The sequence below is a fragment of the Pomacea canaliculata genome, linkage group LG14, assembly GCF_003073045.1.
Source record: "Pomacea canaliculata isolate SZHN2017 linkage group LG14, ASM307304v1, whole genome shotgun sequence".
NCBI lineage: Eukaryota > Metazoa > Mollusca > Gastropoda > Architaenioglossa > Ampullariidae > Pomacea > Pomacea canaliculata.
In genome coordinates this window covers 15,723,177-15,837,922 of record NC_037603.1, presented here as the reverse complement: position 1 = coordinate 15,837,922, position 114,746 = coordinate 15,723,177, and the positions used below count along the sequence as shown (strand labels likewise).

At 41.4% G+C, this 114,746-nt stretch overlaps 8 protein-coding genes and 1 long non-coding RNA gene across 18 annotated transcripts; 3 read left to right on the top strand and 6 right to left on the bottom strand.

Moving 5' to 3' along the window:
- Positions 1-1,888: 1,888 nt before the first annotated feature.
- Positions 1,889-12,204, bottom strand: LOC112555771 (zinc finger protein 2-like). 2 transcript variants are annotated; one of them, XM_025224276.1, is made up of 8 exons: positions 12,067-12,204; positions 10,822-11,022; positions 9,476-9,669; positions 8,618-9,038; positions 8,021-8,294; positions 7,401-7,576; positions 6,546-6,661; positions 3,809-6,163 (listed from the first exon to the last, which is right to left on the bottom strand). In XM_025224276.1, exons 2-8 carry the CDS (start codon positions 11,020-11,022, stop codon positions 6,025-6,027), a joined length of 1,521 nt encoding a protein of 506 aa, XP_025080061.1. In that variant the 5' UTR covers positions 12,067-12,204; the 3' UTR covers positions 3,809-6,024. The 2 variants fall into 2 exon arrangements, with proteins under 2 accessions (XP_025080060.1, XP_025080061.1); XM_025224275.1 differs by lacking the exons at positions 3,809-6,163; positions 6,546-6,661; positions 7,401-7,576; positions 8,021-8,294 and adding an exon at positions 1,889-3,379.
- Positions 12,205-12,452: 248 nt separating this feature from the next.
- LOC112555773 (zinc finger protein 2-like) lies at positions 12,453-18,011 on the top strand. 4 transcript variants are annotated; one of them, XM_025224278.1, is made up of 5 exons: positions 12,453-12,583; positions 12,895-13,118; positions 13,923-14,116; positions 15,875-16,223; positions 16,418-18,011. In XM_025224278.1, the coding sequence occupies exons 1-5, from the start codon at positions 12,553-12,555 to the stop codon at positions 17,507-17,509; spliced, it is 1,890 nt and encodes a 629-aa protein (XP_025080063.1). In that variant the 5' UTR covers positions 12,453-12,552; the 3' UTR covers positions 17,510-18,011. The 4 variants fall into 4 exon arrangements, with proteins under 4 accessions (XP_025080063.1, XP_025080064.1, XP_025080065.1 ...); XM_025224279.1 differs by having other exon boundaries at positions 12,550-12,626; XM_025224280.1 differs by lacking the exon at positions 12,453-12,583 and having other exon boundaries at positions 12,947-13,118; positions 13,904-14,116.
- A 1,848-nt stretch (positions 18,012-19,859) lies between these two features.
- LOC112555775 (zinc finger protein 260-like) lies at positions 19,860-26,284 on the bottom strand. Its single transcript, XM_025224282.1, has 3 exons — positions 26,260-26,284; positions 24,366-24,714; positions 19,860-23,188 (listed from the first exon to the last, which is right to left on the bottom strand). The coding sequence occupies exons 2-3, from the start codon at positions 24,704-24,706 to the stop codon at positions 21,667-21,669; spliced, it is 1,863 nt and encodes a 620-aa protein (XP_025080067.1). The 5' UTR covers positions 24,707-24,714; positions 26,260-26,284; the 3' UTR covers positions 19,860-21,666.
- Positions 26,285-27,227: 943 nt separating this feature from the next.
- Positions 27,228-31,216, bottom strand: LOC112555794. Its single transcript, XM_025224311.1, has 2 exons — positions 30,971-31,216; positions 27,228-28,824 (listed from the first exon to the last, which is right to left on the bottom strand). The coding sequence occupies exon 2, from the start codon at positions 28,806-28,808 to the stop codon at positions 27,969-27,971; it is 840 nt and encodes a 279-aa protein (XP_025080096.1). The 5' UTR covers positions 28,809-28,824; positions 30,971-31,216; the 3' UTR covers positions 27,228-27,968.
- A 578-nt stretch (positions 31,217-31,794) lies between these two features.
- Positions 31,795-38,049, top strand: LOC112555815. The gene is made up of 3 exons (XR_003097537.1): positions 31,795-32,646; positions 33,239-33,531; positions 37,501-38,049. It is a non-coding gene; the product is annotated as an uncharacterized LOC112555815 (long non-coding RNA).
- Positions 38,050-61,503: 23,454 nt separating this feature from the next.
- Positions 61,504-67,064, bottom strand: LOC112555786 (nuclear receptor subfamily 2 group E member 1-like). The gene is made up of 7 exons (XM_025224302.1): positions 66,348-67,064; positions 65,721-65,861; positions 65,103-65,195; positions 64,569-64,910; positions 63,956-64,185; positions 63,686-63,809; positions 61,504-62,296 (listed from the first exon to the last, which is right to left on the bottom strand). Exons 1-7 carry the CDS (start codon positions 66,349-66,351, stop codon positions 61,938-61,940), a joined length of 1,293 nt encoding a protein of 430 aa, XP_025080087.1. The 5' UTR covers positions 66,352-67,064; the 3' UTR covers positions 61,504-61,937.
- A 2,889-nt stretch (positions 67,065-69,953) lies between these two features.
- LOC112555776 lies at positions 69,954-83,271 on the bottom strand. Its single transcript, XM_025224283.1, has 9 exons — positions 82,746-83,271; positions 74,677-75,332; positions 73,555-74,338; positions 73,136-73,395; positions 71,927-72,765; positions 71,436-71,707; positions 71,047-71,227; positions 70,578-70,746; positions 69,954-70,350 (listed from the first exon to the last, which is right to left on the bottom strand). The coding sequence occupies exons 4-9, from the start codon at positions 73,288-73,290 to the stop codon at positions 70,134-70,136; spliced, it is 1,833 nt and encodes a 610-aa protein (XP_025080068.1). The 5' UTR covers positions 73,291-73,395; positions 73,555-74,338; positions 74,677-75,332; positions 82,746-83,271; the 3' UTR covers positions 69,954-70,133.
- A 610-nt stretch (positions 83,272-83,881) lies between these two features.
- LOC112555777 lies at positions 83,882-97,368 on the bottom strand. 3 transcript variants are annotated; one of them, XM_025224285.1, is made up of 7 exons: positions 89,197-89,418; positions 88,812-89,080; positions 87,605-88,670; positions 86,941-87,218; positions 86,437-86,620; positions 86,049-86,219; positions 83,882-85,770 (listed from the first exon to the last, which is right to left on the bottom strand). In XM_025224285.1, the coding sequence occupies exons 3-7, from the start codon at positions 88,506-88,508 to the stop codon at positions 85,553-85,555; spliced, it is 1,755 nt and encodes a 584-aa protein (XP_025080070.1). In that variant the 5' UTR covers positions 88,509-88,670; positions 88,812-89,080; positions 89,197-89,418; the 3' UTR covers positions 83,882-85,552. The 3 variants fall into 3 exon arrangements, 1 of the variants encoding a protein (XP_025080070.1); XR_003097531.1 differs by lacking the exons at positions 83,882-85,770; positions 86,049-86,219; positions 86,437-86,620; positions 86,941-87,218 and adding exons at positions 92,161-93,078; positions 94,479-94,798; positions 96,648-97,368 and having other exon boundaries at positions 88,505-88,670; positions 89,197-90,230; XR_003097530.1 differs by lacking the exons at positions 83,882-85,770; positions 86,049-86,219; positions 86,437-86,620; positions 86,941-87,218 and adding exons at positions 92,161-93,078; positions 96,648-97,367 and having other exon boundaries at positions 88,505-88,670; positions 89,197-90,230.
- A 2,153-nt stretch (positions 97,369-99,521) lies between these two features.
- On the top strand, positions 99,522-111,079 carry LOC112555764. 4 transcript variants are annotated; one of them, XM_025224262.1, is made up of 11 exons: positions 99,522-99,929; positions 101,502-101,624; positions 102,857-103,209; positions 103,510-104,298; positions 104,583-104,860; positions 105,164-106,070; positions 106,251-106,712; positions 106,930-107,116; positions 107,371-107,544; positions 107,709-109,135; positions 109,619-111,079. In XM_025224262.1, the coding sequence occupies exons 3-10, from the start codon at positions 103,027-103,029 to the stop codon at positions 107,921-107,923; spliced, it is 3,195 nt and encodes a 1,064-aa protein (XP_025080047.1). In that variant the 5' UTR covers positions 99,522-99,929; positions 101,502-101,624; positions 102,857-103,026; the 3' UTR covers positions 107,924-109,135; positions 109,619-111,079. The 4 variants fall into 4 exon arrangements, with proteins under 4 accessions (XP_025080047.1, XP_025080048.1, XP_025080050.1 ...); XM_025224263.1 differs by lacking the exon at positions 99,522-99,929 and adding an exon at positions 100,059-100,251; XM_025224265.1 differs by lacking the exon at positions 99,522-99,929 and adding an exon at positions 100,491-100,509.
- Positions 111,080-114,746: the final 3,667 nt, after the last annotated feature.

Sequence of the window (114,746 nt, the reverse complement as noted above, 5' to 3'; positions counted from 1 at the left end):
TTACTGTTTCCAGTATTTATGCGTGTTGGAAAAAGATTTTGCTTGATGGCTTTATGAGGGAGCTTTTATTTATAACATTTATTTAAACCATAAATCAGTTTTGACATGTAACCCCCTTTTTTGTTGACCTTCCTATGTGGTCATTGTTGAGAAGTTTTTGATGGATTTTCATCCCTAAGCCAGAACAAATCACAGTTCCTGTTAAGACTTGTATAGTGTGGTATGCTTAGGGAGAGACCTACTTTCTTACCATCTATTCTGATGCTTTCGGAAAAAAGAGCAAGTGCAACAAATATTCTCTTCTTTAATTGTGCCAAGCATTTTTTTTTAGCTGCCTTCTTTCCCTCCATAGTGGCTATGGTTAGCGCCTGTCACCAAAACAGTGAGGGTTGGCTGTCGTGGGTTCAGCTCTTGTGTCAGGCTTTTTTCTCTGCATGTTTACAGGGCTGGTTGCCTTGCCATGATATAGCCTTAGTTGCTGGCTGGGTGTAAAACATCAATCCCCCAACCCCTTTCAAACATTTTATCAGTAAATGTGGGTATTTATGTGGGTAAATGTCATTTTTTGTGGCAATATATAAGGTAACTGCCAGGTAAATTAAACCATGTCCTACCTCTTTGGCTGAAAAGAAATTTTTAATATTTAAATGTGCCCTTTGCAACCTGTATTCTAGAAGATACCTGAAGTGTTTTGTTATAAAAGTTATATGAGGTTACACAGAATGTGAAAGCCCATCTCCCCCAGAAATTCTCTTGCCCTTGTCCACAGAATCTAACATGTTCATCCCTGAAGCTTACTAGCCCAAACCTACAGAAGTGTTTTCTGAGTGGTTCTGTTATGATGACTTGCTTTGGTACAAGAATATTTACAAGAGTGGTGGGGTGTGTATGTTCACAACTATTTTTAGAAATAAATTTAGAGATTATACAGACAGGAGGAAAAATGTTACTTGCTTTGTCTTAGGACATGTTTGTCTGCGAAGATGATGAATTTAAAACATTCTTGATGGCTACAAAGCTACACAATTCTGTACTTTGATGTTTTATTAAATTCAGTATACCTAAAGCATGTTTTTGTTGGTCTGTAATGAAAGCCCTACAATCAATCTTTGTAATGTGTATAGTCTCCACAAGCAACATGGATAATCTCAGTCCTGATTACAGAGGAAACAGGTCTCAAAAGCGCGGTGCATGGAATGCATTACTTGACAACCATTTCATGGGCCTCCAAAAAAGAAATGTTTGATATTTTAGTTCGAAATTTCTGCTATGCAGTCAAGCTGAATACAAATCATAATTGTTAGTGCCATTTCAGGCTGTAATCTTTGGCAGCCAAGTGCAAAAGACATAAAAGATGTTTTACAAACTGTTAATCCAGTTTTGTGCAGTGCTTCTCACATCATTGAACCTGTTCAACGGCAACGACTGCCCTTCCTGCTTCCATGCCAACAGACAGTTGTAAAGATGTACAATGCTGACCTGTTGACTTCTATACCTCCCATGAACTCCTGAACACAACCATTATCATTCCCCTGTTATTTATATTCTTCAATCATCCTTTCAGCTATTACATTCAAAACTTTAAAGACCATGATCATTTTAAGTATTCAGCAAAAACCACTTTCAAAACAAAAATTGGTAGATGAGAGAATAAGTTTGACAACTGCCCCGAACATCTGCCTCATCTACCAATTTTGGTTTTGAAAGTGATTTCCAGTCAACAAGTACAGTACTTCAAACGACTTTGACAATTTCAGCAGGCATCCAGTTCTGCAGCTTCTGGCAATGAGTGCTAGTGAAAGTACAGCCAAACTTCCCATAAACTGAAGAACAGTCTTGTACTAATAGTCTCCCCTTCATGTTCTTCAATAAAACGAACTCAAAGATTATATTTTAAGGAATATTGTTTATTGCTTTATGACAGTCCATCCTACTGGCTACTCTTTAGTTCTGCCATATCTTGTCTAAACCAATAATTTCTTTACAGAAGCACTAGCAAATCTTTCATTCTTTCTGCTATTGTAAGAATTCTTTTTTGCTCCTGCTCTTATTTTTCACCATGATATGCTTATCTATACTATGCTCTTAAAGCAACATTTTTCATTTTTGCAGCAGCAAGTAAGAGCGTGCACTGTTTTGTAGTGAAAATCTTCAATGCTCAATGTACAGCAAAAGTCCAGTGTGTTTCATCTTACTGTTTAGAGCATTTGACATTTTTCTTATGTCGCCGTAAATGAGTAGATGAAGAAAACCCTGTCCCACAAACATTGCATTTAAAAGGCTTGATTCCTGTGTGCTTATGTAAATGATTCTTCAGATTGCTGGGTTGATGAAACCCATATCCACACACAGAACATTTATACGGCTTTTCACCTGTGTGTGTTCTAACATGTCTGTTAAGTGAAAAAGAGGTAGAGAAGCAAGCATCGCACTGACTACACCTGTGTGGTTTTTCACCTGTATGTGTTCTCATATGCACAGTCAAATCACTGGCTTGGGCATATGCTGATCCACATTCTTGGCAAAGGTAGGGTTTCTCCCCAGTATGTCTTCGTTTATGAACAATAAGAACATTTTTGTACGAGAAGGCTGCTTCACATTGGTCACACTTGAAAGGTTTGTCACCAGTGTGGGCACGCATATGAACTTTGAGATAATAAGCTCTGGCAAAAGAGGCACCACACTCGCTGCAGAGGAAAGGCTTCTCACCTAGGTTTGCAGTCACCGTGGGGTTGTCATGCTTCACCATATGGCGACGCAGATCACCGGATGTTGCAAAAGTCTGACTGCACTGATCACAGATGAAGGGTCTCACTCTGGGATGTGAACGCATATGATGGGTAAGGTTTCCTGACCAGCGGAAAGCTTTGTCACACTCTTTACATTTATACGGCTTTTCTCCTGTGTGGCGGAAGGAGTGCTGTTTTAGCATGGCATTAGACGAAAATGTAGCACCACATTCCTCACAACTGTATGGCCGCTCAGTACCATGTCGCCTCATATGGGTCTTCAAATTGGATTTTTGTGCAAATTCCTTATTACAGTGTGAGCACACATATGGTTTTTGCCCAGTGTGGGTCAGTATATGATGCTTCAGTGAACTGGACGAGCTGAATGTTGTATTGCACTGTTTGCATGCAAATGGACGAACACCTTCATGTCTTCCCATGTGAACTTTCAAGTTTGACTTTTGGGTAAAAGCTTTGCCACACTCTGAGCAGACAAAGGGTTTTTCACCTGTGTGTGTCCTGATGTGGGCTTTCAAATGGCATGACATGATGAAAGCAGCACTACATTCACTCCAGTTGCACCTATATTTCCTTTCCTTCACTGCTTTTTCATCTGCTTCAGGCTCCTGCATGTCTTCAGTTTCTTCATTCTGTACAGAAAGATGCAGTTAAACTTGGAATATTATTCCGAGTGTAGGATAATAGAAAAACATTTCATCTTAACTAACAGTCTTTTAAATGCTTTTTGAAGGCAGCTTTTACAGATACATGTTACTAAAGTGTTTAGGAGCATTTCTGTAACCATTTATCACATATTGATCTTAAAATTCTGCTACCAGTGCAAATATATACCAAAATTGGTTTACAAATCTTGGTGAACTATAGAGAAAGCAGGAGTAAACTTTATCATTTTCATATCAATTAGTGAAATGTTTTTAAACTTTGCTCTGTCTTTCATGTGGATGCATGCATATGCATATACACACGGGCAAGTATATATCAATATGTGCACATTGACACACAACCACACATACTGGCATTCATGTGCTTCTTATCACAATTAAAAAAGAAAAAAGTGGTTTTAGATGAAGTGCCAGTTTATTTGTGTAAATCAAAGATAAAAATCAGCTAAAACAGATTCTGAGTAAATTAACTACTTTCTAATAAAGGGTTGATGCTTTTAACATCTGAGTGCTCAAGGGTTTTGTACATGCATCCAGCACTTTAATGCATCTGCAAACATAACGAACACACCCACTCACACATAGAAAGACACAAGGACTGAAAAGTAGCATTGATTATGAAAATATATGTGAACCTTGCCATCCGAATGTGTCTTGCTCTGGAAAATTGTTAAATAATAAATAGCTGGATGATGGGAACTCTTTATCCTGTATTCTTCTCAGAATAATTTTTGCTTCATTCTGGTATATTTTAATCCCCATACCTGTTCTCTTATTACACTTACACATTTCATGACAAATGCATCAATAAAAGCATGTCTTAAGCCAAAAAATCAATTTTCCAGCATTGCTAATCCATTTGTATTCTGTTTAGATTGGCGCATGCATCTTGTATATTGTGCAGGCCGTAGGCAGAGAAGGGTGCTTGGCAAGATTTATATCTAGGGTTTTCTCCCTTATACATCCTCTTATCTCAATTATCCTCTTTTAATAAATGAATTTGAGCTTTCTTAGTTTACTGACTACCGATGCAGGCTTCTCAGCCATTTCAACTGTTCTAAGGGTTGTGATGATCATGATTAAAATCAGTGAATAACATAATGGACTATAGGTTCAGAATCAACTCATGAAAATATTGTGGATGCTGTTCAGCAACATCTTCTACATGTACAGTAGCTACCCAGATCTCCACAGCCTAAATCCACTCTATAAAAAATTCAAGCCACATTTCAGGCAGAGCAAGATAGTGACAAAAGGACTTATTTGGTTACGGTGGATATTTGAAAGAAAGGCATCTAAGTCAAGAATAAAAACCAATCATATCAATTTTTTTTAATTTAAATGTCCTGGTGGTCTTAACTGCCTTGAAAAAACATGACCAAAAAGTAAAATTTAGGCCAACAGAAAAAGCATGCTTTTACTTTCCGTATCTTTTATGACATTAATTCCTTTTAAAAAGTTCAGCTCAGTAAAATATTTTAATAACTATTTCTTTACTTTTATATTTTATAATACATTTACAATTTTTGCAGTTTCACTAGCTTGCATAAATTAGATCAAATCAATGATTCATCATCACAATGTAAAAGATACAATGTAGAGTGTGAAGGGTACACCATGTTATTAATATTGATGAGGCAGTATCACAAAAAACTTAAGGAACATCTAAACACATAAAATAACTTGTACAATCCATGAGTCCACATGGTTGTTACTTGCAACTGGCAGTGTAAAAGAAAACACTAGGGATTAAAATTAAGTACAAAATCAGCAACAAAGGTGCAAACTTATGTGATTAGTTGAAAGCCACCATACTCTTGATGTTTAAGACAAATGTGATATAAATCTAATCACTGACATGCCCAACTTGCTTGATCCCATCCACATTTCCCAGTATTTTTTGTTCACATTTCACAATTATGGGATATATTTTTTTCGAGATTTTTTAAAAATAACCTAAATGATTTTAAAGAAAGCAGATATATGATCATACTGAAGTAAAATGAAACACGGCCCAAGACCTGATGAAAGGTTTGCTATGGATACAGGCCTGCTCATATATATATCTTCCAGCTACCAGTCCTCTGTTGGTTCTTACTATGATCACCTCAATTGTAACATTATCTGAGAAGACAATAGATTTTTTTTTAGAAATAACTAGTTATTTTCCCTTTAATATTATGTGCTCATATTCTGAGAATAAGAGATCTTCATGCTCTAAACACTATTCTGTGTTGTTACAGAAAGAGGAACGTTACATTTTGTCCAGCAAAATAATCTTGTGCTTAACATTTTTATAAAAAATTCAAGATACTTCATGTCTCAGAAGCTAACAAGAATGCTCATTCAATGTTATTAAAAATATTTATATAATATTTCAAATGTTCAGTGGGTAATAAAAAAGGTCAGCTAATTCATGTAAGATATCTCAGTTTTGTGTAAAATCAATCCTACTTGGAATACATTTTTGAAAACCCCACAAGCAATTTCAAAACATGGCATTTAAATTTTTTTGACAGTTTAGCACAAAGCAATATTTGCTTTCATACCTTTGTAATCATAATCATATATCACCTGCTTTTGAAACAGGTAAATGCAATTCTTGTCCTTGACTAAAAGTCATCAATGTCATCTTTTAAACTACCATCTGAACAGTCCTGTACTCCCATGGGAAGTGTCTGATAAGCTAAATGATCTGTCACTGAATCTGAGGAAAAGCCATTGTTCCGTTGTCGTCTCCTCTTCATAGTCCTTAAAAAAAAAATCAAAATAACTGCATGTTATTTTCTTAGTTCTTCAATGATAAATACAAAAAAAAACCCAAAAACAAAACAAAACAAAACAAAAAAACCCCCCAAACAATGTAAACCCTTTGTTATTAGTGATGAAAAATGATATTCTAGTACGCAAACTACACACAATAACTGTCTTTAGTCATGCATAATTATTTTTCTGAGAAATGTTGCATAATAACATTTTGTTCTTTTGGGTAAAACTAACCCTACCCCTGCATCTGTGCTAAGACTCCAAAGATGAGTACATAAAAGTCTAACGGTTAGAAAGAAACCTCACATTTTCTATTATGCAGAAAGAAGGGCACCAAAACATATTCAAATAATATATCTCTGCATACCGCATGAAGGAATAGTACTGCTTTTTAGAAGCTCTTGCCTCTGTGCACATGATGGACAACATGTCCTCTGCAGAAGTCACTCCTCCTTTATAGGCTTCCTCATACTGAGCTCTGATCTACAAATAATAGTAATAATGATGAACATTTATATAGCACTTATCCAATGATTTGCTCAAAGAGCTTTACAAAAATGATATACAGAGACATAATAGGCTACACTTTTCCATCTTAGAGTTTCTGAACAGTTTCAATGAATTTATTTTGGCTGAAACAGAAGGTGGTGGTTGTGGTAATGATGATTATGATGATAAAAATTTAAGTAGGAACAGGTACACAAGCATAAAGTTTCTGACAGCAGCATGAAACAAAGCAAGACACAGAAAAATAAAAAGTATAGAAAATTTGAATTAAGTAATGAAATCACCATCCCAATGATTCTATCAGATAACATGTTCTGTACACACACACTTTTCACTGCAGCCTCTCCAATGTGTATGGTTTTCCAAGAGACATAACAATTGATACTAAACCAGATTTATAAAGAAGAATCAGCTAAAGCAAATAGGTTTGCTTTTGCTACTTAAACAAACGCACCCTGAAGCTTAATTCAAATCCACTTGTCTTTTCAAGAACATAAAAGAGTACATGATGCTACCACCAATTTACTGTATGCCTGATTTGTTACCTACCTGGTATGAGTCATTCCTAAAATGCCACTGAAGCTGAACACTTAATGATGTTTGATATGTTGTACTACATATACACAAATCAAGACTTAAGAACACTCTGTTCAGACAGCGAGCTGTCAAAAAGTACACTGTTACTTAAGATGTTTTTATTGTTGTACCAACTCACCCTTGGATCCCGCAGAACACTCTTGTTTTGAGGTGGCTCCCATGTTTCATGAGGAGGCACATGATGACCTTGGGTACTCACTTCCCACTTCCCAATGTCATTGGAATACATTTTAAGGTGGACACGAAATGAGCAATGGTGACCTACTGATCGTCTAATACCATCCTTATCACAATCTATAGCAAGAGGGAAAAAAAATCCATGTATTATCATTTTTCTGGTGGTACAAGAGCAGAAAACTGAAAAAAACAAAAAACGTTGACAAAAACCTGCCTGACATGCAAACTTTATGTATTCTTGACAGCTAACGCTTAGATTTCAACAACCAGCCCTACAGGATATCAAATTCTTTTGTGCTTCCTATAAAAGATGCAAAATATGCAAATAAATAAAATGATAACTTTAGAAAAATTTCTAAAACACAACATGCTTCTTTAAATGTCTTGTCCTGAGCGAGAATTCTCTAACAACTTGTCAAAAGCAGTGTAACTTGAGTATCTAATTTGTGTTCCCTTTGAATTATAAAACAGACATGCATACTCATGCAGGTAAACAGAAGGCATATAGCAATGAGATTGTGTAATGTTAAACATGTCACTATTCACTGTGCCTCTCCTTACCTGAAACGCACTTTCCTAGACCACCACAGGCACGTTGACATCGTCCTCTCCCATCACACTGAAGAATCTCTCGACACACTACTTTCCTTCTTCTGAAGTCCACCCCATCACGCTTCTTGAAAATGTCTGACAGGAATCCATTCCTTCCTTTTACAATTGTCACAAGGTCAGGAGTAGTTAAAAATCTCCCTTTCCGCAAGATGTTGGCTTTACTGATTTCTGGGACGGAGTCGAAGAAGTCAAGCAGCTCCTCTTGTTTCACCACTCTCAAAATCTTGAAAGGAATGTAAACACCAACCGGAAAATACCGGTACCGAAAGCTTGCGGATGAATTTTTCCAAAAAAATGTGCATTGTGACTTCTCTATCACTAATGTAGAAGAGTGAAAAAAAAATGTGAAGAGGCAGAAGTTAAGAAAGTAAATACTGTGTATACTGAGCAGTTTGACTCTTCCTGCTTGTAAGTTACATTTTACTACAAAAAAAGTACTTTTGATGGCAGGAACAAAATAAACACACAATGCATGCATGTGCACAAGCAGATGCAGAACCCCTCTCCCTCCTCCTGCCACTTCCATAACAACATGTAAATAAATACCTGAAGTTTTGGTTCTTCTTTGGCATTTGAATGATTCTCTGTTCCATCCAGGTCAGAACTGTGTCCAGCAAAATCATCACTGATGACACCATCATCATCAAAAGTATCACCACCACCTTCACTGTTACCCGAGTCTGAAAAGCGCCGTCTTCTGCCATTTGTTTGCTTCGCATGCTTTTTAGTGTTGCTGCCAAGTTTATTTGAATCAGTCTTTGCAAGGATGCAGCCCCTAGGGGCTTGGCCACTGCCTTTTAGTCTTGTGTTTTTGGCCTCACTAGCACTTTTCCTCTTGACACCAGATGGCTTTGTGCTTTGCGATGGTATGTGGCACTTGGAGCAGGTAAGAGTCAATGCCTTGTAGCACCCGACACATGTAGCCCCAGTGGGAATGCCTGCCAAAGCCTTCTCATAACTTTCACACCTGTAGGCAACATTTACAGAATTGCTGTTTCACAAGGTAAATCTTATTAAAAACTGGATACTTATTTCATGTCTTCCTATTCTGTGGGAATACACAGTTTTTATGTTGTTTGTCTTCCTACAAAACAAGCATATGTGGAGATATTATATTTCGTAAAATAGGTCACATTAATTTTCATGTTTGGGTTAAGAAGTTTACCAAATGATTTTGTAGATCAATTCAAAACATTGTGAAAGAACAAAGTGGTTAACAACAAGACAAATATAAGGATAAGCACATAGAAGCAGCAGCATTGTTTCTCACATTACATATCGCACATAGCAGTTTATCTTTATGTTGGCAATGAAAACCAGAGCTTTATTTCATTAACTGAAGAACAATTGATACAATATCTGAAAATCAATATATTAACAATAAAATATCCAAACTCCACTCACTGCTGGATAAGAAATAAAGCAATTTCGGTGTCATTCTTTAATCCATTTGTTGATCCAATTAGAAGCCATTTGTCATAAGCGCTCTCTGTCAAATCTAAAGAGAAGGTCACTCTTGAACAATTTTGCCTACGAGAACTGCGACGTAGTTGGGTTCTCTCTGCTGTTCCAGGTTTCGGTGTATCCCTTCTGTCTTCCTGAAAAAAGTTTAAATTATTTATAAAAAATAATGAACTTTTTAAATTAATTTTTTTATTTATGACAACATTGATTAATGGCAATGGACCACATGAGACTGCTAGTAAACATGTAAAATGGGTGTAAACACAGATAATGACCACACAGACCAAAACATATCACCAAAAAAACTAGCTAGAGACACAACAGCCATAAAAGACAGAAGAATCTCCACATAAAGCATGCCAGGAGTTCAGCATAGGAAAGGACTGGTATGGGGTACCCTGCGAACAGGAAAAGATGAATTCAAGAAGAGATCTGTTCAGATATCTGACTTGAACTAGTGCAGGAAACCTGGCAGAAAATACGGAGTAGTCATAGTACACACTATCTTTACACTAGAGATCTGTACATCTCCAAGAATCTGAGTGGTAACACATTTTCCAACGGTGACAGAGATGCGAGACTGCAGAGAACCTAGCTGTCGATTCCAACTTTCACAAGGATGAGTGGCATAACAGTTGAATCAAGAGTTGTAAAAATTCATGGTGTAATAGCAGAAAAGTTATCAAAGAGTTAACTCTGTGCTGCTAACACATAGTTCCAAAAGTGGCAAGATGCCGCAGATGTGGCAGTTGAGACCGCTAGTCAATCATTTGAAGTGGCTGATAAAAAAAAAGTTACATGGCACAGGCATAGAAGAATAATCTAGAAGATTGCAAGTGGTGTAGCGGAAGCATGGATCAAACAGTAGACACAAAGGGAAATGCAGATCTACAAAAAAGATGAAGCAAACTGAGATCTGTCATCTTCTAGCCAATTAGGCAAAGGGACATCATTCCAAACGAAAAAAAAATGTATTCCTAAGTTCCATAAATGTTCTCTGGTTAAAAGTTAAAACTGAAGGTGGTGAAAGAGATGATGAAAATTTAAATTAAAAGATATCTATCAGCTGATTGATAATTACATAACAGACTTTATTTGCTTAAGGCATTAAATACTCTATCTCAAGGTTATGAGAAATTAAGTTGTGTTAATGTTGACATTTTCTTCTATTTAAAAAAAAAATCAATCACCCATTCTAAGATTCTTAGCAACTCAAGGTCTGAAAATGAATGAAATTATTATTATTTTTTTTAAATCCATCAAACCTGACAAAGCCACTTGAATACCTTAATAAACGGCTGCTCAAGTTCTTTTGAACAGCTTTCAATTTCATCCCTCATACAAATAATGTCCCCATCAGATGCATCTGGTTCATTAATGTTTTTCTTGAGTCTCACAAATGTTGATTCTGTTCTCTCAGTCTTGGTGTATGCTGCCATTGCAGTTTCTTCAGCCTCCAGAATATTTGAAGAATCCATGGTCTCCATCTAGATCAAAATATTTTAAAGTCAGAATATCTTCTAACACTACGAGAGCTAGATTACTTAGCAATAAACCTTTAGTATTTTAATACCCACAAATATACTAAAATTGACAAAGTAGTATTCCTTTACATGATTAACATAATACTTTGTAACATTTATAATGGTAACAAGTAGGAATGTGAATAATTTAATTAGTAGTTCTGGGGTTTAACTTTTGCTGCTATGCCAAAGGATTGAAAGTTTTGTTTTTAATGACATTAAATAGATGTCACAAACGGACACGAAAATTTTTAACAACTGTTTGAAAAATATAGTGTCTTAAAGATAGATTTTTTTCACGGCTTGAGTGGTACTAAATCAAGCAAAATTATGAGATTTTTTGAAAACGAACTTTAAGTGCAATGTTAAAAACCATTTGAAATTTGATGTTTGGCAAAGTTTTAACGCTAGCCAGCTTGAGAACTTGTTTAGCAAAACATTTAACATAAAATATCTCTGTGTACAAAGATTTAACCAACTATAAGATTTAAACTGCCCACATATATGTAAAAATAATAAAGAATACAATCCACTGACTTCAAACACAATGTATCTTCAATATAGTTCATGGGAAATAAAATAATATGCCCTTAATTTTAAAAAAGTATATAAATACTCTCCAACAACTCTTGCTAGCAACTGTCGAAATGTTTGTAGGAGATAGAGCAATATTTTGTAAGTTTTTATTTCAAGTGCGACCTCATAAAATCAAAAGTTACCCTACTCTACATTGTGTCGAGGTTCTCTGCAACTAATCTCGTGGCTGAGGATCAAAAGCTTCAGTGAAGCACCATATTCAATAATAACAAAAAGCATCATAACACATCAGTATTTAATAAAATCATTGACAATCCTAAAACGCGGAACGCATTCGATATGTTACATTAATAACGCACTTTAAAAAAAAAAAAAAGGCGAACAGACTAATTTATGAGTAAGTTCTGTACTGTATACTTACAACTGATGTAAAAATGAAAACCAAAAAATAGCAAGGAAAATTCAACAAACCTTGAGGCGTCTAAATGCAACCGGAAATAGAAGTCTGTCGATGATTTATCGTTCTTCCCTTCTTGGCGCAGTTAACTTTTTGTTTTTATCAAAGAAGTGATAATAAATCTAGGAAACTTAACAGATCGTGTAATTTCCATTTTAACATGTCTCCCGAAACCTCCTCGCTAAAACCTTTTTGTAAATACTTGATGAGTATCAGTATGTCCAAAAGAAAAAAAAAACCTTCAAATTTTCTTTGCCGTCTGAGGGATCTGCCGAGGATTTATCGTTCTTTCTTTCTTGTTAGAAAGCCAATTTCCAAAATTATTTTATTTCAGTCTCAGCGTAAAGAAAATATCATTAGCCCTTATAATTCATATGTTGCTATGTTCTGTTTCCATGCCGCGCTCCAAAACGGAAGCGGGATGCAATAACAGAATGTTGCGATGTAGAATGTAGATCCTTAAGAACTAGCCACAATACGAAACTACTCACAAACTAGAAATGGCGTCTGCTAGCCTCAACGTCACTTCCGGTAATTTTGCTTGCATTCTGTGCTCCTGTTTCCAACCTGTTGGGTATGAAATCTTTTTAGTATTATCTTTGCTGTCTTTGCATAGGTGCTCTTATAGTCCTCTAGTAAATATTTTATTCTCTGTAATATGAAACTGTTTTATGTTAAATTAGCTGTATTTTTATGCGTTTTCATAAAACCTTGGAACAAGTTGCCGCTGTTTTCAGATTTTTGTGTATTTTTCTATGTTAAAATCACTGAGCAATTTTATTAGAGCTGTTGATAGTAGCGTTAAGATACCGTCAGAAAGATGTTTTTATTCGCTATTCCAGAGACAATGGAAACTTCCGCAGACGTGGAACAATATGTGCTTGACGCCGTGGAAGCTGCAAAAGCAGCTGTAGAAGCCCAAATAAAAACAGAGCAAGTACGCGATGTGTTAGAAGTCACAAAATTTGGCAATGCCGATTCTAGTAAGGAGATACCAAACAAGGATGGTGATGATGGACTAGGTGATCTGCATGTCCAGTTCGAACGGATACCAAGAGGAAAGGGGGCAAGTTTGAACATTAACCTATTGTGTTAAACTAGAATAATTTTGGAGGGTTTTTTTTTACAAAAATTCTGAGAATGTACTGAGCGTCTTTTTGTTTTTAAATATTACACAGTCTCTCACTCTCTTTCGATCTTTCTTTCTCTCTCTCACACACACAAGCATGTTAGCAATGATTTATAACTTTTACCATGCCATCTGATGAGATATAAACTAAATATCCTTTTTCATGAATTACATGAACACCACCAGGCAATTTATTTAATCTCTTTATAGCCATTCAGAGATGGTTAGCTAATTTTCTGAACATGTTTAGTTTCAGGGAAAAACAGAAGTTGTAAATTTATGCACTGTCCTACTGTGATATAATTAAAATAGATGGTCCAAATAACTGACTACAACATATATATATATACTCTTGTTTCACATCATAAAAAAAAATGTATAATTCAACTGGCGCAACATTTATTTAAAACATATAAATATTATGTTCAAGTCCAGAAAAATTAAATTGGATAATGACTTTATTTATCATAACCATCACATTTCAAACATAAAGGTCTCATGCTCACATCTTTTTTTTTTTTCTTTCACTCTACACTTCTTTTAGTCAGTCTGTTGCTTTTGTCTGTAAGTGCAAACAAGATATAAGTTTATCCAAAATGTATAAATTTTCTTGCTTCTGCTAGGAAAGTGGAAATATTAATGCATAATTATGAACCATGTTGTCTGTTTAGTGAATAACACATATTGGCTGGAAATGAAACTTGAATGTTTGTATGATCCAGAAAACTTCATTTTTCTCAGGAAGATGAAGAATTAGTACGCCAGATGTTACCAGTTAGAGAGTCACGTCCACGTCGAGCAACAAGAAAACCACGGTACACTCAAAGAGTCTGGAGGCTGGACATCATTGGCGATGCTTTTGACAGATGGAAGAACATAGGAACTTCACAGGGAATGAACAATGATACAGATATTGCATTGTTTTTAATGCAGCAGTAAGTGTCACATTACATAAGAACATTTAGCTAGGACTAGACTGGTACACCTGAAAACACTTTTCCAGTTAAAAAGAAGCTGAACAAAGGTTGTGTTTATCATTTTGAGAACCATGCTATATTGATATGAAATGCAGTGGTTCATTTTGATTTTAAAACATATATATATAAAGAATGTCTTGTCCAGGTCTTGTTGCATTTGGTATACAAAGCTTTTGTGGCTAATCAAACTTTTTTGACCAACCTTCATGTATAGTATACCATAAATAATATATCTATATTAAATGAAAGAAATCATGCATACAAGTGGATCTCAGTGTAAGGAATGTGTTTAGTTTCATTCTATGTACCGTCTATTTTTGTTGACATTAATATGACAGAAAATCTAAGAGTATTTGGGTGTTTCTGATTAAGGCATTGCTTTTAACATTTGCAGTTTCATGCTAGAAAAAGGTGAGTACTAGGTAGGTGAAGTTTTGTTTAAATACTGCTTTAATAATAAAATGCATTAGCATTAGGCATGCAAATAAAAAGACCATTTGGGTTATGTTCTTCACACAATCAATCTTGCATGTTACCTTTCTCATTCTGCTGCTTGTTTTAACTATGAAGGTATCTACACATATTTCAGGTTCAGTGGGTATATCAAAAACTGGGCACAGTTGGCTCATTGCTTGATTGATAGTATACAGTGATAGACAACATATTTGATAACTTTTAATAGTCTTTGCTTCATATAATTAAAAGTTTTTCAGATTATACATGGAAGGGTATTTAAAAATTTCATGAGGAATCAACATTTCAAGAAGGCGAAAAATGTGAGAAAAAGTGATTGGTTTAGAACATGCCTTTTTTTCAATTCATGATAGGAAGAAAATCAGCATATGGTTAATATCTTCTATTTCGATAATATTTCTTTAAACTTTTCGCTAAATTTGTAGAGAAAGGAGTTTAAGAGCACCCTAATTATCATCTTTACTGACATGGTGAAAGTCACTGGCACTAGATTTGCTTTGCAGAAAATGCAATAAATCAGGAAGGTTAAGATGTTTTTGAGAGATATGGCAAGTTAAGAACATTTTTTTGGAAATGATCTCTATCATTTGCAGTAAAATATGCTTTAAGATGCAGTGTAACAAGGTTCATTGTCCTTTATATCTTTTCCAGCATTTGTCTGGCTTAAAAAAGTTTCATTGCAAGAAAATTCTGAGGGAAGTTTTGATTCCTGAGTAGTGGTGATAGTAATGATATTTTCAACTGTTGACAAAGGGGACTTGCACAGGCTGTCATATTCACTGACTGGTCTTAGGCATTGAAACAGCCGATTATTTATGCTTTGGCCATAGAGGATGACATCTGAGTCATTAGAAGTATTTTTCAGGTTATATTCAAAGATAATTGCCATAAAGTTGAACTTCAAGAATCAACAAAAAAAAAAAGAAAAGATTCAGTCAAATATAAAGTAGTGACCTAACCCCTTCTCTGTAGTCTTTTGGGGACAAGTGGAGGAGCATTCATTTGCTTCATCTGTTATGCCCAGTTTAATTGTTAGGTTGCTCAGTGAAGGTACTATAATGCTTTACTTTTCTAACCAAGCTTTTTCTGGTGTTCATCATATAAACTATACAATTTTATTGACATGATTGTACTGAATACAAACTGATGTTATATGGCATCATTTGGGTGTGTAAGGTATGCTCAAGTCTTTCTTTTCTGTATTGCAGTCTTTGAAATTTTTCTGTTTTGTTCATGTTTCAGCTATGAAAATGCACGAGCAGGCCTTCCAACTGGCGCCACCTGTGTAGGATGCCATGCGGCACTAATACTCACTTGTGCTGTGTGCAACATCCCATCCCAGCATATAGAGTTAGCAACAGTTAGTAACAATGTAAGAATCAGTAACATCACTGGCAACAGTAACAGCATCAGTAACAGTTCTGGCAACAGTGCAGGTAGCCGCAGCAACACCAGCACCATTATCAGTAGCACCAAAGTTCAGCAGGAAGCTGCTATCCATGAGAAAGTTGCCACAGAAGACGAGAAATCTTCTGAAGAAAGACCGGTAATTAAGAAGAGGAGAAGGAAACCAGATCTTAAAAAAATAAAGGTATTTGTCACATTTTCAGTTTAGTTAAAATCATACAGGGATTTATTTTTACTTCATGCAAGAATGATTTTTGCTTGAACGATTTGCTTTGTTACTGGTATTTTTCTTAATGATTTGTGGTGTGTGAACCATTTTAGTGAAACATATTGATAAAAGAAATGGTCTGACTGATCTTTGCTTTTTCATATTGGCAGGCAGCAAAAGTTGGGCAACCAGGAAGAAAGCAAATGATAATAGGAAAGAACAAAGCGAAGATAAAAATGTTTGTATGTGAATACAATGACTGCAAAGCAGCATTCACAAAGTACAGTCGGCTTAAAACCCACACAAGAATTCACACTGGAGAAAAACCTTTTGCATGCAAAGACTGTGGAAAAGCATTTACTCAGGCCTCTGGCCTAAAGGTACACATGCAAAAGCATACTGGACTCCGTCCGTTTTCTTGTGAAGTATGTGGTGCCACCTTTCCTTCCTCAAGTACTCTTAAACAGCATATGCGTCGACATACTGGGGAAAAGCCATTTAAGTGCAAGGAATGTGACAAAACATTTCGATGGTCAGGCCATCTGACGCAGCATATGCGCATGCACTCAGGGATTAAACCATTTTTGTGCCCAGACTGTGGCAAAGCTTTTGCTGCATCTAGTGACCTGGTAAAACACAAGGTAACCCACACTGGAGACAGACCTTACGCATGCACACAGTGCGGAAAAGCATATTCTTTCTTGCACCGATTGACTGCCCACATGCGATCTCACACAGGTGATCGACCATTTTTGTGTAGTGAATGTGGAGCTGCCTTTGCAAGGGCACACAACCTTACTGTGCACATGCGTACGCACACTGGTGTTAAGCCTTACAAATGTGAGGAGTGTGGAACAATGTTTTCAGACTCGGGCAACTTCTCAAAACACAAGAAGACAAAACATGGAGATACTGCCAAGACATTTCCATCTAAAACTGCAGCATCTAAAGACTTTGTAACAAATGTTGAACAGCAGCTTGGCATTGTCTCACATTATTTAGCACCACCAATGCAATGCACGACTCCATCGATGCCCTTGCAGCACCACATGGTGTCTCAGTCCATGGTCCTACCCCAGCATCCCCTCTCACCTGCACTTCTGGCTCAGAATCAGTCTTGTGTGTCCCCCAGCTCCAATGCCAGCAATGGCAGCATGCACTGTACATCTCCTATGCCAGCTCCAGCACACCAAGTACAGGAGTATCGAAGTACTCCTATAGATGGAGTATCTTATTCCTCTTACTACAACTATAGTTTTTAAATTTTAGGTGCAGAAGAAAGAAATATATCTGTGTGCTGTGGGGATTGTTTACTTAAACTGTTAGGTATGCGGGACCAAAATGTGTTTTGTTGGTATACAAAGCTTGTTTTCCTTAGATTTTGCCAGACGATTGTCTATCATTGAAGAGTCCAATATAGAGGCTAATGAATCAGTTGTATAAAGATCTGAGAATTATTTTCAAACTAGAGTCATGAGTACATATTTGAATATCTCATCACCTACTTGGTATTGTAATTTAGTCAATCCTCAGAGCTCCCATTTCAAATTATAACTGAATTGTGCATAGGATAAAACACTTTCAAAGTATTTAAAAGTAACAAAATCATATTGTTTTGTTGTTTGATTTTTTTTGTTGGTATATTTCGCCATCAGTTTTATCATGTTAAAGAATTACAGTTTTTGAAACATCTCAAGAAAATGTAATCAACCTTGACCAGCCTATTATTTTTTTAAAAAGTGAAAGAAAAGGTTTAAAAAAAAAGGAAAAACACCCTTCTGTAAAAAAAGAAAATTAATGACGAATCTAGGATTTTAAAAAATATCCTTTCCCATACATTTTAGGGTGGTCCGGTGGCACAACGGTTTGCGCCTGTCACCAATACAGTGAGGGGTTGACTGTCCTGGCTTCAGCTCTCGTCTTGGGCACGATGTTCTTTCTCTGCATGTGGCATCTGTTTACAGGGCTGGTTGCCTTGCAGTGATATCCCTCCCCCACATACATTTATACATTTCTTGTCACAACTAGCTTAAATCTGGGTCCAGTGAATAAATGGCTCGCAATACAGGTGTGAAAATGCTTCCAGGTATTTAAGGAGTAATATTTTATTGTGGAATTCTTAGAGATGATTGAGACATTGGACAGACCAATTTAAATAGTATACCTGCCTTTATTTGATACTGTTACTATGTGCAGATATTGAACTTTTTACTAAGGAACTGCCTTACCTAAAAGCCACGTGGCTTCCATCACTTATGAGGGCAGACATCAAACTTAAGCTATATGCTTGATCTGCAGCAAAGCAGGAGCACCTTGTGCAGACTTTGATGTTTGTTAAATAACTCATATGTTCCCATTTGCATCTAGTCCATAGTCCCCAGGAGTCTGTAATCATGAACTAAAAGTCTAGATGCTTTTTAAGAATATACATACCTCCAATCCATTATATAGTCCCTGAAGAGGATTTTAATGACTGTCATCACCAGATTATCTGTGTTGGTCTCATGGGGATTCTTCGTCACATACCACTGAGCTTGTGGAGGATCTCAGTGGTCAAGTCTGGTTGTTTCTTCACAACAGTTAAGCTTTGCAAATATGCAAAAACTTTGATTCAGTGTGTTGATACTCATTGTAGTGCACAAATTTGCAGAAAATCATACCATGTGTGGTATTTATGACAGGCAGCGCTGCTGAAAATGGTGTTTAAGACCATTCATATTGTGTTAATGGTCATTTACATATGGTGCTTACCACATGAAAGCCAAAAATCTGCAGATTTTCAAAGAACTTGTATGGGAACAACTTTCAAAACTTATGCTCAGATTCAAAAGGGAGCCATCATTCGCATAATTCATGCCTAAATCAGCAAACTATATTTATTAAGCATTACAGTATTGTTTTATATTTTGTGTGTGTGGAAGTTTGAATAGTAAAAGTGGTTTGAAGTAACTGATTTTTGATGAACCGTGCACAAAACTGACTTTTGTTTTAAAGAAGTGTAATTTGATTTAAATCACAAGTGGTATCAGTAATCACAATAATGAAAATGCATTGAATTTTAGAGGGGATGTACATGTATGGACCTTTGTTGTTATTGTCTTCTTGCAGAGGAAAAAAGCAAGTAGCCCTCTATGAACATAAAGGCACTGATCAATACTGAGTTTATAAGTTCATACATTGTTGAACTTTTCTCAATTAGCTAACTTGAAATAATAAAAAATTCCAAACATAATGGTGGCATTCTGTTCCACAAGGGATTAATTTAACAATCTGATGGTCCCACTGAATGCTTTTTTCCTTAAACATGTGGTCTGGGTATTTGTGGATGTATGGGGTTTCACATCCATCCTTCCATGAAATCCTGAGCTGAAGGCAAACTCTTTGATCACATAATCATAAAAATTTCAGACAGAAGTAAAAATTCCTATGATTAAAATTTAAACTTTTTTCTGGTTTTAGCATGAATGCCTGGTATATGCTCCATTTTACTATGAGCACTGTTCTTGGTGCACAAAGTGTGTACACCATTGTACAATATATTTTATGGCAATGATAAAATTTATATATTGTACAAGCTTTACTTTCAGAAAATGACTATGGATATAAAGATGATAAACAGATTGATGAGTTTAATGTATGAGTGCAACAGAAACTGTTCAGTACATAGTAATCAAACAGTGTTCAACAGAAGACCATCACAGCAAAAACTTGCACGTTTATTATAAAATGTATATCATAGTTTTCCTCTTTGAGCTTGAATATAATCCATTATTCTATAGAAACCATGCTGAAAACAATGTCAGACTATATAATAATCACAACCCAACAGTAACAAACTGGCCGCCAAATGGCATTCATAAAACAAAAGTATGGAAATCACTTTTTAGTACAAACATATAGGAATGTATGCATACACACCACCTACAAACACCCCCATGATCATATCACTTAGAAGTCAAAATCATAACGTCATGTTTGTACACAGATGCTCCTCATTAACAAATGATCCCAGATGAGGCCTTCCAAACAAACATATACATGAACAATCCTGTATTGTTAACCTCATTCTGCATATGGTGATGTTTATTGGAATGTATCTAGAAGGGGGTGGGGGATATTGGGGAAACAGTATCCTGAGCTTTACCCAAAATTTAAAAAAAAATCCAAACATTTTGTACTTTACGGTCCCTTAAAGCACAAAATAAAAGTCCGGTCAGATCAGCTAATATGGAAGTGGTGATGCTTAAATCTTATGTAGTCTGTATACACAGAAGTACATACCCACACGTAAACACATGCATGTATATTCACGAGTATGCTTTGTAAATCATCAACATACCACTGCACATGTATACCATGTACCAGCTTGCTGAGCGTTATACATCTCATGCTGTACTAGAGTATTATGTTTTGCCTTAATTAAAGCTATATATTATTCAGTTTCTTGAATATTACGGTTTAAAAAAAAGTCAAATTTATTTAACTTAAAAAACACAACCCTCAATAAAATGGACACAACTGGAGCAATTCTAACATTGCTGTCTATGCAAATGATAAAACAATCATGATCTTAACTGTCCACATCATGCTGTTTTGCTGTGAAAACCAATTGCAAACATGCCCTTAAATGCATTCTTCATTAATGTTACTCATGCATAATTGTTTCTTCAGTCTGCCATAAACTAGAACTGAAAATGTTTAGACTAATTCAACAAGTAATTTCAGTGGATATTAGCTGGGTTATATTAGCAACTGATCAACTGACTTGAAAAATTTGCACAGTAGTGCAAAAAGCAGTGATATTAATCAATCAACAGGACTGAAAAAACTGGCAGTGCTGTTAGAGAATTAGAAGGACACTGTCAATAAATTAGCATTTACTGATGTTAGTACCACTATATATGTAGGTAATAGTCAATAAAAGGACAGTGCTGCAGCACAGCCTCAACACTTTTAGAAAAACTCATCACTACACTATTACAGGTAAGGAGTGGAAAGGAAGTAGCCCCTGATTAAATATTACTCCAAGAAAAATTGCAGTTAATGATACTTCAGTTATTCACATAAAAATCTGAATAGATCCGTGTGCTTAAGGTATGTAATTTTCCTCTCTAACGAAGATAAGAAAGTTTCTTCAAACATTCACTCTTCATATTTTTAGTTGAACACATACTCGAAAATGTCTGCTCTGTGGCTGAGTAAAGAGTCCTGGTTATTCTTCATCAACTTAAAATGTGAAACATCTCCTCACCACTTTAGGAATAAGAAACACTAGGAGGTGGAGAGAGGAGTAAAAAATGAAAACAAACCCGTAATAAGAGAGCAAGTTCTGATGTCCCTGCCCATCTGTGAGAAACTGGATAAATTAGACCAGACAGCACACTATAAACAAGATATCACTGTTCACTCTTCTGCTAGATCAGGATTCCTGTGCCTGACAAAAGGCGAATGGATGAGGTGGTTTGGGTTTGTGCCTGTTGTTCCAGTGCTTATTCATGTTGCCAGCAGTGATGAAGCCCTTACCACAGTCCCTGCAAACATATGGCTTATCACCTGTGTGAATCCTAGTGTGAACTTTCAATTCTGATGTGGAGGCAAAATGTTTACCACACTTGGTACACTTGTGAGGTTTGTATCCAGAGTGCTTTCTCATATGCCGCCTGAAATTTGAGGGACTGTGAAAGGCTGCTCCACAGACTGCACACCTTAAGTTTTTGATGCCAGAGTGAATTCTCTGATGAGCCTGCAGACCATTCTTACGGTGAAATGCTTTGCCACACTGTTCACACGAAAAGGATCTTTCGCCTGTGTGGGTTAGCATGTGTGCCTTCAAGATTCCTTTCTGTGTGAAAGCTGACCCACATTCATCACAAAGAAAAGGCTTGAATCCTGTATGTGAAGTCATGTGGGCCGAGAGGGAACCACTGGAGAAGAAGGCTGCGGCACACAGTTTACACCTAAATGGTTTGTCACCAGAGTGTTTTCGTTTATGAATGACAAGCAAACCCTGCTGCCTAAATGCTGCATCACAAACATCACACTTATATGGGCGGTCATTAGTGTGAATGCGCATATGAGTTGTCAGTGTTGTGTTGCGTGCAAAGGCCTTTCCACAGATTTCACATTTGAAGGGTCGTTCTCCAGTGTGTTTACGAATGTGTGATTTCAGGTTACCAGCGCATCTGAATGTTGCTGAGCAGTGTTCGCACTTGAATGGTTTTTCTCCAGTATGTGTTCTTGTATGGTCCTTTAAATTTGTAGAGTTAGAGAAGGCTGTGTTGCATTCTTTGCAAATCCAAGTTTTCCTTTGTCTCTCTTTGATGACACCTGACACCATAGATTTCTTTCTTGAACAATTATCACTCAGGTCTTTGTTAAAAGTTTTTTCATCTGCAGTCACAAGCAGTCTCTTCTCACGCACAGGTCCTTCTTTCTTTCTTGTGAATTTCCTTTTCTTACTTCGGTTTGGATTTTTCTTTACAGTTTGATTGGGACTGCATTCCTGAATTCTTTCTGATTTGTCTTTAAGACTATTTTTGATTTGCTGATAATCAAATACCTCAAATCTATCTGCATCTTTCACATTTTTTGATCTAGTCTGATCAGGGTATATCAAGACTGTTTGTGGCTTGGTCTTTGCTGACAAGTTTTTAGAAGAGCTTGATAGACGTGCCTTGTCTATCCTACTGACTTTTCTGTAACCATTTAGAGAACCAGCAGATAAATGCTCTTTGCTATATATTATGCTGTTCACTTCTACAGCAAGTTCTTTATGTACAGAATTGGTATTTACCTTTGTTAAGAACTGTCCTGAATGAAGCAATGAGGTAGTGTTAATGGTGTCCAGCAAACGACTGCATTTGAAGCAGTGTTGCGGCAAAACTCCTTTGCACCCGAGACAGCAACCACGGGCTTGCAGAGCAGACTTGTATTCCTCAACTCTGGACAGCATATAACAAAATCATATTAAGTATCCAGACTTGACAGCATGACAATTTCAAACTGATCATCCGTTGATGGGCTGCAAAAAAAAAAACTGAAGAAAATTCTTCAGACTTCTGGGAAAAATTATGGAAGTGTTTGTCCTGCCATTTTGGACAGCTGAATGGCATAATAGATGACACACCATAAAATAAATTTAGACTTACCATTAGTTACTTTAAATGTGCCAAACAAGGCAAATTGTTCTGCAAGTGGAAAGTTCAGAAAATTTCAGACATAAACCCAGCCACAATGCTCTCTCACTCACACACATACACTAACACTCCTACCTCTTACATCTATACACCAATACCTTCATTTAATAAATTGACCTGATCCTAAAAGTTGTCTGGAATACAGAGACCATTTAAGACACTTAATTTATTTCAGAACCAGCCTAAAATTACCAGATAACCTCTTTAAAACACAGAACTCCCCCCACCCAAACTACCCATTTCAAGCAACCAGCTCAACTATGTTTAAAAAACATTAAAAAGGCCCATAATTCATCATTAATAAATACAGAACTTAAAAGAAAATAGCTCATTGCTATTATGTCCTTGGTCAGTTCCAATTTTGCAGATTTGCACCATTTGTTCTTTTATACTAAAAACTGTACAGCTGTCTGATATGAGAATCAACATCTGCTGTTCACTTACCTTTTTCTAAGTTCCTTATCACCCTCATCTTTTAGCATAAATGTTTTAGTCTTTTCCTACACAACCCCCTTTTTAGGCTCCATAATAATGGGCTTCACCAACGACACCCCTTAATACAACATGGATGCCCAATGCTGGACAAAAAGAAAGGCAACCACATGACTTTTCATTCCAGCATAAGATAAAAACAGATCCCTAATACTCTGAAGTTTCTGACACTCAATTTTTGACTGGCAGTTCAGAATGCAGTTTAGTTCAAAAGTCAGGTTTGGGAATAAATAATATAAATCTTTTAATATTATACTGAAAGTCATGCACAGGCGATAAGTTTTGGCACAGGCGATAAGTGGGAGTTTGTAAAGGAGGGGATGGGTGAATTATAAGCTGCATACTGCTATGGTTGCATCATGAACTCAAATAGAAAATTATAGACTAAGCATGCAGAATCAATATCCCTAGTCAGAAGCACACAACTCACTGGTTTATCAAGTACGTAGCTACTGAAGTATCAGAGGTCAACCCTTCGGTTGCACCTATACAACGCCAGCGAATAAAAACATCCCAATCAAGTGCGATAAGCTGCATTTTATTGTGCAGCTGCTGCTGTGCAGAGAAAACATGCTTTTGAACTTGTGCCTGGGAGACCAAACCTGGCCTTAGAGAGGTTGCTTCATGCTGACAGCCTTCAAACAAGCCATTAACCATGTTCTTTTGTTCATCAGCATCTGAAACCATGCTTCCTGAAACTGGTTCTGTTCTTGTACCCAGAGTTTTGGATTGGCAGAGTGCACTATTACAGATGTGCCCTTCCTCATCCATAAGAACACCTTAAGGAAATAAGAAAAACATGAATTACTATCAGTCATATACTTCAATATAAGTAGATGAAGACTGAATATGGGAATAGCATAAAGGATTCCATTATTTAAGTGACCAGATCAGAATAAGTTCAGCTCAAAGCTTCATAATTTGAAAAAACAAGAACACTTAATTAAAACTGTATAGATGAATTGAAAATGCTGTCATTTCATGTTTTTACTGTTGTCTCTCATCATAAAAGCTAAGTAAGAAACAATGTCAATTTTACCAAATATTTAAGTGTTCTTCCATATCTACCTTTTAACATTACAAAGGGTATATGCTTTTTCACAGGATTTTATTAAAAATATATGGTGAATATGTCAAAGATTTGTTCTTACAGTTGCCTAATAAAGAATTGTCATTGTCAATCCTTTCCTTTGACATTAAGCTAAACGTTTTGATTAATAGACTATTTTTGTCTACATCAAAGCAGCGATCAAAGCAACTTTCCGACAAATCTAGTATAAGGAGATTACACAATGACAATGATGCTTTAGGTGATAATGTTGGAGCATGCCTTTGGCACACTCTTTTGTTCACCCTTGCACCCAGGAGGACATATTAAAAAAAAAAACAAGTTGTACGTTGGTTAATAAAAGTCACAGTCGGAAACATTACTGACTTTCACAGCAAGGTCACACTTAGCGATATGATGCCATCATTTTCGCTACAAATTCCCTGATAGAGCTTTAGTTAAAACAACAACCACCACACATCACAGACAAGACTAGTCGCCAGTCTCCCAAAGGATGGTCAGTGACCTCCCTTTTCTCATCGCCTTTGTCAAATAATTACTGAAACCATGCCACCAGCAGAAACAAATACACACAGCTATATGACAAGTTTGATTACACTAAGCATGAAAGTCTGGGATGATGAGAAGGCTGGTGATTGTTCAGATACTGTCATACCTTGATTCACACTCACATCAGACGCAGACGACCCAGCGACTTCCGCTTTAAAAAATAATGTTCTCTACCTTCACACTGGAGTCGATTGTTTACTGTTGGTTTCGCATCTTATTAAATATCATTATATAATATCAATGCATCCATATTTTAAATTTGAATAATGCTAACATTTACTTTCGCAAATTAGATTTTCTTGAAGGGGTTGTGGTGACGGTCTGTGGCTCTGTACAGTGATGATGATGGTTCTAAGGGGGAAGCGGATAGCCGAGTGGTTACGACGCTGGCCTCCGAGCTGAGAGCGCGTGGTTCAATACCCGATTATATCAGCCAACTTCTCCGCCCTAGTCGACCCATCTGGCTCTCCAACCACCGAACTCTTGAAGTGTATGAAGGAACTAAAATTAAAAATATTTAAATTTTTTTTTCTCTTTTCGATCAAACCAGGAATCGAGGATGGATGTGTCAGCACTTGACATCAGTGGTCGATGGTCTGCCCCAGAAACTCTACTGCCGGGGTGCTCCAAATAAAGTAGTTATACTAATTAAAAGCTCAATTTCTTATTATACAGGAAAATATCAGTAAAGGTCGAATACCTTAACTTCCAAAGAAGTATCGTTTGACAATGGAGCTTCACAGGGTCAAGTTGGTCTCAGTTCTTTGGTGTTTAAAATAATTACTGGGCTTTGTGTATTATGATGTAGACATCTTTGCTGCAAACATTAAAAAAGTGTTACTGTTAACAACCCAGGAAATACTAGGGGGTCAAAGGAAGAAAAAGTAAACAGGGTCAGAAACGACATCCGAGATATCTGCGATTCAAGAAAGGCATTGAAGAGAGAATTTAAACAGCAAACCCGAGCAAATCTTCAATAGTAGGACCTTGATAAAGAAGCATCTTCAGCGTTTGTAGAACCTCTAACTCAACTTCGTATACTAAAAAGGCCTGTGGCATATATGTTGCAGTTGTATTCCTCCCTTATCGGTATTTGGAAGTTAAAGGCTACGAGCACGTGATGCCAAATCTGACAAAAATTAGAAAATGAAAACGAGGGTTTAAAGACATCTTGCTTCAATTACCCACTCTATTCTAGATAATCCACTTGACAGTTAATTTTGAATTAGTGTCACATTTTGATAGTTCTTGATTTTTAAAATGATTATATTCACTTCATCTTTTATTAATTTAGCGATATTGATATTCCAGCAAAACTTAGAGCAAGCAGGCACACCTAGGAAGGATAGCTCTTGTACATTTGCTGCACCTGTATATGCACACATTTATACGGTCATGCACATTGTCTGTCTCACTGATAAAATGAAAAAAGAATAACTCTTATCATAGTCCACGACGATCTGTCTCTTGTATTTCAAACCATGTCAACCGTTTCTCACAAACCTGAAGACGAAATCAAGCAGCCACCAGAACAGGAACTATACCTTTAAAAATGTAGCTAGTAATGGTGGGATCCCGGTCTCACAGTTACAATTTATAATTCTCTTCTGTCTGTCGATCTGTCATCTTGTGTAAACACGCACATACACATCGAGTCAGAACAAACACACACAATGCACGATGACAAAGCCTATCTTTATTGACAGGAACAAGTGTAAAACACTTAAAAGTCGATAATCTTTGAATAAATACATTCATTTACATCACACACACACACACACACGAGCGCGCACGCAGACTAGTCAGCATGCATGTGGTGTGCATCTGCGCCCGAGCAGCTCTCTCGAGGTGGGGCGCAGACAACCCTGCATCTCTGCTCTCTCTCTCACACACACACAAACACGTGCATCTTGCAGTCACTTCTCTTGAGAGTAATTGCTGGAGTGAATGCGTGCATACATTTCAATTTGGACGGAGTAAGAATATAAAACCAAGTTACCGAGATAGGAATGGTGAGGGCATGGGATCGAGAGATCGAGAGAAGAAAAGAGAAAGATGCTAGAACAGACAAAATAGACCGAGAAAAATAAAGCAAAAATCACAAAGTAAATTTTTTTTGAACACGGACAAACACAGCAAGTGACTGCCTCGAGTCTTACCATGAGTATTTTTTTTTGGTCCTCTGAAAAAATGTTACATCGTTCACGATTTTACACAGGTGTCAGCAAAGGTTGCCCTCTCGCACACCATCTTGAAAGTAATCTCATGAAGTAACAAAAATATTCCTTCCAGAAAGCCACCAAACTTCTTTTTCCAGGCGGAGCAAGTTTAAAGCTGGTGACGTCAAGAGAGTATTGTTTTCCGGAACGAGGCTAGAGACCCTGAAGTGAGGGAAGACGGAACACTGGGAAGATGTTAGGAGACGATCGTCCTGACATCAGCGAGAATAGTCCGTTTGCACACCGGGCACACTTCAAACGAAGACCCGCACTTCTCGCAGTAGCAGAAGTGACCGCAAGGAAGAAAGGTCAAGGCCACGGGACGCTGATGACACTGGCGACACACCTGCCTCGCTTTCAACTTGCGGTTCTCGGCTCGCAGGGCAACCAGTTTTTCTTTCAGAAACCTTTTTCTTTGAGACCGCTCCTCCGTGCTGTCTTCGACCGCCATTTTGCTTTCATCGTGCGCTGTCGCCGTTGCTGTTCCTGACGATGCTGATGCTGATGGTAATACTTGTATCTGATCATCTCCCTTGCTGATACTTTGTTGTGTAGGTTCGTGGTGGGGGCAGTCGCCAGGTGTGGTTGAAGTTGTTGCTGTAGATACCACTGGGGTCTGGACAGGTTGCGGTGTGGCAGTTTCTTGACTGTCTCTGAAGGCACCGTCGTCGGTTCCATGCTGGACGTGGCCACTTTCTCCCTCAGCAGATGATGGGTCTTTATTGTCAGCGTCGTGACAGTGGCTGACACCGTCAACGAAAATGCCACTGTCAACTGGCGCCATCCCTTCAACTTCCTGCAGCAACATCTGCGCGCTTATGGCACAGTGTTCGTCAGTCATCTGACGTCTGCTGGCGCCTTCTTCCACTGTCAGTGGCCTGCCATGGTCGGTGTCTGCATCTCTGACAGAATTCATCTTCAATGCCAACTGTTTGTACACGCTGTAAATGTCAGTGATTGACATAGGTGCCATCTCAGAGACAGCCTCTACACATGCAGGGTAGGACTGCACTGGGCTCCCTTTTTGGGTGCACATGATTTACTTGTCCTCTCTAGAAATATACACACAGGTAAATGACTGTTAAGTATGACAGGATAAAAGGGACACGTGACACTGGTTACTTGACCTGCGCACTTTTGATGCTCTGATTAGAGAAAGACAGGAGGAGAAAGAGTAACAGGATGAGAGAGAAAAAAAACGTCAGATGCACACAGCTCCAAAGCTTCAGCAGTCATTTGCGCCTCAGCGGGACATCAAACTATTTTCCCTCGTCAACACGATAGCCCACATGTTCAGGTAGCCGGACATTTGCCATTAGCTAGAATTATTTCTCAGGCAGGCTCCCTCCGTCTGCATTTTGCAGTCAATGCAGAAGCAGAGGGTGGAAAGGTCGAGGTTTGTTTGTTCCAGAACCCCACGGGTACACAATTTTTCAGGGATTAGTAGAGCCAGTGGACAGAGAGTCGAGTTTAGTCTTCTATATTATGATTATGCCCTAGGTACGGTAACCCACTTACATATCACAGCCCCTGTAGGCATTAGGCTATATTAGTTTATTATTTAAAATTGCTAAGTTTTCTCTTACAGATAAATTTTGCTGAGGGAACTTTCACTAACAAACCTCTTTTGTATGTCATGAAGATTATGCTTTTTTTTTTTTTAACAGGGTTAACTGGCCTAAACTGAAACCCCCAGAAACACAACGGTATATGCCCTCTATCAGTATTTTTAATTACGGACATGAAATGCATCCTGCCTCAGAGGCTGCTGTACTTCCGGTTCATAGTTACGGACCTAGGGTCAGCCGAACGTACGAAGCTATTGGGTGATAATTTGTATAGCTGCCTGCTTGCATAAATAACTAGTCGGAAAGAGTTAGTGGGTGAGCGCGAACTTGTGTTACTGGACTGCTGGCAAACGATTTTTTTCCCCCAGTTAACTGCTAAAACGAGGCAGGAGACTACAAAGCTTCCGGTTTAGTCACATTCTTTATTTAGGTTCGCCGAGACTAACAGCAGAGAACTTCGCAAGAGGCTAAGCGTTGGTCTTGGCAGACAGCCAGCAATCCACCTCTACACGTCCATGGGGTGAGTGAGTGATGGCTGTAGCTCCGAGATCACCGGTCACGTGTGCTTGTACTACAAAACATAGTTGTCATAGTCGCATCGACTAGGGGTCTATGAGGCATGTAACGTCTAAAATTGTACGCCTATTGATACACAGGGCAAAGGTTAGTGGCCTCTAAGTGGATTATGACTTCGACGTGAATTACTTCCTTGAATGAATCATTGAAAATGGGTTTTTACAAACCTCAATACATAGGCGTATTGAACATGTGTAAACGCATGAACATGAAACTGGTTAAACATGATAAACGGGTTTAACACTACTTGAGATGTGATGCTATTCGGTGAATATTCAGTGAAATTATGTTTACGTACGAAAAACACGATAAATGTATACTTTTGTAGGACGAAGGCGTATTTGATGGACGTTTACATTAAAATAAACAAGATAAATGAGCGCATCACATTTGTGCTTATGAACGCACCCTTTCGGGTATAGTTCCTCTTTCATTGTTGCAAGAAACGCTGTGGGTTCAATACCCGGACAAATACAAACTCAAAGGCTATTGAATGACTATTTTTTTTTTATTATTCAGAAATCACCACAGCGTCTATAAGCTGCCTATTGTTCTTTGTACACGAGTTGTAGAGTATAAATATATGCATACACAAATGCTTCGCAAAGGAGTAATGGTTTCTAATCGTAAAATGTTTTTACTTTCACTAGAAAACTTTGACAATAGTAGCATGGACTAGGTACATTACTTCAGATTCCACTTTCTATTTGTAATGATAGATCGGCATAGGTAGTGATACATTATATACACAGCTGATACACATATAGTCTCTCTGTCTCTCTTCAATTATCTTCTTGATATCAATGACATTGTTTCCTAGCTAATACTTTTAAATGTCCGTGCTATCTGAACATCTTATTAAAAAAAAAACCAAACAGTGAAAAACATATAAAAATACGAACAAAAGGCTAAGCCCTGACAGCGTATTATTAATTAACAAAAATAATAATTTAAACACCTTGAAGCTAAATGCAAAACAAGAGAAAGGGAGGTATGCACCACATCGTGCATATAGTAACACACTTTGTACAGTGCACACCTGTAATGTGCTTACAGTTTCAAGTTAAGTCTTTAATTCCAAGTCCAACTTTCAGGTAGCAGCAGAAGATTTCAAATCGTCGGTTGAAGTGAGCAAGCTCAATGACACAGATCCTCTGAGCAGTAGTACTCGACTCCGAGTAGATGTGGCTGCTGTTGTAGTAGTTGTAGTAGTCGTCGTAGCAGGAAGGTCTTTGTACGATGTGGCTACGTAGATGTCGACTGTTAGAGGTTTGTTGTCAACTGAGCGATGTGTGCGCGAAGTCGGTGTCTTTATATATACATTGGCCCTGCTACGGCCAGAGACCTCGAGAAAGGCCAGAGGTCATGATGTAATATCGGGAAAACCAGTTGCTATTTTTAGGTCTGACGCACAAAGAATGCGCGAGAACAGCGCATGCAGAGAGCGCGTTCAGGACAGAGTGTGCACGAGAAAGTAACAATACTTTTACATATATCGGCATTGCACGCGTGATGTGTGCAGTGGGTTTCTGAACGCGCTACTCAGTGTGCCTCGACAACAACAAGCTGTGTACATAGAAGTGACTAGAACCTAAGTTCAACGGACGGTATATCGGTCAGGTTCACTTGTTGAACCAGAGAGGAGACAGTCGGGGTCGCTGTTGATTGACACGTGTATCGTTAGGAAACAGCTCATTCAGCGTCAGGGAAATTTTGAGATGGACGAATCGTGAAACAGAAATTTGGAGTAAGCACGTGAGATGTATATTATGTATGCACGCAAGCACGAACCTATATACGTCTGTGGTGTAAGGGGATGTTCACTGAGTTTTCTCGTGCGTCATTATTACAGAAAAATATATCATACATGTATTCTTTCATATGCTAACAAACAAACCTTCCCCTTACATATATGACATTTGTGGATCATTAAATAAGGATCTATATCCACTTTCATACATGTGGATTCATACATAAATAATAGGACTATACACACAAATACGACTTGTATACATCTAGCTCTTACACGTGACTTGTCACACCACGGTGTACAAACTCACGCACACAATGCTGCGGAGGCGGTGTCACGTGCTGGATAGACTTGTGTGTTTGTGTGTGTGTGTGCATGCGAGCACGTACTGTCCTCAGCGGAAAAGTAAGAATTATTCACGATCGACAGAATTTTGCGACAATCCTGATCGCTCCCAAGCCGCACACCTCGCCCATGAGTAGACAGCAAAAAAAAAAAAAAAGTTCTCAAAACAATAATAACAATAACAACAACAACAAAGAGAGCATATAACAGCAAATATAGAGACAGCAAGCATCTGACAATAAATAATTGACAGCAAATACCTGACAAAAAAAAACAAAAAAAAACAGCAGAAAACAATTAAACCGTTGGAGCAAACAACATACAAGATCCTGAGACCAACCAGAAAACACTAAACAACCGAGAGGAAATAGCAGACACTAATTAAACAACAGTCAGAAAATAGCTGACAACAAACGCCTGAGACAACCAGCAGACACCAAACACGCAGGTAGGAAATAGCAGACACTAAACAACAGCAAACAGCTGACAAAGCAGCATCCTCTGAAGGTCGTTAGGTGGGTGTGGTGAAGACTTCGTTCCCGTGTTTACAGGACCAAACAGGACCAGCCAGAAGGTACCGGAGGCGGCTCCAGGAGTTGCAGGATGCGTCATCTTGTGTTTCTGCTTTCTGCCCGGTGAGAAACATTGCTTTTCTTCTTCTTTTTTATTATTTTTTTTTTTTACATTTTTTTTTTCTATTGGTGTTCGTTATCAGAGAGCCCTGCAATACATATATTTACTGTCTACTTATATCGTTGCATGCGTAGCTATATATATATAGCGGGCTTGTCCTTACCCCCTCGTCCCTTCTCTCAGATCCCCATCGCATCACATTTCGATGAAAATACTTTTGTCTTTCAAACACAACAACATGTATGCGTAATGTTATATGCGTGTATATAATTGTCTTTGCGCGTGTACGTGAAATATGTTTGTGCTTGTGTGTGCGTGCGCACGCTAGTATTATATGTATGTATGTGCCTGTGATGTATGTATCCAGGCACGTTCGTGAGTGTATGTGCGTTAATGTAAGTGTATGCGTATGAGTGTATACAGACGTAGGTGCTTAAGTGTATTTGATCGCGTTTGTGAGTTTGCACTTGTGTATGAGTGTGAGTGTATAATGTATATAATGTGTGTATATGTGTGCGTGTGTAGGGGTATTTAAAGTTAGTACTGTCTTTTTTTGTTTTTGCCTTTGATATTATTTATTGTCATTGGTACAAGTGAGTGCGAGCCGAACATCCGCAGCGGCAGCTGTGAACTGTAAGTGGTTCATCGCGTCAAAAACGTGGGATGTGGAAACCCAAGCATAGCTACACAGCCATTGAGCCCCTGTTGGAGTTATCACGCCCATTGTCTTCGGGAAATAGTTCTGAACACCGCCATGATGTGCAGGGACCCTTACAAGTCGTTTGATACATTCCCTGCCGGTGTCATTTTTAAACATGTCGAGGAAGGAGACCCGTCTGACATTTTACAAGAACGCGGCGGATCTCCTCATATCACGTGATACACAGGTAGGAAAACACATCAAAACCTGCCTCTTGGGCCTGTCTAAAATCAAAGCAGATGAAATCTCTAGCCAAGAATGCCTGGCATCCATCTTTGTTTTCGTAAGAAAAGATAACATTCATTGTGCTCTTGTTAAGGTTAAAGTACCGCTTGACAGGTGTTCAAGGGACGATGGTTCGAAACCCAGGAAGAGATCAAACGATAACATTATTCTACATTTATATCATCAATGATTCTATTTTGGGTTTTACAAATTTTCTTTTTATTATTTTACTCCGAAAGAACACTGGAAAAAGTGTTTTTCTATCTATAGAAATAAATGATATTACGATATATACAGATGATGATGATGATGATGATGATGATGATGATGATGATGAGGAGGAGGAGGAGGAGGAGGAGGAGGAGGAGGAGGAGGATCGATAACTCTTGTTCACGGACCACTGCAGTCTTTTACTTTATCTGCTTTGAAGTCAGCTCACGGAACAGCAGCTCCATTTTTCCGCAGCTGGCGAAGATGTTTTTGATAGCAGCCAATGTTGTGATTCTGGTTTTTCCAGACCAAAGCGAGTTTTTACCCTTTTCGTAGAGTAAGAAGGGGACTTCGTGGGTAGAAGGGACCTCAGAAGTCTCTCAAATCCCCCTCGAACCTTAAGTAGGGGGGCTAGCATGTAGCCTCCCTTTGTTTAGATATCTGTCTTGTGTCAAGAATGTCTCGGCAGCTGTCTGGTGGTCGTTGTTTGTTGAAAAAATGGAGCCTGGAAAAATAAAATAGACCGGGTGCGGGATGTCAACAAGGAATAACAGGCGAGCTCTCGGCTCGACAAGCCACGGTGTTAATGTTACGGGGTTTGCTGGCCTTACCTCGGGTGGCAGCCCTCTCGTCATGGCTTAGAATTCTTTCCCGCTGAACCAGCCATAAAGAGAAAGCCTTAATGTTCCATCAAAAAAAGCAAATTATACCTAGCCACTTGCAGCTGCACTGTTGGTGGTGTAAGATCGCTTCTGTTCGCAGACGCGAAAAAGAAACAGCGTGTGGTCGTATTTGAACCCATCTGGTCGGCTTTGTTGATTAAACTCCAGCAATAAATGTCAATGGAGATCTCATCGACCTGCTGACTGGGATCACGTGACAAGGGTGTCTGACCCCGCTGCTGGGAAAGGTTATCCTTCGCTTAAAAATGAAATAAAAAGCTAGAGATAAGTATAGTGGAGTAAAACTGCCAATAGCGCTGATGGCTGATGATAATATTTTCAAAGATTTGTTTATGATAGAAAAAACATTAAAAGAGTTTGGAAACGTGTGTAGTGAGGTGGTAGCCTCTTAGAAGATGGCTTTCTGATTTCTGAAATGATTATCAGAAAGAATGTATTCAACAAAAGAGAGAACAGACGATAAATCTGACGGCTTAACAAGACAGGTTGGCTTTTCTTGCTCCCTCATCTCCATGCGGAAGTAGTAATAAACTATCATCTGCACTATAATTAGTTCTCTTCATACATACACTACATGTGCACAGTAGCATATGAATTTTCATGTAGCTTAACATGGTATGTTTTCATACAGTTGGTGTCACTCACGAGACTGATTATGAATCTCATATTGATGACAGGAGATGGATATTGGAAGAAGAAATTCTAAAGGTGCGCGATCCAAGAGGTATATTCTGAATTCAGACTAAATGAAATAAAACGAAGACACATTGTGTCGCGTGTCATGATTTCGTCTAGGTCTGCATGTCTCAGCGCGCGGGGACGCTCCTGTATTGGAGAGGTAGCTGACAGCAGACGACAGTTAACGTGTGTTTTCAGGCTATTTTTGTCCGGTTCGCGGGAAAAGGTCAAGGCCTTCGCCCGTTGTCTGTAGCAGCACCTGACGTCAGGGTCTTGCTACGTCACGTGAGGTCTGCTGGAGGGCTGGTCGCTGCTGGGGAGAGATTTGTTACCAAGGCGCTGAGTAGAGCGGAGAGTTTTTTTTTTTTTAAAAGACGGCTGGAGTCTGAGCTGTGACATCTAGTGTCTACGGGAGTGTGCTTCCGTTTCTTCTCGGGTTGACCGTCGGTCATTAGCATAAGCCGGGTGGGTGGGTGCATATTTTCCCCATTGTTATGTTTGTTTTTAGATGAGAGGCTGCACACGCCTGAGCATTAGGATACGCGAGTATGTGTTTACTCCTTATGACTGTATTTTTGTACGTGTGTAATTTAGGACTATTTCATGTCTTGGTTTAAGGGGGTCTTGGAGGGGGATGTTTTGTTATTTTTTCCTGTAGCTTTTTAGTGACCGTTGTTCTTTTATTTATTTCAGGCTTTTTGTGTATGTCCGGGGTGCACGCCCTTGGTGTGTATGTACTGTGTACTTCCTGTGTATACGTGCTATGCGTGTGTGCCTTATGTCCTGGCTCCACGCACTTTTGTTCGACGAGCATTCATCTGAGATATAATCAGCCATTCTGCACTTCTTCATTTGTGCCGTCTACGTCTACGTCTACGGGTTCTACACCTGCATTCAGAAAGGGAACTGTACTGTGAACAGCTCCTGAGACTGTGTACTAAGCGCCTCAAGCCCCTGTTCTGTGTTAAGAATTAAAGACTGAGGGGAAACTACGTTTAACTGACTGTACTGGGCCGCGGTGCGCGGTGGTTTTTTTTTTGTTTTTTTTTTAAACTTCCGCGTTATAATTTGTGCGCGTTTGCGCTTTGTTTTTATTTTCTTTGCGGGGGTGCAGTACTTGGTTGTTGTTGTTTTTTTTTTTTTTGTTTTTTTTTTGTGTGAGTACTCGCATCGGTATTTTCTTTTTCTTGGTTTTATTAGGTATTTGGGTGTTTGGGTATATATTTTTTTTATTAAACTTCGTATTTGTGTCGTTCTTTTCGTCTTTGTCATGGTCTTCGCTTGGGCACGGGTTCGAGAAGTAAGTCGCATCCTGCCTCTGGCTGAGTGACTGAGCGTGTGTGGCCTGCTGTGTGAGTGGCCTTGAGTGTGCTCCGTGGACGCTGGGGGGTGGTACGCGACACATTACATAATGAAAAGAATTTAGACTTAAATGAAGCAAGGAGACATTAGTTTATGAAAGGAAAACAAAAAAAGTAAGCTTTTTGGGATCGGTATTGGACAGATCGATATTCCTTAGAGAATGAAACGCGGCTAAAGTGCCAGCTAATTGATTTCTCTAAATTTTGTTCTAGTTTTAAATTGTTTGGACTAAATTATTTCTTGGACAAACTTTCATAAATTTAGCATACGACACTGGTTATTGCTGCTCGTGAGAGAAAACTAGGTTTCTGCAATATTTCGATTAAATAAAACGTGAAACGTTTATTTATTCTGTAAAACCTTCGTAATATCAAGAAATGGCTTTTACATAGTTCAGCTAATGAATTAATTAGTTACCAGCTCAACTAAAAGTAACCATAATTATTACAAACTACCACATTGTAAGGGCAACTTTTCAAGCAGAGTGTGAACATATGTGCAGGATATTCTTTCGAATACGTGAACATTTATGGAGAGGGGTAAGAATCAACATAGAACAAAACATTGAGAATGTACAATGACAAGAAAATGTTGCTACAAAGACCCTGTGAACACGAATGGTGCTAAGATGGCTGCACGTGCGTACAGCTGCCACTTCTCAACACAGTTCTCTTCCACTGCGGGTGTTGGGCAACTTTGTTTTCCCCAGGCGAGAGTTGTGTTTTCACGGCAGGCTCCTGTGTTAGCGTTTGGTTCTGTGAACCCACGTGTTCACTTTACTCCCATAAATGTTGTTTGCGCCCAAACCGTCGCATCCATCGAGCATTAACGTCGAGTTTTGCGCGTGCATCGTGTCAGTGTCATATCGTTGAGTATACCATGAAAATCCCATCTTTCTCATTCGCGAAAGAAGACTTTTAGTGACAGGGTCTACAGTGGCTTACGTGACATGTCGTACTGTGTGATGTGTGCTGAAGTTCACTGTATGTTTGTTGCAGCGTGTCTCTGCGCCATGTCTCTGTGGGCCTCGATGGCGGTGACGTGTGTTTGGTGAGTGGGCTGTGTGGGCCATCAAGCCACTCGTGCACACATCATCTTACATTTATCGAAGAAGAATTCATATCTGGGAAGGTACTAGAACTGTTAAGAAGTTGGAGGAACTGTAAACAAACAAAAAAATTTGTAAAAAAAAAAATCTTAACTTCCTTGACTCTTCATGGTGTAATTTTCCAGAATAAAGCATTGTTACTGTCCCTGACTGAGACATATGAGAGCGTGTACGTGTGGGATGTGTTCGGGTAAAGCTGTGTTCTCCTACCCGTTGTTGGTCGTGCGTGCTCAAGTGTGATGGTGACGGCACGTGACGTTTTGCTTGGCGGTGGTCGACGATAAGGTCTGGACACGCTTCAGTAGTTTTCGATGAAGACTTTCAGCCAAGATCAGCACGGTAGTCCCATATAATTCTCACACCTCAGCGATGGGAAGCTTTCACTAACCGACAAAGCCAGCCCAGCGGAACATCACCTTTTCCACTTTACGAGTTGCTTTTTTTTCTAATTTCTGTCTTCCTCAACCTACAAGCATTTTGGTGAAAAGGAATTTCGGGGGAAGAGAGTTGCGATGGGAGGAGATCCCCAGTTTTCATAGCAAAAGAAGCGTGCAGTTGTTAGCACAGAAGGCAGACAAAACATTGAATTGTACCCGGACTTGAAAGCCATTAAAATCTTGGGTGGAAAGGTGAAGAGTGTATCGTGACCATGCACAAGTCAGGGAGGCAGTCGTGATGCACGGTTTATTCATATTTTGTTGGGGTTCAAATTGTAAAGGGTGGATTCCTTTGCCTAACCGGTTTGGTGGTCTTGTTCTTGTTGGTGTCTGTGGACTTCCCTCGTGTTTGGTGTCTACTGAGTGACTGGTGATCTGTGCTCTTTGTCGAGTTCTCTATTTTTCTGTGTCTGCACTTTATAGTTTCCTTCTTCATCGTTATCATCTGGTGATTTTGTTTCTTTTTATTATCTGGGTTATTACTTCCCTGCAGTTGTTCCGGGACATTTTACTTGCTACACTTTCCCGCTTCCTTCAGTTTGTGGCTGTGCGTGAGTCAGCAAGCATAAACTGAATCTCTCATCTCTCTACCTACACTCCCGCCTCCTTCTTCATCCTTTTTCTTCACTGTCGTTGTGGTGCTGCGGTTTCCGTGATGTGCCGAAAAATGGACAAATGTTTGGGGTTTTCATCATCAATCATTGTCAATCATCATCAATCATCAATCATCATCATCATGACCATCATCCGGTCAACATGGTAGCTGCACACTCGCTCCCGTGTGGTGCCCCGTCTTTTGGCAGGCTGTCAGCGCATAGTCCATTCGCGCGGAACAGATCAAAGGAGGGGAAGTCGAAATCCGTTTGTGGTGAACAGGTAAAAATAAAAACTGTAGTAGTGCCAGCCAGCACGCGATTTGCTTACTCGTTTGCTTTCCCTTCTTATCTTCCCCTTCCTCTCTTCCGGTTTCTCTCAAAGGAGACCTCTCGAGTCCGTTTACTCTTCGGAGTAGACAATTTGCCGTAATTCTGTTCACTTGGAGCCACCAGCAAGGTCTTATAATCCTAAAAAACTATTAAAAGTAAACATACATACAAATAAACATGCTTCAACCAAATATAAGTTACAACTTTCTCATGGTCGAAAACGAATGCTCATGCTAAATTTAGTGAAGCTCACAGAAATAGTCGGGATTACCATGGATATCAACCAAACCACAAACACACAGACATCACCCCATTCTGTTCATAAGAAGATATCTGGGTGGATGAAAACAACTAAAATGTGATTAGATAACGAGTAAAAATGTAACAATGATGGACGAATCTCAACGAATGTTTTTAAAATGAAAGACAGTGGAGGAAATAGGTAGTAAAATTAATTAGTAACATTTAATAATAGACACAAATTTCTCTGATCTTCTCTAAGCCGCTTTGAAGGTGGAGGTAAAGGTCCTTTAATCGCATAATACCTCCAAAGCAATGCAAACGTTTGGATGAAGAAATGTCGGACTTTTGAACAGTTGCGTTAAAGGGCAGACAACCGACATTACGTCATAACGAGACACGGTGACAGGGTGCAGCTTATCTCCCTTCTCTCCCATGAGCACCATCAAGCACATGAGATGCTTGAGTACAACCACCTTGGAGAGAAACGCAGGATGTCTGCAATCGCCGTGTCGATTGTTTCCGTATGCAGGAGATGACTGCCACGTGCACATGATGAACTTCCTGGGATGTTTTTGTTTTGTTTTTTTGTGTGTTTATGTGTTTTTCCTGCGTTGTTGCTGCTTAGAATATTGAAAATCCATGGCCCTTTGGGCTACATAAAAGTCGCTGTCTGCAGGGAACTTCAAAAGCTTGAAGCACGTATTTAAAAACCTCTCACTGTTAATAGAACTGGTCTCTTCTCCGGGTTATAAAAACAGTCAGCCCTAGGTGTGGTTCAAATAACCAATTACAGTTATTTGGTTTCTTTTAGCGTTTTGCCCCATCATCCAAGCGACTTACAAAGAAAAAAGAACAACAACAACAACAACAACAACAACAACAACAACAAGAGTTTACTGTGTTCTCATGTTGAAGATAAATACCATCAGCATATACTCAGTCACTACAGCTCAAGTTTACTACCAAAATATCCATTTGTAGCCTTCTCCGTCTTTGTCTTTTGACTTGCAGCTGTGGTTTGTACTTGTAGTAGTATAAATGGTAATACTAGTAGTGATATTATAAGGTGTGAAATAGGGTTGAGTTGGAGGACCTCGGGAGGTCTTTTTTCACAACTTTCTCTAAATTTCTTTGTATTGTTTCATATTTCATTTGACTCTGTTTATATATTTGTGACTTTTAGTGTTTTTGTAATTGGATATAAAAGAAAATAACACCTTAACAATTATTTTTTTAATTAATTTAAGATTTAAGTAGCTCAAACAATCGCGCATATGCGATACTTTCACGAGAATATTCACGAAAAAATGAAATCAGAGCTCATTGTGGTAACTGTATTTTTTTTTTTTTTTTTTTTTTGGGGGGGGGGGGTTAGGTTGGGGAAGCTGAGCAAGCGGTTCCTCTAAAGAGAATCGGACAGATATCGTCGTAATAAGACGTGGACATTGTCTTAACATTTCACAGCGAGGTAAGCAAATAAACAAGAAGTATGCGTGTTTGTGTGTGTGGTTTATGTGAGTAAATTGGTGCAGGAAAGGAGAGAAATAAGGGAAGAACAAGTAAATGATAGGTTGTCTGCTGCCTACAGACATGACGTCATTCTCTGCTGCTCACAAACATGACGTCATTATCTACTGTCCACAAACATGACGTCATTCTCTGCTTCCATCAACATGACGACATTATCTGCTGTCCACAAATATGACGTCATTCTCTGCTTCCATAAGTATGACGACATTCTCTGTTCTCATAAACATAAACATATAGAATGCTACCCTCGCAGCGCAAACATAGAGTTGTCATTCAGAATGTCTGACTCTGTCATATAAACAAACAAACAAACAAACAAACAAACAAGCAAACAAACAAATAAATAAACAAACTGAAAGACTGAAAAAACCTAGGTGTGTTCCCTTGTTCTTAGTGATTGCGAAATTCTTTTTTTAAAAGAACCTTTTATGTGTGGGGCGGGTGGATTTCACGGGGTGTGCATGTCTTCTACTTGCCTACAGGTAGCAGTTGGTGCTCACATCCTGGCAAGTGTTCAGCGGCGCAGTTTGGCCAATGGTGTCTCATACTAAGCTAGAAGCATCGGTGCGACGGTTTTTCTCGTGTGTTTTTTTTTTATAACAACTGAGTTTTTTTATTACGGGCCACCACGAAGTGCGAAGCCTGCTAGCATATCATTTGTGACATTTGCTAACATGTTCAGACTCTGGTTCACACAGAGTTCACCTTCAGCAACTTGCCAGCTATGCATTAAACCCCAAATGCGTGAGTTGTCATCATTTGAATACGACACCGTTGTTTCAACTAGTAAGAGTATTTTTTTTTTTAATCCAATAAAAAGTTTTTCCGCCGCAAAACACTTTTCTCCACAGTTTATTCAGCATAGATTGTGGGATTACGAGCAATCCGTTGCTCTGTGTATGGCTGCTGGCAGTACCACCTTACGGGCCATCAGAAGAGCATTTTCTAGCCTCCTAGGTTCTCAAAATGACGAGCTGCATGACGAATGAGAGAGCAAGGACACCGACTGGACCTGCCGAAGGATTCCGGTACCGCCTCCCCCTCCTCTCCCTCCGGTCTCTTGCCCAACTAAACTGATGACCTGCCTGAAAGTAAATACCTGGGAACTTTAAAATCACATAAACTGTAGTATTTGAGGCGTGACGTTTCAGTTAAGAGGCTTTAGTCATAGAACTCGAACACATTGAAGTCAAAAGTTCATACATCTTCAGAAAGTGTAAACAGGAAGTCCTTACTGGGGACTACCGCCACTCTTGTGTTTCTCACAGAAAACCGAGTCTTCTATTTTCTCGTGAAAAACTGAAGTTTTCACGATAACTAGTTGCCAAACGCAAGTGCCCGTCATGGAGACATAGAACACCTGGTCCATCCAACCTACCGCGTCTTTTGTTGAATAAAAGACAGAATTTGTCGGTTGGACCTTCGGCGGCCTCGACAGGAATTCCTGATCAGTGTTTTGGCTGGTCATAGAATTTCAGAGTTTTCTGTGTGTATAACTGCTGTTTTGAGATTTTCTGGAATTATCTTGTCTTCCGCATGTGCCGCTTACATCATAACACGTGTACAACTGTTTTACCTCGGATCGTCATCAATATCTGATGAATGTCGTACTACAGTTGTATGTGTGCCACCTTCACCGGATGAGTTTCCAAGAGAGATGTCTGAAGAAAATTTTCAAGATATTCTGGCCAAACATAATGGAGATATCATTGCAAGAAACAGCTGCACAAATATGACAAACATAAACAAAAAAAGAGAGATGGAAATGATCAGAGCATGTTTGTCTCACTCGGTCCTCATTAATGTCTCATTATCGCACCAGACCCTCAACAGACCATAGTAGTGGTAATGACTTCACCGAATTATCACCAATGCCTTCTCATTAAGCACCAGACTTGCATCACCCTCGCCGTATCCTCACCAACTAGTGGCTAGTGACCTCAGAACTTTCGCCGCAACATTTTAGGCTTAGCTAGCTTACCTGACAATAGTAATTGAGTGTAGCTGGCTGCTCTAAACCTCGACATGACATGACTTCTCTCTCTGTGCTCTCTCTTTCACACACACACACACAGATTACGACACACCCACCCATACTTTGTACATACCCCATCTCTCTCCCCCTTCTCTCTCTCTCTCACACACACACACAGAGTACGACACACCCACCCATACTTTGTACATACCCTATCTCTCTCCCCCTTCTCTCTCTCTCACACACACATACACACAGAGTACGACACACCCACCCATACTTTGTACATACCCCATCTCTCTCCCCCTTCTCTCTCTCTCACACACACACAGAGTACGACACCCACCCATACTTTGTACATGCCCTATCTCTCTCCCCCTTCTCTCTCTCTCTCACACACACACATACACACAGAGTACGACACACCCACTCATACTTTCTATATACCCCCTCTCTCTCACATACATACTCACGTGCGCGCGCGTTTCCAGCCTGCCCACCCTGTCCGGAAGCAGGGTGTACGTCACTGGCGCGGTCCCAGTGCGGGTGTGTGTGTGTTTGAGGAGCAGTTGACTGCGAGGAGTAAAGAGAACCTGACGAGCAGTCGACAGGCCACGCGCTGCAATCAAAGTCAAGCCAGGCTCCTTCAGCACCCGCGCTCAGGTAAGTCGCCTCCGCCTCCACCTGCATGCCTTGCTTCCAGTCTTCCTCACACCTTGCACCTCACTGTTCCTGCAATCCTCCTCCTTATAATCCTCCTCCTCCTCCTCATCGTCATCATCATCACATCACAAATAATAACTTACATCAAATATATTGCAATTTTATGTTTAGTATCTGTCACTGAGAATGAAAATCCATTACCTTGCAATTGTTTCTTTTAAATCCAAAAGAAAGGCAAGAAATTTAAAAAAAAGAAAACTTTAAGCCAACCCACTTGGAAGTGATCTACATGACCAGCACAGTCCATCAACTTCTTTTTCGCCGTCACCTTTGACCCAATGACCTTTATGTCGGTGACTTCTGCTTTAGTATGTCTTCAAGTTCCGAAAGATACAAGTTGACCGAAGCACCATTTTTTCTACCCAGTTTAAGATGGACTGTTTCGTGGACGAGTGTTCACTGTCCTGTGCGCTTGTGTTGCGGAGGTACAAGGGAGATGACACTGCAGACATTTCTGCCGAGTTGTGTTTTCACCTCATTTACACCTGTTTTCTAAAATATTTTTGCTGTGTAGCGGTATATTTTCTTTTCTTTCTTGCCTTTATTTTCACTCCTCTTCCATTTCATGTGTCTTGTCGAATTAGAATTTCACATTTTGCTTTTGAAAGCAGGGAAACCCAGACGCTAGACGCCATCGAGTAAACACTAAGCGGACAATATATTAAGTTGCCTGTTTTTATTTTCTCCTGTCGCATTTATCCACACGTACGATCATGATATTCGATTCAATTATCTCTTAGTATTTTTATTATATACTTTATGTGGTCATCCCACGTGCTGCTCGTACATCAGTATGTCTCCACACATCTTCCTGACACTCTCCTCCACTCCAACGCTTGGCTGGTCAACTCGCCCAGCTCTGGTTTTACGCTCAGAGCAGCTTCTTTGACTAAAGATGTAGGATGCCATCTTCTCTAAATTTATCTCTCTTGCCTTTTGGTCACATTTGGAATATTATCCAGATTGAACATCGAAGAGATTAAATACAATAAATAAATAAATATAGAGTTTGGTAATATGTGCGTGCGAGAGCGTGCTTGTGTGGCGGGTGGGTGGGCGAGCAGGAGAAGGATTCTAGAAACCTACTGAAATCCACGGTTTGTCCCATCCTTATCCGAGTTGTCAGGAATACTCATACCGATTATGATTCTGTCATCGAGTATGTTAGGCTGGTTTACATCACTCCGGAGAAGGTTTATTTTGATGTTTATGTTCTCCGTTTTAAGAAGGTACCGGTGTGGAAAACACTACGCAGAGGAAATTGCGACTTATGTCTACCACGTAGTAGGAACGAGCAACGTAGTTCATAACAAGGACAGACAGACAGACAGACAGATCGAGAAAAGGGAAAAAGGTGAGCTAATGGCGGTTTCATTCAAAAATAGTTCCCTCATTGCAAAACATTAACGGTTAAGTTTAATAAAGTGTTTAGAGAACAAGTGCCTCACTGACATCCACACATAAGTAAACAAACAAATAGATCAATCACCATCTTAAAAATTCCGTTGAAAATGTTTGCAAAGAATGACACTAGCACAATTGTAAACTACTGTCAGGGTAAACCGACCGAAAAGATAGAAATATGACCTAAGTATGACCTAAGTATGACCTAAATAATGATCGCATAACATGAAAGCTTGGATCGACGATGCTAGGGGCGGTATTTTTTCTGGAGGGAGCAGGGGGTAACTACGACTGGAAGAACGGTCTTTGAGACATTCTCAGCGAGTGTGCCTCCGACTACAACGTGGCCCGGACGTACTAGTGGGGGGTCCTCTCCTCCCCCGCTGAAACCCAAGACCTACAGTCAAACGCGGTAACTGCTTACTACTGAAACTAGCAGACAAGAGAGAAACACAGCATCAGCATCTTACTTCTACACATGCAGCTTCCTTCATCTCTCTACATCTCTCTGTCTTCCTTTATAAGTGTTTCTGAACGTGGTTTTGTGCTTGCTTCTGTGTGTGCGCACGTTTGTCCATCAGTTCGTCGGTATGACAAGCATTACTGTGTTGCTAGTACTGACATATAAATATATTTCACTTTTTTCCCTGAAGCATCGATTCTCAGGATCGTGAAAAAAAATATATATATATACCGCGAGGAGACTGTTAGTTCTCACCACCATGACAACACCACATATAGAATCCCTATAAATAGAAATATGTATAGCATTTAATATCTAGCAGATTATACGAGTCTGATAGAAGTTTGGTGTATATATATATTATAACACATTGTGTGCTAGTTTGTGTATGTGTGTGGGAGAGAGATAGAGAGAAAGAGCAAGAAAGTGGAAGCGTGAGAGAGACAATGAGGACGACAGAGAAAGACGAGTGAAATAAAGACAAAGACAGAGAAGAAGGACAGAGAGAGGAGAGTTGGCATCTTTATTATTTTAAGCCACCGAAGGTTATCTCGCTCTTGGCAAACGTGTCTTGACCAGACAAAGACACCCGTGTACCCACCCAATCGCGCACCGCCATCGCTGCAGTCGCCGCGATACCCGCTCGCCCCGAGGAGCATGGAGCGAACTCTTTGTCTCTGCAACTGCGAGCTCACACAATGTGGGCAAACTTGCTCTCACAACCGCTTGAGATACTGGTTTATAAACAACCTCGATTCACATTTTGTCATGTTGGAATTTCCTATCAGCTTTTCTGCTTCCCCGGAAAAAATACCTCCAGGGTATCAGTGCATGCCCTCGGGTGGGAATTCTCAGGCCTTCCCAATGTCTTCGTGCATTCGCCAAGTTTATCTCGTCGGAACTTTAAAGAGTTAGCCGTGAAACAATAATGAATGTGATAAAACTAACTGCCTAACACACCTGCTGTAAAATTTGGTAACTTACAGAGGCACCTTTATGTAAGCTCAAACATAAGTACAGATATATATATATTTTTTACTTTCAATTGTTCTCTCTCTCTGTATGTGGGTGGTGGGAGTGACGGTATGTGTGGGAGAAAGGAAGATAGAACTTCTGTTTGAGGGTGGGGGAGAGACTGGGGTAAGGAGAGTAAGTGAGCGAGAGAGAGAGAAAGAAGAGTTCATCTTCACTACATTTTTCCAGACGGTGCCCCTTACACTACAACTTCCAACCGTTCCTTTACAAGTGGGAAAGCAGAAATGTCAGGGTATCGGGTATTCACGCACTCAGACATGTACAGCATTCTACGCCTTCGCTTTAAACCCCCATTTCCGGTGAGGGCACCACCAGTCGTGCATGTCTCGTGCTTCTAAAGTGATGCTTTCTCTCTCTCCCTCGTTATTTTTTTGCTCAGAGTTTCGGCAGGTGACTCAAGGTAAGTTAGAAATGTCAGGTCAGAGAGTAAGTGCAAACCTTTCCACTTTGGGTCAGAACCAAGAATCGCAAGAAGACTTCTACTAGACGGGTACAGTGCCTCGGGGAGAGGTGAGCAATTGTTATTTGTTCATCGTCGAATAGTTTTGCTTAGTTACATTCCTTCTGGTTGTTAATGCCAGACATTCTTTTGGAAAGCCTTGTTTCTTTTTTGGAATATTTTGGGTTTTTGAAATTTGAAGTATAGAGAGGGAAGAGGAACATACATATATATAGTAACAAGATAGTGATATAAAAGTGTTGGACTGGACTTACCCAAGGTGCGAGAGGATGCTGACAAGATGGTTCTGGGGCTGCGAGGCATCCTGAAGGAAGGCAACATAGGGTCGACATGAGGGGCATCACTGACATCAGCACATACCCGTCAGGGTGATACTGGCAGGTCGAAACTGAAGAACAAAAAGCAAGACAAGAGGTTTATGGGTAGATAATGGGGTAGCTCGCTCCCCTGGCGACTGCTCGACAAGCTGTTAGTAGCGGGTGTCGATGCTACACTGCCCTCCAGCAGTCGCTGTAGCTGTCCCTGTGATCAGGGGTATAAGCGAACAGGTGTTTCTGTATATCAGGTATATAACCAAACCTGCTAACGAGCAAATCTTTCAAAAAATAAAAATAAGGAAAAAAAGCTTGACTCCTATTTCTTGAGACCAAGTCAAGTACGGATGCAAAGTTCATCATGAACTTGATCACTAAGAAACTCTTTGGCATCAGCAGTTAGTTGCCACTTTTTGTCTGGCATCGCTTTCACCAGAGGGCGCCAACACAGATGACGAGAATCGCGGACATGACGAGAAATGCAATAAGCAGCCATTGATTCGTCGTTTTTCGGGGATGGCAACAGGAAAACTACTGCAAGCCATGTTTATGAGACTATGTACGTCAGCAGGTGCCAAGTGCTGGGTTTTCACTCAGTGGGTTCAGTCTCAGTCCTGTCACGTGACCTCCAGCCCTTGGACCGCTGTGCAGGAAGTTCGCCTACAGTTCAGATTCCCAACACTGATAGTCTTGTTTTTTGTTTTTTATTGTTTGTTTGTTGGGGTTTTGTTTTTTTTGTTTTATTGTTTTTGTTGTTTCTTTTTTTCGTTTTTTTCTTTTGCTGTTATTTCTCCTTCTAAGCTTCCTAAATACAAAACTGTTGGATAAGCAAGTAAAGTTAAAATAATAAAAAAAGATTTTTGATTCATTTACAATTTCTTGTGAATGCAATACAAATTTTCCGATGACCGGATGTTCATTGAGTAAGGCACTGGGCATGCGCGCTATACGGATGATAATGATCTGGGAGTCTAATCTTTTTAAAGACTTCTGAGCAATGAGAGGCAGTAAACATGGTCCAAGACAGTGTTAAGGGAGAGGAAAGCAAAAGTTTTTCAAAGCATTTCCGAATATCACATGGAGGGATGCCATAAGCCTTGGCACGGAACTCCTTTCAACGACTTTTTACCCCAGTCTCCGACTTCTCTTAAAAATGCAGTTCGCTAACCATTTCCCTCGACAAAAACACTTCTCACATTTTGTGAAAGATGAATGAGTAGAAGAAAACTTCTTCTGTTGTGACATGGATCTTCAATTCATAGCCAGTGAAATACGCTTCCCGGCGGTGCTGCAGCACTCGTGGTAGTGTCGATAATTCATCTCCATCCTCCACCCCCACAGGTCTCCTCCCAGGATGGAGAGTAAAAGTATCTAACTCGGGCAATGGGTGTTCTTTGAGAAAGTGAGCAGTTGATTGCGTGAGAGATACATGCAAGCTGCGGGTTTGTTTGTTGATATGTCGGATTTTGTTCAAACCCCACAGCTGCGCAACACGAGAATCGAACAGACCCACCTCTCATTTTGGGTGCAAGTGATCTAACCACTCGGCTATCCGCTCCCCTTACCTCAAATTTTTCCTCCAAAGTTTAGCATAATGACTGACTGCAATGTGATCACGTGACTTAGAAGCCTAGCATGATGCAGAGTAAAGTAATGATCGCAAAAACTTAGCTTAATCTCTTAGGGTGACCCCGTGACCCCTGAAGAGCATGACGTAGCGCGGGCGTTAATATTTAGCGGAAAACATGTCGGAGGACTACACCGATGACTACACCAATAAATACGAAAAGAAATCTGTTGTTAAAGAAGCGACGGGTCGACTGCCTCTTGTTTTCACAATCTTGTGGGCGTGGTTTGCCAGCTCCTTGATTAGGTCATTAGCGGACCTCGGGAGCAGCCGGGTGGCTGGAAACCATTCCCATCCTGTGTGTTCATGCTGAAGACGGATCGCTAAAAGCTCGTGTTCTTCTGTTGCTGTATTATACGAAGGAGGGGGAGAGGAGGAAGAGACCTGTGAAGCAACCTACCGGGGACAAAGCGTTTTGCCATCAACTTGAAACATCGCGAGTCATACCTGTTCATTCACTCTTCCGGTCAGTATTTCTGTTCTTTCTTTTTTTTTTTCTTTAAAATTCTCAAATGCACATACATATAGATATATGCACGTGTACTTGAATGTATGAGAGATAGAAAGTGAGATAGAGAGGGAGAAAGATAAAGAGAGAGTGGGTGAGATAAAACAAATTTGTAAATAAAAACAAAATGAGATAAACGTGCATATACCTTTAACTTAACGGTTATTTTAGTATATTTTTAAAACTCTAAACCTAGACATAAATTTTATGAGCCAAGCAGGTGTTGAGTGATACACCAGAATATGTTTTGCAGGTAGAATTGAAAGTAGATTTGTTGAACTATGCATGTTTGTTCATAACTCACGGTGCCCCATGTAGAGACAAAGACCGTGCAAGTGAACACGCCTATTCACACACAAACACGAGCAGGCATACATGCACACACGTGACCACACGCACGCGCACGGAGGGTGCAGGACGAGGGCGCATGACCGGACCGCGCTGACGTGGCGCCGCGGCTCTGTTTTACTTCAAGCAGCGCTGCGCCTCTCTGTCTGCATCCTTGCTTACATTCTTCCTCTTTTTGTCATCGCACGAGCGTCATGATAAATGCCAGACCTATATGCACCACCAGATGGACCCTAAGGGCCCTGACTCACTCCGCTTGAAGGACAAAGCTAAGGGAGACAATCGTTATTTTTTTTTTATAATTTCGCAACCGATTTTCATAGCAAACTTTTTGCAACGGGCGTTGTAGCCAAAAGCAACATTATCGTTTATACTGCTTGCTATAGACAAGAGTGAATGGTAGAGAGGTAATGTTACAAACAAATAAGTGTCATCACAGCGCAGACCTCAGCAAACGCAGCAGTTAGAAAAAAGAACAAAGATTGTAAACAAGCAAAATAAAAATAGAAAGAGGATTGTGTGTACATATTCCGAATTCTCACAGTATACTTACTATCTACAGCGAGGATTATGTCAACGTGTTACGAGGATTCAGGGTACATGAACTAGGTGCGCAAAAAGATATGCGCAGAAAATTGTCGTGTCAGGCTCTTCCGGTTTGTGGACGGTCCTTGTGGTCAGCTTGGCTGAAGAACAACCATCTCCACCTCCTCTGTAAGTTGGTGAAGTGTACATTCCACCCTTAACATCTCATTCCGAGAGGAAGAGCAGTCTATTGCCAAATTAAGACAAGCACGGAACCGGTGTTACAAGTATTTAGTAATAGAAATGAAAGCTTCACAGCATCACAGACGAGTGTCGGCCCTCCGGAAGTTATTGTAAAAAGACAGAAAAATCTAGAACATAAAACAGATTTCAACAGTGCAATAAAATAATTTTGTACGATTCGTACTTCGCACAAAAATGATTCAAAATTATTTGTAAAAAGTTACAACTTCAGTTGCTGGTCCACGCGCCAGTGGGCACCAAGCGAGCATTTGTCCAACTGTTGTGAAAACAGAGACACAACTGTAAGAATGAGAGACAACGTGTAAAGTGTGTGTTCATGTGTGTTCATGTGTGTTCATGTGCACGGTGCATGCTGTGTTGTAAGAACTGAGCTGTTTTCATCCTTTATCAACTGAGGCCTGTCGCATTCACTTCTTATCTCCGCCTTTCTGCCAGAGTTAAGGACGTGCAAAGCTCTTCTTACCTCTTCTTCCTTCACCCTCCTTCCTTCACTGCCTTCACGAACCTGCTATCCCCCTCCACTTGCATTCCATTCGTTGTTTTCCTTGCTTCGTCCATCTTTTCCTCTTGCATCTCTTCATCTCTTCATCTCCTCTCTGTCATGGTGCCTTTTGGTGGGAACCTGGTTCCTTTATCCTTTTGCTTGGCGATTCCAGTACTATTGTGCCATCACCTGGTCAACTCGAGAATCGGGTATCTATCTACAATATATTTATTAAATGCCACCTGATTTCTTAGTTAATTTGTGTCAAGTTATCCCCATTTCTTGCTTTAAGTAAAAACCGTGAAGACCTCAGAGCTTAGGCCCCGTGTTGTATGAATGATCTCCTCTTTCCACCACAAGGACTAGTTAGTCATCAGATACATTAACAACTAGATTGCTGTCACAATTTTCATCCAGTGATGTTAACTCTTGTATAACTAGTCATTCATTGTATACTGCCTACAAATCTGATAGCCGGCGAACACTTACTGACCGCTTCTATCAAAGTATAATAATATTTAAACACTCACCATCACGAATATCATTTTACATCGCTGGCGCCATGTTTTGTTTGACTACATCTTTATCAACACTTTCACGATAAGTGTATGTCTTTGTACCTGCTTGGTCTGATCGACATCTGTACCCTGTGTCTGATGTTTGTTGTCCTGTGTCCCTTGTACCTGTCTGACCAGATCGTCATCTCCACTACTCATGTTTGTTGTCCCGATTGCTGGTGATTCGCAACACCTCACCCTCCGCCTTGTCACTCGTTGTTTGTTTACCTGCACCTAAGTATCATGATAGCCTTTTCTCCAGAACAGAAAAGCGTTGAAAAATGGAACATTTTCTGACTCCGCAGTGGGAGATACGCTTCGTTCGTGAGACAATAAACAGATAAAAAAAAAAAAATGGAAGGAGAAAGGAAGAGCAAAGGTCAGCAAAAAGCTCTTGCTTCTTCGAAACGCACCAGCAGTTTCCGGGATTTTCTCAACTGACTCACCCCTATTCCTCCCTCACCCCCACCCACCCTCACTGTGAGTTCACAGTTATCTCCCCTTCCCCACCACTGCCCCCTACCGAGTCTCCCACTTCCCCCTCATGACACATTTTGCAGAAGCGATCTTTTCTTCATAACAAGAGTCATCTGAGGACAGAGGGCGTTTATTTAAACTCAGGATCAGGCGAGAGGAGGGAACGCTGTAACCTTTTGCAACAAAGGGAGATAAGCACCGATGCTTTGTCTTTTTGTTACTTGTGTTCTGGAAAAAATGTGTAATACTTGTGGAGTCTGGGTGTGAGTGTTTACTGAAGGTAGTGTTGTAAACAGACTTTTGAAGAAAAAAAGAGAAAAAGACTACAATAAATCAATAAATAAATAAATAAAATCAATATATTCCACTAATGACAAACTTTATTATCCTCGGAATTGTCTTTTTATATTTAATTTATATAAAACTAAGTCTAATCATAGGCTGTCTGTGCATGTGGGAGGGTATCTCGAGAACAGAAGGGAGGTAATCGGAAAATAATTTTTCGGAAAATAATTATTTTGTAATGAGCTTTACCCAGTCATTAGACAGAAGTTCCCACTATGCAAAACTTTTAAATGGACGAGGGTTTTTAAATGACGAACTTAAGTCTGTCCCTTCACCTTACTTGACCGCCCACCCACTGGGTTGTCTTTCCCTTTCATTCTTCTGCTTGCGTGCACGTGAGGACCGGCACGAGAGTTCTGGGATGCTCAGATCTGGATCTGGCAAAGGGCGGCGGCTGACGCGTCCGTTACAGCTTGAAAAAACTCAGTCACCTGCCAGCTCTCGTCTGCTTGCCAGCATGCAGTTTCTTTTGGCGCGGCACGCCCTCTGTCGGGCTGCCTGCCTCTTGTTTGTCTGTGTGTCAGCTTGACTGTTTGTCGAACTGTGTGTCAGCTTGACTGTTTGTCAAACTGTCTGTGTGTCCGTCCTTGGTTTATCGAGTGTTTGTCCTCATCTTGTTTACATTCAAAGTAAACTAAAATAAACGGGTACCTGCACTGGCAGCAGCTCCTGACTACTCGGGATGGATAGAAACTTGCGTGGATTTTTTTTTCTCCCCAAGGTATGAATCCGAAAAACATTCTGAATAAGCTGTTACTGCACTTACTGGAAAAAAGTTATGCAAAAAATGTATCTCTGTCAAACACTTCTATTTCTGAATGAAATTTTTCTTGGCCTGTTCCATAGTAAGGTGTTGATATAGCTAATCAGATGTTAGAGCTTTTTGTGATAATATACGATATCTACATCAGTGGCAAGACTAAAAAATCTCTGTTTCTGTAAAGTACATTTCCACTCGTATTATTAGCATTGCTTGTTGCTTGTTGCCGATACGTTCAGGGTATAACGAGACAGCGCGATGAGGTGTAATGATACATCTAACAGTTTTAGAATTTTCTGCACTTGACATTTCTTTTTGGCCCGAAAAAGTAGATTGAGCTGGGTATCTGGGTAGAGTTTGTGATGGTGTACAGACTGTGGTAGTAAGGCAGCAACTTACATTTCTGCCTGTGTACGTCCGATTTTTTCAAGTGTTGTCTGTTCTGAGGATCTGAAAGTGCAGTCTGTCAAAGCAGATATTTTTGTTAGCTGATGTAATAAATTTGAAAAATTAAAATTTCTTATCTGAGTTTCCCTTAAAGCTAGATAAGCTGCATCCTTGCCCTCCTTGCATGTAGTTTTCAAATCCATGTGATTAATACATAATTACGAATGAGATAAATATCATTTACACGAGTCTAGAAAGTTTATTTTGTGTCTATATATCATTTTAAAGCAAAAAACAAACAAACACATAAACAAACAAACAAACAAACAAACAAACAAACAAACAAACAAACAAACAAACAAACTCGTTAATGCTGTTAGTTGGTTCGTAGCATCAGCAGCAAAGTTTTTCTGCTCCCGTCGTTACTAGATTGTTGAGAATGGTCTCCCCTGCAGAGACATGTGACGTGTGCATGCACGTGTTCCTCACGTGTCCGTGACGTACTGCTGTCACGGATGAGGTGAACACGCAGCCAACAAATCCTGAGTAAATCCACAAGTACCTTCGTCCCTCGTCTGATGCAGCAGGTCCTCGCTGATGTTCTTTGTCGCGCCAACCACACGTGACGAGGCGGGTGGAAATGAGAAGCTTGTGGTGGAGCCAGTCACGTGACTATAGTCAGTCAAAAATGTGCTGACTAGTCACTCTGAGAGGCCCTCACAACCTTCTTCATTACATTACCTCTTTATCCTTCTCTTGTCTTCTTTTCTTTTCATTTTTGCAAACTGATCAACGAAGCCTGAGTGCCGCTCACCACCACGGTGACGGTTCAAGCATTGTGTACTGACTGGCAAACAACTCACATCTGTAAACTATATAACATACTTTTTTCCTAGTATCATTCAAAAATTAGAATTCTAGGACTGTTTAAGAGTAAAGCTGTTGCGTTTCAGTACACAAAGTTCGGCGAGGGTTTTGTCTGAACCTGCCATGTGTTACATACATTAAGATACAGTCTGCACAGGGGTAAATAAGTGATTTCACAAACACTATGATGCATCTGAAAAATTACTGCAAATGATGCACATCATTAAAAAGTTATAAAACTGCTCGGCACGCGGGGTTACGGGGTCACACTTCATACAAAAAGTCTGAAGATGATGGACTTGTTTGCACTAAGCAGACGTGAGCGGGTGGCTCACAGAAATTTTGCTGAGTGAGCGTGGGTGTAGGGTGGGTGGGTATGGGGGCAGGCTAAAAACACTTATAACACGATGAATGATGTATAATCTCATACTTATTTCTTTGCAAAGACCTATCTCCGTCTTAGTACAGCCAGGTCTTTTCCATCCGCCATTCTAAGACCTTCCTGTCTCTGTCCACCATTCATAGAACAGTCCTTCATGTCCCTGTCCACCATTCTTGGAACAATCCTTCATCTCATTGTCCAGCATTCTTAGCACAATCCTTCATGTCCCTGTCCAGCATTCTTACTCAACACAAGCTGCTATACTTAGTACAACCCTTGATATCTCTCCGACATTTGCGGATCCATATTTGTAAATTCGCAATGAATCTTTGTGTTGATTTCAAGAAATTTACCTTTAGTAATTTATTTTTCGGGGTGAGAGGGGTGGTGAGAATGGTGTCCATCAATGTCGTCTTTCTGTCCGTGTAGCAAGTTTGTGGGTTGCAAAGAAGCCAAGACTACAGTACCCCAAGAGGAAGGCAATCATAATTTTTTTATTGCCTGCAGGCGCGTGCGTTCCTTCTCTGGGTGCTGTCAGACAAATGTGATTACTCAGGGAAGTAACACCTCATTTACTGTCAGGACCTGCTCCACAGCTTCCGCTCCCTGTCTGTCGTTAATGGATTTAGCCATGCGTGACGTTAACGGCGAAACAAAATACATCTCTCAGGGTGAGAACTGTCATCACACAGCTTCCCCCGCCCTTACATCCATCCTCCCACCACCACGAGCAAGCCAGTCCTGCTTCATCATTACAAGAGAACAGGGTCTACACTGGTGGGCTTTTGAAAGTAAGGGGGGCAGCAGAGTGTTGAAGTTTGTGAGGAGGGTTGGGGTGGAAGTGGTCTCATCGTTGCAGACTACATGGGATGAGAGTTTTACTGACTTCAGTGACAAATTGTCTGATGTAACCAACTCTCCGAAAATAATCTCTTGGCAAAAACCGAGAGTACATTTGATATTCAATCAACCTGCAGCAGATCAGCTACAGCACCTGCCGTAAATGGAAATGGATGGGAAGGAGTAGATAGATCACGTGACCCATGTCAGCAATCCGTTAAAAATGGAAGATGGAGGTGAGATTTTATAGGCAGTGGAAGAAAACTGCTTATTTACCTTGCATGAAACGCCAGCAAGCAGGTACAGTAACAGTAAGCTCGGGATTAGCAAGATGGAGAAATTGAGTTCAAATGTTGCTTGCGTCACTACAGACTTCCCATGATGCCCGAGACCGGGTACTGACGAAAGGGGGCGTAACTGGCTGACATAAAGGGGTGTGTAACTGTGGGTGTTTCTACACAGGGTTAACAGCTACAGTGTGTTAGATTGAAGTGAGAAACCAGCCACACCTGGCAACCAGAGATGAACTGATCTGTGAAAGCACGATATGTATTTTATTTTTGGTCACGTGTAAACACTCCATGACATGAAGATGTATTACCTGTGGGCAGGTATTTGAAGACTTTTAAAGAAGTTTGGATTCAGATTCTAGAGAGTGTCAAATATTTATCCTTAAAATTAAGAAACCGAACTCAATACATTACTGAAAAATACTTACATAGTGTGTGTTTGTGCTTGAATGCAGGAGAAAATTCAGTCTTCCATTCCATATTTCTTTTCTGTTTTATTTTTGGAAAGACCAAGAAGCTTGCATATTCTGTTTCACAACACATCGGCGTTGCTTCAGTCTGTCTTCCCCTCAGACACTACATCGAACATAAATAATGTTTTGCACATTCCTGTCTTCCCTCGCAGGACGGCACTCGTCCCAGGAAATGACAGCTCACAGGAAATGGCTTTTCAGTAAATGATGATGATGCACAAAACTTAAGCATTCTGGGAAAAGTTGGACTTGTGTCTTATTGTGGTTGTAGTTTGTTACTCGTATAACGGGCTATTTAATTAATTAGTGTTAGACATACACACAGAGTAGAGGAACATGTTAGCAGTCGAACAGGTGCAAGAGATGAGGATGGGATTCACATGCAAAACCATTTTCAATATTTAGTGAACAAAGGACATATTAGTCAAGAATAACCTGTATAAAGAAGGTTCAATGTGTAGAAAGGAATCATTGACGGTTGGATGAACACACACAGTCACATGACTGATTTTCCGCCGCATAGTCCCTTAGTAGTTAATTTAAATAAATCAAATATTGTTGCATTTAAAAATTGTGGTTTTATTTTTTACCATTAAATATACTCAGTGAAGACAGTCCCGTCCAGATGATCACTTTAAATGTTACTGTTTAACGGGAAAGTATTTTCTATAATTGAGTTGAAATCTCCGATGTTCGAACGATTTTCCATCTTTTTGTCGGCAGGATCACACTGCCAGGGGGTGCAAGTAAGAATTCCCATTTACTCCGCCATTAAAAGGATGTTTAATAATCTGAAAATGTCCTAAACAGATGTACCCACCCAGTTCTCTCGTGTTTTCTTGTCCTGACATCGAGTTTTCGCACTAATTCTCAGCATTTGCACCACTGCTTCACGGGCTGAACATCAGAGCGAAGGGAGATCATTTATAGCTTGGTGTGGATGCTCGCCAGGTGGCAGACTGATCTGTTTCGTAATCTTCAGCATCATACCCTGCTTACCACATACCTGCAGTCTTCAGAACCAGGGTGGTGACACCAGCGAGCTGACTTTGCAGGTGTTCAGTCTAGTTTTCAGGAGTTACACTTTCACTTTCTTGTTGCAATGTTTCTACATCTCGGGTTAACAAAGGTCACGAATTATTCACTAAATGTTAGCAGTGAGATGAACATGGCATTTAGTGTTAGCTAAAGGTAGAGACTAAGACACAAAGTGTCACTACTTACTCCTTTTTGTGTACTCTTGAGGGAGATGAGAACGGAAGGAAAGAAGCAGAGAGAGAGAGAGCGCAGTAGTGATGTGCTGTATCAAGTCCATAAAAGCCACAACATCTTGTGTTTTGATTGAACTGACGTTTAACGACTTTCAGTTTATACAGTTGTATCAGACGATCTGACTGTCGGTGTTTTTGTAGCACTCATACCTGGCAGTATGTTTACACCAACAACAGGTTCATTTAGAGTTGGAGACTGAGGGCGTTGACCTCACCTTGCATCATGTTTAGCTTTAGTGTTAGTGTTAGTCCACTGTGGTATGACACTTTGTATCATGTTTAGCTTTAGTGCTACTGTTAGTCCACTGTAGTATGACACTTTGTATCATGTTTAGCTTTAGTGTTAGCGCATGACGGCAGGACACTGACCTCCGTGGTATACACCAAGGGATGCTCATACCTCAACAGACGCATGCGCAGAAAGGCGGGCAGTCAAGGCCTCACATGTTCACCAGATGGAGATCTTCGGCTTGTTCGTGTTATGAAATGTCAGGAGCTGACATTCCTGCAGACTCCACCCCAGTCTCTCTTCCCCCACCCCGCTAACATCCCCATCCTCACCCCACCACCATCCTTCCCCACGCAGACTTATCTCCTCCTGCGGGTGATCTAACCGGGTAGTGACTGTTTGTTGGCAGGACGGAAAGGTAGACACTACAGGTAGATACCCCGGCAGGTGAGGGGAGGTAGAGACTGAAACAATGGACCGGAGACATGACAGCAAAACACCTGTCCACCCGGCAGGTCGACCTGCACAAGGTGTAGACGGTGTCTTTGGGAGAACAACTCACCTTGGCTGGCTGTGGCTGGCTGGGTGGCTGGCTGGGTGGCTTAGTTTTGTACAGGCGCCACATTCCTTTCACCAGGCAGCCGCTACTTGTCATCCATAATAAGCAGCTTCACTCTCTACGGGAGGGGAGTTGGGGGAAAACATTCATGCAAGAAATTGCTATTTTATAAAAATATCACACTGATGCATTTCCAGTCACTTTTTTTTAATAGAAGATGATAAAAATGCTGTGACCTTTCCGACTATGCCAGGTTAAACTTCAGACAACTCGAGGTCTGGGGTGGGTGACCTGTCTGTAACCTGTTTACCTGTTTTGTTTATGTAACCTGCATACTTGTTGTTTTTGTGGGCAGACAATACATCACACTCATCACGATGGACCTCTTGGAGACTCTGGACCCAGCAAAATGGCGCAAAGCTGACTCCAGCCAGAAGAAAGGTACAGAAATTTGTTCACCTAGGTATAAGTTGACATTCTACCTCTGTTACAGTGAGGTGGGGTTAGTCTCGTTACTGATTTACACGGTTCCTCCACACAGAAATTCTACCAGCAAAATTGTTTCAATTGTTAGTCTTCTTCATTTTCCACTTGTGCATAGTTTGTACATAATATGTACAGTTTATACACTACTTATACAGCTTCTAACGCTCAACCCTGCCGACCGGTGTCACATATAAAATGTGTCCCGAGACGAGATCCGAACCCCGAGCCTCTCACTGCAGGGACAAGCGAGTGTTTTATCCACTACACTACCGGGCTCCCCATATATTTCTTTCTGGAACAATTTCTCTTTTCAACAAGAAGTGAAAGATAAATGCCAAACGGTTGAGAAGTTTGGAAAAATAGGTTTTCAGAATTTCATCCAACTTGATGGTTTTACCTACTGACCGTTCAGGATCATTTATGGAAGAAGAGAATCCTTCAGAGAGGAGAGAGAGAGAGATGGGCGTATTGAAGCGGCTCCGATTAAAGCAGCTGTTTATTGAACTTGATTACCTCCCTTATTAAAGAGCGAGGGAGCGCGAGAGGGGTTTGGATGTTTGTTTATTGTCTTGTGAACTGTCTGTAGTTGTGTTTACTCTCGACCAGAGCCTCTTGAACTCTTGCAAGAGAAACCTCGGGTATCTTTACCCTGGAAAATACGCACGGGTAGGCCTGGTCTACGTCTGACGTCAAGAAATGAGTTTTCTCTGTTCAGGTGAGAAACAACACTAACAGCAACACACGAGACTCACCTGCTTTGATGTCACGCGCGGCACTGGGGGAGCCAAGCGCGAGACTGTGTGTCGGTTTTTGACATGGTTGGTGTGCCGACATGGTTTAGTTGCCAGGAGATGGAAGTACGATTCCCAACAGTCAGCTAAATTTTTACAACATGAGCATTGTAAATGATTATTAGGTGAGAGAGGAGAGAAAGAGAAGACAGAGCGGAGAAAAGAGAAAAGAAAAGAAAAAGGGAAGAAATAAGAGAGATGGTAAGAGAGAGAAAAAAGAAGAGAAACGAAGAAAAGGAGGCAAGAGAGAATAAGATAGAAAGAGAGCAGAGAGATACGGAAAGAGAGAAGAAGAGAAAGAAAAAAGCGACAAAGCAGGAATGCACAGACACACATTGCAGTCATCATTTGCAGACGACACTTTCACGAGGAGTTGCTCGTGGTTGCACGTTCCTCCTCGTCTTCACGCATTATCGAGTGCTGAGACGACCCAGCCCTCCTCCCTGCCTGCCTTGTCTTCTTGTTTCTTTTTCGTTGCTTGATTTATCTGTTCTTACATTTCTTCTCGTTACTGCACTACTCAGTGAACTTGAGGGACTAGCTATTATTATTACTTTATTATTATTATTTTTATTATTACTTTTACTTTATTTTTATTATTACTTTTTTATTATTACTTTTTTATTATTACTTTTTATTATTATTATTATTATTATTATTATTATTATTATTATTCCAGACTACCACGAGTATCAGGTGATGAGACAGCACAAGCAGCTGAGTCCCACAAGCTACCGTTACCTTATCCAGCCCGACATGGATTCCGAACCGAAGGGCGTGGTGGTGGAGTTCACCCTGAAAGACAAGGACCCGCTCAAGGATATAGGCACGGCTGAACTGCGGATAAACGATGATAAGGTCACTGGAATCGACCTGGACGGCGACTGTATGGAGTTGATCTGAAGCCACACCTGTCCTCCCCCTTCTCTCACCTTTATTTTGAATCGGGTGGTTTAGTTAATTCAACGGTCGTTTGTCGGTCCTGGCTACCCTGATTTGTGTCTGTTCCTGCTTTGATACCACTTGATATTACAGATGACAACAGAGGGAATACTGAGCGCCATCTTTTGCTTCTCAACCTGAATTTAGTGACAAGAATATTTGTAAACATGTTATTTACCGGCATTCCCTCCTCTGCTTCCATTCTTTGAGTGCTGGACCCGAACCCAAGTCAATGCCGACACCAGACATCTTCATCGAAAACCTGCCTGACCCTTGCCCTTGGCTTCTTTGCATTTCTTTGTAGTATAGTCTCATTTCCCTATCTGTACAGTCTTCGAAGAAAACTTATTTAAACCAGCCTCCCCCTGACCAAAGATATTTCATGAAGAATATTTTTAATACTGCGTTTTTATTCGTAGTATCCGGATTATGAATCTGGTTCGAAAATAAATAAATAAATAAATAAATAAATAAATAAGGAAATGAGAAAGAAATGTGGTAAAGTTCACATATTGCTCGGAAAACAACACCCAGAAAGCTTTTTCTAATTTTCTATAAAGTAGAGAATGCTTTTACCAAAAATATTTTCCTCTCTCGGTGGTTTATCTAATAAACTCCAACTGACAGAAAAAACGAAGAATTGTTTAGAACGCGTGTTTGTCCTTGTCGTACATTGCTTCTTTGTCATTCTTATATTTTGCAAATTCAAGCTATGATTTGTCAGATTTTTAAAAGTGTAAACAACCGTTTCATTATCACTTGATGTATCCATTGTGTATCCACGCCTGACATCCACGCGGCAAATGTCCGTTGTGTATCCATGGCAAAATTTCCCCGAGTGCAGTACAAAATGTTTGGGATATTAAATATAAATTATTAAATTATTTGTCTGAAAATATTTATCATCTGTGCGTAATCCCTTAAATCTTTGTATATATTTACAGATTGTGTGTATGTGTATGTGTGTGTGCTCGCATGTTATTAATAGGTAAGAGTGCGTGTGTACGCAAGATGGACTGAGAGTGAGAGATAAATACTGACGAAAGCAAAGCCAAATACTGAATTTCATAACATAAAAACATTTTTATTCATACAGTAACACACACACATCTGTCACTAGTTGTCACACAAATGGCGATGCCTTCCTATGAAAATGCTGCTTCGAATTTCCCGAACAAGAAAAATGTTTCTACACAAAAATAGAAATAATATCTTTTGGATAAGAAACTCGATTTTCTTCTTTAAATATTGCTTTAAACAGTGAGCAACAGCCTGGCCAAGATGACATCTTGATGAAAGCCTATTCTTTATAACCAAACTTTTCCATCAAAAACATATCAGGGTACGAACAGACAAACCCGTAACCCCACGCACACATTCTGTAACGGTTGCCATAGAGACAGTTTCAGGAGAAGAAAGCGCGGATGAGATGACTGACACAAACATCCGGGAACAGAAGCTTCTCGAGCATCTCTCCGCTGACTGTGGACAGGGCGGGTAACACCAGCAGCAGACGACCAAACCGGGCTGTCGTCGCCACCACGCTGGCCACCGCGCCTGGCGGTGGAGAAGGGACGATGACAGTCGTCGATGACGACGATGATGATGAGGAGGATGACGGCAGGGTGAGCGAGGAAGGCGAGGAAGGCTGCGTGTTGACGTGCGCGTGGACAAAGGCGTGCTGCGTGTAGTGCGCAAGCGCGAGCTGCACCTGCTCCTGGAGGGCGTCCAGACGACCGGACTCCACCTCCGCCTCGCGCTGACCTGAAGGATGAAAGTCATTAGTGACTCACTGCACGTGAGGTCAATCTAAGTCGACAAATTACTCTAAATGTTTGCTATAAAAAAGGGGAAATTTTGGTTTATGGCATGATTTTACTAAAATAGCTTTAATACGAAAGGGAGACAATTTTCAAGGGAAACAAATCGTCGAAATTACAAGCCCGTGGTTCCAGACCCTGCATGTCAAGGTTGCTCTGAGTGCGAGATGCAGACAACTGCACACCCGCAGAGCGGTGCCACACCCGACAAGCAAAGGGCGTGCACTCAGCGTCAGGTTATCGCCACCTGGGCAAATGGAGGCGCGGGGATCGGCTTTCTAGTGCACCAGGAGTTGATGCCCACAGAGGCTTACTATCAGTTCGGGCCCAGTATCGGTTCCAGACGGCAGAAAGGTTAATTCAGGTGAGGATCGTTTGTGGCCTCAGTGCCAGGTGACATGACAGGTGCATCAGTCTCACATGAACGAGGTTACTTAGTGTCACCTGGATGATGTTAGTGTCACCTGGACGAGGTTACTTAGTGTCACCTGGATGAGGTTACTTAGTGTCACCTGGATGATGTTAGTGTCACCTGGATGAGGTTACTTAGTGTCACCTGGATGATGTTAGTGTCACCTGGATGAGGTTACTTAGTATAACCTGGATGATGTTAGTGTCACCTGGATGAGGTTACTTAGTATCACCTGGATGATGTTAGTGTCACCTGGACGAGGTTACTTAGTGTCACCTGGATGAGGTTACTTAGTGTCACCTGGATGATGTTAGTGTCACCTGGATGAGGTTATTTAGTATCACCTGGATGATGTTAGTGTCACCTGGATGAGGTTACTTAGTGTCACCTGGATGATGATGAGGTCATTAAATAAGCGTAATTCAGTCTCAAAATTAATGCGCTTAGAATGATGTCAGGAATTTAGTGTCATCAGGTGGATTTGACGAAACTATTGCCACTATCAACAAAAAATAAAAATAAACTTATATTTAATAAAATATATAATTAAGTAAAAGCAAAATGTAAAAACAATTAAGATTATCAGCGAATTCAAAATGAAAAATATGTAAAATTTTTGTGAAGGAAATTTGAAGGATTAAAAAATGATTTTAAAAAAAGTAATTAAAATACTACAACTAATAATAATTCTAATAATAAATAAAAAATTTAATGAGAAGCAACACTCATTGTCCTTAAAATAAAATATTAAATTTCTTTTTTTTTTAAAGTAACCCAGGGTGAAGCAAATGAAGGAGAGAAAAGATTATTTTGTAGGTATTTGAGTTCATACGTCACTGCTATACCAGATGAATTATTTTCAACAAGTTTATGTATGGACAGTCTCATGATCTTTTAACTGCCGTAGCATCACTTACTAACCTTGTCGAAGCAAAATCAAAGTCTCCAAGAAAGGAAGTTCTGTGACGTCAGCATTGAGAGCTTGGCACGTGCTGATGACCTTTTGAACTCCACACAAAACGTGATCCTCGTCTGCGTCATGGACCTGCAAAGGACAGTCATGCCGGCCATATTGTGTCACACACTTGCCCTTACAGTACTTACTGTCAGTATCACAGTACTTCCTGTCAATATCACTTACAGTACTTCATGTCAATATCACTCACAGTTCTTCATGTCAGTATCACTTACCGAGCCGCTCACGCGCAGCAGTTTCGAGATTATGCATGAAATGTCCACTGGCCAATAGGAGGCCGCCAAGAGAAACACTTCTGACCAATGGGATTCCAGCTGCGCCTCCTGTTCTCGCGGATGGAGGGCTTTGAAAAAATAATTGTGCTGAGTCCTTCTGAGGCACGACAGGAGGATCTGATGCGCAGTGTGGCGAAGAAATCTCTGGACATCACGTGGTTCTTGAGCCCCTACATAAATAGTAAAAATAAAAAGGCACTAATTAAGAAAGGAATTTTTCATTAATTATGAGCACTCACCGTTAAAGCTACGACAACATTTATCATTAGCGGTGATGACTACGAGTGGAAATGAATTTTCAGACAGTAAGTCTAGTTCTGTGTTGTGTGATTTTATTGTGTATGAGAATGCAAAACATGCATTGTGTACCTGCGCGGGGTATGAAATATGTACACTAGGTAAAATTATTTCTATACGACAAATGACTCACAAACAAGGAATCGTCTCTGGCAGTTTGTAAATTTAAGAACAGTCTTTTTGATTTTGTTAACCAGTGCTGTGGATAAATGGAAGTACACTAGAAGCCGATGGAGGCGAGACACTAGTGTCGTACCCGCACTGAGACAGTCCGCCGCGCCCGTGACGCTCCCAAACAGGATGGCCGGAAGTGACGCAGGCAGCGGCCAGGCCAGCAGCGGGTGGATCGGGTGGTACGGGTGCAGAGTCGGTCCTCGGGGAGTCACCCGCCGGAAAGCGCTGAAGACCGGGCTCCACGCCAGACCTGGCTCCAGTGACGTCACGCTGGACTCGTATGGGGTCACGCGGGTCGCCATGGAGACAGGGGGCGCTGTGCCGAACGGAGGTGCGGGGAGTGCGTGCTGCGCTGACCTGCGGGCCAAGATGGACGCTCGCTTTGTGCCTTTGTTTTTGCGCGGACCCCGTTCTTCTTGGACAGCTGAGAGAGAAAAAAAAAATCCCCAGCATGCTCTCAACTTGCTCGACATTTACATACAAAAACATATTTCTTCTGTGGACAATCATGTCTGATAACATAAAATCTTTTTGCACGATTGAAGGGGCACAGTTACGAGAGAGGCAGTAAGTCCACGCGCATGCTCCGACATTGTCAACGTTTTATTAGACTTACCGTTTCTGTTCATATTAACGGCGAAACATTTTTGCAGACGACAGTATGGACACCAGTTTCTCCGGGCCTTGTCGATGACACAGTTCCCTTTTCCTTTGAAAAGACAATGAAAATGACATTATTAATGACAGTGACGATATAAGTCATGGATATACTTGCATTGGTAAAAGATTAATACACAAGTAGAGACAACTTGAGTATATCAACGAAACCCGGGGTAGGTGATATGTACCTCTGAAAAAAGCTGCTGGACCGATGATTTACCTAGCAGGTTTAAAGAAAATACATTTCGAAAGATGTTTAGAAATTTGATACGATGTTCTTAAACACACAAAACATTAACTTTTAAAATGGTTTAATTACCATTTGAACACTTGAGAACAGAAAGGGTTGGAATGTACTTTTTAACCCCCTTACGAAGTATGGACAAAGCATTGAATAACGGAAAAAACACGTGATATAAATGTATTTACCACATGCTTTTAGAATATTTGAGTATACATCCAACTTTGCAAGAAAAAAGTTCAAGTGCGTATCAAGGATGAAGAATAAGGAAGAACAAGAAGATGGGGAAATCAGAGAAGAACAAAACGGAGAAGTGAGTCCAAAGGTTCGCACCTATGCAGGTGTAGGCAATATTTTTCCTGATGCTGCGTTTAAAGAAACAACTGCATCCATCACAACAGTAGACACCATAGTGCTTCCCGTAACTCTTGTCACCACAGACTTCACACGCAACCGGAACAGGCAGAGTTCTTCCTGAACACAGCACAGAATGAACTAGTAGATATGTAAAAACAATAAAAAAAAAAAAAATAAGTGAGTATAAACATTGTTTTTATGTGTCAATCAAAAATATTTCCCACCTTTTCTTGCTTAGCCTATCTACCAGATGTAACAAAGTAAACATCGATGAAACTGAAATACAAATAATCATTAAAATAATAATACAAAAATGTAAGCAAATGTAGTAAAGTCGGTATGAAATAAACAGAAATGAATAATAGGAGTGTGAGTGTGAACATTTTTGAAATAATGACACACTGAAAATAAACAAAAATTATCTTACAAAACTGGACATTGTCATCCACTAACATTAAAGTTAATAAATGTTTTGGTCCTGACAATTAGTATGATAGTGAAAAATATACGTAAATCACTTAAATGAAAATTTGAAGTTTTGTGAGATGTGAAATATTGACTGTGAAAGATTGTGTAATAGTTCAAGTCAGGTCTTATACTAACCCATTGTTTGTCGGAGCCAAGGTGTGACAAGGACTCGACCCACGCGCACCTGGACCAGCGACGGCGATGGTGAAAACCTTTTGCCTTCCGCGCCTCGACCGCCATGGTTTTAAATGGGCTGTTTGTGTGGCCAGCCCCGTCTTAAAACTTCTTTAAAACAGGTGTTTCAATAGTCGGCCGCTTAGACCGCCATTAGCGCGCGCAGGCGCTCTTCACCAGCCGTGACGTCATCTGTCAGAGAGCGTGCTCATCCGGGATCTTCGACCCGCTGCGCACTCTTCAACTCTGGGAGTCAATAAAAGACGGCGCGCGCGCCTCTCCTGGCAATTGATTGGTCGCCACAATCAATCCCCGGGGTGAGGCTTTGTCTTGTGGGACTGGAAGTTGATAAATGTCGCGGTATGTCTCGCCAGTACTGCCCTCGCATGCAGTCGATAGTTCAAATGCGGCTTATACGGGACGAGACGGATTTGTAGGCAAAGGTGTCGACTTAATACATCGATTAGTGGACGTTTTAGTTTTTAATCCAGATAAAAAGTTCCAAACTTTCCTAAAAACTTTTTTGGATGGGCTTTAAATACTAAGTAGATAGGGATCGTCGGCAATAGCGGTTAAATTCCTTTCCTTTAGTTCGCCCTGGCAGGTGTTGGTAGCACGTTCTCTCTCTCTCTATCACACACAGCCAGCCAGCCAGCCAGCCAACCAACCAGCCAGCCAGCCAACCAACCAACCAACCAACCAACCAACCAACCAACCAACCAACCAAATAAACAAATAAACGAACGACAACCAACCAACCAACCAACCAACCAACCAACCAACCAACCAACCAACCAAACGAACGAACGAAGAAACAACAACCAACCAAATAAACAAATAAACGAATGACCGACCAACCAACCAACCAACCAACCAACCAACCAACCAGCCAACCAACCAACCAACCAACCAACCAACCAACCAACCAACCAACCAACCAACCAACCAACCAACCAACCAACCAACCAAACAAACAAACAAACAAACAAACAAACACACAATTTCACCACTCACACTCATACTCTATTACTCATTACGAACAAACTCATTTCACGTTCTCTCGCTGTCCTCTTACACATAATCCCACATAGTACAAAATATTCAAATCTTAAAGTGGGTTTGTGAGTCAGTCAGGCAGTTTATCCATCTGTCAGTAAGCGAGAAGTCGGTCAATGTTTTAATTAACAGTTATAAGCAATAAAGATGACTAAGTAATTATGTCTTAAGCCCTCATTTAATATAGAAAGCATTCCCTTCAAGTGCAGTAGCCCGCAAATATGTTGATAAAGACAAAAAAATATAAAAAATTTTAATACGTTTCTAAAATAGAAAAAAAATTTATAGATGAAAGAAAATAAAATTCTTTGTATGAAATAAAGAGATGTGGTAAACATAAGCTGGGAAAGTGTGAGCCTTACTATTCACCCTCCTCCATCAACATTTTTGTACATTTTCTTCTCCCACCTGCTCCCGTCGTTGTTATGGAAACTTCCACTGCCGTCATCACTGTCAGCATTACAATTCAGCTAATTCTCTCACAATTGCAATAAGTCCTCGCTTTCAGGGCGAAGAGTCTCACTCTCTCTGATTTCTCGACGCCTGGTATCGACGCAATGTCGTCGTTGTTGTCGCGGCCTCCTGTTGACCCTGCTGGCTGTCTTCCTTTTTTCGCCTCAAAAACTGTTTACAAATCTTTTTGTTTCTATCAGCATCCTCCTTTCAGGGGCAGGTAAGCCGCGCTCTCGAGGAGCTGGCTGATAACATTTCACATCCGCAAGCCGGTTCCTGCCAGCAAAGGGCAAAACATCGATGGATGTCCACCGAGCAGTTAGAGTGGTGGACGTTCTGCTTCCACTGTTTACAACTTTCTCGCCATTCTTTTTATTTAGCTGGCCAACGATTCTGGACATCCGTTACAATTTAACAAGTTTTTCTTTAAACCTTAAGAGTCTCCTCCTGCAACTCAGTCGAAACCTGATTTAAACAGGTTCAGGAATTTTATTTTTGGGGGCGGAGCTACATGGCAATGGTCAAGCGCTTGTAACCAAGTCAGGAAGGACTGGAAGGTCTTATATTTTAGTCCACACATTTTCTTTCTGTTGTGTACTCCTTGTCCGCACAAATTCTTCTTCTTGGTTGTGTCCCTTTGTCCGCAATGAATTATTGGTTGAAATTTTCTCCAAGTGTCGCGATTGTCTTTTTATTGTTTTTCCCCTTCAAATCAACCTTCCAGCCAAACATATTGAATGTATTTCGTTGTGAAAAAATAAACAAAACAAAGTTTGAGTGTAGAAGATAGAAAATGCTGGATGAAGACGTAGCCCATACCTGGGCGCATGTCAGGTCAACCCGGAAGTGAGGCTGAAGGCCGCTTAGCACATCTGATCTCGGCACGCTGACGCTCGACTCTTGAGAGTATTAAGGGAGGCAATTAAGCCCGATTGTCTCTCTTACTTTCCAGCAGCTGGAACAGGTGCTGTCCCCTTTTTGTCTTTAGAGAGATTATCAGGGCACGACTTGAGTGCTGGATCGAAATCACGCCAACTTCCATCGGGTGTCATTTTTCATGTCTGTCAATCGACCTGTCGCACACTTTGGTTGCCTGCATTTGATTGGCTCGGCTTTTGGATGCTTTCTTGATGATGATGATGATGATGATGATGATGATGATGATGATGATGATTATGATGATGTCGATATGTAATTCTTAACATGAAGATCATGAATCTTTGCAATTTACTAGACCATCGCAGGAATAGAATATAAGACCCACATAATATTAAAAACATCTCGTTTATTATCGTTATCATTTTCTTTTATCAATGTACATGGATCATGAATAGCTTTTTTACCTTTCATGTCAGATCTACATATATGAAAACGATATAATCCAAATACACAGGATTATGGAAAAAAAAAAACAATTGGCAGTAAAAAGGAGAGTGCAATGAGGTCGCACACACACACATATATATATTTTTAGTTTTTTAATTAAAGGGATACTCAAGGCTTGTGATAAGGCTCTAGTGACGGTCAAACGTTTCAAAACTATATTTAGTTACAATTACAGAGCACGAGAGCGATACAGGAGAAATAAAGGATTCGTTTCTCACTTAATTACCACTAATTAGCTCTATTTCCGTTGCCAATGTTTATAAAAATTGAAAAAATCCAGTGAACTCGACCCTTGTGTCCTCCCGCCGAGTAACCACGATAGCTTCCAGAGATGGTCAAGCAGAGGAGTCTTGTTGTGATGTCAGAGTCTTGTTGTGACGTCAGTCTCTGACATGAGGTCATTGCGAAGATTTGACGTCATTTTATTCGTATGACGCACTCTGTGTGTCAGGCTTGTAAGGCTCTGTCTATCGGAAACTGATGTAAAGACAATTTTGAATCTTTTTCCATCTTTTCGTGGCAGTCGGGTGCAGCACATTCTCGAGGCATGGTTCTCACTATGGAAACCACACGTCATAGGGTCACGTGATGGAGAAAGAGACTTCGTGGAAGCAAAAAAAGAGTCCCGTGTAATTTCTGTTATTAAACACAACATTCTACTAAAAACCTTCAACGTTTTCCACATGAACACACATATAAATAGACGAGATTCTAATTTATCCTACTCTGTACGCGATTCTAAGCAGTTTTATTTTGCCTTTAGCATCCCTTTAAAGATTGTTCTGTCTCTCTCTTGTACATAGTTGTCCATATCAGTCCATTCTCTCTCATCACAAACTGGAAGACTTTGTTTTACTGTCGCAGACAAACACAATCAAGTGAGAGAGAGTGCGCGAGGCGACGAACCACAGCTGTCTCCTGTTCCACGTGCCCAGGTGTTGCAGCCAGTCCGGAAGATCGGCCCTGGGCTCGCTGTCCTTCAGCCCCTCCCCTCGTCCTGCAAGAACATATTTGATGTCTGGAACATACACCACCACCTTGCACTCCAGACCTTGCAGAATGCTTCCACCTGCCAAGACAGGACATAACAGTGAGTCAGACACTAGATGATACATCACATCCACAATCTTTGTTATTTCGGTTGTCAGATGGACACATCAGCAACCTTTCACACTCCAAAGACCTGACCGTCTAGAAATGGCAATAATGTGATGGAGTAAAGCTTCGTGTCCCTCCTGGCTCAGTCAAAGCCGCTTGTAAAACAAATTTTAAAAAACATCTTACAAATATACTAACCTGTGAGAAACTATACTCCCGTCATAGGGAGGAGGGGAGTCAAGCTCTTGGCACTCCTGTTTGATGCTGAATGTCTGCTTCAATGATTTGAGAAAAGCACAGTCATCATCTGCAACCACCTGACTTCCACAGATGAAGACATCATGGGGTTGCAGAGGTCCACTGCCGCCTTTGTCATCGCCACAAAGGGAAATAATCTTTGAAGGTTTATGTCAATGATAAGTTAACTATAAACTTATTAGATACACTTTCTTGACTACTCTACTTTCCTAAAAAGTTGAACTGATTAATGAAAATGATTTTTTGGGGAAAAAGAATAATTAAAAGTCATTTACAATATTTTGTGAGCTACATGAGCAGCAAATGAGTAAGAGTCCCACAGTTCCAATGTTAAAATTTGTCGATCAGGATTAAAATAAGATATTCTTGCACTAATTTGGGATAGTAAATATTATATCTCGATACCAACCAACATGTAGTGTTTCTGTCAAGTAGGTCAACAGTGCCTGACCACACTCGGCGCAGTCGCTGACCTCTGTGAACCGCGCCACGTGATCAGTGTGATCAAACAGCTTAATTTGCTGTCCCGTGGAGGGCAGAGGTGGGTTGTGAAAAGCCAGGAGGTTATGGTACATGAATGTCAACTTTGCCTGTTGAAATGACAAACAACAATCAAGTTTTATTTCTTGTTGTGTTGCTTTGTCGTTTAATACTGAAAGTAGTAAATGTTGTGATGGCTACACTCACTCACCCTCCTTTTTGCATGGAGTTTGCCTCTTCCTCCCCCGAAAAAAAAAAATCCCGAGCATTTTATACACCACTGATATGTGATTAGCTGTTGAAGCTTTCGTACCATACCTGAGAATGGGCTTCCTTATCCAGTAATTCCAGAAGAGTCTGGACTGTAGGAGGACATCTTACACACAGCTCGAGCTTTGCCACATTGAAATCTTGGGTTTGAAAGGGAAACAATCCAGACGTCCAGACAGAGACATCAACCTTCTTTTCTCTTCCTTCTCTCACGAGAACCTCGATGAGTTTGGGAAAGATCAGCCAGTAGCAAGAGGCATAAAGGTTGTACAAGGACCCAAGCACGGAGTACAGCTGAGTGAATATTTCTTGTAGACTGCCTGAAGACACAAAATATTTTAGGTAAGAATGAGAAGGGCAGAAACATCACATGACAATGTTTATCTAGTGTTTACAGGTGTTTATATGCTTTGAATTATTTGATTACATACGCAGATACACATTGAAGGGTAGATAATAGATAACGAAAATTAAAATCTTTTTTGAAATACTTCCGCTTATTAACATTAAGTTTATAATTTATTTTCCAAATATCTTACCTGGTCTAGTCATTGTTGCCGTGACAACACTCTTTTGATCCACTATTTGTGCCCAAAGTATCTCAATCTCCTGAAGGCGAGATTTCCATTCATCATCTAAGATGGGTAAGAACTTTTCAGTCTCTTTTACCTTCAAACAGTTCATTCGTCTTCCTAATAAATCCAGTGCTTTCTCGATTTTCTTTAGTACATCATCAGGCGTCTCCTTTGGGGAGGAACTATGAGTCGTATTCATGTCCAGTGGTGTCTTTGCTGATTGGTTCGGTAATAAAGATAGAGCCTTCATTTTAAGTAAAACCTCATTCAGAGTGTCAACACAGAAACTGAGTTTTTTACTATAAGTGTCTTTTGTCACTTCCTTTGGTATTTCGTCGATAACAAACTTCAGAGCTTGTCCTTTGTGTTTATGCAACAAATTTTGAACAAAATCTTCCACATCCGTCTCCAGAGAAAGCCTCTCGATGTGTACGAGTCCAGACAGGTCCTGAGCTTGGTGTTGAGCCCAGTGTCTCACCTGTCTGTGAAGGGTCAAAGACACTAGGGTACCGTAGTGGACACCTTGAATGCAGACGATGATGACATGGTGTCCATCTCTTGCCCACTTCAAAGCCTTTACTCCGAGTACCAATGTCTTTCCAGATCCTGGAGGTCCGGTCAGACAAAGGAACTGGTCATCGCGGTCCAGGATGGTCTTCTGAGCTGGAAAGAGGATGCTGCTCCCAAACTGGACTCCTGTCAGGTTGATACATTCCCCGAGGGTTCGAGCCTCGTCCCTTTGAAAATCGCGCTGTTTGTCTATTTGAACATCAGCTTCTACTGTTGAGTACATCCCGATAAATCTGAATAAATAAATCAAACTTGTACATGAGAAATTATTCCACAGTCACCAAAACAATCAATTTTTTTAACTACTTGACTCACAATGTAGCCATTAACTTGCTCATTCACTCTCATTCTTTTTTATCCTTCGTGATAAAATATTTCAAATGTATCTTTACGACTGTTGTTGTCTGCTTCTCTTCCTATTTGACAAATTCAAAGAAATTATGTTCGTTTGTAAAAGTAAACTAGTATAGAGTGAATTCACTCTAGAAACTGTCAAGAGTCGATGAACTTTAGTATTGTAAACATTTCACTTTTCTTCCACTGCAGGAAAACCACAAACACAACACAAATGTTCTTATCTCTAATCAATCACTCAAGCCTTACCTTGATATGATCTGTTGGTAGGAATCTTCTGATATCAACAAATCTGAGTTGTTTTGAAGTTCGTCTTCATTTAAGGTTTCTCTCCTCGTAACATTTTCCCACCAAGAGACCAGAGGATCTTGAGTAGACGACTTTGTTGACCAGACAGTACCCATCTTGCAGACACCTTGAAGAAACCCGATGTCTTCCTCACTGAGACAGTGATCCAGGGCTGCTTCCAGGCTGTCTGATGGACTATCGTGGACACGTGGACATAAGAGCTAAACAGAAATAATTAGAAATGTATTAGAAATTAGGGTATGTTATCAGTACCACAAAGCATCCTTGAGATAGAATATAAATTTTAAAATGCTATCGAGCTTTATTAATTGGAAAATTGTACAAACAGAGGTCTTCGTAACTCGAAATAACGGTCTTACCTTCAGCAGGTCAGGGTTGTCTTCTGCAACAGATCTCAGACGACTTCTCTTCAGACATGGCACAGCCAAGACCTTAATGACCCGGACCTTTTCGGGAGGTCAGAAAACAAATGGCGAAGAAGATTCTCTGATTTTGGCAACTGTTCCTGGACTGCTTTTTCGATCCTTTCCTTGATCTTACTGTCGGGTACGCCTGTCACCTGCGCCGCCTTCTCCGGAATGACACCCTGGTCGCCGATACTTTTTATCTCCATGATGACAAACCCGTGTCTCCTGCTGACCACCAGCACATCAAAGTCTCCTTGGGTCCCCCTTTACCCTGTTTAGCCTCTTCAGACAGGTTCCCCTTGCTTGGGGCCCCATAATTGTCATTTGTAGAAGGGAAAAGCTGTCTCAGTGTGAAGGGACACTGGGTTTTATCTGGACCTTCCAAAGGACACTGGGGAGATTGCTTGTCAGAAGTGTTTTCATTACTGTCCTGGTGAGTACCACTGACTTTGTTGAGGTAATTATCATAGGAATAGTTAAAGAGGACAACCATGGGATCCTGAACACATTCCCCAATGTGCATCAAGCAGAGTCTGACGAGGAGTTCTGCACGACTGCAGCTGAGATCGGAAGTGAGGCTCTTATCAAGCACGTGCACATCGCTTGGAAGGTTTTCATTTTCATCAATCTTTCTGTACTTCAGTCTGTAGAAGTGGTCGTTGGGAATGAAGTATGTCCCGCTGAGAAGATTCGGGAATCTCTCAGTAGTATCTTGTCTCATCTGTTCCGCGAAGAACTGAAACAAGAGGAAGAGATGCTTCAGTGCTTTGCTGGAATCCCTCAGGAATGTCAACATGTCCGTGTTCATGGAAGTTAATCACATGTTTATTCACGTGATCAGCGTGTACTCACTCATGATAAATGTGATTTCTTCGTTCAATTCACCAATAAAAAAAAACATTAACCAATTAGAGTAAGTCAGACGAGAAAGACTAGCAAAGATCGACAGATGCTAGGCAGACAAAAATCAAAGAAATTGGAGACAAATTCTTGTCGAAAAATTCAGTGATTCCAATGTCAAATACAGAAAAAAATGACGAGGAATATACAAGATGGTTTCCTGTACACACTCACCTTTTTCCAGTAAATTTTTTTTTGAGATGACTCCTCTCCCTCCGTGGACTCGATCCGAGTTCCCTGTCTGTGCTTCTTCCTTTTGTTATCAGGAGTAGGGTTGCTAAGACCAGAAACTTCTGAAGTTGTCAACTGTGTGTTTGGAACACTGGAACTTTTCAACTCTGGGGTTTTGACAGTGGAGCTTGTCAATTGGGAATCTCTAGCACTGGAACTTTTCAACTCTGGGGTTTTGACAGTGGAGCTTGTCAACTGTGAGGGTCTGACAGTGGAGTTTGTCAACTGTGAGGATCTGACAGTGAAGCCTGTCAACTGTGAGGGTCTAACAGTGGAGCCTGTCAACTGTGGGGGTCTAACAACCTGTCTTATCCCGGTTTGTTGATGCCACAGACTAGGAGCTGAGGTGTTGTGTTGATTGTACTCCGGTCTCCATGCACTACCCCACTCCCAGAAAGTCTGACCATGAGATGATGTGGTGACTGGAGGGTAAAAGCGTGGGTGGCGTTGATTATAAGAGGAGGAACACCAAGGAACGGGAGGAGGAACACAGTCAAAGCGCTGGGAACCAGTGTGGTGTGAGTAACTTCCTCTTTCGTTCCTTCGGTAGAGGCGGAGATAAGGACTGCTCCCCCTATGACCTCTCGCAGACATGTTTTCTGAAATATTACACAGATGTTTCGCTGTTATCATTTCTGACAGTTTGCTCCTACCTGGAACTTCGCAAACTTTAAAAGACAAGCGGCAGGAAATGCAATCTCTCCTGCCCTCTCTCTCTCTATATATAATGAATAATACATACATATTTATTATATATAATTATTAATTATACATATCATTTATCTTAATAAACTATATGTAATATACATTTCTAAACATCTTCAAAAAAGAAACACCATACAACAATCTCTCTCTCTCTCACACACACACACACGGTGAGCACGTATTCATTGTCCCCGGGTGAATTGTGAATGAAAATTGTGTCGACTTAGGTATATAGCTGTAGTTGAGTAGGTTCTCACACCCTTGGTGTAGCCAATGTGATTAATGCAATAAAAGATATGTCTATTGTCGCGTGTCATGATTTCGTCTAGGTCTGCATGTCTCTCAGCGCGCGGGGACGCTCCTGTATTGGAGAGGTAGCTGACAGCAGACGACAGTTAACGTGTGTTTTCAGGCTATTTTTGTCCGGTTCGCGGGAAGAGGTCAAGGCCTTCGCCCGTTGTCTGTAGCAGCACCTGACGTCACAGTCTTGCTAGGTCTTGAGAGAGCTGCTCGAGGGCGGGTCGCTGCTGGGGAGAGATTTTCTTACCAAGGCGCTGAGTAGAGCGGAGAGTTTTTTTTTTAAAAGACGGCTGGAGTCTGAGCTGTGACATCCAGTGTCTACGGGAGTGTGCTTCCGTTTCTTCTCGGGGTGACCGTCGGTCATTAACATAAGCCGTGTGGGTGGGTGCATATTTTCCCCATTGTTATGTTTATTTTTAGATGAGAGGCTGCACACGCCTGAGCATTAGGATACGCGAGTATGTGTTTACTCCTTACGAGTTTATTTTTGTATGTGTGTAATTTAGGACTATTTCATGTCTTGGTTTAAGGGGGGCATGGAGGGGGATGTTTTGTTATTTTCTCCTGTAGCCTTTTAGTGACCGTTGTTCTTTTATTTATTTCAGGCTTTTTGTGTATGTCCGGGGTGCACGCCCTTGGTGTGTATGTACTGTGTACTTCCTGTGTATACGTGCTATGCGTGCGTGCCTTGTGTCCTGGCTCCACGCCCTGTTGTTCGACGAGCATTCGTCTGAGATATAATCAACCATTCTGCACTTCTTCATTTGTGACGTCTACGTCTACGTCTACGTCTACGTCTACGGGTTCTACGCCTGCATTCAGAAAGGGAACTGTACTGTGAACAGCTCCTGAGACTGTGTACTAAGCGCCTCAAGCCCCTGTTCTGTGTTAAGAATTAAAGACTCAGGGGAAACTACGTTTAACTGACTGTACTGGGCCGCGGTGCGCGGTGTTTTTTTCTTCTTTCTGCTGTGTTATAATTTGTGCGCGTTTGCGCTTTGTTTTTATTTCCTTTGTGGGGGCGCAGTACCTGGTTGTTGGTTTGTTTTGTTTATTGTTGTTTTTTTTGTGAGTACTCGCATCGGTATTTTCTTTTTTTTTTTTTGTTGGTTGTATTAGGTATTTGGGTGTTTGGGTATATATATATTTTTTTTGATTAAACTTCGTATTTGTGTCGTTCTTTTTGTCTTTGTCATGGTCTTCGCTTGGGCCCGGGTTCGAGAAGTAAGTCGCATCCTGCCTCCGGCTGAGTGACAGCGTGTGTGGCCTGCTGTGTGAGTGGCCTTGAGCGTGCTTCCGGTGACGCTGTGGGTGGTGTGACATAAGGCAAGTGTTGGCCTTATTCCTAAAATGAACAATCCGTAAAAGGTTTAGTTCCGGTTAAGAGATTTAAATATACTTGGGCGGGAGCCGACATGAAGCTGTCTCTTGTGTGTTTTCTAACTGGACAGTTTAATGAGTGCCACCTCTAATACCCACAAACCAATAACACAACATGGTGTCAGAAGTGAGCAGCAAAGTGCTAGCTGTGTGATTTCTCCAGAAACTTTCAGGTGGGCACGTTTTTCTCATTTTGAAATATTGCGCCGTCAGTTCGCAAAGTGACATTTCTCGCAAGATGGCGGAGACACATCAGAGACAACACTTCACTGCAAACGTTCCTGTTCCCTCAAAGCTGGATTTGTCTTCTAACATTGAAGTAAATTGGAAAAAATTTATTCGTCAGTGGCAGAACTATGAGGTAGCTACGCGCCTTGATAAAGAAGATTCAGCTTATCGTTGTGCAGTTCTATTAGCTTGCATTGGTGAGGACGCACAAGAAATCTATGAAGGATTATCCTTTGCAGAAGGGGAGAACGACAAAGATATTGAGACTGTCATCGACAAGTTCAGCGACTTTTGTTTGGGTAGCACACATGAGGTGTATGAGAGCTACAAGTTTCATAGCCGAAACCAAAACAAGGATGAGTCAGTTGAAACTTACGTCACAGTTTTACGCAAGTTAGCAAAATCATGTGATTTCAAGGATGTTGACCGCATGATTCGTGACAGACTTGTGATCGGTGTTCAAGATGACACTATGCGTGAAAAATTGTTGCAGAAGAAAACACTCAAGCTTCCAGAAGCAATAGAAATTTGCAGAGCTCATGAGACGTCAAGACTCAAGCACACTCGATGTTGGCAAGCAACAGCGAGAGTACAGTTGAGAAAAACCATCAACAAGATTCAGAAAGGTCAGCGAAAGTTCTTGCGGTACGAAGCAGGCCTTCGGGAAAACCAGAGACTAAGCCATGCTCTAGATGCGGAAAAGGTTCCACAACAGAGATGTTGTCCTGCAAAGAACGCTAAATGCAGAAAATGTTCCAAGATTGGTCACTACGCTGCAGTCTGTCGCTCTTCAGGTTTTCTAAGATCACACAGTGGAAGAGGAAGAAGAATACGAAGAAGCTTACATGGGTATGATTGTAGGCAGTGTGACAACAGATCCTTGAAAGTCAGTCTCCTGATGGAAGACACAGAGAATGTATTAAGCTTGACACCGAGCTGATGTTACCGTCGTACTCAGACCGCAGTTCCAGCAGCCAAGCGACCATTGCAGAAAGTGCGCAAGAAACTGTATGGTCCAGGTCGTGTGAGATAGCTGTGGAAGGCATGTTCAAGGCAAAACTGACATACAAGAATGTCTCTACACTGCAAGATGTGTATGTCGTAAAAACACTTGAAGAACCATTGCTAGGTCGACCAGCCATTACAGCGTTGAAGTTGATTGAGAAATCAAACACAGTTATAGAAGACCACGAAAAACAGTACAAGGAAGAATTCCCAAACTCTTCAGAGGACTAGGAAGTCTACAAGATCCTTACAAGATTCGTCTGAAAGAACAAGCTGTTCCATATGCAGTAGGCAGCTCCAAGACGCTTACCTTTGCCCTTGAAACAGAAAGTCAAGCAGAATTGGATTCAACTTGAAGAACAGGGATGATTCGCACAGTCACTAAGCCCAGTGATTGTGCGCCCCAATAGTAGTGGTGCCAAGAGCGACGAGAGAGTCAGAATCTGCGTCGATCTGAGCAAACTAAATGAAGCAGTTCGCAGAGAGAACTACCCGTTACCGTCAACAGATGAACTGTTAGCCCAGCTGTCAGGAGCAAAATGTTCACAAAGCTTGATTGCAAAAGGGTTTCCATCAACTTCCACTGATGAAGGAAGTCAGGAGTTAACAACCTTCATTACACCTTTGGAAGGTACTGTTATACACGCTTACCTTCGGATAAGTTCAGGGCCAGAAAGTATTTCAACGACGAATGTCTCAACTTCTGGCGAACCATGAAAATGTCATTTGTGACATTGACGACCTGCTCATTTTCGGTAAGAACAAGCAAGAACATGATCGTTACTTGAAGAAAGTGATGTCGACGCTTCAAGAAGCGGGCATTACCCTGAACGATGAGAAGTGCCAGTTTGCCAAGAGAAGATATCCTTTCTCGGGCACATCATCTCAAAAGATGGGATCGCCATCGACCCAGAGAAACTGTCTGCTGTGAAGAATTTTCCCAAGCCAGAGAACATTTCTGATCTCAGAAGATTGTTAGGAATGGTTAACCACGTTGCGAAGTTTGCAGGCCCTAACCTCGCAAACGACAGCAAACCGCTACGTGACCTGCTCAAGAAAACATAGAGTGGTGTTGGGACACTGCTCAAGAAACCTCGTTTGAGAAGATTAAGAAACAGCTGACTGAAGCTCCAGTGTTGGCACACTATGGTACTGACAAAACGACCGTCGTCTCAACAGATGCTTCATCTTTCGGTCTCGGTGCAGTATTACTTCAGAAACAGTCAGATGGTCACCTCAAGCCAGTTTTCTACGCATCAAGAAGTATGACGGAAACTGAGCGCAGGTACCGCAAGTTGAGCGTGAAGCACTCGCAGTGACTTGGGCGTGTGAAAAGTTCTGTGACTACATCACAGGACTTCGTGATCTGACAATCGAAACTGACCACAAGCACTATTGGCTCTACTGAAAACAAAGAACCTTGAAGATCTACCTCCGAGAATTCAGAGATTCCTGATGCGCCTGATGAGGTTCAAGTACAACATTGTCTACACAAAGGCAAGAATCTCGTGACTGCTGACACACTCTCACGAGCCCCAGCAAGAAACACTCCGACAGATGAGAGAAGTGAAGAAGAAGAGATCTTCATCAAGCAAGTGATTCAGAGCTTGCCAGCCAGTGAAAAACGCATCGAAGAAATCAAGAACGAGACTGCAAGAGATACTGTTTGTAAGACAGTGCTGTATTATCTCCACAATGGATGGCCACGTTCTAGTCCAGAACATGAAGAACTGAAAGCATTTTGGACAGTACGTTCAGAAATCACAGAACATGATGGACTTCTTCTCTACAGATCAAGACTGATCATCCCTGAAGTACTGAGAACAGACATTCTCCACAGACTTCACATTGGACATCAAGGCATCGTAAAATGTCGTGCCTTGGCCAGAGAGAGCGTTTGGTGGCCAAAGCTTTCTCAGCAGATAGAGTCCATGGTACAGAGGTGCACAATTTGCATCAAGGAGAGGCCAATTCCTCCTGAGCCACTCATTCCCTCTGTCACACCAGCATTCCCTTGGCAGAAAGTTGCAATGGACATCGTTTGAACTGAAAAAAGAACAGTACTTACTGGTGGTGGACTATTATTCACGTTATATTGAGTTGGCACACCTAAAGAATACTTCGGCGGAAACAGTCATCAACCATGTTAAGAGCATTTTTTCCGCCATGGAACCACAAATCGTCATCTCAGACAACGGCCGCAGTTCTCAGCAAGCAGTTCCAAACGTTCGCTCAACAGTACGAGTTCACTCACACAACAAGCAGCCCGTACTATCACAAGCGAATGGCGAAGCCGAACGCGCCGTTCAAACTGTGAAATCAATCCTGAAGAAGGCAGATGATCCTTATTTAGCGATTCTCACATATCGCGCTACGCCACTTCAGCAAGGTCTCAGTCCAGCAGAACTGTTGTTCGGGAGAAGACTACGCACCTTGGTCCCCACCATACCATCTCAGTTTTCCGAGCAAAAGGAAAAGGAAAAGAAAGGAAGGACTTCAGAAGAAAGACGAGATGCAGAAGTTGAAACATAACAGAACTTCGACAGAGCACACCGTGCCAGACCAGCGCTGAGTTGAACCAGGTCAGCCAGTTTGGGTGAAGCCAACCCAGACACCAGGACAATCATCAAGTCTCTGCCCAACAGATCATATGAGGTAGAGACTCCCTACAGTCGCCAACGACGCAACCGCCGTCTCTTGATTCCCAGAATCCCAATCCAGAGACTCCCAGACCTATCCCAAAGACTCGTCGTCCCTTATTCCAACAAACCAAAGTCCGAAGAGGATCCCGACCCCCTTGTCTGGTCTACACTCAGACGATCCAGACGTTACTGTTGACAATCCAGAGCCATGTCCAGGAGCCGCAGCCAGGAAGGCGCCAGCGTCCAAAGTCATCGCTCCTCCAGACCAGCCTGTCAAGACTACCAAGGTGTCGCACCATCAAGATCCCACAGAGACTTGACTTGTAAATGATTGACTCGAAATCAAACGCACATAGACTTGAATAGAAATTCAAGAATATTAAATTAATGTTAATTAAGTATATTGAAACAATGTCCATTTTAAAGAAAGGGATGTGACATAAGGCAAGTGTTGGCCTTATTCCAAAATGACATCCGTAAAAGTTTAGTTCCGGTTAGAGATTTAAATATACTTGGCGGGAGCCGACATGAAGCTGTCTCTTGTGTGTTTCTAACTGGACAGTTTAATGAGTGCCACCTCTAATACCCACAAACCAATAACACAACAGGTGGTACGCGACATTATAGATATAAAACACAGGCACACAGGAGACTAGGAGAAATAGAATCCCAATATGCTCAAATTACAGAATGTTCTTATTTAGAAATACTTCCTTCTCATGATAAGTTGCATTTCAAAACAAATAAAACATTCTAATTTTAATTTAATCTTGATTTTAAAAATTGTCGAATTGAAATAAATATTAATAAGAGCATACTCTTGGCTGAAACTAGAGGCGCATTGCCGGCCGGGAATGTTAATGTGACATTAGTCACAACATTGTCCTTTGCTCTCGTTAGACAATTCACGAGGAGCAAGATCATGGACATTTGAAAGTGAGGTTGAATGTAGGATGCTAACAATGTTTCAAGTGATAGATGTTGTATACAGCAGATGTAGCGATGACCCACATCGAAACCGGAAGAAGTTAAGCCCACAGTTGAGGTGGAAGGTCGCATGCATGAATGATTCTCCTCGAATTGTCCTCGTCTGCCAGTCAGTCGAGGATCACATGTCTAGCCTATTTTTAGCTCACTAAAATTAATAATAAAAACACCGATATGTCATTAGTGATGAAAGCAATTAAACTCTACTCCTTGATTTTTGCAACAAAGCTAATTTTCAACCATTACTTGGCATGCTGAACCACTCCTCATTTTCTGAGGCATGGTGTTTCGTGAGAAAATTCCTATCATAAAAAAACAAAACAAACAAAACAAAACATGAGAACTGTGAAAATCAAGAATGTCTGGGTGAAGGATGACGAGGCTCTCTGTTCACTCGTCGTTTTGCACTGTGAACAACATCGCTGGGCAACATGCGCAGCCTCGTCCCACCAGCGATCAATTCACAGCAGCTGCTGTTGGCAACCGTTGTTAGGGTTGGCACGTAGGTATAGAGTGGCAACAATGAGCAGTGTGAGGCTGAATGAAATAAATCTGATGATGGTGGCTCAATATTCAGATATAGGTACTGTACTGAGTTCACGCGGGGAGAAGGGTGTGCAGAAATTTTAAAAAAAAATTAAATTAATCAATACTTCAAAACATTTTTCTTAACATGGAATGACAGTCTCAGCTCGAGGAAAGAAAGAAAATCCCATCAGCTGTCAAAAAATAAAAAAAAAGTATAGAAAATAAAAAAAATTCTACCTCGAGTGTTGGCACCTCCACGGAACATTTTGTCATTCCCGGCTTCGTCGAACAGTTTTGTCGTCGATGTCGCATTTCACACACACACACCCTGTCACACAGAGATGTGAGAAATTTCAATCAACCTGCTCTTGGTTTTTGAAAATAATGATCCGCTTTTCTATACACTTGTGACAGGGAACTTCAAAGCTGTTATATCTACATCTTACAGTGTTCCTTATTTAATGCCACAGTTTCATAAACCGACTTCCTTCCGGTGATTCTGTTTTCCGTCAACGTGTGTAGTGATCACGTGGTGTTTACGCTTGAATGCTCACCCTCTGCACTAAGAATGAACAATGTGTTACAATGTTTGTCTGCAGGTCAATGATGTATGGTAGCTAACTCACAGCTGGTGGTTATCGTCTGTCAACCTTCTTCCAATTCTGTTATCGCACGTTGTTATAATCCCCAAACTTTCATGTGGCCCGACCTGCCAGGTCTTCCAACAGGATGTTTCACAAACATCTACGCAGTTTCGTGTCGCATGGCAGTTTTGAAAAGAACTTTCTGGAAACCGGCAGTGGTAAGGGTTAAGGGTTAAGGACACGACACACAAGAGACACACTACAAATGCGCAAAAGCTTTTCCGTCTCGGTAGAGGACAACATTCCTTAGTTGTTTACCATAACGTTCAGTATAGCTTTCTTTTATCTTTATTGGGAAGAGTGAGATTATTTTCAACCATTTATTTTGTTCATTCAGGCAAGGGATCTGTGAAATAACGGACAGAACTGGTGAAATAAAATCTTTATTCTCACCAGAAGAACTGTAGCCTTTTGACTCTGTATGACATTTTTTATTTTTAATTTCAAACCAATCAATTGTCAAATTCATAATATGTCACAAACCTGTTATTTCTTTTTAATTGATCAGATGGGAAGGGAACTAACATAGGAAAAGGTGGACTAGTGCTTTGAGTTGGTGTGAGGGTCTGCATGAACGCATATTTCTGTGGTAAATGTCAACATTCCTGATGACACATTAGGTGAATGTGTTTTGATGGACAATTTCCGTTGACATTTACTGAAATACTCGTGTACTAGCCTCATCCATCCCAGTCTCTCCCATCCTCACAAAGCTCTCACCTCTGTCTATTTTTTTTCTCTTTAGACAGTTTATTTCAGTCTGTTGAACATGTTAAACATTTGTGGAGATAAACCCAACAAGAATGCATCGATATGTCATGAGAATAAACCATGTGAAAATAAGTAATAAACTTACTCAGAACTGATGTTTGCTGAGAATATAAACCAAGTAAGATATGGTAACATGGAAGCTTACAATGCTATCTTGTGGAGAAAGTCAACAATTTAACGAGAAAATGTGAACAGTAAACATCAATTATTTATAAATACACAATCGGCAATAGTCTTGTAAACTACGACTTCAAAAATAAATGCACGTGACCATGTTTATTGAACAAAAGCATACATCACTGCCCATGCTTATTAAACACAAAAACCTTTATTATTGTCTGTATTTATCGGCTATAACAGAGAACATGTTAGTAGCAGGAAGACAATTGTTCTACTAATTAATTAGTAAGATCATAATAAGTTCACAATTGACGGCCGTGCTGGTGGTAAGACACTCTTTGCTCATACGACTCCAAACTGTTAATTACAGAAGCTGCTCATTGTCATATTCTCATCTATCATCTTTATTATCATCAACCCACTCTGTGTTATCATTGTAATAATAATAATAATTGAATGTTATCTTTCAAAACTTCCTATTGTTAAATTGTCATGAGTATTAGAGGTGTGAGAGGGGAGGAGAGGTGCTTCTGAGGCAAGGGAAGCAACTGTCAGTTGCAATATTAATACAAGTGATATAAAGATAGTTATATAAAGATAAAAACATGTGTGAATATGTACATTAACGAAAAAGATAAAAAAAACAACAACCAAACCCAATGTCTGTGAAAAACCAAAAGTATGTTGACGGTTGTGTGGTAGCAGTATGTCGCAATTTTTTTTTCGTAGTATTTTCCCTTTTAGAGCCACGAATAGAATTTTAGAATGGAGAAAATAAACATCAAAATAAACATGATCCAGAGAAACATGAGGCAGTTAAAGATAGCCCATGATCTTACTATCCCCTACAGGAACATGGCAGCCACACCTGGCGAGGACGAGACGAGCTAACATCCAGACCCTCCACGCTGTCCATTACTTATGATCCGGCTTCCTCCTGTCTGCTGCTATTGTCTTCACGTGCAGGATGTACAATTTCTTGTGTGCAAACTGGGACTAGAAGCAAGCAAAACATTGTAAGGGAGGAATGAGAGTCCATAGGTTGACCCCAAGAATATATTTCAACGTGACCTGCGCAACATTACTGCGGCGCTATTACGTGACTCGGTGGTGTCCTGCATTGCACGACCACCTACAGATGCTAAGTGGTGTTTATTTACATTTCAGCAGCTATAATTTGGAAATATACATGTTCATTACAGCATCTGCATCTGTTAATATGGACATTTATTTTTAATGGTGTAAGCAAAATGTGGCGGGAAAAGCAAAACAAAATGGCGAAGTATTCAGCACGTACTAGCGAAGACGTGAATAGGACTGTACATGAAATTGATAATTTATATTATATTAAATATTCACCTAAACATCTAGTAACTGTTTTGTACATGGTGATATTCATGTTTTGCTTTTAATGTCCAATATTCTTTCACAGGGTTATAAGAACAGTCGCAGGGAATCTTTGTAACCTTGTTAACTTTTTTCTTAAAAGAAAATCGAGGTCTTCAAAAATCAAATTTTGAAAACAATCAAATGGGACAAAGTCCTGGAAGCGACGAACCACAGGTAGCTGCGGTTCCATCTCCCCAGCCGCTGCACCCAGTCCGGGCAGTTAAGACTGACGTCACCGCCCTCCTGCATCCTCCCATCGACTTGGTTCAGCGGAACTCGGTTCACTTCCGGCACGTAAACAACAATTTTGGATTCCAGACCTTGAAGGTAGTTTCCTCCTAAACAAATAAATAAACACGGTAAATACGACATGCATTCATACAAAGATGAGCAGCGCACAATTTTTTTTTTTTTTAGCGAACGTAGTTACATTTGTCCCCAGTAAACCTAAAGGTTTTTTTTAATAACATTTTTTAATTAACAATAATATTAATGATAAATATAATCTCTTATAAACAATACAAAAACACTTGATTCTTTCCTGGTATTCAGTTGGCAAAGAAAGGACAACTCGTGTTTGCTTTACTGAACAGACAGGCAAGGGAGGTTATCATACCGATGACAAGGACTTTATCCGGGAAGGAGGGCGGGGTGGGATCCAACTCGGACTCCATCAGGAGCGGCAATCCACGCTGACGTAGCTGCTCCAGCAGCGCACATCTCTCCGAGTGCACGGGACTTCCGCTGATGGTGATGTCACGTGGCCGCAGGCTCCCCGCGCATGCGCCTGCCGAGGGTGAAATCAGAGTCAGCATGTCACCGTACTATTTATCTATGAGGAGTGCTAACTCTTATTCATTTGCTAACTTTTCACCTCGGGAAAACAAGCTCCACATCCCGACAGACATCCCGAAAACACTCCTTTTTAGTTAATAATACTCAGTTTCGTCACTCATCCACCTCCATCTAGCATACCGGTCCACCCGTGACTGGGATACACTCACCAACGCGAAGTGTACCCAGAAGGTAGTCTGCCAAAGCTTGTCCACATGTAGGGCAGTCGTTGACCTCTTTGACACTGGTCACGTGGTCTCCGTGGTCCAACAACATGACTTCTGGTCCGACTGTGGGTAATGGAGGATTGACTTCAAAGGTTCGAGTCTGGTAAGTGTAACGAGGCGGAGATTGCTAGAGACAGACATTTTGTTTGAGGTGAACATCCGGTCGGCAGAATCCGTTTGTGAGAACATGACAGACGACACGAAATGAAAGAAGGAGACATAAAGTGGTTTCCGCCTAACACTCGGGCGTGAAACTGGAAAATAATAAACTGCACTTCACTAAGACAAGGGTTAATTAATATAAAAGGATATATCAAGATATACAGGAACCAGAAAACACCGCCAAAAAAACAAACAAACAAACAAAAAAACAAAACAAAAAACAACCCAAAAAACAAACAAACAAACAAAAAAAACATTCCAAATTCAGTTCACAGACTGTACTACCTCGATGATGAGGTCTGGCTCTAGATGTATCAACAGTTCCTGAACCGCCGGCGGACATCTTAGTGACAGTTCCAGCTTCTTTTCAGCAAATGCTTTTGGGATTTCTGTGGAAAAGGCACTAGACGTCCACAGAGCTACATCGAGATTCTCATCCTCTTTCTGTAGTCGAGTGATGGCTTGCATGAGCTTCTGAATGAGAAAGAAGTAGAGGGAAGTGTTGAAGTGGAAGAGGAAACCCATGGCTGACAGCATTCGTTTGTCCACCTCGTCCAGCACTCCTGAAACACAGAGAAGGTGAGAGTGGTGATTATCACAAGGTGTTGAGAGATCCAAGATCCAAGATCCAAGAAACCCTCCCTTGATAAAGGCACGGTATAGGATATAGGAGGACGGAACAGAACAAATAAAGAAAATAAAAGAAAGGAGTGAAAAAAGACGGAGAAAGCATAAAGGACCCCCACCAAAAAAAAAACAACAAACAAACAAACAAAAAAAAAACAACAAAAAACAACAAAAAGACAAAACGAAACTGAAATAAAAAATGGACAAAAAAAATAATAAATAAATAAAAAGCATGACATACCTTCAAGAACAAACAAGAAGGAGAAAAAGGAAAATATGGCGCTTGTTTTATTTCACCGACACTTCCCACCTGTAGACTCACCTGTGATGCCCTCCACGTCCACGTGCGCTGCATGAGACCCACAAAGACGGTCCTCGACCTCAGTTTTCATCTCCATGATCTGCTCGTGCTCATTAGCGATCTGCAGAACGAGGCCGGCCCACTTATGGTCCATGCTCATCAGGCGAGGGCCCGCGGTCCCCGTCCGCAAAAAGGAGATTCGCTTTTCTGCGTGTCGCACGTGACTTTCCATCTTTTTGAAGTACACCTGAGCCGGCAGCAACCCGGCATCGTACCTGCTCTGCGATCTTCTGTAATAAAAACCATTTATTTTAGATGCCGCCGCGGCCGTATTTTCTGAAACCTCCACATTTGTCTCATTGTTTGGGTCACGTGATGTGGATGTGGAGAGTCCATCATGCTCTTGTTTCGTTTTGCGAGTCTTGTTGCAGGCTTTCTTGCGAGCTTTGTTGCAGGGGGACTGATCGTTCTTCTTTGAATTTTCGACAGAGGGACTAGGAGAAAGGTTTGGCCTGGCTTCAGTGAAGTCTGAGATTCTGCACATTTCCAGAATGTTCTGGTACAAGTCGGTGATGGCCTTCAGATCGTCAATGCAAGACAGCAGTCTCGTTTCTTGTTCCTTCATCGTCGTTATCCACGGACACTCGTCAATGAAGATCTTCAGCCCTGCTCCTTTGTACTTGTTCAGCAAATGTCTGGCGAAGGTGTCCACATCGGTCCTCAGCGAAATCTTTTCAAAGAAAACGTTTTCCAGGGCCTCCAGAGCGTTTTCTTGCACCTGCCGGAAAGGGTCCAGGAAACGAGGGCGCCAAACCGGAGTTTGTGAGCCCCGATGATGACGACACGGTGTCCAGCTCGCGCCCACTCCACCGCCTTCAGCCCCAGCACCAGGGTCTTGCCAGACCCCGGGGGTCCAGTCAGGCATACAAAGCGATCCTCGCTGTCCAGAATTTGCACCTGGTTGTCCCGCAGGATGCTGCGACCGAAGCGTATACCTGTCAGGTGGATGCAGTCGGCCACTGTCCTGGCTTCGTCTCGAGTGCTCTTTCGACACTCGATGGAAACCTTAGAATAGGGGCCGCAAAACCTGGCGAACACAGACAGAAAATATCTTAGTTTTACACTTTAATATCTACATCTAATAACTTTTATCTACCTTACAACGAATGTTCGAGGTAATGAAATCACGTGACTGTAAAGAAACGCTCCGTGTTGTGGAGACACAAACCTCGCAAACAAGCCCTCGTAAGTTTCTTGTGAAATGGCGTCACGTGACCTGGCGCTCGGCGTCGCCAAGCAGCAGCTTCTTTCAGTCTCGTCGTTGTCGTCGATGACGTTGGACCACCAACGAAGTAAAGACTCGTCAGTTAAAGCTGTGTCCCCTGATTCCCAGGGGGCCATCTTGACAGCCTCCTCAATCTTCCTCGCGTCCTCTGCGCACAGGCAGGAGGAGAGGGCGTGCTCCAGGGAGGGGGCGGCCAGACTCTCACAGACTTCCTGTGAGTGACACGCCAATGATTTAATTAATTATTTATTATGTTGTAGTGTTTGGGGGAAGTATCTTTATTGTTTATTGACATAAATAATTTGTTTATATCTGTCAGAATACTCACGGTTGTTAAGTTACAATCTTCCAGAATACTGCGAAGAAGCGCCTTCCTCGTCTTGGGGAATGCCAGAACTTTTTTGATGGGGATACTGTCAGCTTCCGGAAAGTCAGACACCAGGTGTCGCAACACTTCTTCCTCCTTCTTGAGTTGCTGCAGCGCCTTGGAGATCTTGTTCCTGAGCATGTCAAGCTCCTTCCTGCGATCCAAGGATAAGGTCGTGTTTACTTCAACCTTAGGGTTCTCTTCTTTGTCCTCGTTATTCTTCCGAGTTGCCGCCCTTGCCTTTCCCTGATCAGACATTTCTTCCTTTTCCTCGTCTTCCTCTTCCCCTTCGGAACTTTGTGACTGAGAGGGTCTCGTCCTTGACTCTGTGAGCAGCTGGAGGCGCCGAGCTCGGCAGTGCTGTCCATGGACTTTGTTTCGATGATGACGAAGCCGTACTTCCGGCTGATGACCAGAATGTCAAAATCTCCTCGTCTCAAGTCTACGGTGAGGTCGCTGGGAGTCGGGAAGACTTCCTTTGGGTTTATGCAGTTCTTGGCTAACCTCGACACTTGCTGCCTCCCAGTTATTTTGGTGTGGGTTGACGAGCAGGAGCCTCTCTTTCGAGCCCCGCTCGGGATGGCATCACCATGCTGGGCGACCTCTTCCAGACCCTCCTTTGGATCACTGTCTCGGTAGGGAGCTTCTTGCAGGGACACAGCTGGCTGAAGGCCTTGTTGAGCTCGTCTTTCCACCTCTTTGACCGTCTTGCACAGGTAGTTGTCGAAGACGTAGTTGGTCAGGACGATCGCTGGCTCCTGCTTGGCTTTGACCACTCGCACGATGCACTGGATGACGATGTCATCAGTCTTGTCCCCCGAAACGTCGGACATTTGCGTCTCCAGTTGTTGTACTACCTCGTTAATGCTCGTGCTGTGTCTGTCCAGCCGTTTGTAACGGGTTTTGTTGAAGTGTAATGGCGGCACTGTCACCACCGACGTCAGCAGGTCAGGGAAGGTGGAACTAATGAAATCTTGCATCTGTCTCTCGTAATGCTGAAATTTGAAGACAAATCTTCAATACAAACCTTTAACTGATGATAAATCATGAAGCAATACAACATTTTAACCTCAAAGGCTAAATCTTCAGGTAAAGTTCATACCTTGATGTGAGTGGTTCTGCATCGAGTCTTTATGATCATCATCAACATATATCATCATTATTTTGTACTTTTGAACGCATATAAAAGATGGTCAGACAGGCAGCCGCCCATCAGAAAGTCGAAAAAAGGGCAAATAAACCGAGGCTACAACATGATAGCACACTCCGACTCCTTTATTTCACGTGTTTATAACATTTTACTCGAACATTTAGAACTGCAAACCACCAGTGCTGGATCAGATTTGCTTTTCCAGGCAGGATATATATATATATAACTGAATATTTGTAATTGATATTTTTATCGCTAATTCCTAGTCTAAATAGTATCAGGGTATTACTAAACCTTTTTATGGATATGGCTGCTTGTTACTTTTCTGGTTCAAACTTCTTTTTGAACCGACTGTAGGCTGAGCACCTATCACGTGACTGTATTTTGTCTGTCCATTCGTGCACATTGTTTTCTGTCAGTCGATGTTTAGGCAACAAGATGAAAAAAGCCTTGGCATTTCTGACCCGACCTTGCTGCCAGGTATTTTGGTTGGTTTAATTAGTAGGAAAGTGCTTCCACCTTGCGGGGATTTCGCACATGGGAGGAGAGGGAGGGGAAAAAACTGAGTATGGATAGGTGTCACATATATAAATAAAGTGTCCCGAGACGAGATGTGAACCCTGAGCCGCTGACTGCAGTGATGACTACCGGGAGTCAAATAAATTCGTTCGTTCGTTCGTTCGACTACCGGGAGTCCCCACACTTGTCGGCAGGGTGTCCTCCATTGTTTCCCCACGGTAATCCTCAATCTCACTGCGTCTTACATGTCTGGCTTGAAAATCTTGATGTTTAGTTTTAGAATAGTAGTTTATAACCCTTACTGTGCTATTTATAGACACTGAGTGAGTCAATGAGTGAGTGAGCACGCACTTGTGAGCATTACAACGTCACGGGACTATTCCCGCCAATCAGGAAGTAGGACACGTTGCAATGAGTTGGTGCTTTCCATGTCCTACTTCCTGTTGTCCACGTCTACCAGTGAGATTGAGAAGGCTCGGTACTTTCAACTAACTTTAGCTCGTAGGTCTAATCTACAAGTCGTGTCGAACACGTGACCAACTGAAAGCTGTGTTGCACACAGATATAGTCCACTCGTCATGGACACCTGGCAAATGGGGCTCAAGGAACCTGTTGCGGCTACACTGGGGGTAACATTACTTCTCGGGTACACAGGCCTGTTAGTGGGTTCTTAGAGGCCTCACCATTTGTCTATACCAGGGGTGGGGACTTCCGGCTCACGGCCCCCATAGGGCCCACAAAATCATTTGGTCTGACCCTGGCAAGGCAGAGAAACTATGGCGCGACCACTATAGCAGGCTAATCATTCGGTTGATAATTTTGAATGGATCACGAGTGGTTTTAGAAATATCCGAATAGCTTTGAAGGAAAAAAGTTTCCCACCCCTGCTCTATGCAAACGGTCACTGACGACATCTTGTTTACGACCGGCGCTCCTGATTCCTTGGCTTCGCATTTCGAGAATGAGTTGGTCTGGGGAGTGATTTCCATAATATTTCAGTGTAGTGAATGGCTAATGAATCAGTCTGAGTGATCGGCAGCCATTCCTGTAAACAGTTGCCATATGAAAAGGAAAACCAGCGTGCCCGAGACGAGAGCTGAACCCAGGACAGCCGACCTTCACTGTGTTGATGACAGGCGTTAACCGTTGCGCACCGGACCGGCCGATTTGGAGGACAGCTTTCAATTATTTCACCAGAATCATGATTGTTCTGGTCTGCCTGTCAAATGTTTCAATTACTTTAGCAATATATTTACCTGTTTATACACCTGCAGCGTTTCCTGGTCAGATACCACTGGACTTTTGTTTTTCTGCTTCTTGTGTTTGTTGCTCTTCTTGTTAGTTGTCTGGGCGACATGGCAGTTAGAGTTCAGTTCCTTGCCTGACTGGCTTTTGTTTTTGCCTGAAGGCGTCCTGCTCGGCTGTGTCTGATCTTTGGGAGTGTTCGTTCTGAGGTTGGAGAACCCATCACTCGACTGCTGAAACACGTGGGTAGGCATCTGTTGGCGGGAAAAGCTACTCTGCTGTTTATCATAAGAGCATCTTGACTGTTCTTGGTCGTATGAAAGGCTTGTCTGCTCTGGCACCTCTGGATACCTCGTCTGTTCCTGACCGTATGGAAATGTGTAATGCGGAGAACGAGCGGGGAGGTCAGTCTGTTGAGGCAGTTGGCCATTTTGGACCACATGAAAATCTTCTAGACCGAATGGCTTTCTCTCCAGAAAAGCTGGTACAGGGGTGTATGCAGCATTTGGCGCCATCTGCGTTGCTGGGCTTTGAACCACCATCCCTGACTGAAGACTCTGTCCGCAGTGTCCCCGAGCCTGGACTTTATACAACTGGTTGTCTCCCTTCCACGGCACCTGCAAGGAGCAAGGTGCAACATCCTGCAGGGCGACAGGTGCACACAGACAGAAGCTGGGCGCCATGATGCCGAAGGGTTGCGGTTGAAAGCCAACGGCCGTGTTGACGTACACGACTCCGGCGGACCGCATCCACTGGTCAGCGACCACTGGGACACTGGGACTCCAGGTGCTGGAACTGCTCCAGGACATGGTCTCCTGGTCACGTGGCCTCACTGTTCACACAGTCACAGAGCTAGTTGCTCAGATATGGTCAGGTTGTCACATTCATCCAGAGATGGAAGATGGGGACTTCCTTTCACGCCTTTGTACCTGGAAAAATAATAACTAAAATAATAATCAAGTAGAAGAATGTGAAGGAGAAGAAGAACAAAGTAAAAGAAATTTAAAAATAAACATTCAGATTACCTTTCACAATGCTTATCGGAGGTAAAAAAAATAAACTTTCCATTAACATGTCTTAAAGGTCTAGTGGGGAGAAATTTTTTACAAACAAACAAGATATTACTTCCCCAGATTTGGGTGAAAACCCTCCTCTTCTGTTCTGGAGATATACAAACCTACAAACAACACCTTGTAAACAGAAGGCAGGTATCTGGAAGTGTGTTCACCCAGGGTAGAACAAACAGTATCTTGCACTGAGCTTCACCCAGCCATGAACAGAACATTGCACTCCACTAAACCAGTAAAAAGAAAGGAGCAGTATTTTTTTACTACCATCCTTTTCACCTCAACCTTGGGTAGCTCGTAAGACCACTTGAGAAATCATATCAAGTGTATACCCAGGGTGACAGGGAAACCACGAAGGGTCACCCATGGGGTGGTGGTTACATCGGAAAGTCTATTTATAGTTGCGAAGTGAGGTCAGGGGTTTGAAAAAGAGAGCAAACATCGTGAACAATGGGGTAGTGTACCCGGCAGTGTGTAGTCACGGGGGTAGCTCGTGCATTAGTGGGGTGGGCGAGTGACGTGTACAGTACACGTGATCTGAGCCTAATCCATTAATTTTCTTCTTGTTGTTGTAAAGTTTGTTGACATCATGCCGATTGTGATAAAATATGCAATTTCTGTGGTTACCTGACTTCAACCTTCACACTGGCTGAGATGACTACTTGTAAGAAAAATTGTGTTATTCTTTTTCTTCAATTGCCTTAGATGTGCAAGATTTTGTCTTAACTTGCTTTTGCTTCCTTTATTTTTTTTCAGTTGCTAATCAAGGGAAATGTTTGATATTGTTGCTCAACACCGTGTCAGAAGAATAGTCCATATACCAGCGAGAAGGTTCAGACAACAGGAGAAACTCGTGCAGATTAAGTTGTGATACAAGATTCTGGAGAATCAGTGAAAACATCAGGTGAAGAGGTGAGGCTCGCTGTCAGGTGCACGGATACAAGAGGCAGCACATGGCAGGACTTATCAGAGTGAAAGAAGCAGATAGCCGAGTGGTTAGAGCTCAGGCGTCCAAACTTAAAGGCTCGCTGTTCGATACCCAAGCTGCGCAGCAAACTTCCCCCGGTCGGGAATAAGTACTGGCTTTTCGAAATCAGCATCTTTACCTTCGAGCATAAAAATATCCGGAAATTAAAATATTGAAAACATTTACATTGGAAACTACAAAGACAAAGCTTGATCTCATTGAAATCATTATAACGAAAACATTTTGTATCTACACACTTTTCTTCTTGCCTCAAAATTCAGCCTGGAGTACCTACCAGATCCTGCTTCCTTCCAAGTGAATAGCGAGGGCAGAGGACCGGGCCTATTGTTGTTGAAGGACACAGGATATCTATATCTTGTCCGAGGGCGTATAACTGTCACCTCTTCCTGTGCAAGGACATCTTGTCAGCCCCTGAATATTTATTTGTCTAGTGTTGAGTAAGGACACGTGACCTGGCGCAATCTCTAGAGGAAGTTTAAGGAAGAATAAGGTAATAGGGATTTTGTGAAGTGATGGCTAGAAGGATTTATTGTGCAGACAATGACTTTTATAAACCAGAGGGCGTTGTCGTGTCGTCATTGAAAACCACTTGACCTGCACAAGGAAAGATCCCGTTTTATTTTACCACCGGTGTCCATAGTTACTCAGTCGTCTCGTGACCGGCACCTGACCTCGGGTGGAGCAGAGTTAAGAATCCATTATGAGAAAAAAAAAACTGTTAGTGAAATAACGAATGTTGCTGAATGTAATAACTTTAGACCCGGATGTTCGCAGGTCTCGAGTTGTCTCACCTCGCCGCACTGTCAAGCTCGCTTCATGACCTTTGCCCCACAGCACGTCATCACGTCAACAAACATTGTGCGAGTCGATTAGTTGTTGATTTATTTGTTTACACATTTACAGTGTCTTTAGGTTAGCAGAAGCAGGGAGTCGTGGGTAGTAGAGAGCAGGAGTGGATACTGGGAGAGGGGAGGGAGAGACGATTGCAATAGAGGAAGAAGTGAACTCAGATGCGAAGCATTGGACAGAAAAGGTCAGCAGTGACCAGAAGAGGGTAATAAGGATTAATGGGTAGTAGAGAGGGCTAGAGGGGTTTAGTTGGTGGTAAAATATTGTGTGGTGGGTGCTGATGACAAACATATGTCACATAAAGGCAGTAGAGGAAGTCCTGGGTAGTAGTAGCGAGTGGTAGAGGGCTGACTGTAAATGAAAAAGTGAGACATGACGACAGTAGACAACAAGAGACGACGAATTCATCGACAGGAAAACTCCGAATGGGGGAAAAGATGTACCTCTCCCTTATTCACCTCGTCAATAAACAGTCTGTAGGAGTGTCTGTGAAGTGTGGTAACAAGATGTAATCAAGTCTGTAGGAGTGTTTATTACGAGCGGTAAAGCTAAAACCCTCGACCAACCAGAAAGATTTTGCTGCAAACTGGTTCTTAATGAATGCTAAGACAGGATTTTTCCAGTCAGATTTCGCTAACAAGTATAAGACGGACATCCTTGTCACGAGGACCATGTCTGTGTGACAGAAGCAGGGTGCAGGCGCGATTAGAAGGAATCAAACAACAGAACCTACTGTGTTGTCCTTCAGGAAATCTCTTTTCTGTGAGTCTTTGTCCAAAGTTTGAAAAGAAAAAAGTAATGGAAAAACAAATAAAAATGAACGAATGAATCAGGTGAAGAAGGAAAGGAGGGAAGAGAGAAAGAAAGTAGTGCTACATTGACTGTAAATGCTGTGATGTATCTTGAGGGCAAAGCTCTGGCATGGGTCTCGCCACTATCTCGTCAAACTCTCGTCTATGGCGGACAGTGGTCTCAGATAGGCAGGCGAGAGATTTAACTGTTTTGTACAGGTACTATAGACAGTCACAAAAAAAAAAATCTTTCTTCGGAAAAAATATGTAGTATAGGGAAACGGGGAGTAAATAAAAATAGTCCCTCTTAAAAAAGTAAAAGCCGCGAACTCTTTGTAGCACTTGTTAATATAAAGTTTGGAATAGTCACGATAGAAATAATATTACCACAAAGGCTGTTAACTTCATTATTTAGAGTAATAAAGACATGAAAAGAAACTGAGAGAGGGAACTTCGCAGGGGGGGGGGGGGGAAACGCACCTTGAGAAAGACAGAAAAAAAGAGGATACAGAAGTTGAAAGAGAACATAGTAAAATACACAAAAGTGCGGATAGACAGGGAAGATGACAGAATACAGAACGAAATATAGACTGGATATGACAAAAAACAGAGAAAGAGGGTGGTACAGTATATAAAGGATGAGGGAAGAGAGAGAGAACATAATAGAAAGAAATAAAGAACGGAAAGAGAACGGAAGGAGAGAAAAAAACAAAGAACAAAAGTGATAGGAGATACCGCCAAGCTGCATCAGTTACAACTCTCTCTTGTTTACACTCCAGATATCTGAGTAAACAAACATTTACCTTGTCAGAAGCTGTCTGCAGCTCCAGCGCCATCAACAGCGGTTCGTGGTTTCCCGAAGCTGAAGTTCCGTTTGGATGGAGCCGGATCCCCGCCCTAGGGGTCCCCCACTTCCCCTCACCACCCTCTCTCTCTCTCAAGATCCTTGTGAGCTACCACAACACTTCCCTTCGTCCCAACACCGCCATTGTGTCATGTGACCCAGCGACGGGGCTGTCCGACAGCTTCCTCGTCCGCTCATTGTCCCGGGACCAGCTCTCACCTTCCGACTATTGTTTTCTCGTCTGGCGAAAGGAAACTTTCTTTCAAATTCTCGAAAAAAAAAAAGAAGAAAAAAACCCACATACTCCGGCCAATCCGAGACAATATTTGAGAACTGTGTCCTCCCCTGTCCGTCCTGTCCGCCGCAGACGACGACGGTGTTGGTTATCGGGGATTCCCGCTCGGTCTAAATATAGCTCCTCGTCAACGATGAGTGTCCGGGTTGGAGCTTTTTAAGCTGACTTCACACGGTCCGACAGTGTCCAGTGAAGCCCGGAGTTTGATGATGTACAGGACCTTGGACTTATTTTCTGTAGGTAGAGGACAGGAGTTCGGTCGCAGACGAGGTGTGTCCTCCCCCAACTCCCCCCAACAGCTACCGTGATCAGAAGTTGTTTGTACAGACTTGCCTGCCTGCAATCTTTTGTGTACAACGAGGCTTTAAACAGTCTGGGCAGGCACTAATGTTGATATTTTGAGAGTGAAGTAAGTATACAGGGTAAACTTATTCCATGGCCTTCTTTCACTACAACACATGACGGGCCATACATCCGGGTACCTGCCACGATGTCTGTGTGTGTGAGTGTGTTGGTATCTGCCAGGGTGTCTGTGTGTGTGTGTTTGCTGGTATCCTTCACGATGTCTGTCTGTGTCAGGCTATATATTTCTAGACATTAAAGTCACATGACCAGTACAAGTCCAGTCATTAATATCCCAGGATGCAGCCATGAGTCTGGTTATTATGTCTCACCTCATTTGTCAATCCCCCGACAGCTATCTCCTCCTTTCCCCACTATCCACCCCACACACACTACCCTTTATTTTGTAGTTTGTAACTGTGTCTTCCATTTCTGTTACTGATGCTGTTCTTTTGCCCGTGCACTGAGCTCATTGCCTTATTCTTATGATTCTTATTGTTGTTTCTGCTGCCGGCAGGATTTAGTCCTACGAGTCTAGTTATCACGACCTCCACAACTCATATAGCATAAAATTGTAACATAAATTTTCAACATAAAGATATTACTATGGAATATGTTGTTTAGGAACTTGTTGATCCTATTGTTGTGAAACATTGCTGTGTAATACTAGGGACAGATACGAGTTATATCGTTCAGTTGTTAGAAGTGACATATCATCTAAACACGACATTCTTGCTAGTACTTAATATATTATGTAATGAGAAAGATGACATAAAGACAGAGAGACACAGAGATAGAGGGACAAAAGGAGGAAGTTTGGTATTTAAAAAATTGTTTAAGCACTTGTATGCTTGTAGTGAGAGTTTGATTCTGAAATTACTTATAAAATTACCATAAAGGTTAGATGCTTGCACATCACTGACCTTTTGAGTGTCAGGACCAGAGAGTGTGTGGTGTGTGAGTACACGAGAAGAGAATGCGCGTGCGCGCGTGTTTGTCTGTGCGAGCGCGTGCATCTTTATCTCATGCACGCCTACATAAATATATAAGTGTGTCTGTATGTAACAGAGAGGTGGAGAGACAATCCCGAACATAACACTTACAACACTTCACTTGTGTCAGAGTTTAAAGTTCCTTCTCAGTCACATCTTCCGTTGAGACGAGCTTTCACTCATCACCAACACACAAAGGTCACGCCAAGGGTCAGGCTTGAAGTGCTCATCCTGCACTCAAGAGCACACGTATCTAGGCAGCTTCCGTTGGCCTTGTTTGTCTAACCGGAAGTTGACGGTGACCTCAGAGGAAGACCATTAATTGTTGTTTATTTGCCATGTTGTCGGAGCACACATTAGTTGCTATCCTCTGATTCTGACGAACAATGACTACATATTATTCAATTATATTCAGTCTATAAATATATTGAGAAAATACACTAATTTGTCAAGGGTCGATATGAATACAATACATCATAATCATTTTTAAAATGACTGATTAGGGCTTGACTGGTGTATGTGTATTTATTGTTGTTTATCTCTGCGGATTGTATGTGTACAAGTCTGTATCTTTAATGTCTTGTCTAATGTCTACTGCTTAAACATCTTTTATATATGATGTATATTCATATTATTTTAATGTCTCCTAATGATTACAATTGTTTGTCTCTACCTCCACTAAAATATTTGTCCTCTGTGTGTGTGTGTGTGTGTGTGTGCATGCGCGCGAGCATGTGTCAGTTTATTGACATTAATGTCAAATAATTATAAAGCTGTGAATTTACACTTTTTTAATCACTTCACGGGGATAACAGCTCTGCATGAGGTTATCTCATTCATTCAGCCCGGTCTTACAATGTGTGTTGACAGGATCTGAAAATGGAGGCAAGTCAGACGAGGGATTGACCACATCAGTTGTGTTGAAATTTTGTTTGTAACTGATTATGAAGACAGGCAAGTAGACTTTAAAGTAAGGTTAACCCTTTCTGGGATGTCATTCTTTTCTTAATAAACCAACTATTCTTTTTCCTTATTCTTCTCCTATTTCTCCTTGTCCCCTAACACTGCTTCTTTTTCTTCTCGTTATTTTTGTTTTATTTTATATAATTTTATTTAATTTTGTTTTGTTTTATTTTATATAATTTAATTTAATTTAATTTTGTTTTGTTTTATTTTATTTTATTTTATAAGGTCTGTCTATCTTTATTGTGCACGTTGCAGGGAGCTCAGATGCTAACATCCCCACATCTCAAATGACGGATCTGTCAGTTAAAGAAACCATCTGAGGTGGTGAGTGCAGCTGAGGAGAAACTGTATAAATTCTCCAGTTTTACGATTTCCTTCACCGGGTGACCTTCCTGTTAGTTGTGTCATTAACTCTGAATACAACAGGTGTGAAATTTCTGAGAAATGTAGGAGTGGAGGTTTTTTCCGCTAGAAGGAAGCATGGCGACACAAACACCGGCGACGTCACTGAAGCGGATCGACCCGTGAAGTATGAATGTCAAGGACGCAGTGGCAAAGGTCGGAAGGTTTGTCGACTGTGACCAGACTTCACACACTGTGAACCACCTTGCCGAGGCTGTAGACACTCCACCAGCAGGTGGTTGGAGTAAGTACTGACATTCCTTGTATCACATGACTTGAAAGACGGGACAAGAATAGACAAGACAGGAACAGAAAACACGACGTGGCGTGACATGACGTGACATGACATGACATCTCGAGGCGTTTGTGTCTGTGTGCGGGAGGATGTGAGGGGAGCCGACTGGCTGTACGAGTGGTTGGATGGCGTGGTTGACTATTACCTGATGTTATAGCAAGTTTAAGATGCACTCAGTATAATTATAAATACCTGTATGTCTACCTGGAGGGAAAATCGAACTGTTCGTGGGGAATGAGTCTATTTTGAGTTGTTGTGACGTCATGCACAGGTAAGCAATGTACGTGCTACTTGACTGGGGAAGAGCCTCTTGACAGGTGTGTCTGTGTAACACTGTGTGAGAGAGAGAGAAGGAGAGAAAGAGAGATGCTTTATTGCTACAAAAGCTGAACACCAGTGCGTGGCATAGAGAGAGAGAGACAGAAGGAAGAGGATTTGAGTGTTTGTCTGGCAATAAGAAAATCAGTGTGTATCTCAGACAACACTGGTGGAGTCAGATCTTACCTGTTGAGGTGGGGAGGAAGAAACGGTGAGCGTTGTCTGTTTGCTCTGTTCGGTCTGCCTTCGAGGTCTGCCACTAACCCCGAGCATTTACATGCTTGTGTGTATAGTGGGTGGAAATCACACAGACACACACCCCTCCTTCATCTCGCACACACACACGACACAACGAGAACACACCATGTTTCCTAACATATTTATTATTTCTTTCATCTATTTTCCATATCCTTTCTTAATCGTTTTATGTGGCTTGCTCGTTCTCTTCTTAAACATTTACTTTGATATAGTCTTAACCTTTCACCTTTATCAGGTGATTTGTGAAAATGCCGTTACTACTTAAGTTCAAACTTAGACCAGTCTTCGACTTTTTGAATTACTTTACACAATTATGTAAAGGTTTATTGATACAAACTTTAGAAAATTCATATTATATGTATAGATAGCTGACAGCGGGATGATAAAAACAAGTCCAAGGATACAGTTCAACGTCTTCAATCAGCCAGGCCATAGACGTTATAAGCTTTAACGTCTCTGGCCAGGCTTAGCGGCAGGTGCGTAGATCAGTTACCCGCGTTCCAGTCACGTGACAAAAGCAAACGAGGGGTCGAATATTTTCAATAACGCCCTACATTCATGATCAAGTTCTTTTTGCCCAGAAAGAGGTCAGCTCGAGCAAAAAGACTTTAGCAGCCTTCGTGGGAGAACTGAGAGGATTTTTCTCTTGAGTGAGGACTGGAAGTGTCTAGCTGCATGGTTCCACGGTTGACTGGACGCGCGTTAAATAACGGTCGGGTATCTGAGATCTTGCTATCTGCTACTTTTTTCTCGAATTTGTGATTCGAGCAGATCATTTTTGAACACTATGATCTCATATGTACTAACCGTTTGGGGTAAAACATTGAGATGACTGTCCGATGTCTTGACTGGAGCATTGACACACCTGTCTATCGTCACTGGAGCATTGACACACAGTTGTCTGCGTTTTGACTGTTAACTCATAATTACTTGTCTTTATTTCAGTCTTGAACAGCAAGATTTATACCTTATTGGAGCTGGACCACGGTTGTTTCAGTTGAACATCCTCATCATAGGTTCAAGCAGCGACTGATCAACAGGTGAAACTGAGACGCACGAATGAATCAGGTGAGTGATTCTGTCTGACTGAATTACTGTCGCTTGAAATCCTGGTCTGTCTGATTCTGTCAATGTTCATGTGCATACCCGTAAACTGAGAGAGAGAGAGGGATAGACACCTGTGTTTATTTTAACTTGCAGCTCTGAATATGTGTTGAGTGAGTGAGTGCGGACTAACACTTTGCCATGTTTGCACTATTTTGTTGGTGGCCCATTTACCGTCTGTTACACAAAAGCCAGAAATATTTTCCTTCATCAGTCTCTCCATCCATGCTGAAACAGAGTTTAAGATATTTCCACACTAAAAACGAAGAACATTACTCACTTCTTGCTTTTCTTTACTATGTCTTACTTCCCTCGATAGACTCGTTGAAAAATCAGACAAAAAAATACATGTTTGCTTGACCCAAACACTAAACGTGCTCCTGCCGGGTGGGAGTTTAGTTACCACCCGACAACAGGAACGTGGTTGCCATCTACATACCCGAGGGTCCGTTTCATACTTACCTGGTCGTCCGCCTGTTTTTATCTTTGTCGAGTGTTTTGCTTTGTTTTCAACAATTGCATTCTTTTCTTTTCTCGAGTCTAGTCAACATGCCTTCCCCGTGTGACAACAAAAGTGCTTTGTATTTTTTTTAAACATTTGTCCAACTCATCAACGATCGGTTCTCCTACAGCTGCAGATCATTATCAGTTAATGTGTTTCACGAGATAAGTCATACGAACTTCTTTGAAATAAAAAAATTTCTTATTTCAAAAAGATATTTAGGTGTTGCTATTTCATATTCTCATGTCATTGTTTACAAGTATCAACAATGAACACTCAATGTGACATTTGTTTATTTTGTAAAGCACGGTCAACATATAAGCCATACTTATTGTCAGTCACAAGACAAAGAGGGACAGTGTTCATCTAAGGCGATAATATCTGAATATCGGATGAAAATTTGTTTTTCTTTTTTTCTTTGTTGATCACACTGAAATCTCACTTCAAGCAAGAATCTCACTGACCTACAACCTTCACGCACCCTCCCCATCCTCCCTATACATATGGAAATAAACGAAATAATATTTTGATGTGTTTCGTGTGTCTTAGACGATTTCCCTTGGTCACTCTCTCTCTCTCTTTCTTCTGTTTTCCGGCGTTTCTGTCGTTCTGCCTTTCCTCTACCTGATTCATTTGCAAATAGAAGTGTCGTTCCTTGACGGTTATGATGTCAACGTTTATATTTACTTGACAGAAAATCGCGGATCAACATCTGTTTCTGACACTAGTGATCTGGGTGACTCGGGACCGAGTCAGCATCCTCCCGAAACTCATGAATATTCAACAGCCACTACGTCATGCCTTACACGAGTGCAAGCCGTGACCACAACCACATCTTCCACCTCTGCAGCAGCGACAGTCAGCATGGCTGAGAGCAGCACGTGCGCAGCCGGCAGTGACGTGACCTCTGACATCCCGACCTCCAAGAGTCGTCGCTCCAAGTCAAGGTCTCACAAAAGAAAGCAAGAGAGCGGCAATCAGCAGCAAGTGGTGTACAAGCCACCATTTTGTGTAACTGATGAAAACGTCAAGACTCAATGGAAACAGGTGAGGGAATACGAGATTATTTATATGTTATTGTTGTTTATTTTTATAGCTTTGCTTGCATGTTTATTTCTTCTTGTTTTGTTTTTGTAAGTTTTTTTTTTTTTTTGCCTTTTTTTGAGCTTTCTCTGAGACTACAAACAGGCTGCTGTAGATAAAGGGAGGTAACCGCTAACAACATACTGGCAACGTGATCGAGTTAGTCTCCCTTTACGTATTGGGCGTTTAGACGCGTTTTCATATCTGCGGTCATCGTGTCGAAATCGAATATATATATAAAAATTTTCTTTGCTTATTTCACAGATTTTGTTTGAAGAAATGCTTCTGTACACGAAGAGAATTTTCCCTGACCTCCAGGCATCCACGTACTTTGTTCCGCCAGTGCTTTTCAACAACGCCATCTACACCAAGCCAAAGGGAGACAACGTAGTCATGCGCAATGTTGTCATCCAGGAGGAAACTGGATTGTCTGACCTTTGCTGTGACAGCAACGATTTTGCTGTGCGACGTTGCTTGTCCCTCTTGTCTCAAGAGCCGTCGTCATGGATACAACCCTGCGTCGTGTTCACTAACTACAGCTTTGACAACTACCTTGTGAAGGACCTCACGGTGCCAAGCGAGCTGCAGGGGCTGGTCACTGTCGCCCCTGGCAACAGGCTGAACGAGACACCGACGAAGATGGCCGAGAAACAGCCACGTCCAGATGAAGGTAAAGATCAAACTTTTGGACTTCCGCTTTGCAAAGCACGTGACTTATTTCCGGCCTGGAAGGTCGACAAGCAGCGCGGGGATTTCGACAACCTCATCATCAGCAGGAGGTACGGGCTCATCGTCGTGGAGATCAAAAACATCGGCGATCAGATCAGCGAGGCGTTTACAGACGTGTCGGGTCGTCCGCAGATCACAGACATCAAAGTCTTCCAGGAAAAGCTGAAGAAATCCATTGGTCAGCTAAATAAGTCCGAGACGATGCTCCGGCACGTGCTAGCCGACATAGCCGAGGGGGTAAAGGTCACGAAGATTTTGGCTGTGCCGAACTCCTCCCGACGCCATCTAAAGTTTGTGATGGAAAGTGATGCAGATTTGTGTCAGGTCAGAAGCTTTTTATTTTTGAGTAAATGTTATTTTTGTGTTTCGTTTTCATTGTTCATAGAACTTTTGTTTCATAAGCTTTCTAATCATCTAGATGGTGGCTGCCACCTGCTGCTTTACATCTGGTGGCCCCACCCTACTTACTGTTTATTATTATTATTTATTTTATTGAAGTACAGCCGTTTTCCTCATTAAATACGTTATTTTTGATGAGCATAAAAAATCATATTTACAAAAATAGTTACTTGTGTTTTATTTTGCTTTTGTTTATGTTCGAGTCACAGAGTTTTCTTCAGTGCATCTCTTCATCGACCCTCGAAGAGGCTGTTTATCGGTGTCTTTGTGCCGATGAAGTTCCATCCGATAGGACAGCAGCTGGGCATGGAGCGGAAGTAAGTAGTCCAGGAGACTACGACCTCCTAATCACGTGGTGGGAGCACGTGACAGGCAGCATGAAATCTGAACCAATCAAGTGCAATGACAACAAAACCGACATGGACTGGACACAAGCGACGCCAGAGGATCACTTGACAATGGAGCAGTATGAACAAATTGTCTCGAGGTAAGACACACTTCTCTTGTCGTCTCTGATAACGGTAATGACGAGAACAATATTTGTCTGTCACCAGCAAGAATATGCAAGTCTCTACATAGTGCTTTTTAAATATTTCTTATTAAATTTTTTTCCTGTTGCTTTTTGTTGCATTTATTTTTCTTTGCACTTGGTTTTTATACTGTGCATTTCTTGTTTACTAATATTTCTTATTTATATTTTCATGCTCTTCTATTTCTTCTGTCTTCTCTTGGTGGAGCTATTGCAAACAGTGCCCATTCTTCAGCCATTTTCGCAATTTGTTTCTTTCAGATTTGGGGGCCCGTACTCCAAGGTACCCATAGAATATCGCAGGAGAGCGCTAGACGAGGGTCGAACATTATCTGACTGCATTCACCTGACAGGATTGCGATTTGGTCGCGATGTCCTCCGGAACGACCAGATTCAAATCCTGGAGAGCGATGATCGCTTCGTGTACCTCACCGGGCCCCCGGGTTCCGGCAAAACTCTGCTTCTGGGTCTGAAGGCAGTGGAGTGGGCTCTCGCTGGACACAAGGTGGTCTTCCTTAGCAGCAGTGGCATGGGCTGGGGAAGCTTGGTGTCTATGATTCTCTTCGAACGAGTGAGAGAAAAGCTTCGAAACGAGATCCAAGAGAAGCGGAAGAGAAGGAAAGGTCGCGTCACGTGTTCTTCAGGCTTCAGTAGCACGGACGCCATCGACACCATAGACACCTCACAACCTCAACACAAACCGTTGGTCAGACAAACTATTTCTGATCCTCCAGACACTAAAGTCGATCCCCAGAAACAAATTCCTGGCATTCAACCTCGAGATGAAATTTCTCCAAACACAAAGCACACGGGGTCGCGAGAGGTCATTGCCGACCAAGAAGAATCAGTTAACGTGCATTTCATACAAGTCTCCCTCGATACTAACGCTAGAGAGTTGGTTCAGTCGCTGGTGGAGGAGTGTTCGGAAGAGAATGTTGGGCTTCGCTTCATTGTCGACGAAATTCCAATTAAAAAGACTCCAGAACTATTGTGTGAGAATCTGTCTAAAATCAACTCTATGCTCAAAAAGGTTTGCTTCCTGTTCCAAGAAGCGTATTCCACCGGCAGCCATAAGAAAGAATCTGACACGGGGAGGATGCCACAGAACCTTGAAAAAATTAATCAGCCAGGTGATTCAGAGAAGAGGGGGATCGATGAAATTGAAAAGGTAATACACAGAGGATGTTACAAAACATGTCGGAGTGTGAGTGTGTGAGTGATTGGCTCTATAACCATGCACGACGACCTGTAGCCTAGAAGACTCATCATATTTTACCTCGACCATTTTGTTTGTATGTATGATGTGATTATATATGTAACCACATTCATCTTTCGCACTGCTGTGTAGAAATACCTGGCCAAGATCGAGGTACACCTGCAGGCACTAGACACCACACTGGAAGCGCTCAAACCCACGTGTGACTATCAGTCTGCGACCCTAGGGACCCCCGCCTGGCGATATGGGCATGGTGTCGCTGTGGCCTGCCAGGGGGAAATCATCCAGTATGTGCGCCGTCTGGCGGCCGAGCCCGTCGTCAAGGTGCGAGGACTGCTGGAGAGCGTGCAAGCTCTCTTGCTGGATGCGTCGGGGCTGCTGTACAACGCCCTGACCTGGATGATGCGCCACGCCCTTGTGGAAGTCTTCACCATCCTGACCAGCGACTACGCCAACTCAGACGTTAGTCTCTGGAGCTCTGGGTTCATGCCTGACCAAAACCATCAGGGTTTCATCACGAAGAAGCTGACCCACTGTGTGCGCTGCCCACCAGAGGTCCAGTCCATCCTGCAAATGATCGAGAAGGACATGACGGTATTGCTCGAGAACCTCCTTTTCTCTTCTCCTCACTGTGTAGTTTTTTCTGCTTTCTGGAATTTTCCCCGGGGCCGTAGTTCAGGGCTAGTCTACACCCCCAGGTTTGTCTTATCTTTGCTCAGTGCCTACAGCCCTAGAAAGGTTTCTTTAACCATATGTAAGACTTGCCAAACCATTTTGCAAGATGTGTCAAAGCTTTCTACCGTTTGCCCAGGTTCCTCCAAAGTACATTTACCAATGTGATGCAGTGATCGTCGACCCCCCTTTGCCCCTGCCGTGCCAGGGACCGAAGGTTAAGATCTTGGATCACAGAGAGCATTTGTCTGATGTTAAGGAGATCACGGACTGCTCCGCTTGCGGCGAGAACCTCGCGGCCTACCTTTTCCACGACTTGAAACTCGGTCAGTCTTCCCCACAAAGCCAGAACTCCTTTCTCCATAGTTTTCAGAAAAGATTTTACACAATGAGAAGACAATCCACCTATTGATCTACCCATAAAAGAATCCACTTTGCCTTTTTCGTCCTTCCCTCTAGACGGACAGACACAAACAAAAACATAAAAAGACATATTTTGTTGTTTTGGCTGTAATCGAAGTTACTATGGACTTCCTCCCACAGGATGATCTGAGCAAGACTTGCTTCTCTGTGTTTGCAGGCTGTAAGCAGTGTCCTCTCACTTTCGAGGACATCCTCATCGTCGGTACCCTGGACATCGCCAATACAGACCCCGAGATTCTGAGGACGCTTCAGCGCCAGGGGATTCCGGTAGAGTTCAAGGGCAACAATCTGACACGTCCACCTCCTTATCCTGGGAAAGCCTGTGCCATAGGTAATGCCACGAAAGTCCATCCCAACACATGACACTACATCGTCATGCCTATACACAAAATATACTCGTATGGTAATGTCCCCGATCCCCTGCCCCCTCCTCACGAGAAATCTCTTCGTCCCATGACAATGTCATTAAAAAAAATATATTTGTTTTCTCATCAGGAGGCTCAGCGGCTCAGGGACTGGAGTCGAAGATAATCGTGTTTATACCGGATGTTTGTCGGATTCCTGCAGCAACGAGCGACGGGGTAGTGGACGAACTGCAGTTTCGTCCTGATGTTCACGACTGGCTTCGCAGCATGGGCCGATGGAACCGCTCCCATCTGTGGTTTGTGGCTTCCAGAGCCCTGTCTCATCTGATTGTGTTTCGTGTGTGATCCAGCTTACCTAAGCTGTTTTGAAATACTATTTTTGTTCACAGTATCTCTGCAGTTCTCGACATTTGCGGAGGAAGAATAACAATGCAACTTGTTACTGGACAACATGGCTGAATGTGGTGCGGGTGGGAGGATCAGGAGGGCTTGTGTAACTTCTATTATACTCAACATAGATTACTGAATAAAATACTCAATAAGTGAAGGAAAGATAATGGGAATTTGTCGTTAACAGAAATATATTTTTAAATAAATTGAAAAGTTCTCACCATATAACTAAATCAAGCTAAATAGGGTAAAAATGCAAAAGAATAATTGGTAATTATGAAAAAAGTGGACAGGAAATGTTTACAATAGAAAATCAGTTTAAATCGTAATCTTTTGAAAAACCAACACAGATTCTGGCAACTTCGTACTCAGGTGTCGCAGTAATGCCGCACCGAGTGATGAGGCTGGCTACAGAAAATGTTTTGGTGTAGTAATACAGTACGCGACATAATACTTACTTCAGCCACCGAGGTAAAATGTTAGTTTAAGGTTAACCACAGGGCAGCATTGCTAAATCGCTGAGATATTCAACCAAAATAATGGACTGTTTGTTGCCATAGAGACGGAGGAACCAATAGAATAAATTGGTCGTTCGTTGCCGGAAAGATGAAAGCAGTTTAGTTTCTTTGTCGGTGCGCATGACACAAATGGGATGACGTCACACAAGTTAGCTAATTATGTAGGGTCACCTGACTTTTGGAGAGATTACTAGCTTAAGGTTAGGGTTAAGTTAAGGAAAGAGTTTAAGATTAATTCTAGGGTATCGACTTGGACAAGCAGACGAGGTTACGTCACGTGATTTCTATAACTCCGCCCCCTTCTTCGGTAGTTTGTCATATGGAAGAAGCCATGTGATGAAAGTCTGTTCCATTCGAAGTACATGTGGAAGATCGCATGTCTTCATGGAAGAAAAGCCAGGCTGCAGCTTTGTGTCATGTCACGAGGCGAATGGTCATTGTATTCAGTAATCGATGACTTTTGATATTTTGTGTTTCCTGTCCAAGTCCTACAGCAATCTTCTGCGTGCCGCAAGCCATTGTTGCTGAGGTGTGGAATCGCTGTTAAAAATCTGCAAATGTGGGGAAAAGTCAAGAACCTGAAGAACTGCAGGACATCTACCGAGGTCTAAGGATTCTGCACATTACACACATCCTGCGGAAACGGAAGGTAAGAGCAAAAAGAGGTATAAGGCACCTCCCGTAAATATTCAGGTTTTCTTAATTATGACCAGTTCTTTTCAGGTGCAAATATGTAAATTTTGAGGACAAAATGACCTAAAATAAAGATGATAATCTCGGTTGTCAAAAAGAAGACTTCATGCATAACAATGTTAACATAGGTTTAGTCAAAATTATAATAATACCTAAATGGTGGAAAGCATTTATTCACATACAAACATCATATGTGCCAGATGACTTACAGGACGGTCTCGACATGTTCGTCATCCTGTTCACACACAAAAGCCAACAAGCATTCGGTCCATTTAGATATAGATGACACCAGTCTCCATATTAGTATTACAGTAACCCTATGCATATTATGTTCATACAAATGTTATAAAGTAACAAAGAGGAAAATTGAAATAATTCAATATATGGAACAAGAATAGTCAAATGTCTGTTATCGGTGTGATTTATCTGTTTCTGGCAGATGTGGGTAATGGAGCTTTAGTCTTCTCAGTACCAGGACAGTCAGGACTCTATCGTCTGCCCTTTGTTCAGCCCAGGACATGAGATACTTTCACCTTGTGCGTGTGCCACCTGTATAAACAGCAACACCTACCCTTCTCTCCAACATCTACGGCAGTCTGAGAGCACTCCACGGTCGGGGTTGTATCCACCAAGACAAAGCTCAGTAATAAGGATCATTCGTCTTCCATCGTGTGTGCGCGCGTGTGTGTGTGTGTGAGTGTCTTCGCATGCTTCATAGCCGAGGATAATTTCTCGGCTGTCTCCCAGAGTTTGATGAGGTTCCTCATGGATGTTGACTTCGTCTTCCATCATCTTGACCTCTACTTAGTGTTTCTGTTGTTTGCTCTGTGTTGTCATTGTGATGTAGCCTACGTTACGGTCATAGGGGAAGCAGAGAGTCGAACGGAGAGGCTCGGCGGTTCAACACCCGTGTAGCGCACCTCAGTTTTCCCCCAGTCTTTGACTGTCCCCTTGATATTTTCTCTCTTGGAAAATATTTAGGAATTAAAATCTGGATGTAAAGAGATCTGCCAATGTAGTGCTTTTGAATTAATGAAAGTAATCTTAAAGAAGTATTTCAAGGTGCAATTTGGTATTTAATATTCTGTCACTATCTTTTGAATTTATTTTTTTTATTTTGCTTTTCAGCAGCGGCATTCTAAATACATTTATTGCATTTTTGTACACACGCCCTAAACATTTTTCCATGGTCATTAGCAAATTTTTGGAAGTCTGAACCACTGCAATACCTGACCCGGTGCTCAAGCGTTCACAACTGTGTCTGACTAGCCTGCTTTACAGCTTGTTGCAATTTTTCTATTAAAATTCCTAAGTTTGTTTCTACATTCTGTTAGTTTAAGTTCAAACAGACACACCGTTACACGATTTGGCCCGCAGGCCCGCACACACACACACACACAGAGATATATACATGCACACGCGCGCACGTACACGAGCAAATACAGACATTTTTAAAACAATTTTTTTTTCCTCGAAATCTCTGGGAAGTTGGAACAACGCGAGATTTACAGGGGAGTGAGTGTAATTCATGCTTCACCACGTGCATTACCCAGCCACCCGGGCGCGCGCTGGCCGTCTGTGCAGGCGGGTGACGTACGTGAGTTACGACGTCATTTCCCTCTAATGGCCTGCACGCGCCGCACGTGCGTCTGGGATTCCATGTCCGACCAACATCGTCTGGCCCACAAGAGTGTGACTATAGGGGTGGGAGCTGGCACGAGAAGGGAGACAAATTTTTGGTGGGGAGATTCACGTGTGCTCGATTAAAGCATCATGTTGTTGTTATTGTTGTTCATATTGGCTCGTTATTACGATAAACAATATCAAATTCCATACTTCTGAAATTACATTTTATCAAACTCAAAATATAAGTGAAATGTAATAAAGATCGGTGTTTAAATGATTGTTTTCTTAAATGTTTTCCTGGCTGTCACTGCCTGGTTGTTCGTCACTTGATTTTTGTTTTCTTTCCTTTTTTTCTTTACTACTTCGTACTTCCTCTTTTTTCTTCCTTCGCTCTTTCTCCTCTCTCTCTCTCTCTCTCTCTCTCTCTCTCTCTCTCTCTTCTGTCGTTCAGCCTCTCATTTTTTCAGCAATCCACTACAATCTCTGTCGAAAATAACATGAGGTCATTCTTTCCAGCAAGTTATTTTCCTTCATCGAAAATACCTGAAGTAGTTTTTTATCGTTACCAGGACATCTTAGGGGGGAAGAACCGAAGGAATTTGTCCCCTCCTTCCAAAAATCCCCATCCCCTTTCTCTTCCCGTACATACTCATTCTTTACATCTGTCTTTGCTCTCTACATCTTCATCTGTCGGGAGCAGCACTCGTTCATTCAGCGTGTCGGAAATCCAACTTTCATTTGGCACAAAATCAATCGACAGTCGAATTCCGTGTTTTGCCACACTTGGGGCCGAAAATAGTCTGGTATCACGTGCCTCAGCGTCTGTTTGAGAATGTTGATGAAAGAACCATACACTGTTATCAGCCAGTATTTCACTGGCTCCAGGAAATCGTGAAAGATATTATCCAGAGAAATCCTGCTGTCTCCCATTCCCTGATTAACATATCCAGGAGGCGTTCGTCGGACATGTTCCTCTGGAGGCTACAGGAGTATTATGGTCTGGCATCAAGCTCGTCATAATGTCTGATAACACATAACACTCCATGGCCTCTCACTGATACTATTACCTTCACCTTACACCCTATAACAAATCTTATGCCAGTATCAGGTGCAAATAAGGAAGATTGACAAACTTATTTAAGACAGTATGCGCGCGTGTGAAAGACAGAGAGAACGAAAGAAAGAAAAATTCAGGCTATATCCAGTCGACATAATCTATTTCAACATTGTGGCTAAAGATCGCATGTACAAAAAAAGATAAGTTAAAGGCGTTCATTACAAACATTGCTTACTTTTTCTTTGTCTCAACATTCAGCATAAGGTGCATTGGCCGTTACTTCTGAGTCATGCAGAACTCAAACCCCTTGTTTATTTATTTACTTTTACACAAACGGCTCTTGGCGAAGGATTTAAACCATAATTGTTGAAAGTAAAAGAGGCAGAGAGTTCATCTAAAATTAATTTTTCTCGTGTTTTGCATATCCCAACTGTTTCATTTGCTTTTTATACTTGTGTCATTTACTCGTTCACTCACCCATTCACTGACTCACGCATGGACTCACTTCACTGTTTCCATTAATTCACTTTCATTAAATGTTCAATCGTTCGTCTATTCCTCTAAATAATTCAGCGTTAACGAATGAACAAGTTCGGTTCATTATCGTGTGGTAAGCTACAATATTTTCTTGTCTTTATGGGGAATCTTGATAGTCCAGGGGCTACAGGTGACTAGACTTCGCCCTCACAGCGGAGAACATCTTGGTCACGTCTTTGAGACGATCTGTTGTGAAATCTCTCTCACGTCCTTACTACGTCTTGTCGCGCATCGCTCCACTGCATTTGTCTCACGTTTTGAACTCGACACGTCACCTCGAGCTCCACACTCAGTTTGAGATAGTTTAAGATCAGATAAAGTCGAAAGGTTCACACCTGTCTGTTTGTTTTCTTTCTGTTCTGGTCTCCATGTCACCAGAATACAAGTTTCATTTTCTCTTCTGCTATCCTTGCTTACTGGCAGACAGGGAGACACATTCACCTGTCCGCACCTCGCGACACACTGTAGGTGTACATACCTGTCACATAGTGTCACCACGACCTGCTCCACAAAACTGTCAGCAGCACTGCCCCGTCACGTGTCGTCACCAAGACCTGCTCCGCAAAACTGACAGCCGCACTGAAGTATGTACCTGTAGGTCGCAAACACCACTTCCCCTCCTCGGCAACGCAAGGGGGCGGCTTTCATGATGGACAGCGTGTCCTTGCAGCACGTGCACTGGTGTTTGAAGGGGTGATACAGCACTGGGGAGAAGGACACCCGCGGGTTGGTGCGGGACTTGTTGCAGTAGCCCTCACATCTTGCCAGCAGCACGTTCTGCCCACAACAAAGCAAGGTTGGTAATATTCCTCCACTAATGACACCCACACCAACCAAGGCCGTCACTGAGTCATTGCATGTGAGTGAGAAGAAAGAAGGGTAGGGACAGGGAGAAGACGGTAAAGTAGTGGGGAAGACGGGTGCAAAAAGGGATCAAATGCAAAAAAAAAAAAGACCAAAAACAAACAAACAAACAAAGAAAACAAAAAAAAAACCAAAACCAAAACAACAACAACAACAACAACAACAAACAAACAAACAAAAAAAAAAAAATTACAATCCATGTTTGAGGAATGGTAGTGTTTCCCACCTCTAGTTCTTTGAGCCGCGTCCTTTAATTAAAATCATCAGAAGATGTTCTATTCACAACTACCTTATTGTCTGTCCGTTTATTTATCCGTCTATATAAGAAGTTTATTTAGTCACAATTTTCAAATACTTCTATCTTTAATCTTGACATTGGGTGGAAACAACCTTTTGAGAGAACTAACGCTCCATACCAACTTCAGGTTTAATGTTAGTTACAGTGAAGTCACGCTTGCCATTATTATTATTATTATTATTATTATTATTATTATTATTATATTATTATTATTATTATTATTATTATTATTATTATTATTATTATTATTATTATTCAATAACACGCAGGTGAAAGGGGCGGCATGACTACCAGGTCTCCATGCCAGCTGCATACGAAGAAAGCAATGTAAACTTTACAGACGTTTATGTCTGCTGCAAAAAGGTAACGGCTTCCCTAGGGATCCACAGAAAACCTGGCGTTGGTAATGGCCGCACTCACTCACAAGGCGATCAGTCGTGTCGGGGCTGTCTGCATCATTCGGAACCCACCCGTACCCGGCATGTGTGCAGTAGTTAGCCAGGCAAGCCCGAGCTGTTTGTTCAGCCAAGTTTATGCTCTCACTCTCCCCTCACTCACTCCAGACCTGCCGAGGAGTTTGTTGTGAAAGGTTTAGATTACTTGAGTCGTTATCCGAATTTCAGAATTACCCTTCCGCCCTGTTCATTTCAGATTCCGCTCTGGTCTATACAACATGCACATTTTATATCATGTCCGGGAGATGCAAGGGGAAAAAATCGGGACAAGGGGAGGAAAAGTTAACTCTAGCTGTAATAAGAAAGTGGATAACAGGGAGGGTTAGTTCGTGTTTGCAGAGGTGAAGGCGGCAAAGGATAAAAGAGTAGTGTTCGAAAAAGGTTAAGGCTTTGAGGTTTGTATTTTAAAACGTAACCCTAACCCTCATTTGCACCCTACCCCATCTCCTTCCCATCCACCCTTCTTTGTATCTATTCGTACGAATGACTATGTATTGTAGAACAAAATTAATTATTACTATAGTTTCAATATCTTTTACAATCCAGCTCCGTAAATATTTCAACACACTTCATTTGTTAATTTAATTTAAATTTGTGAAATCTAACGTCTGGGTAACGGCAGTACAGCACTGAGAGAGATGTTTAAGACAAGTCTTTTTGTTAACAAGTAAAGATGGCGTCTTAGCTGTTGTTTACCTTTTTCTCGCAGTTTTTCTTTGGATGACGTATG

What these genes read in the sequence shown, in the direction of transcription:
- LOC112555764 (XM_025224262.1), top strand. Translation starts at nt 103,027, where the DNA reads ATGGCTGAGAGCAGCACGTGCGCAGCCGGCAGTGACGTGACCTCTGAC. An exon ending in GTGATGCAGATTTGTGTCAG is followed by an intron (nt 104,299 to 104,582) that starts GTCAGAAGCTTT and finishes TTCGAGTCACAG; the next exon opens with AGTTTTCTTCAGTGCATCTC. An exon ending in TGATCGAGAAGGACATGACG is followed by an intron (nt 106,713 to 106,929) that starts GTATTGCTCGAG and finishes CCGTTTGCCCAG; the next exon opens with GTTCCTCCAAAGTACATTTA.
- LOC112555776 (XM_025224283.1), bottom strand. Translation starts at nt 73,290, where the DNA reads ATGGGTACTGTCTGGTCAACAAAGTCGTCTACTCAAGATCCTCTGGTC. An exon ending in GGCAACAATGACTAGACCAG is followed by an intron (nt 71,708 to 71,926) that starts GTAAGATATTTG and finishes TTGTGTCTTCAG; the next exon opens with GCAGTCTACAAGAAATATTC. An exon ending in GACAGAAACACTACATGTTG is followed by an intron (nt 70,747 to 71,046) that starts GTTGGTATCGAG and finishes GCGATGACAAAG; the next exon opens with GCGGCAGTGGACCTCTGCAA.
- LOC112555773 (XM_025224278.1), top strand. Translation starts at nt 12,553, where the DNA reads ATGGCGTCTGCTAGCCTCAACGTCACTTCCG. An exon ending in GGATACCAAGAGGAAAGGGG is followed by an intron (nt 13,119 to 13,922) that starts GCAAGTTTGAAC and finishes CATTTTTCTCAG; the next exon opens with GAAGATGAAGAATTAGTACG. An exon ending in GCATTGTTTTTAATGCAGCA is followed by an intron (nt 14,117 to 15,874) that starts GTAAGTGTCACA and finishes TTCATGTTTCAG; the next exon opens with CTATGAAAATGCACGAGCAG.
- LOC112555786 (XM_025224302.1), bottom strand. An exon ending in TATTGCCTACACCTGCATAG is followed by an intron (nt 65,196 to 65,720) that starts GTGCGAACCTTT and finishes GTCTTTTCAAAG; the next exon opens with GAAAAGGGAACTGTGTCATC. An exon ending in GGCGGACTGTCTCAGTGCGG is followed by an intron (nt 64,186 to 64,568) that starts GTACGACACTAG and finishes CTATTTATGTAG; the next exon opens with GGGCTCAAGAACCACGTGAT.
- LOC112555777 (XM_025224285.1), bottom strand. Translation starts at nt 88,508, where the DNA reads ATGCCTGACTGGACCCCCGGGGTCTGGCAAGACCCTGGTGCTGGGGCT. An exon ending in GGACGTGGAGGGCATCACAG is followed by an intron (nt 87,219 to 87,604) that starts GTGAGTCTACAG and finishes TCTGTGTTTCAG; the next exon opens with GAGTGCTGGACGAGGTGGAC. An exon ending in GGATAAAGTCCTTGTCATCG is followed by an intron (nt 85,771 to 86,048) that starts GTATGATAACCT and finishes TTATTTGTTTAG; the next exon opens with GAGGAAACTACCTTCAAGGT.
- LOC112555771 (XM_025224275.1), bottom strand. Translation starts at nt 11,022, where the DNA reads ATGGAGACCATGGATTCTTCAAATATTCTGGAGGCTGAAGAAACTGCA. An exon ending in GCTTTATTTCTTATCCAGCA is followed by an intron (nt 9,039 to 9,475) that starts GTGAGTGGAGTT and finishes TGTTGCCTACAG; the next exon opens with GTGTGAAAGTTATGAGAAGG. An exon ending in AAGAAGAACCAAAACTTCAG is followed by an intron (nt 3,380 to 8,617) that starts GTATTTATTTAC and finishes CTTTCTGTACAG; the next exon opens with AATGAAGAAACTGAAGACAT.
- LOC112555775 (XM_025224282.1), bottom strand. Translation starts at nt 24,706, where the DNA reads ATGGATGAGGAAGGGCACATCTGTAATAGTGCACTCTGCCAATCCAAA. An exon ending in GCTACGTACTTGATAAACCA is followed by an intron (nt 23,189 to 24,365) that starts GTGAGTTGTGTG and finishes TATGCTGTCCAG; the next exon opens with AGTTGAGGAATACAAGTCTG.
- LOC112555794 (XM_025224311.1), bottom strand. Translation starts at nt 28,808, where the DNA reads ATGTGCACCCAAAAAGGGAGCCCAGTGCAGTCCTACCCTGCATGTGTA.